The sequence below is a fragment of the Vidua chalybeata genome, chromosome 7, assembly GCF_026979565.1.
Source record: "Vidua chalybeata isolate OUT-0048 chromosome 7, bVidCha1 merged haplotype, whole genome shotgun sequence".
NCBI lineage: Eukaryota > Metazoa > Chordata > Aves > Passeriformes > Viduidae > Vidua > Vidua chalybeata.
This window is the reverse complement of record NC_071536.1, coordinates 19,938,435-20,053,948: the sequence shown is the minus strand read 5'-3', so window position 1 is coordinate 20,053,948 and position 115,514 is coordinate 19,938,435. Positions and strand designations below refer to the sequence as shown.

Sequence of the window (115,514 nt, the reverse complement as noted above, 5' to 3'; positions counted from 1 at the left end):
TTAAGTGACCATCATAAAATTTAAAAGTAAAAATACCTTCCTTTGTGTTCCAATCATCATTATTATGACACAAGTGTTGGAGAGAGTGAGGGAAAGAAGAGAAAATGGAAATCACTTCACTTTCCAAACTCACAGTTAATGAATTATAGCTAATAGTTAGTCATAGCTGGGCTCCGTGATCTTAAAGGTCTTTTCCACACTTAACAATTCTATGATTTTAAGGCATGTATTTATTTTAATCAGTATTATTGTAATTTGGGCCAAGGTTCGTTAAAACTTGTCTCTTGCCATTTGTCTGCATTTTGGTTTTGGATTATAATCTCTTGGGGTGGCACAGACTGACCAGAGAAACACTTCTGGAGGCACATGGGGGCTTTATTTGAATAGATTTCACTTGGTGAAATGGTGCTTTGAACAAGTATCCTGGGGGCCTCAGCTCTCCATGATCAAGGAATCTGGTGTGACTGAGGGTTATAACTGAGTTATAACAAGTTACTCAGGTATATGTGCAGTTACTATTACAGGAGGCAGAGTCTATCAAGCAGTGTGCCAGTCAGTGAAACACTTCTAAGGGCCATACAGGCAGGTCCCAGGGATAGTTAAGGAACACTGAAGAGCTGAGCCAGATCCTGCCTCCACTGAAAACACAAGAGATCAAGCTAGAAAAGGTGCCTGAATTCTGCACAGACCAAGAAGATTTGGATGCACAACAGATCCAAATTTCAGGATGAATTACCAAGAGTCCTAGTGGACTATAGGACTCTGCCAGTAATATCATACACCACCACACTACCTATTTAATGTGGAAATTACATTTTTTCCTGTTCTGCAGACTAAAATTATCCCTGTTTGACAGCTGGATAGGAAGCAGAACTACAGTGATATGAAGCAATTTGTCTAAGGCCATGTTGTGTTCCTTTCACAGACATAAAAACATGAATTTATATTCCTTGGCTCTCAAGCTAGTTCTGGTTCCCATTCTTATTCTTACATCTTAATCAAGTGATCATTTTAAAATGTTTTTTACAGATTTCTCCTCCTGACACAATGATAAATGCTTGTTAGCATTTAAGTAGCTTGCTAACCTTCTGATTTGAGACAGCAGTGGAATGTACTTGAAATAAAGGCCAGAATCAATTTTTGAAAGCTGAAATTAAGATATAGAAGGAGCTCACTCATCTGATAGAAGTACTTTTGTGGCCAGTTGTTAGGCAGCTCTGCTAAACTGGTTTCACAAAAGTATTTCATAGTGTACTCATGATGAGAAGTGCTGCTGAATGGTTCATTTTGTATAGAGCAAAGCATTTAATTCTCAGCTTCAAGGAAATCTTTGATCAGATTGTTCACACAAGTGTTATTGAAGGCTTGTCATGATATGGCCAGAAACTGTCAAACAAGGAGGGTAAGCACATATGCTCTGGTATCACTGAAGCTATCAGAATTTTCCCATTAACATACTAATAAAACATCATCATTATGTTTAATTTATGTAACTAATAAGAAGTTGTTTGCCATATTTTTTAAAAATATTTTTTTAAAAAAAGCACATTTCATTAATTGAATATACTTGACTTAGTGGGGTTCCTAAATAAATTTCTAAGTGAGGTTTTAAAACTCTTACAGCAAACAGGCTTGTTCCATAATTGCCAGTATTAGTATTAAAATAAAAAGACAGTATTAGTATTAAAATAGCTTTAAAAACCTACCCTACAATTCCCCCAAACTCATAATTTTCTTGCCCTTTTTTTTTTTAAAACATGTTTTCTTTTTATCATCCCAGTTTACTTCCACAACAAAAAAGAAGCTGAAATTATCTAGGAGGTTATAATCTAGGAAATTATCTAGGAGAAAACATACTTATGAAAAGAGAGTGGAATATTTTAAAATGGTCTCTTTGAAGTTTGTCAGATGAGACAGAATAGATTTTTCAGTGCTGAGATATGCAATCTACTGTAGATTGGAAGTGAAAAATTAAACTAATCATATGTCTCATAGGAGTCCAAACTAAATGAAGCATCATTGCAGGTTTCTCAATGGGCATTGTGGCCAAAAGAGCAAACAAGGGGAAGAAAATAATAGCAAGTACACTGTGATGGATAAAAATCTGTCATTGTTTGTGTTGACACTGCAGCATCAGGTGCATAGTGTTTGTAACTACATTTCGAAAAGGATATCACAAAGGTAGTTAGAGTGGTTTCAAAAATAGGTAAATCAAAAAAACATGGGAATGGAATCAAGGGAATGGAAAAAACTCTCACATGAAGACAAGTTAAAAATACAAGATATGTTTGCTTTAATGTGAAGATAAGAATATGGTAGATTAAAATAATATTATGAACTTGAAGCTTTCTGTCTGCAGTACTTTTACAGGAAAGAACAAGGCAGCATTCAATTACATTAAAGAACGGGCATACAAAAGTAATGTGGCTCTACAGTGGCAGCTAACATGATCTTTGTATTCCTCCAGTGTGAGGAAAATTATGAAGGCTGACAAGTGATAGTCAGAGTTTCTCTAAATAACAAATAGCCAGAGTTTTAACTATGGTCAAAGCTCTCTGAAAAGTATTTTTAGGTATTTAAAAAATCTCTATTAGATCAGGAAGAAATCTAAAGCATGAACAGGGTGAGAATAGAAGACACAATGTTTCCCTCATATGCTGGCTGCAGAGGTCTTATATATTCTTCTGAAACACCTTGTGCTGACTGCTGGCAGACAATGCCAATCTTGGTCTGATTCAGCTGTCAAGTTCTTCATTTGTTCTAGGATGTATCAAAATGTTAAGATTTTGACCTTACCTTTCAGAAATGTATTAATTGCTTTAACTGCACTGACAATCAATCATCATGATACAAAATCCTAAAGTAGCATGAGCCTGATGATGAATTTCAGACACTAATTTAGAAGGCTGGAATGCACCTTTAAGTCTGTTTGCAATGGCCTGCACTATGTGTTAGAAGAGGTGCAGAGCCTCCTCCCAGGCCACCTGCAAACTCTAAAGGCTGCAAAGGCTGTATCTGCCCTGAACCCTCTGGGCTGCATTCTCACCATGTGGCTCTCTCTGACACGATGTGTTTTTCTTCAGCCTCCTGCAGTCATCAGCTCCAGAGCCTCTGCTCTGTCCTCCTGCAGGCCTCATAGTGGAGCAGGCCGAAGGATTATGAGAGGTTCTCCCAGCAAAGCAGGATCTCTTGTGCAGTAGGTATATTAAAGCCTCAAACAGCAGAGGCCTCTGTAAAACTGTGCCAAAGGGAAGTGTCCTCTGGCTCTAGCTGCTTGAATTTTTGAGGTATCTTTGCTCTTTTTCCACAGGGATATTGCTTTGTATTTGGGACAAGGGCAGGGTGCTGGGATAGTCTTCCTTTAAGTGAGGAGCAGGCTAGGTGTGGGTAGAAGGAAGTAGTTTGAAACTATTTGTGTTTCAGAGGTCTCCAATTAAAACACATCAGAATACAAATTTCTCAGCTTGTATTAGTATTTCCAAACAAAGCAGTTATTGAAAAATGAATACACTTCAACCAGATATTATTATTCCTAACACAGCATTTAAATGGTGAGCAATCACCCAGTAACTGCTTTTGTTCTGGTACAATGACAGTCTGTGGTTAATATGCTGTTAGTTTTTCAAGCCAAACCGTGGACCTTATGCTAGGGTTAATTTTTACCAGCTCATGACTGCAAACTTCACAGCTTGGTTTGCACTAGGATTTGAAAAGGTGTTAATAAACAGTACATGTTAAACTGAAGCTTTCTCCAGCAGTGTCAGTAGGGTAAGCATAGCCACAGGGTACATAAGGATAACAGCTGCCAAAGGAACTGAAGGATTTTTCATGATGGGGTATCCCTTTCTCCCCATTCCCAGCCTGGCAAGATGAATATGATCTTGCTGCCAGCAAATGCCACTGCCCGAAACTCTTGCATGCCAGAAAGCTGACTATTTGCAACACTCAGTTTCCACACAGCATGTGCACAAGGAAGCCAGATTTCCAAACAGCAGAGTTTGCCTTACAGGTGAGGCTACATCACTCAGACTTCCAGGGAGTTACACAATATCCATACCAGCCTCCTACCTTCCTGCCAGAACATGGTCTCCAGACTCCCTAGGGTTGATGGCTTGGCTTTTTTTTTAATCGTGCCCTCAATTTTGCATAATGGTTTCCTGGACATTTAGCCCTTGGGTTAACTTTAATGTATGGGAGATGTTGCACATTCTTTGGTAAATTGTCTGCTATTGTGAAGTCAGGAGAAATGCCCCAGGAGAAGACTGTGTCTTTGCAATGTGAATGTGTGCAAAGCAATTGGAGTAAAATGACTTCTCCCCTGGGGAAATCTGTCACAGAAAGGAACTTCGATGTGTAATGACACCTACAAGGGTCCACCAAAGTGAATGACTGTGGGACAGTCCCACTGTGCCTTCCAGAGCCCTGGGCACGTGGGCAGCATGTGGGCTGCAGCTGTTGCTCATCCCTGTGGCATGTTTCCCTCCTGGCATGTTCACACAGGTGGCATTGCTGTGTGCAGTTTTCTTTGGAAGTGTGTGACTCTACTTGTTTATGTTTAATTAGTGTATTCCTCATTCATCAGCAGTTGCAAAAGGGAGTGGACCCCTGCACCTTGCCCTGCTGGCCCATTAGCACGGGAGGCAGGAAGGCAGCACCTGTGGGAGCCCAGGGTTAGGTGGGAGGACAGGGCAGCATAGGCTGTGCTGCACCAAAGCCAGGTGCTCCACCAAGGCCACCCCTGTGGTGGGGCACCAGGCACCCTTGTAGCAGCGACAGGTAGAAGTCAATCATTTCTGTCCCCCCCAGCTGCCTGATGAGCCACAGCCTGCTTCCCCCAGGTTATGGTATCAGAAGACAAAGAATTCAAAAGGTCCATTAAAAAGATTTTTCTTTGAGTAAATCCCAGCCTAGAAGCCTGAAGCATAATGAAGTGGCAAGTCAATTATTTTTCTTCCAACTGCTAATCTTCCTTAGCTTCTGGCTGTCTTTTTGCTGATTCTCACAAAGTCTGATTTGTAGGTGTTTTTTGCTGGAATTTGAAGTGATTTAAAATGAATGATTAAATGTAGCATGACTTTCAGAACTAAGTTATTAATATATTACTTATTTTCTAAGCAGTTAATACTTTTTAAGGACTCTTAAAATTTACTAGCACACTTCATATATTATAGTTTATGCAGAAATGCCAATTAACCCACACAATGTGCAGTCAAGATAGATGAGGATTAAGTCCCTACAGCCATTGTAATAGAAGAGATGCAATGACCTGAAAATTGTGTCCTTAGTTCCTTTGCCTGTAATTAATATAAATTCACCAGTGAAGTGCCTTTCCTCTTTTTATTAATCCCTTCTCTCCAGTCCTGGATCTCTGTTGCTTAAGCAGTTAGGATAGATGGCATATGTTTTCTTGATACTTCAGATCTGATTTCAGACTTGCAAGGGCTGTGCAGCCAGGCTTGATAAACTGGGGGCTTGGGAACAGGATGCAGCCATCCTGGATATGTGCAATACATTTCCAGTTATGCAGAAAATGCCAAGGCGTGTAACCAACCAGCTCTCCAACTCCTATTTCTTGTGCACTTTTTTTCTTTGCACATCTCTGAATATGCATTACTTTACTCAGTGTCAGCCCTTCCACTTTAAATTTTTTTTGTTGCTGTCTGCTAGCCCACAGGTAAAAGAATCAGTGCTGGACTATTGAGGATGTTCTTTTGGGCCTGGAGCAGAAGCTGAGAATGAAGGATTCATGACCTTGTGTGCAATCATAGAGGCATGTATCAGGATAGGATGACCAAAATATTTTAACAGGGAGCAGAAGCTAGCGCTTCCATGCTGCTCCCCTTGTTTCCAGAGGCACATGGTGAAAGTAAAATCCTACTGTTCTGACTCCAGCTGCTGTGGATTGCACACATTGTCACATATACTTTGTTTCTGGTTTGCATTTCAGAGCTACACAGCTGTCACTGGAACCCGGGAAATGTGTAGAGCTGTAGATGCATGTGGCTAGCTGACTAGGAGAGTATTTGAAACTGCTCAAATCCTGATGTGGCTATCAGCCACACAACTCAAGGATATCCAAAAAAAAAGGATAACTAACAGAGGCTCTGAGAAACCAGCTGTGGTGAATGCTGTGAGGTAATTCAGATTTCAGGTTGGCAAAGAAGTTCATTACAGTTTTCCTTGTCCCCTTGTGAAATAAGTTAAGATTTAGCCTCAAAAAAAAAAAAAGAAAAAAAGAAAAAAAAAAGAAATGCAGTTCTTTGTTTGTCCTTGAAGATAAAACATGCTGTATACTGTTTCTGCTATTTTACAAATGTAAAAATTAAGGTTAAGGGAGGTAGCAGGACTACACTGAGACAATAGAATTTCAGAAGTAATAGGATGCTTATGCTGCTTAGAATTGCAGGAAGACTAAGCTGTGTTTTGGTTTAGAAAGCTTGTTCCACCAGCTGAGTTATTTATAATATTATGCTCCCTTATGCACATCCTTATATATAGCTCATTTTTTTAAGAAGAAGGGGGTCTTAAAATTGATAAAATATTCCTTTAAGAAGCTCTGAAATCAAGGAGAACTAGAAGCCTACAGCAAAATGAAATTATGGAGAAGGCACGAGTCAATGTGCTGGGAAACAAGCCAAGAGTCATGGTGACAAAAGGATCTCTTAGTCACCATCTCACAATCCTATAGTAGGTCTATGGAAGGAAATACATCTAGTGACTTAATAGGCAAAATTGATAGGATTAGATCAGTGCTGAGAAGCAGCTGTAGAGTCATATGTATAAGATGGAATTACATTAAAAGTAGAAGGTCACAGGATTTAAGGATTTGTAATATTAACCTTAGAAAAATGGTGAACTCAGAAGTCAAAGCTGCTAGTTGGTCTTTGGCACAGTATCAGTTACTGCACCAGGGGAAGAATAGTGGCATTTAATTGGCAGAGCTATGTAGTTTGAGCCATGTACAGAGATGCATTTGTCCTGCTTGTAAAACCACCAAAGTATCTTCAAGTTATGCATACATTTTTAAGGCTAGCCTGGGAAGGCAAAGATTGTTAAGAATCTTTTCTTCAATATCCATCCTAATATGTGTCAACAGCAGCAGACAAGATGAGAAGAAACTTGCTATTAATTACTGAAAAATACCATGGTACTCATGGTCATTTCTGTAATGACAGTGGAACAGTCCACTGTTAACAAAAGGTAGATCTGCTTTCCTTTTACAGTACTTCTATACAGATAACACAGACATACTGTCAGCTGTCACACAATATTATGACATGGCTAGCCCAAAGAGGGGCACTCAGTATTTGCTCTACTAGCAAATCTCATTCATGGGTCATGCTTCCATAAGTATTTTTGTAGTGCTTTTAGCTACTAGATAGGGGAATAGCATGTGAAGCATCCCTTAAGGTAAGTGCTATGCTGTGGACAAGCCACTGATCTCTGCTCCTCCCAGGCAGACAGGAGCCGTACCACCCTTAAATAATTTATTGTCAGGTGCAGTTCCCTTCATGTCTTCTTCATCTGATCTTTGAGTCAATCTGAGTTACCATCAGAGCTCAGGCTTCTGCTTCTGCTGCTTCCTGCTCCTCTGAAGTCAGTGGCAACAAAATTCTGTTGCTGGGAGTGTTTCTCATGTACCTTTCAGTCACTCTTTTTCTCTGTTACCTCAGCTTTTTGCAGAATTAACAGCAAATGCTGAGGTAGACAAAGAATGAAAGATGAGGTTTTAAAAAACACAAATCCATTTATCTCCTTGGCAATATGCATTCCTTATGGCTGGCACCTTTTTCCATCCTAAAATTGAAAATCTGGTAATATTGTTTCACATCCAATCAGTATTAGAAGCATCCTTACTCGTATTTGCCTTGCAGACTTATGGGATGACAAAACATGCTGAGAATGTTTTGGTAAACATGACAACTATCTTCAATATTTCTGGGTGAGTGGTTTTAAAAGCATATTTTAGTACTCTCTTAATTTCTATTTAAAACAGCCTCTATACTCTTTGCTGGTTTCTTTTGGTTCCTAGGATAATCTAGTAATCAAATCAGCATGAAGTAAAACAGAAGATCATAATTCTGTGAGTGCACTAATAAACACAGTAAATGTCTCAAATAATACTGCAGTAAAAAGATACATATTTTCATGGCTTAAATTTACTGAACATTGTGTTTGAATAATAATTGAGTGGGAAAATGACCACATATACAGGAAAGGACAGAAGAGAGGCAGGCAAGTGAGAAAGAACAAATGGCTTAGAAGCTAGTAAAAAGTCTACAGAAAGAAAGCATTAAGAAATTGTTGATGCAGAAGTCAAGGAAATAAATAGCAATTACAGATTTAAATGCCTAATTAATGTTATCCTGTTACAAAAGAACACCTGCAAAGCACTGGCGGCTGGTTATTTTACAGTTACTGATTGGTGGAGTAAAAATAAAAGGAGAAAATTGTCACTGCAAAGTGTGGTTAAAAGGAGTTGACAAATTGACATTAACTCCTCCCTCACATGGTGACTATCCACACAGTTATTAGCTCAGCCCATCCTTGCAGATGCTTGTGCTTTGTTTAGTGCTCAGTGTTACGATCCCTTAATTCCCCCTCCGTTAGTTCTATATCATATAATAGGTTTCTGAACACATTCAACACAATAAACTAAATTTACCAAAGGAAAAGCAGGAAAGGTTTTCCTATTTTACTCTATTTCCTTTAATTTTAAAAGTCATTAAAACTTAAATATATAGATCCTAACAAAACACTTGTATTTATGAAGTCGGATTTTTCTACATCTTATAATATATTGTATAAATCTTACAATATGTGTGTTGAGGGTTTAATCCCAAAACTTTGTTTGGACCCTCTACTTTCAGACTGACTTATGGAATATTATTGTAGTGAAATAAAGCCATCAAACATGCTGTTATGGGAAATCCTGCATACATACTGGAACAAGCAGAGGATTATAGCAGTTGTATTGTGACTGTACCTGCTGACTGACTTCAAACAGGATGTAAACACTCATGTAGCAGGAAGGCACATCATATGACCCAAAATAACATGCCAGAGAGTTTTTATTTTGCTTTTCAGTGAAAACTCAAGGTAGAAACGACACAAGATTTTCATTAAAATGGTTGAACTGTGTCCATCCTGTCCCCATCATGCAATAGCCTGCCCTCCAAGATGTCCTCTAGAGGACTTGAAAAAAAGAACACAGCATTAGTGTGTCTTAAGGAAGTGGCATTTATTTAAATACAGGCAAATTGGGGGTGGTGGATTTTGGAATTCAGTGCAGCTCTGTGTGTCTGACTCTGCTTAACCACAGGTCATGTGAAGAGTTTTTGTGTTTGAAATTATATAGCTACAGGACACTGCCTGTCTTGGTCTATCGTTTCCTGGAAAAGTTTGCTATGGTGCAGGCACATCTTATTCCACAAGTGAGGCAGCAGCTCTGTTCCCCATTTGTAAGGGCCACAGCATATCACGAGCAGCACAAATTGAGCTCTGAAAAAGAAGACTGAAGAACCTGAACTGGTTGTGGCAAGACTGGAGAGCACTGACCTCATTGAAGACATGTGGCTTCAGCTGTAATAGTGTCAGAGTGTTTCTCTTCCCGAGGGCAGAACAAAAGTAAGTTGTACTTGGTGATCAAATCCACTGGAAGGTGCAACAGGATAAAGAAAGATAGAATTTACCTTATTTAAACTATGTCCCTGTAACTCCCTTGCCTACTCTCCCTGCCAACACTACAGCACCGAATCAGCTACATCGTCATCCTCTGCTGATATCCTAAGTGCACAGTTAGAAATGAGTGCATTGTGGTTTGCATTATTTCATTTGTTTCTGTGATGAGTTCTTATTTCTAGAAGCAGCATTTTCTTCCTGAGGTTTAATTACTTAGGGTTTTAGTAAATGAAAGTCTCTTTTATTGCTAAACAATAGCAAATAATGACAGTGATGAGAAGGCTAGTTAAAAGATTATGATTAAAATTAAATTATACCATTTTTTCCCTGCGGAATATCCTTTCCAAGAAAAAGTCATTGTATTGACTGAAACTCCGGGTAATTTTTTTTTTTTTTTTAAGGAAAGTCTGCCAATGTTAATTGATATTATTCAGCTACCTTCATTTTCTTGGTTCAGAGTACTCCTATTTAATTTAGCTGTCTTGATATGGACCTCATCCACCAGGGAAACTCCCGAACTTTTGCAGCTGTATTTATTCTGATCTTTTATGAAGTGGTTTAGCTAACAAAAAGTAGTTTTCAATGTACAGTTTATGTTTGCAAAGTACCCAAATTCCAGCCAGGCCCCCTTCATTGTGCAGAAGGAAAGGCTTCCTCAGCACTGCAAGAAAAGCCAAAGTGTAAGGAGGCCACATTAGCATGAGCAGTGTTTTGCAGCAGTGCTGATCAGCATGTAGTGTGATAGCTGAATTTGGTTAGTCTGGAATGAACACCACCCGCCTCAACCATATCTACCTTTAACTGGGAAATGAATGAAATAGTACAACTGTGCTGCATGTGGCAAAAGGGTGCCCTCCACCAAAATTCTACTTCCAGAAAGTTATTCATTAGTGTACCTTATTTCTTCAGGTCAGTTTTATAGAAATTCATTAGATGGTACATCTAATCAGGTAAAATAGCCTTTTCCTATTTTTTCGTTTCCAATTTGTACGAAGTTTAAACGTACACTAGTTAGAGCAAAATAACAACAACCTGATGACAGAGAGAAAATAATAAGCTCAGTCCCTGCCCTTTCTATGAGTTTGGTAATATTCCTTAGAAATCAGCGACAAAACTCCAACTGACTTCAGAAATGGATTGCAAAGCCTTTGGCAGCAATGTCAGAAGCCTTCAGCAAGGCTTTCAACACTGTGTCTCACAATATTCTCAAAGGCAAACTCAGGAAATGTAGACTGGATGAGTTGACAGTGAGATGGATGGAGAACTGACTGAATGGCACATCCCAAAGGATTATAATCAGTGGCATGGGGTCTAGTTGGAGGCTTCTCACTAGTGGTGGTCCCCAAAGGCTCAGTAGTGTTCAACTTATTTGTCAGTGATTTGGATGAAGGGGCAGATGCCTACTCAGCAAGTTCACTGATGACACAAAGCTGGGAGGAGCAGTTGATACCTCAGAGGGCTGCATAGCCCTTCAGGACCTTGATTGGTTGGAGAGATGGGCAGAAAAGAACTGAAATGCAAAAAAGGCAAATGCAGAATCTCTTAATCCTTCATCTGTGAGAGAATAATCCCATACACAGGTACCAACTGGGGACCTGGGGATTCTGGTGGACAACATGCTGACCATTAGCCAGCAGGATGTCCTTGTGGCCAAGAAGGCAAAGGTATCCTGGACTACATTGGGAAATACACAGAAACTGATGCACAGGAAGTTCCACCTGAATATAAGGAAGAACTTTTTACTGTGTGGGTAACCACACACTGGAACAGATTGCCAAGAAAGGTTGTGGAGTCTCCTTCACTGGAGATATTCAAGAAACCTCTGGATGCAATCTTGTGCTCTAGGATGAACCTGCTTGAGCAGGGAGGTTAGACCACATGACCTGCTGTGGTCCCTTCTAACTTGACCCATTCTGTGATTGTACACAAATTATATAAAACTACAAAACCACTAATACTTAGGGCTTTTTTTCTTAACACTACATGATTTTAAGAATGTAGTGTTAGAAAATTTAAGAATTTTCTGGCTTCTAGGTCAAAAGAGACAAAGACATTAGAGCTTTGGAATCTTTTCTAAAAAAAAAAACACCTCAACCCTACATACATATATTGTGCTAAAAGTAAGTTTCTAATAACCACTTTTAGGCCTGTTTGATAAAATATTGATATAGTTAAATATGCAGATTATAAACGTACAGCTGCATGTCTTTCCAAGTACTTCTTGTTGGGTTCACTAGGCTGAATGAGAAATTTTGCACCTTCCAAACCATTCCATGTGATGCAGTCACTTTAGAATCAGCCTCATTTTATAGAGCAGGAGGAGCCTTGATCACACCAGGATTTTCCCCTACACCTGGGAAAAGTAAGCAACTGAGTCCAAATTGTCAGCATCTCTTTCTTTCTCTTGGTTTAAAATGCAATGGGGAAAATCCCACCAAAAAAATCACCCAGCAATGAAGTCAATTCTACCTTTTCAAGAAGGTAATATTGAAGAAGTATTAGCTAAGAAAATATAGTTTTTCCTACAAATAAGAAAAGTTTCAGTAACAAGGATCCAGAGAAAATCATTCCTTTTTGTTGATCTTCTCTGGATCTTTTTTTATAAATTAATGTTCCAAGCATATAAAAAGCCAGCATTGCACATATGGTTTTGATAAATTTATTCTTAATGAAGTTGTCATAAAACAATCTTAGTGATTCCTTTGGATCCCTATGAAATGTAAAATCCTTGAAAAAACCTCTCCAGGTTTGTCTTGTCCTTCCAATAAATATCCCCCAAACATCATTATGGTGTTATTCTTGAGCCCTTGGAAACAGTACTGCTGAGATGTTGTGCAGCATCAGTAAGAGTATACCAGCTTATTTGCTGTGAATTTCTGTAGTCTAGTATCACACTGGCAATCCAAGACTTCTGGCAGTGAGGATCTTTTGTACTCATTTGGTTCCTCAGTATTCAGTTTATACATCAAACATTGAGGTCGTAGCAGCTGCATAGATTTTTTTAAACACATCCAACATTAATTATACTGATTGCATTAAATTCTGGACAAATTCTCTCCCTTACACCGAACAAAACAACAGTAAGGGCAGCTCTGATGCTCTGTATATCACATGTGTCATGGTCAGTCGGTACAGGGGGGATGGTTGAGGTTATTCCCTCTTTTACTAACGCATCTCAGGACAAATTCATTTGGATTCCTCTTGATCTTTACTTCCAGATGAGATGGTTAATGGGCTAATGCACAAAGCAATGTACTTAATTTTACTCATATTTATATTACATTATCTGTGCAGGCTTCCTATTTCTGTATGCAGCAAGACCATGGGAGGTTGAAAACCCCCCTCATCTTGTCTCCTGGATGCTGGAACTGACATTTATAAATCTTTACACTTTTTATCAAAAACACAGTTGCTAAACAGCTAAGCCACTATGTATCCCAAAAAAAGGCACTGTGGATGAGAATAAATTGAAGGAGAGATAAATCCCTGAACAGATTTTGTTTCTGTGTCCATGCTGCTGTTAGCCTGGGCTGACCAGCTGATTTGGAGGGTGGATGGCAGCTTTGGGTATCAAGAGGGAGACAAAGGCTCTGAAGAATACAAATGGGCTGCAGCCACTAATTGGAGGAGAGTTATCCATAAGAAGAGGTAAAATGATGACACTGGTGAAAGACTAAATACAACATTTCATTCAAGGTGTAAATATAATGTTTTGTGTAATAATATAGTACCTATACACATAGCCTGGCAAAGTTTATTGGTGCTTTTTGTTTTCATAGGAGGAATAAAAACAACCCCTTTTTCATAGCTGGGATGAAGGTACTCTAATTTTTCTGTTGATTAATTATTCCCCATAAACTTGTAAAAGAGAGAACACATGCTGGGAAAACTTGTTGTTCTCTGGTTTTGCCTCTTCACAAGTCCAGAGAAAACAGAAATAGAGTATTATATTTCCAACTCAGAAAAAGCTTAAAGCCATGCCTAACTAATCTACTGTGTCAGTGCCCATAATAGATGTGGTCTGTATCAGAAGGAGGAGATAAGATAGTTAGCTTCCATTTTTGGAGTCAGGCCTGTATTTACAGGACACAGTAAGTTGTCATGTTCACTACAGAGCATAAACAGTTACCCCAGCAGGGAGTGTGGCCCATCGAGTTATCACTTCAGCTTTCTGGCATCTTTTCCACTTAACTGATTTAAGTGCAATAATGTGTGACCTATAATCTTGAGAATTTTGACACAGTAAAGCTAAAGGAATCTTTAATTACTATCTAGAGCTTTAAAAATAAACTTGTATCAAACAATTATTGTGTGTCTGATTTTACACAGTCTTTTGATTTATATTTTACTTCCAAGTCACATGAAAAATGAAATAACCTTATTCTTGCAATGTCATTATGAAATAAAAAATGGATGCTTTGGTTTAAAAATGTCAGAATATATACATGATAATTTGTGGAAATTAAAATGTTAATTTAATAATTTCAGCATTAATTTAACAATATTTTTAGTCAACCCAAATGTATATTTTGGCTGAAAATAAAATTCTGTACAGCTGTGACAAAAGTATACTGAAATTCATAAGGAAGACATTTAAAACTGTGATAAGAAAATACAAATTTATTGCTAGCCTGTCCCCTGTTAACTGTCCCCTAGCTCCTAGGAAAATAGTAATTTACATCTAGATGGGGTCTTAAAACCAAATACTAAATAGCATTGTCTTCATTGAGATAAGAACACAAAGTATTACCAAGTAACTGCCAGATGACATTGTGACAGTAATGTTAAATGAGCTTTGAAGCAAAATCTGAGATGACCAGGTGAATGTTCTTCTGAGCAGAATGTAATTACCTTGGAAGCTGTCTGAAAATTACTAGAGAATAACAAAATTTAGTTCTGACACTAATTTCTGGAGTTTTTGGGATTGTGGTTTAACAAGACAGCAAATGACTCCCAGGCTGGCAGGACTGGAACACAGCTTGGAGCCACGAGATGGGAGGTACTGATCTCACAGAAGTTCACACTGACAATGAGAATTCCCTGTAAATGATATGACAGGTCAGCATTGTAGTAGCTGACTTTTTATGCTAGATTAGAGCTCTCATTGCATGGAGAGTCAGGTATTGTCTGTCCCCTCATAGCTGACACATAGCTGGCAGAGACTCCAGATCGCATGTTCATTGGCAAGTCGAGCACACCAGTGTGGTTGGTCAGAGCCCAGATTTCACTGAGCATTGGAGACAAGGCCTGGCTACTGAAAGTCTGCAGTCCTGCAGAGCGTGTGTGGATGCTGGGGAAACAAGATACATACAGTATACAAAGAAAATTGGTGTCATGCAGGTTTGCAAAGTCCCTTTACTAAGTAAATTCTAATGTGACTCTATAGCCCAAACCGTGCCACATGAATAAGCATGAAGCAGATGTTTCTGAAGGGCCAGTTGAAGTGTGACACAGTGTATCTAGTTTAAGATAAAACCGGCACTTTTTCCAGCTGCCTGTCTTTTCTCAGAGTTGTGCAAAACTCATTACAAGTTTTTTTTTTCATGATAATTTATTTAAAATTGGTATGGAAGACTCTGACTACTCTTACTGTAGTTTGAGTGGGCCTAGTTCAGTGCAGAATACATTCAGGTAGTTAAGCAACATTGCAATCAAGTGAACTATGATGGTATCATAATTAGGACATACATTTTCAAACACTTTCTTTAGAAATCTAGAGCAGGAAGCCAAATCAAAGTGAACAATGAAGACAAATGAAGCATGGAGACATACTGTATCAGGCAATCCCTGCTTCCTACTCTCCTTCTGAACGGTCCTCACAGGGCAGTTCTGCTTCAGCGCTTCACTTTAATTGGAGCCCAGCACAAAGCATAAACCATCCCAAGGCTTGTAAACCTTTCTTTCAGCTAGGGCTATTTGTCCACATATCTTTCCATGGCAGCCAAACTGCCAATTACCATGGCATGTCTTTCCAAGTGACAAAACTTGCTTGTCTGCCAAGACAAAACATTTAGAAGGCTGCAAAGTGATGTAACCTGGGGACACTTTTGTTTTGCTGTATCTTAAGTGCTATTACACAGAGCTCTGCTAGCGATTTGAATTCAGGGCATGTTGTGGTAATTTAGTGAAGCCAGACTGGTCTCTTCAGACTAATACAACCCCACACGGGAGTCAGGACTGATGTGACTGGCCCGGCATAGGTTTTGTAATGAAGACTGCTGCTCTGTTAGTGTGATTCTTAGGTGAAATTATTAAAAAAAAAAGCTGGCAAAACTAGTAGTACAAGAAACTAGAAGCTGCCAGGACCAGCAGGTAAAAGACATGTTAGAAGAATGGCAGCTCATTGCCATGACTTGCACTGCCATTTCCCCTGTGCCTATGGTCCTTCATCTTCCCCAGGAGGGCACAGAGCAGTCACACAACACCCAGGCAGTCCTTGGCCCTTCTGCTTGGCACATCATTAGCAGTCTAATGATATTGACCTATCCATTGGAAATGGGACTGGCACCAATGCTTTTATAAGTATGAACCATAGCCATCTCTCTTCTGCTTAGGAACAATGCAGTTCAGATTTGGATAACAAGAAGTCTCAGTGGATTGTGTTATTGGCACCTATACTACCCAGTTCATTAAAGGGACTGGTCCAGAGTCTTATCACAGTTGCCTATGTGCAAGCCTGATCCTACTCCAGAAATACAGTAGACTAAATGATATTTTTGAAAAAATTGGCTGATTGCTTTCAAATCTTCAGCAATCCTTTAAAATCAAGAGATTTTTCTGCAGCTTCTCCTCTTTTAGTGGACAAACTCCTCCAGGTGGCCTGCAATATGGCTCAAGGTCTTGAACTAGCAATGTATAGGCTGTCAGTTTTCCCTTTTCCTTTTTGGAACAGTAACATAAGTTCAGTAACTTTTGGGGAATCTGTGTATCTTTTTTTGCTTAGGTATTACTAACTCTTGTTTGTAATTACAGAGTGCCTAGGCTGGGCTTTTGAGGAACCACTCTTAGTTTCAGCCCTTTACCTTCTTTTAGGACAGCTAAGTCTTAGCACTATCTTGGAGTAAGTTCCTTCAAGATATGAGACCACAGTTTTTTAAGTTCTTCTGGGCTCCATTGTGTGGGGGGCAGGAAAGAAAAACACCATGGTAATATCTCCCTTCAAAGCACAATATTCAGGCATTCTTATTCCATAGTCATATCATGGCTACAGCCACAGTTTGAATTCAATTAAAAGCTTTTAATTGGTCATCCTTCCTAACATTTCCAAACTGTCATTCATTTTCAGATATGCCTAGAGATCTATTGTCCTAACATAATTTTAGTCTGACACAGATGTCAATTATACTAATTGTTCAGCAGGAATTAGCCTCTTATGCATCATCAGATTATTACTGTTGCTAGGTTCATTTTACAAAGATCTTTCCTTTATCTGTACATAAGCAAAGCTAAGCACCAGCACTTGTGAGTCTCAGTACTGACTGGGGAATAACTACTTTACTGGAATGAGAACAGACATATATATTGAATGTACTTCTAAACTGATTGGAATATTGAAATAGGCTGCAAAAAGATAGGTCCCCTTCAGCTATGGGATAATGACACCAATTTTCTGATTTTTCACTGATTAAAAATACTTTTGCCTTAATCAGAATTATTAATGAAGTAAATGTTTATCTGTGTGTCGACAGATATTAAAACAATATGTAAAGAACTTTTAATCAAAGTTGATGCTTCTGAGGTCGTTCTGAGAATGTGCCCTCATACCTCCATTTAAAACTCACTTATGCATGTCCATTCAGAAAATTGAGTGATCTGGACAATTTGAGAGGCGTATATGTATGTGCAGGAGCCAGCTCAGGTGTATGTGAGAATGTGCTGAAAGATAAGCTCCCAGGGGAAATTCTAGGGGAGTTCTAGGTCAGCTAGAAGAGAGGTGAAATTTGACTGTGAGAACAAGGCAGGGAAGTTGGAAGGAAGAAGGACAGGCAATTTTTTGGTACTGGATTAAAGGACTCTTGATGATTTGGGCAAATAAATGTTTTCTTATGCTCAGAAAAATCTTATTTTTATGTGAGGAAAACTTCATTGGGATGTGGAACTCATGGTATGCTTTCCCTCTGAACTGAAATTCCAGCAAAGCCCTGGATTTTGACAGGTCATGTCAGAGAAGAATCCTAAGACAAAGTGAAGGAAGAGCTGGGGCCAGGCAGATCTGGCAGCGGTGCTAGAACTCACACTTCTTTTCCAGACAATTTGAAGGAGAGACTGTACTCTGTCCCCCAGAAGCAGCCACAAGAACTGAATTGGAATAATAATACAGCCACTTAGGAAATTGTCTCATCAATAGAACAGAAACATTCACTGGCAGGTTTACCTGCGTGGCTTGTCAGCCATCCTACCAAAGCATTTCCTGAAACTTCCCTGAAATGTCCTAGATGGAAATTATCTCCATATACAGAAGTTGTTTGCTTCCTTTAAATTGATGTGCATTTTCCACAGCATTATGTTTGACTTATGATTTTATTCAGCACAGAAATGTCAGCACAGACACGAGGAGCTGTGCAATTAGTTTTTAAGGAAGGGCAAACAGAGCCAGTGGGGTAAAAAGAGCAAGTTAGCATAAAGCATAAAAGCAGGATGATAAAACTCTGGAGTGTGTACATAGGTCTGTGTCTCAGTATTCAATAGCCTGATGGAAAGTATGATGGTATAGTGAAGAAAACAGAAGGCATCTAAAATAAACTGAGGCAGGGCAGAAAAACAGTGATGTTACAGGAGCTACTATTTCAAGTAATTTTGTGTGTGCCAGGACCACGACACGTACAGTCCTGTGGCTATAACCCTAAAGCCTGCTGTAAAGTTTAGTCAAATCATTTAGTCAAATGTAGTTTTCCTCTTGCAGCATATCTCTAGCAAGACATGGCAATGAGATAAGGAATCAGAGGTAAAAATCTATGTAAAACGAAAAAGGTTTTTTTTTTAGCCAGGAATGCAAAGCCACAGTCCTAACCTCAATCTTGTTGCTGATGAGTCGTGTGCTTTTCCATGCCACATTTACACGTGTTTGCTGTACCCGCGCGCAGAGTAAGTCATTGAATGTTCAAGAGTCCTTCCACGCGGGACAGTCCCGTTCCCGGTAAAACACCTCAGCCGATAGGGCCGGGAGCAGCGCTCCGGGCAGGAATCACTCTCGGGGACCGGACTGCGGAAGCCGACCCCGGCCCACGTGGCTGTGCAGAATTCACAGAGGGCTCTTCACTGCTGCCACCTGCCTATTCCTACCGGGCCACAGCCTTTCCAGGCTCGCCGGGACGCCGGCTGGGCGGCGAAAGGGCGGGTGGGTGACACCCGCCCAGGGCGGCGTGCCCTGGGCCGGCGCTGAGGCGAAGGCTGCGCCCGCTGGGTACAGCGCTGCTGCCGGCAGCCTCGGCCGCGGTGAGTGCCCCTTGGACAGGGTCCTTCTTGTTCGGGCCGCGTCACTTCGGTTTCGGGCTTCAGTGCGGTCTTTCGCCAGGGGAAAGGGGCGGGCGAAGGTGGCTCCGGACCGCCCGGCGGGGCCCCGAGCAGCGGCGGGCGCAGGCGGGAGCCAATGGGTGCCGGCGCGGCCGTGTGACAGGCGGGGCGGTCGCTGCCCCCGCCGGGCGGGGAACCTGCACGGCGGCGCTTGGCAGCATCATCCGCGGCTGCGGGGCTGACACACGCCTCCATCCTCTCTCCCGGCAGCCGCTCACACGCGCCTCGCCGCGGGCGGAGCGGAGCGAGGGGCGCCGCGGCAGACAAAGCAAAGATGGCAGGGATCCTCGCCTGGTTCTGGAACGAGCGGTTCTGGCTGCCACACAACGTCACCTGGGCGGACCTGCAGAGCACGGAGGAAGCCGCCTTCCCGCAGGCGGAGGACCTCTACCTCGCCTTCCCCCTGGCCTTCTGCATCTTCATGATCCGGCTGCTCTTCGAAAGGTAACGCGGAGCCCCTCGCGCCGCCCCGGGTTTGGCTGGGCCGGCCCAAGGGCAGCCGAGGAGCTTTGTCAGCCCAGCGTCTTCCCTCGCCGCTGCTTCACTGCCGGCCTTACCGGGCCCCTGCGTTATCCCTGCCCCCTCGGTCGGTCACGTAGCGGGCCCGATGCAGGAAGGTGGAGGGGTTCGAGAGGCAGCCGGCGCGCTGTTCCCGCTGCCGGCAGCGCGGCCCGGCGCGGGCACTAGGAGGCGAGGTCTGCCCGGGAATGGGCGCAGCCCTCCCGCCACCTGCGCCGGCCGCGGCGGGCGGGGGAGAAGGGCCCTCCGCACCTCTGCCGGACTGGGGCGTCTGCCCGCGACCCACGGGCTGCGGCGGGGTCCTGTCCACCCTGCTCACGGAAGCTCCGCAAGAAGAGCGGTGGCGACTGGCCGCGGCGGGAAGTGGTCCCGGCAGGAGAGTTTGCCCGCGCCCCCGCCGCAGGGCCGCTCTCCACAGCGAAGCCCGCGCGGCGCAGCCGGGAGCGGCGGCGGGAGCTGGGAGCCGGCGGCTGGTCAGCTGCTCAGCGTGGGGCCTCAGGTGGGAAGGGGCAGCCCGGGGCAGCGGGGCTGAGCAGAGCTGTGCGTGGCCAGTGCAGATTATCGGTGAGCGGTCCGTGCCGAGTGTCGGAACACTCCTGTCAGAATGTGGAAGCTCAATGATGAAACGCGCCAGACGCTGTTCATCTCTGAACTAAACTCACCGTTCTTCGAGGCTGCTGAACACATAAACCACGTTTCACAAATACATGAATACGTATATATGTATACTTAAACATAAGGCGTCAGACTAGCGACCGGTCAGCAGGGACTGTGTTTTCTGTGAGTGTTCCGTGCGGGTGCTGAGCAGGGGCCGCCTGTCGCGGGGAGGCAGCTGAAGCCAAGTGGGTGCTCACTTGCGCACGCTGCTGCGCCGCCTGACAAAGGTGCTGCTCCCTCAACAGCAGAGAACAAAAGAACGATTCCTTATGCCAACACCTACGTGTTTTCAGTGTTGTTTTCTTAGGCATGCTATTAGGGTAGTCAAGGAAGATAAAGGAAGACTGGTAGTTACTACATGCCAGAGAAGGGCTGTAAAGATACTTTAAAAATGATAAAACAGCTTATCTGCCAGGTACCACTTCAAATTTCCTAAGCATTCCTTCTCCCTGGTTAGAACTTGCCTGTATTCCTAGCTTGGTTGAGAGGACCATATTTGTTTTGAAAAATAAGCTGTCACGGGCTGTTGTTATCTTCTGTGTTGCTTTACAGATTTAGTGAACAGCAAAAATTGTAATCTGCCTGAAAATCTGAGGTTGTGAAAAGTTAATTGAAGCAATTGAGTTAAATACTGCAATATAGTTAACAACTGGTAATGAGTACAATTACAAGTATTTAGATGATGTCATATAATTAATTTTTCTTTTTGCAATCTTTATGATGTGTACTTTTGAGTGTTGAAAATGGGTGCATGATATTGCATCTCTTGTCATCTGAACTGCAATAAGCATCACCGCAGGACTCTGTTTTGATGGAGGAACAGCTAGTCAGAGAGATAGTTTCAGCCTCAACTTTAACTCACATTTCTGCTAATCCTGATGTGGCTGTTGTTAGCATTGTAGAAGCTGCTCTGATTATGTAGTAGTTTGTATCCACTTACTCTTGGTAATTTTCTTCATTCATTTAAAGTAATGTTTAATTTTGCAATGCGTTATATTTTTAGATCTTAGTTATACATATAGATGATAATACCAGTATATTTAAAATTCTCTTGTATTCATTAGATGGATTTTGAAATTTATATTTAGAAATTTGTTCTGCTAACCTGATTGTAGGTGAGAGATCTCCAAGGATGTTTTGTTAACAATTACTTATGTATGTATTTTTTCCTTTTAAAATTAAAATAAATTTCAAAACTCCGCTGTGTGAGTAGGATTGGCTGTTTTGTGTGGGATTAATCCACATGGCATGGTACAACAGTGATTTTTCATGTAGAGCATTTTATTAAAGCAGGCTGAGCAAAAGCAACTGGACCTGTTTCCACTGATGGAAGTAGGGGGATTGTGTATGACTTTGAATGGGGGAATGATCAAGGTTAATTATTGCTTATTGTTAATTGTTTTTTTCAGATTTCTGTGTTTTGGTTGTTGGGAGCTACAGAAACACTTCATGCACATCATCAATTGAAGGTCTGCAATTATACATGATTTAGAAGGGGGAAGAAAGGAATATCTTTAAAACTGATTTTTTTTCTTTCTTCTCTGTATCAAAACATTTTTTTTAAACTCAAGTTGTGGATGACTGATGTATGTGCTGCATCCTGCAGCATGCTTTTACAGATGTTTAGCAGTTGCAATGGTAGCAGCTGAAGAAGAAATTAAATTTGATTCTGTAACACATTTTAAAAACTTGCAGATTTATTTTTTAGATCTGTGACTGTACTGTAGTATTTGTAACATCAGTGTAGTCTCTATTTTGTTTTGTAAGATACCTTAACTCTAATACAGGTGCTCTTGTAATTTTGTCTGGTAGGTAAGGAGACACAAGGTGTTAAGAATCTGATTATGTGTTTTATACCCATTATTTTCAGACTGCTTCACAGCAGCTGACTGATAGGCTGCTGTAGTAGTATGGTTTATTCCTCTGCTTCATAGGAAAGGTAACTAACTTCATGAATCCTCACAATAGTAAGAAATATGGTTTTGGGAGTTGAACTTTACATGTCTTTGCTTACAAAGTTCTTGACATGTTTGGGGGATGCAACTTGCAATGCTGAAAGTTGATATTATGTTTATATTCTATATACATATGTGTTTGTGTGTGCATATTTGCAGGTGGAATTGAAATGATAGAACTTGGAAATTTTGTTCTCTACATATACATGTATTATTTACAGAGTTAATCCTATGAGGATTGTTGTTTTTGTTGTTTGTTACTGGTTTGGTGAATCAGCTAACCATGCCAAGAAAATAATCTAGACACTTCTTAATTTTTTTTTCTTCTTTCAAATGGGTTGCTTTTTTATTGATTTCCTTGTCCTGCTATCCCTGACCAGCCCTCTTGAATGAAAGGAAAAAATAGATTAGAACATGAATGGTATGTTCAGTCACCTCAGCAAGTGGATCTGATGGTGATGAGTGCTCCTGAAATAAGCTTTGGTCTGAGGTACAACCTCATAGCCATGAGATTTAGTGGATGTATCTGCTGAGGTTATTATAGTTATGGTTGAGATGTTAAAATACTTTAACAGCCTTTTTCCCCTTCCTTCTCATTCATCTTTTTTTAATCACAAAGTACATTTTAGAAAATTGTAATAACTAAGCACAAAGATAGTGTTACCTAGTAATTTGGAAGATGGCAGAAGTTTAGCAATGCAGTGGATAATGTGGGAACGTATTTCCCCCTAATATGTATCCATTTTGTGTGTCTTTTTTAAAGGCATGTAACAATTAAGGATACCCCTGTACTATACAATGCCTTCAGATAATGTAAGTGCTCACTAGTAAGTCTCTGTCTCCCTGGATCCTTTCCAGTTCTAGTGTGGCAAAGACAGCTTAAAGCTGAATTGAAACTGGTCTTACTAATAGCAGGGTGTTGTAGTTTTGATTGGTCTAAAAAAGATAAATAAACACCTGTTGTTCTGGGTAAATACAATTTTTCTTCTTTTATTTATGGGACAACGTGGCTCTTCTCCCTCTGTGCTAGACCTCACTCCTCAGAAGCAGCATCCTTTCCTAAACTCCTAAGCATGTCCTCTGCAAGGAGTGTGTGCTTATACAAAAACTGAGTTCACTCAGCAATCAGCGTGCTTGCTGGACACAAAGCAAGAGAGTAACACTTCTGTTTTAGAGACTTCTCTCAAGGCAGAAATTGACTGAATCCTCCAAAGGATTCCTGACAAAACAGATTTCTGATGTGGTCTAGCAATCTTCCGAGTCACGTACTCTGATATTACTGCTTTCTTTACACTTGGCTCATCTATTGAAGTTACTAATACTTCATCTTTGCACTGTAGTTGCACTGTATTTTATTTCCCTCGTCTTGTAAGCAGCAGTTTGGGCTCAGATCTAATGAAATCACTCAATGAACCAGCAAACTGCTTACACTGTACTTGTAATCTGGCCTTGATGGGAAGCAGTTCTCAAAGGTGATGCTAATATTCTGCAGTTGATGGAATGGCTCATAAGGTCAGCTTGAATATATATAGCAGCAGCCCTCCAGCTGCACTGACTTGAAGCTGAACCAGCCACATCATTTACTATTACTCCCATCAAGATGCTGTCGACACTGAGCATATGGAAATTCATGGCTTTTATATGAAACTGCTTTTGTAATGATAATTCTATCTCAAAGGTAACCTCAGCTGATTTTCATTTAGCATGACACAGACACCTAGTGGATCTGGCTAACATGATACAATGTATGGTTATATATATATATATATTTGCTAATTATAAAAATTCATTCAGATGACAATACATACAGTCTTAGAAGTGTTTCTGGTGTGTAATGTATACATACAAATTTGATTTTTGTACTCCCTAGGACATCTAGTATCAGTGGTTTTTTACAATAAAAAAGAGGCTAGACAGGATACAAATTTTGGAAGCGAGTGTGCAAACTTCCTGTACTTCCAGCAGCCCAAAACCCCATCTGAAGCGGTTGGGTGGGCACTGATGGTTATTTCAGTCAAAACCTGTTTCTAGGCTGTAATATTTATAGATTTTTTGCTTACTTCCCTGTGCATTAGGCAAAATCTGATCATTCAGGTGTAATTCATTTGTATGTAAGTGGATGCATGTGTTCTGACAATAACTTTATCAATTCTTTCTTTACCTTTTCTTATAATTTATTTTTTTCATAAGCTGACATGTAGGGCTTTTTCTTTTTGCTTGATTGCTCTTTACTAAATGCTTAATTCTGTCAAAATTGAATAGGGTATTGAAATTGCTAACTTGTATGAAAAGATAGACCCTGGGAAAAAATAACTAAAAAACTCTTTATTTTCAACTTTAAATCAATTTCATTTTAATAAGTAACAATAGAGCCTTAGCAGTAAATAGCTTTAAAATGCATTTGTATCTTGTTGATTGTACTATTCATTTCTCTGTGTTTTTTTTAAGTTACTAATTTTCTGTCATTTATCTTTTTCTTTATATAACCAGTTTTTGTTTCCTAGGGTTGCAGGGTTGAGCTTCAGCCACTAACACTTGCAGGCTAATACTTCCCAACAAAATTATTGTTTTACCTGGAGAGCTGTTGTCTGTTTTGGCTGGTTTCTTACCAGCTCAGACAAGTGCAGTGTATTCTCACGCACGCTGGTCCTGCCAGTGCTGGCTGGTACACATCTCTGTTGTGTAATGTAGTTGTGTGCTCACACATAGGCTTAGAGTGTTCCTTTCAAAGAAGGTGCAGTGGATAAAATGCACACTATTTGAATGTCCTTCATATAGGGCCATTTACAGATGTGCATTATTGTCGGTCTTAAAATCAGGAGTTAAATGGGAAGTGGGTGCCGAGCTCCAGAAGTGAATGACATTAAAAGTCATTCCTAAAATATCCATGTGAGAGAAATGTGACAGCTAAACCACAGCTCTGCCAATGGAAAGGTTTCAGTGACAGGTCACTAGTGGGTGCTGGGAGCCTATTACTGAGGCAGAGTCACGGGTAGTGGGGTTTTGTCTGAGTGCAGGTTCCAGTTATTGGTAGCAAGTCCAATTTGGTTCCTGCCAGGATTCCTGCAACCACGCAATTGGATCCAAATTACCTGTGTCTCTTTCTGCTGTTCCTGCTTCTGCCTCTTTCACTGATTACAGGCATGTGCCAAGGATTTGTTTTTGGAAAAATAAGAGCTTCTAGTATGCTGCCCATTTCTATGCATCTGCAGACCAGTGTCTTAGTAGTTCATACAAAATATTTAGTAAATTAACATTTGGGACATTCTGTTCCCTTAAGTCTATCTCTGTTCCTGTCAACAGAGTTGATGCCCAAGCTGAACAGTATTTATTTGACTATATTTTGTGGGGGGGAGGTTTGTCCTTTTTTCTCAAGTTGTTATATATCCCATGCCTGCAGTAGATTGACAGTTTATTAGCATGTGGTGTTTCTGTGCCTGTCTTGAGATGATCTTGGAGTTTTGAGAAGAAAGTTAAAATTACAGCATAAAACTATATAGCTTTTTAAAATGATGTAACCTTATATAATGTCCAGTCATATGCTTAAGACTGTAGTTGATGCCTTATGGACAATCAGATGCATATGATATGTATCTACAGTTCCTTGGAGGTGTTGATCTAACACCTGGATTGCTTTGTGTCTCCCCCCAGAGTGACTTCCTTCACTCACTGGGCACATACAGATTTTGGGGGACAGCCAAGGGAAAGGGAGGGTCTCTGCTCATGACGTGTGTGGGTCTTTGATTATTTGGAATAGGAAGAATCACTAATGTCTTGTTTTAAGGTGTGCAAAATTTATGACAATCAGATGGGCTGAGAAATTCTGTCCTCTGGGAGGAAATGTTTTTAGCACATAGTCCTTACAGAAGATGAACTCTACACCGTATGGCATCCATCAGTTTCTGGCAATGCCTTTCTGGTTTTTCTGAAGTAGTCAAACTGCAGCCAGGGTGAGAGAACTGGAGTATTTAGCCCAGTCTTAGAGATGGTTTTCAGATGGACCTGTAACACAAAGTTGTGACTTCCGCATAAAAAAACAGAGAGTAAACTGTATTTTTTTCCCTATGTAGTTAATACCTCTCTTAATAGCAAATTCTGTTGTTGTTAAGTTTTATTATCTCTGAGGAATTGTAAATCCTCATGTAACTATTACTGATGTAGCACAATCAAATTTTAACTCTCAAGGTAATTGTACAATTACTAAGAAAATTTAAGAATTGTAGAGGAGTGTAACATCCAGTTAACCATGTCATGTATATTGCCTATTAATCCAAGTTATGTTTTGCACAGGGGGGAATGAAGTGCTAAGGGTCTCCAGACTACCTTGTATTAATGAAGTATCTTTCAGGTTCACTCACCTAAAACTCATTTTAATATTATAAATTATGCATGTTGAAGTTTGGTCTGAACTGTTGAAAAGCCTTCTTTGTGCTCACAGGTCACACTAGGATAGTTAAAGCAAAATACCTAAATCACTTGCATTTTTTCTCAATGCAAGTGCAGTAGAAGTTTCCTTTTGATAATATCTTCACTGTATTTGTTTCTCCTGTATGGATAAGGGCAATAGCCTATAGTACTACATTAAATAAATCTAACTGACATAGTGAACACTGGTGCACAAACAGAGGTTAGAGCTTGGAATGTGTTCAATGGCATTAAATCTTACGTTCTTGAGGCTATTTGAGTATTTGTGCTTGCAGTAGTGTTTATCATTTGCAAAAGCTAGTAGCTCTATTTTTATCACTAGTGAAATAACATAACATGTGGTATCATCAAATCTACTTGCTGCCCATTTGCCATCCTCTGGGATAAACTTAGTATTTTTTAGTTCTACAAGCAGAAAGAGAAAAAGGCTTAATAGAGATGATGCTGAAACCCTCACTTCAGCATTGGGATCTCTTCACTCCCTTTTCATCTCTGTTGCTGAGTGAATTCAGTTCTATATGACATTGAGAAAAGTTCAGATACCTGATTTTTCATTGGGCCTGCTGTTTACATGTCTGTGGGACTTCTATCTTTTCACTGGGAAGACAGTGGAAGCAAAGACTACTCTCAATTTATACTTTCCTATGGTGTTTGCAGAACTTTAAACTATGAGAACTGCTTTTGTACCAATACTGTCTACCTTGAAATGGTACAAACAAGCTAAACTGCCTAGACTAATGAGAGATGCTTTCCTGGAGTGGCAGGGAATTGCTTATTTGGATAAGACTGTGCTCTATAGCTCAAAGTAAAGAGCTTACTCAGAAGCAGTCCCTGATCACAGAAGTAATGTGAAAGGAAGATCAGAGTGGTGTGTTGTAATATCCCTTGTGCTTGCTCTTCCTCGTGTCTGTTGTGACTGTGTGATGTACGTATTGCTGAGACGCAGTTGCCTCCATAGTTAGAGAGATACTGCTTGGTGTGCTGTTTTTAAGGGGACTGCTCAAACAAGGTATGTTCCTTAAGGTGCACAGAAATTAGCCTTGATATGGCAACTGCTGAAACATTGTAAGTGGGCAGCATAAATGTGGAATGCTAGTCTAAACCAGAGGGCATTACAGTGTGACAAAGCAGACAAAATTAAATCTACATGAAATAAAAGTGAGCTCAGAAATTTTTGGGGTGGTGGGTGAACTCAGGTAGCACTTCTCAACCAGGAAGAGACCTGTGCAGCTGGGGAGCTGGAGGGTTCCAGTCTCTGATCAATTGCCTATCAGGGCTACAGCTCTTCTGAGCTCTGCTATAGTAGATGAGACCAGTGCTTTGTCAAGACCAGAATCCCCCTTACAACTGGTAAGACCAGTTGTTTCTGTTGAAAACAAACTTCTGGGAAATGAGTGGGTCATGAATATGTGCTCGTTGAGAAGCTTTTCTGCATTTGTCCATTAACTTTTCTCAAACCTCCTACTTCAATACTTGTGGTTGTCCAAAGCATACTGCTGATGAGATGATCAGGTCCAGTTAGGTATAATTAATTCCTCTTATAAGGTGTCACGTTGGAAAGAAACTGTTGAGAAAATGAAATGCAGGTGGTTAGACCACAAGCAGAAATGTGTTGTGTATATATTGATGCAATAATTGAGTGGTTGATTCTTATCTGTCAAGTTTTCCCACACAGGAGTATGAGAGGAGGGTGAGAACTGATATGATAAGAAGCCTGAAAATATGAACAGTTCCGGTGCCAAACATTTCCCAGTATTACAACACTTGTACTAAATTAGCAGTGATTGCATTGTTATGATGATGACAAATTGAACTGTAGATGGAGTCCTGGGAGTGCTGGTGGACACAGATTCTTCTTAGTGGTGTACAATGAAAGGACAAGAGGCAACAAGCAATTGATATGTAGGAAATTCTGTTTAAACAAACTTTTTCTTGGGATGGTGGTGAAACACTGTGACAGGTTACCCAGTGAGGCTGTGGAGTCTCCAGTTGTGGATGTACTTGGAAAACATGGGCATAGTCCTGTACTGATTGACCATCCAGCAAACTTGGTGATCTCCAGAGGTCTCTTCCAACCTTGGTGATTGTGTGAAATCATAAACCTCACGGAATGGCCTAAGTGCAGGCCTCCTGAGACCTATGTGTGGATGAAGTTTGCAAACTGTGTCGGAAAACTGAATAGGAGAGGATTAAGTTGAAGTTCACTGGAAGCCTATAGAAGAAAGTTAGGGCAGAGCATGTAACATTTGATTGAATGGACATCTGGATTTTCCATTTTCTGTAGGATTGATTTTATTATAGTCTGGTGTGTGAGCAGATGGGATGAGAAATAGATGTGAACCTCCGCTACCTAAGACAGGAATTACCTTATGGGTACCCAGAATGAAGTCTGAGTTGCTTTGAAATAAATACATTCTATTCTCTTCTAGGATCAATGCTTTGAGTCTCCTACAGCACAAAATTTGATTATAACAGGCCATTTTGAGGATAATTTTAGTTTTGTTCCACTTAAGTTGTTTCTTTTCAACACTGCAATATATTTAAGATAATTTTGGGTTTGAAAAGATTCATGTAAAGGAGTGCTTAGACAACAGAAAGCAGAAATCACATGCCTTACTGGAAAAGCTTTTATTCCCTTTGTGTTCAGGATAATAAGAGCAAATCAGACTTAGGGGAAAAAAGAGAGAAGCCAGTCTTTAGTCTCATGTTCATGAATTCTTTATATTGGTAATAAAATGCACAGTTGAAAATATATTTGTATATGTATGTGACAGAAAATAATTTATATACCATAGTGGCATCATATCACTCTGATGCAATGTGCTTTTTTCTATTTTGTTTTTAATATCATTACATCAAAATATAGTTGTAAGGCATGGATGTAAAATATTGACTGCTCTAGAAAATGAGATATTTTGAAATGTGACTTTTTGGGATGATAATTAAACAGTTTGATATTTGAAACAAGAAACATATATTTTCTCCTAATTAGAGATACTGTCGTGTGTGCTAATCTGGAATTGTTATTTTCTAGAGCATATACAGGAAACATGAAAAATACTTGATTTTCTTCCAGTTTGGAATGAAATGGAAAGCTAGAAATGTCAAAATTTCATCAGGAGCAGATGTCCTGACTTTCAGCCAGCACTGATAAATGGGTTTGGTTACAAGACAAGGATGTAGAGATAAAAATGAGATCTCTATAGCATTGCCAGCCTCCAGAATCACACATTCTTCATCAGAATTAACCAGTTTGTATAATGCAAGACACACAGAAAGTTTCATTGTGTTTTTCTGTTTGTTTGTTTTGTGTTTTATCGGAGGAAAAAATTACCCCTTAACAGGTAACCTGTAAAATTACCTCTTAAGAGGCTGATTTTTTTGAAAATAGGCTGATGGTTTGTTAGAGTCATGGCAAGAGTTTGAATCTCTAGCCTGACATTTACCCTCAGTTGTCAAGATGAAGACTGCTAGCAGAAATAGGACCCTACTTCTAAAGTATTTAGAGCTTTAAATACTAATAACAAAACTCTTAAATAAGTTGCCTCAAAGGAAAGAAAACTTCAAATTTACCTTGAAGGATCTGCTTTTACACTTAAAGGAGTTCTCAAGGGTTTCAAGCTGATCCTAATTTTATCAAGGATCTTTCTCAGTTTGGTGGAAAAACAATGTGTTGGTCATCCTCATCTCAAAACTCTTTATGTGCTTATTAGGAAGAAACCATAGCTTCTTTCACATTTTCTTTCTGTAAAGTCCTGCATCTATACCAGGAAATATTTTTTCAATGGTTTGAAAATAACCCAAATGCACTGACTAAGAAATGACATCTGCTAAATAATCTGCCATCCTCTTCCAGCTCTCAGACTAGAGCACAGCACATTGAGAAACTATATACAGAGACGAGGTATCTGTCAAAGCAAGGATGTTGCCAGCTATGTGGTCCATAAAGTGATTCTCTGATTTCAGTCCTCCATATCCAGTATTTTGTGTACAATATGCAAAGGACTTCTGCTTCCCTTGAATACCTCTGACTGACTTGAGACCTTGACCACAATAGGAAGGTGTTATTATGGATTTTGTTTGACTTTTTTGTTTATTTGTGGGGGTGGGTTTCTGTCTTGGGGAAAGCTTGTTGGAATGAAGAGCCAAGGCAGTAGTTTCCAGCATCTTACCTTCTTGTTCATGTGTAGAAATTTCAAATAAAAAGTGAGATTAGTTAATCTTCATATATAAAAAAAGTCCTTAGAATCCAGATATTACCACTTACATCTTGTCTTCTTTTTCAGGCTTGCATTAACTTTACCTGGGGCTCTTGTGAATCTCTTGCAAAGCTTTAGGCCTGCCTGGTGCACATGGACTGGTAAATCCTAAATCATACATTAAAAGATAAGGGTCAGGGGTTTTCATACTCCCATCTCAGTGACTTCATAGAGTTTGCTGTGAAGCATCCTGGATTCCATACATCAGGCTAGTTGTTGGTCTTCCAACATTAGCATTTGTTTTCCTAAGTGAATTTTAATGTAAAAAGAGTATTAATTTTGTGAAACTGTATTACATGCATAAAGAGTTTTGTCACACAGTCTCATCAGGTTATTTGCAGACAGTAAGGTCTGTGGGAGGTGTAAATTACATGGTCTTTGAGGGTAATTGAACTGATTTCAGGATCTCTATTGCACTTAAATATAATTTATTTACTCAAATGTCCTGAGTCTGATCTTTTGCCAATATAAATTAGAAATCAAGTTTTGCTGAGTTCTGGTGTTTTATCTGCATATAACTTTTGTGAAAGACCAGAAGTTTTATGACATTATGCATGGTCATGTGTATCCATGGAATTTTAGTAATATAGTAATCTAATCTAGCAATTATGTTGCTGTTTTAGTAATTGTGAAGCAGAAACAATTCTATCTCTGTACCTATATATACACGTATATATAAATATGAAATTTTTTTTTTTGCATTGCATTTTTCTTTCCTTGACTAAGTGCCACATTTTCCTCCCCCTTCCATTTTTTCAGGACTAGTAGTCTGTGTGCAGCCAAAAAGTATTAATTTTGTCTGAAAATCCTCACACATAGAAGGTTAGTTAACATTTCATGTCAACCAGAATGACTTGTTCTTTTTTCACAGAGGAGGCAGTGCTCCTGCATGCTGTAGGGTGATGGAACAGTGAAAGGGACCACGTGCTAGGCTTGCTACTCCTTCCTTCAGTCCCTTTAATAATAAGAACAGCTCTAATAGTGACTGAAGACTGAGCCTGCTGCTTGGTGACAGGCTGCTGGTACGCACCTTGTGGACAGCTTTTCTGTGTCCTGCCTCAGTTCTGCTCTTGCACCAAGCTGCTTTATGGTGGAGAAGAAGGTCTGATACATTTGTGCGGTGGTTGTAGCTCCTGTCTACATGTGTAGGGTGGCTGGAAGTAGTATTCAGGTGTTGCCCTAGCAGGCAGTGTGCTGCAGCTGCATTTCTGTCAGTCCATGTGACAGGTAGTTTAATGTGAACCCAGGCATTCTATGTACACTGTAGTCACTGCCAGAGTAACGATATAAGCAGCTATTAAGAGCTCTGAGTACAAACAAACAGAAAAATTGTCATCCTTATGATGATGAGGATGTTTGTTCCACATGTGATGATTTTGTGATTTAGAGAGTACGACGGGGTGTGTGTACATGTTGATATTAAAATAGGTTGTAATGATGACCTCCATGACTGTCTCAACAAGTCTGCCACTCTGCTTCACAACAAGGCTCTTTTTGCCTTGCATGGTAGTGCTGCAGGTATTTGTTTACACTGAATGACATAAAGAGGCCTCTGAATGAGTACACTTGCATAATAAACAGTGCATTCATTGGATCCACCCTGTACTTTCTTCCAGCTTCCATTCCCTGGGCTTTCTTCAACTGAAAGCTTGGCAAATGTTCCTCTCAGCTTTGCCTACAGAAGAATGGTTACCAACCAGAAAACTTAATCACAGGAGTGAGCCTTGCATCCTTCTGGCCCTCCACACTTCTGGCCTGTGGGAGAGTAATGGAAAATATTTTGGTCTGGTTTTGCTGTTGACTTTGAAAGAGTGAGGCTCCTGAGCTCAGGAGGTCTAAATTTGAATATTATAGTCAAGTAGAGGACTAAAACTTAGTGTGCTTGTGTTTTGTGCTGATTATTTTGAGTAATCTGTTATGGGGCCTGGGATCCTTTTTTATGGTATGAGCATAACTGCAGTAACTGCTTATTGCTTCCAAAAAAGTTTTTAGTGACAACTATCACAGATAGAAAGAAGTTTTTAGAACTGAATGCAGAGTGAGCCATGCTGCAGAACTCCTAAGCTCCCTTGGACAGTTTACACTAGTCTTACAGGTGCAGTTGCTTCTGTCCTAGAATAATTTCGGGATGTGTCTGGGGTATGTGAGGATAGAGCAGAAGCAAGAAGATGGAAAATTTCACCTTCACCCTGCAGTTTTATGGGATAATTTTCTGTTCCCCTCTTAAATAAGACTTACACTTATAAGGTCTCAGTGATTGGCAGTGGCCCTCAACTGTATGAAGCATCCACTTTTAAATGAGCACCATTAGTCAGTCCTATTCCTGGTTTGACAAGGGCAGATCTGATAGAAGATGCAATTAAGTACAAAACATGCAGGGCTTACCAGAAGTCTGTTTCGGAGAACTCAAATCTTGAAAAAAGGCACTTGCAGCTCTAAGATCTAACAGCCACTGAAGAGTTTTTTTTTGGTGGTTTTTTTTTTTTTTTTTTTTTTACTTCTTAACACCTTCTTGGATATTGTCTTGCCTGGAAATTTTCTAGGTTATTACTTAAAAGAAACAAAAGAAACTCTTCATGGTTGCAAAATGCAAGCTGTCAGGCTATCTTAATTTTAATGGTGTCACCTTGCTCGTTCATTTACAGTGTGCCCAGAAGAGTCATGCACATTTTCCTTTCTCATTTCTTACCTCAGAAATTGTATTGAAAGCATAGTAATAACAACAATAGTAATAGTAGAGTTGATTATTTGCCTGTTTTGAAGGAGTGTTTTCCCATGCAGGTCTATGAAGTTAACTTAATGCATATGAAGAGTTGAGAAAGGTCTGAACTATAATATGATGGCTGCATCACTGCCTGTGTCTAATAAGGCTGTGTAAAAGTGAAAAACCAGCAGAAGGAAATGCTGATGCTTTTCCACATTAAGCGTGGGATAATGCTTGGCATGAAGACCTGGGAGTGGGGGAGGGCTGCTGTGTGTTCCAGTGCTCTATACCAAAGGGATGTGTCCTCTTTATTTGGCTAGAAAGAAAAAAATTTGTAACTCACTAAAAATATGGATTTTCGTAGTGCTTTTGGACACCTGAATGTTATCTAGGACACAAAAGAAAAAGTACTTACAAAGTTATTCTCTTGTAATTGTTGTAATTTTAATGAAGGACTTTTTACTCTTAGGCTTTATTTATGACAATAGCACACTAGTGGAGTGTGCTCCAGCTCTGAGTTTGTAGTTCTACATTTAGATCTTTCTTCTGCAGCTGGATTATTTATGGTATAAACAAAATAATGATAAAATGTAAGTTCTTTTGGTCCTACTGCAGAACAAGCTGAGAATAAGAGGCTTTTGCATTCCAAAGTCTCTTAACAGCGTTAAAAGAATGAGTTATAAAAGCAGAAGTTGGAATACTTCTGTGCCATCAATAAATATTTGCATCTCAGATGACAGATCATGACAAGTCAACCCCCTCATGAGTGTGAGTAATGTAGATAATTTTTGTGGAGATGCAGTGCAGCAGCCACATGACTTGTGGTGTGACAATCTGCTGCTCTTCAATATCTTGACACTTCTGTTGCTTACTTGGAATTTAAAGTTTAGAGAACTAATTACTCACCAAACTCTTCCTGTACTTGCTAGGTAAAAATAGTTAATGGAGAGGTTGAGGACCAGAGGTAGGAATGGGGCAGAGAAGTAGAATTGGAAGGAGCACACAGGTGTCTTCTGGAGTGTGGGAGAGGGGAGTGGGACTAAAGATAGAGTTTGTGTGGGGAAAACATGACTGTGATGTAAGTCTGTGCACCTGGGTGGAATGTGGTGTAACCAGACATGCCCCTTTGTTTGTGTCACCAGAAACAATGTGTTTGCAACTATTCCCTTCAGATACACTTCTGAATTCCAAGGTATATGAGAACACTTATATCCTCGGCAAGGAAGAGGCTTGATGTATGTATGTCTTGTCTTCCTCAAGTTGTTAATGAAACGGACCTGAAAATTCTTCAGAAGAATTCAATTTTTTTTTCTTTTTTTTTTGGCAGTACGAAAGCCGTAGTGTTTGTATTGTTGCAGTCTGGTCCCACATGGAAAGGTGTAGCATGCCCAGGCACCACACCCACCTTCTTGCAAAATCATTGATGAAGACAGATGACAACTAAAGAGATGCCAGATGGGTCATGTGACCCAAAATGATTATGGACTGGTCTATATTAATCTCTTCTGATGAGATCTAGAAATCTGTTATTGGGACGGACAGCAGCCTTTCTTCTCTTTCCAAAATAAGTCAATTAATAACGTTCTGGAACATCTTAGTGATAGATTGGATCTTTGTCATTCACCAGAACTGTGGGTGGTCAGTGAGACCAGGAACTGGTCTGAAAGGTAACTGAAAGGAAATAAAGGAAATTTATGTTAAGTGTCATTGGGGAAAGTGATTCGCATCTGTAGAGGTTAAAAATAGTATTAGAATGAGACCATTTCTGACTGGTGAGCTGAGAGCTCCAAGAACAGAGGAGTTACAGTTGGTGACAAACCTTAGTATAGCCAAGAACAATGGCATACCTTGAGCATGGGGCAAGTAGGTGAAATTTGAATCTGGTGGGCCTTTTGCAAGAAAGAGAAATATTGTTATTATTAGTTGTCTAAAATGGACCTTTCTTTGCCCATTGCAACTGCCTGACAAATTCTACTGTTGGCAAACCAGGACTGATAAAAGGATTCTTGCTTTTAAGATAAAGAACATTTCCAATCAGCTAGACAAGGCATCCTTCATGTTCTTAAGCTATCACAGTACAAAAGTACTGCTTAAATCATCTGGGGAACCTAATAGTATGCTACTCTTGTGACTTGATTAGCATGCAAAGTTTCTTTTATGACATTAAGAATAATGACAAATAATTGTTCTTGTTTTATGGTGTGCTGTAAGGGGAGACATGTTCCTGTGTGTATGAGAAAAATGGTAATGTTCTCTAGTAACCCAGAACAGTTATGATTGCCTGGATCATCTAGAAGCACAAGATGTTTTCAGCAATTAATTTATAGACCAAGCAGATGTTCATTATGGCAAGAACCCAATAAAGGACAAGAGCTGTTCTCTGAAAGACTCACAGATATTTTCCCAATAACTGAGGCTTAGGGAAAAAATCTGCAAACTTTATTTCCTTACTGAGAAACACCTATTTCATAAAGGAGATCTTCTGTTAATTAACTTGTCATTAGACTATCAGTCATAAGCTGCATTAATGATCTAACACAAGGAATTTAAACAATGGAAAAAAATCACTTTCTTAAAACAGTTTGAATGTTCTTGAGAGCTGTTTTAAAATTGTATAAAACATTAGTTTGAGTAGCTTTTTTAATAAATGGAGAAAGTAATTTCCAGCTTATTTTTTGTAATTTCAGACAGTATTTTAGAAGTAAAAATAAACTTGGCATCATATAGGAAGCAAACCTAGCTGACAGTGTTGATCTGCTAGACATCATTAAAGAACAACACCAGTTTCTGATTGATTTGTGGAAAAAGAAACTATACTAATGCAAATGAAGTTTCACAAGTTATTGTGAAACAATTTATCAATTGAATAGAATAGTGAAAAGAACACCTTGTTGAATCTCAGTGTTCTCTTTGTGGGGCAGTATTTAAAATGAAAGACAAATGAAGGAAGTATCATTTAGGTAAATACAGACATACTATCTTACCAGTGTTGAAAGGATTAACACAAATGAGCTTTGCATTTTTCTAGAAGCAAAAGATCTGTTTTAGACCATCATGGATGAGCACAGCTCAAGGAGAAATGCTGAACATTAAAGTCCAGGCTTCAAAACTGAGTAAATATGCCAAATCTTGCTACCTGACAATGTAGTGGTTCCAGAATGTTTCTAGTTTGGCAATTCTCTTGCAAATGCTTGTTTTTTCTACCTTACTTTGTCAACTCCTCATATGTACCTCAAAAATTCCATCATTGCCATTCTTTTACTTACCTTCTGACCCAGTATACATTCAACAGAGGGTTCCAATTCCTAATGTCTTTCTGGGCTCAGGTCCAAGATGCTTCCCCCCTCTAAATATGTCACTGTCAAAAAACCTGATGAAACAAACATGAACCAGTCAGCTCAAAAGAGAGCCCAGATGTTTTCCTCAGAATTTCCATAGTTGTTTATCTAAGGTACTGAGGCAATAATTGTTTATGGCTTGCTGAGTTAAGGGTGAAAAATTATTCAAGACAATGAAAATTCAGCTGTAACTGCTATAGATAAGATACTACTCAGAAACAAAGGCTAAATGGGGCAGGTTTAGATGAGTTATGTGTAGCATAGCCTTAACTTCAAAGGAATTTGGCCCAAGGCAGGAACAGTAAAAGTAAAAAAAAAAATGTCAAAGACAAAGGCTCCCTGTGCACATTCTAGAATTTAGGATGCAGTCTGTGTAGTCTGCTACTTGGCTGTATACTGTGCTCCAAATGGCTTTTCTGGGGGGTCTGTGAAAGTCCTGGCTTTAGCAGCACAATAGAAACTCTGCACAGCACCTGTGTGGAAAGTGAAATTATGATGATTTCCACTGATTTGAACTAAAAGGGCTCGAGACTGGTTGTGAATTTTGCCAGCCAGATCTGCACGTGTCATATTCCACAATGGTCATTCTTTTCCACCAAAGCAAATGAACGAGGCACTCCTGCCTAACAGCAGCACCCTCCCCTCTGTCCCCAGCACTTGTTTTCCCACCGCTGGAGTCCCTTGGCTGCTGTCCCAGTCCTCCTCCCATGGAAGGCAACAACAGCAGCAGCACACAAGGCTGCAGTCACCACATGGTTAGAGGAGGTGCTTGCCGGTAAGAGCTGGGACTGGTCCACCCCAGCCTTCAACTGTCATTCAACAGTCCTGTAGCCCTGTGGCATTCAACCATATGGTTGTGGTATGTGGCTTACCAAACCAGTTAGGCTGGTCATCACTGCAGTGAGTCAGGAAGTTGATTTCTTCACCTTCTTGCACAAACTTGTCCAGTAGTATATTATATCTGGTGGAAATAGGGCTCAAGAGTGATTTGTTTTCATATTTGCCTGATACAAAATGGCAATTTTTTAAAATGATAACAAAATAGAGTCCCTTCTGGCTCTGCAACAGAAGGAGAGAAATGAGTAAAAATGAATAAGCTGCAATTGGACTGACTTAGTCCCTGCATTTTGTGAAGATTTAAAAACCCACTTAATGCCTTTGTGACAGTGAATATATGAATTCCAGTGCATGAGTCTTTTTTTCCAGACAAGAATTGTTTAAACATACAGAGGGTGATGAGTAAATATAAACCTACTATTATAGTTTCTCTTTGCAATCTAGTGTCAAAATGGAGATATTTATGTGATTTCTAAAACTGTTCACCAGGAAGCTGTACAAAATACACTAGCAAGATGTCATTAAAAGCAGCAGATGCTATTATGGTTTTGCTGCAAGCACAGCAAAAGTGAAAGCACAGCAATTCTTCTATTTTTGCCTCTTTCTAGCCTATATTTGTCTCTCTTGCCCCTTCTACATCTATTTTCTGATATGCATCATTTATTTGATTGCTAATGGATTCTAGTAGCATTGAGTGCTAGATGCACATTCATGTGCTCAAGGATTAAGGTTTGTGAATAGGAAATTAATGATTTAATTTTTCCCCCTTCCATCTGTAGTTGCACAGATGACCCCCCTGATATGTACCAGGCAGAAGCGATTTGAGACCTGCATGACAGGTCTGTTAATTGATTCCTTCAATAACTGCTGAAATCTAAAGGGGGCGGAGGGCTGGGGAAGAATGGCAGTGAGGTTGACTAGCAAAAGATTTGACCTAGTTCTTTCAATCTGCATGGCTGTGCAGACAGACTCAATTATAAATCTGCTGCTTTAGAAGAGCACTTTTTTTCCCCCCTATGTGAACAGCTGCATTGATTTTGAATTTTCAAATTTGGTGTGTTAAAACATAAAATTTTGTCGTCATTGTATATAGTGTCATGAAATATGCCTGTGTGGTGAGGAAGTAAGGGAAGTCACCTACTTCTGGTGGATTGCTGTGGGGTTTGCTGCTTTCTGCCCTGCTGCTCGATCTTCTGTGTGACATTCCATGCTTGGCTTTTTGTCCTGCCTGCAGTATAACTGTGTGTGTGAAATATGCTCACTCTTTACTTTGCAAAAGAGCTATGTGATTCTGCTTTGCACACAAAGCTAAAGGAGGCTGAAAGACTTTTGTTTTAAAAGTTTTGACAGCATCTCTAAACTAATAATTTGGCCTTCTTATATCTATTTATACCACTTGCCCTGGCCTTTGCTTGGTTTGCTTGTTTGTTTATTTTTCTTTCCTCATTTAGCAGTGAAGCACCAGGGATTAGTACTAAATTCTGCAGCAACATGGGGATTTATGACAGGCTTTGACCAGAGCTTTGATTCTCCAGATGCTCTGAATAAACATAACAGACATTTGAAGGGGGATATTCAGTTGCTGAATAGATTTATGGATCATGTTTTTCTTCCTTTTGATTACAGATTCCTTTTAGAGTGCTTGGTTAACTGTACGCATGGCTCTGGGGTTGGCCAGCCCAACAAGGGATTTTTTACCTGTTCGGCATTTCTTAATAACTGGTTTGGTTCTTGAGCTGCTTGCATCTGCTACAGGAAAACCATAACCAACTGAAAACCAGGACTTCTGTTCCTGAAGCTGCTGTGAGATACAGCTGAAACTGTATCAGGAGACTGCATAAACCCATCCTTGCTAGTTACAGCCTGACTTCTTAGCTCTGCCTGGAAGCTCTCTTTCATTGTGCTGTAGGCAATGGCCTTGGAATATGGCTTTATGCTGCTTTGCAGTTTCTCACTGTTTGCTTGTGATCTCTACTCTCTTATGGCACTGGCTGTGGCTCCAGTGTTGGTTTGTGCCAGCTGGAGAGGCTCTTGAAAGGGCAAGAGTTTGCAGCTCTCAGCTGGCAAGGATGGGACCACAGTGATGGGAAAAAAGCAAAGCAAAGGTGGTGCTTGGACCAGGGCAGGTTCTGTAGGCTTCATGGGAACTCCTCCCTTAGCCAGCCTGTATGTCAGTCAACAATATTGCCCTGCATTAGGCTTGGAACTGGGTACATGCTGCTCTGCCCTTGATGTAAGACCATTCATCAGCCCTCCTTCTTCCTCCCGCTTTGGTTTGCCAGTGCTTCTCTCTGAAGCTGGAAGGATATCCCTGTAGGTAGAAGCTGATCTTGCAATTTAATAATTTAATCACTCTTTCCTATTCTAAAGGAAGATTTGGAATTATGCCATAGTCCACGGTATTCTGATGACTTTTGCTTTTCTTTGTGTGCCTGGCTGTAGGTGGTAGAGTCAGCACTCATGCTTTTTGGGAACCAGGCTGTGTCAGTAATATTTCTCTAGGGGATCATGGGTAACATGCATGTCAAGAAAGTGACTGTCAGCCCCAGGAGCTGAAAGGAGGTGCCTGCTCACAGGAGCTGCTCTGAGTATCCTTCTTTGGCATCATATCTGCTGGCCTGACATTCCCAGTCCTGTTCTGAGCAATGGTCTTGGGCCGAGGTACTTGATCATGTATTTTGGTTATAGACATCATGTCTCATTTGTTCTCAAGGGAAGACAGAGTTTGATCTGTGATTCTCTGTAAAGTCACTAATTACCATGTCCTCAGTGCTTGCAAAGCCTTACTGCAGTTCAGGCACTGTGCAGATACTTAACTGATGTGCATGCTGAGTGTTTTGGAGTGTATGAACAGGGAAGTGTGAGGGGTTTGGCAGCACGCTGGCCAAGTGCATATGGTGGGCTATAACATCTGTGTTTGCCTGGGCAAATAGGCTGGTATGGGCAAGGCTTCAGAAGGAGTCCTGCAGTAACTCCTGCCTCAGTGTTTCTCCTGCCTATTCCATCTTCTCCTTTCTTTGTCCTCTTGCCAAGTGTACAGCACTTCACAGTTCAAGTGCAGCAATATTACACATGGCTAATCTCTAACCCAGCTGGGTGAGAGACTGGTTGTTGCTTCCATTTGAGTTGTCAGATGAACAAACTAGATAACATTCTGGATAGACTTTGTGCTTTTTTGGCTGAGTTGTCTCATAATTGTCCAGGTGCACCAGAATGCTCAGTTTGCTGCAGTGGGAGAGCAGTGGGAAGAGTTCTGAAGACCTGTGGAAGAGCTGATCCCCAACAAGGCAGTGTGTTTGTGTCTTATGTTCTGCTGGGAGGGTTTTGGTGCTTGGGTGAGCTTTGTCTGCACTTTCAGAAGCATGTACACACTGCTGCTTTGCTCAAACTGCACCCAGACATTACCCTCAGAGCTCTGAGAGTTGTAAGGGATTTTTTTTTCCTTTTTAGTTATACTCTTAAACAAGAATTATTCACTGACTAACCTTAGAAATTATGTTTCTTGCCATTAAAAAAATGTAACTGACAATCTACAATTGTGTAAAAATCTTCTATAATTATATAACTCGTATGGGTTCCCAGTTTTGGTTTGCATCCCAAGCAGCGTGCATTGTGGTGTGTTTGAAAACAAATAAGCAAGACAGTTCTAATGCTCCAAAGGGAATGAAAAGGGTTTTGGCACCCTAAACAGGAATACAAAGAGTAACAAATACTTACCACTTGAAGGTTTTGAGTAACTATTTATCTTACATGTAGTTTGTGACCAGACAGGGCAGATAGGTGCTCTGTCTAGTTTTCAGCATGATGCACCCTTCTCCTTTTTTTCAAATTATTAATAGTAAAAAGGCACCTTTTCTGTTACTGTCTTAGCATCACTTGTTGTTGATGTCGGCGAACGCAATGGGAAGAATGATGATGTCTAACTCCATTTCAGAAGGCTAAATGATTGCTTTATTATAATTATGTTATAACACATTAATATGCTATATAAAAGAGGATACTAAATACTACATGCTACTTTCTCTAACTATCATATCTAACTAACTCACAACTCGTGACCCTGTTCTCCAGAGCCCAGACACAGGTGGATCCGATTGGCTCTCAGGCCCAAACAATCCACCATGATCCAACTAAGAGCTCACTCTAGGTAAACAATTCTCTAAACACATTCCATAAGAGAAAAACATGGAGCAGAAATAGAAATTGTTTTCTCTTTCATTTCTCTCTGTGCACCTCAATAAAAAATCCTGAGAGAGAGAGAAATGTGCTTACCACAATCACTTATTTGTGGCACCAAATAAGAATTGCTGGGGAACAATGTTACAGTATCAGGTCAGGCTTCCTCAAGTACCCACCTGCCCATTGTTTTTTTTTTTTCCCTTTGGCTTCTGCTGGTAGAGGTGGGCATTTATATTGCAATACTATTAGGGAACCATGTTTTAGTCAGGTGTTCTGTAGTCAGGTGTTGTTTGAAATTGTAGTGTGCAAAGTTGCTGACAAAAATCTTGTAATGAGCTAAAAGAAAATACGATTGCAACAGTTTCTTGTGTGTTTTGATGTAGAAAATACACTTGCTTATGGATCTAAAGTGTAAATCATTCAGAAATACCCAAGATATGAGATTACTTCTTTTCTTTCATTTGACACATGCTGCTGCATGTACAAATGCTGTCAAAACCGGTGGGCCAGCATTGTTGCTGCATGGTGAGCTCCTCTAGATGGCTGGTAGCTGTGCATGCAGCTCACCAGCGCATCCTGTGGCATGGCTCCCTTCCCTGGCTGAGGTTTCTGGCTGCAGCAGCCCAGGGACTTGTTTCCAAAGTGGCATTTGGGTGATCCGCTAACAAATCCTATTATTTGTTAATAGGATTTGTTCTTGCACTGTTTGGTCCGATCACTAATTGTTTATCACGCATTAGGACTACAATGAGATGCCTGTCAGCTGTGTTTTGAGCTTTTTGTGTGCAAGACTCATTGTTTGCCTGTGATGGCAGGTTTTGCTTTAGGACAGCCTTAGTGTGGAAGGCAGAAAACATAAGGCTCTGCATTTTAAACATGGCAGTGTAGTATTTTCTGCGCTCTGGTGGGCACTAGTTTCCCCAGCTCCCCAGGATAGGGTCAGAGGGTCACTCATTTTGAGGGCTGGGTGTTTTGCACTTCTACATACAGAGCTGCAGCTGCTTTCCAGATTGCTTACCTGCCTTTCTGAAAGAGTGTCCTACTGAGCTGGCAATTAAACAAGAAAGCTTTAAGAATATTCAGTAATAGAATAGAAAGGTGAAAATCTATAGGAAGACTTGGAAGCTAGTGAGGCCTAGTTGCTTTTTATCTTTGTTGACTGTTTTGATCAGTCCATATGGTATTTAATGATCATACAATGCAGGTGGAAACTACTTCTTGAAAGGGCTCCATCTGAGCTGGTTTTTGAGATTTTAGGTGTGAGCACTTGTATAGGTATTTTAATAAATCTTTTGCTGAAGCACTTCTTTTGGAAAAAATACAATATTTTGAATTATAGGTATCTTAATGTGTTTTTTAAAATATTTTTTCTCAGAAGAGAATACATTGTAAGAAATACAAAAACAGATTTCCAAAGCAGAATGTGAATATGGTCCTTTGATAGCTTAAACTGAGCATTTAGGGAGTTCACCTTCAAGTTTGCCAGTGTCTCAGTTTAGTGATGCTGTGTTGATAGAGTGAGTCAGATCAGATCACTGATCCAGCTGAAAAGTCCATGCTCTTCTGGGGTGGTGTGCAATGATAGTCTTCAGTTTCTTTAAGCCCAAATCTGCTTCTTCTGTGGCTGCAGTAAAAGTGGCAGAAAGGGACAAATGAGGGAAAGGAAGCCCAAGCACTTGAGGTGGCTGCCCTTGCTTAGGGTGTGGTACTTGGGCAGGAATGGGTTGGACCAGCCTGCCCCATTCTGTCTGCGAATTTTGAAAGGTACTTATTTTCTTAAGTAATACCAATTTAAGGATAAAACAGGGAAAATAATTTATTGTGTTGTTTGGCTGTATGGTTCTTTAGGAATAGATTTCCTGAGTATCGACATGTATCTCTTATCTTTTTGTATTGGTAGCTAATTAGAAATAAACTGAGGAACTAGATTTTTGTACCAGATAGGAACTGGGTTTTGTTCTGAGTTTGTGTAAAGTGTCTGGAAAGAAATAAGGCTCTAATTCTTGTATTTTAGTAGCCAGACACTATGCTGAAGTTTGATTGTATATACACACATATATTAAATGTACACATACACAAATATAAAAAAAAATATGCTGTTACATATGTTTTATATATGTATGCTTGTTTCAGTGCACATTTGTGTTTGTGTTCATATACATACAGAAAATACAGTGAATGAATACTATTGTGGTCATTTTTTGTGGTTAATACCTGCCAGCCAGAATGAAGATTGGTTCCTCTTGAAGCTCCTGCAAAAGATTTGATGATTTTGTGACCTAGCTCTTGGAATCAAAGCTTAACCTCCAAGTTAAACCAACCATCCCAATTTCCAGTACTTACAGAAGTACAACCATCCTGCAGGGAGATGCCCATGACCTATTCTCTCTTCAAAGGGAACAGAATAAAGATTTAGTGTGAGCACTCTACTCAGAGCAGGAAAGTTCCTGAAACATGTCCTACCTCCTGAGGTTGAGAGAAATAGGATTTGCCCCAGAGGTAGTGGTTTGGCTATAAGATTGAGGTGCATACTGAAATTCTGTCTTATGACAGCCCACCAGAAGCTGAACTCACACAAGACAAAGAGAAAGCTTGAAAATATTTATATCCTTTGTTGTGTCTGCTTTTCTTAAGATTGTGCCACTCCCAGGTAGTGTAATGACAACGTTCAGGAGCAGAGCATGCCTTCAAGTCATGCAGGCAGGCTCCCCAGTGCATCCTGTGGCATGGCTCCCTTCCCTAGCTGAGGCTGGATCATTTGCTCAAACACAAATGCACACTTGGAGCAGAAAGACAGAGGTTTAGGCTTCACTTTTCTTGCAGCTCCTGCCCTTGCTCAGGGCCTGGTTGCATAATCCATGGAGCAGGGCAGGAGGTAGGATCCTTGTGCCTCTCAAGCCCTGAAATATTTTAGGGACTTATTTTTTTTTATGTTCCATTGAATATAAAGCATTATTTACCTTCTCTGCTTTCAAAAATGTTTTCTAACCTGATATAACTTAATAAGCTTCTGTTCTTGGTGAACAGTATAATTTCCCAACATTTCAGATACTTGTTAATATTTTCCAGGAAGTTGTTGCTGAACTCTTCAAGTTCTGTTCTGTGACTCGGTAAGGTCTTCAGTAATAATATCAGATAGACTGTTTGTTGTTAGTGATTGCTAGGGGTTTTTAACAACATCCTTCATTATTTGGCCTTCTGGTAGTAAATAGATCAGTAAACAGATCAGAAGGCAAATACATTAGAATTTAAGGGGGTATTGATGAGACAAGTTACCATGTGCTGGTCAGGCTGAGACCTGCCATGGGGGAACCTGGAGGAGTAGCGCTGACTTTCTAGTGGGTGGAGCTATGTTATTTATCAAAATGATTGCTGAGACTTTTGCTTTAAACAGTTGCTATAAGCCACGTAGCAACTTTCAACTTGCTCAAGTGGCAGTTGCAGTTTCTTTTGCACCTTGGAATCTGCCTTGGTAGGTGAAGGAGAACTGCAATACAAGAGCATGCACCCATCAAGAGGCCAGTGGATGGCATGCCTTGGCTGTTCCTTTACTGTAGACATGGGGATCAGTCACAATTAAAAATTTTTTTTTTGCTCACGTGTTAAAGATGTGACCAAAGTAAAAGATGAAGTAATGCTGCAGGGCCTGGAGGATTAGAACAGTGTCATTGTGTTAGGGTAACCTACTGCAATTTAAAAATTAATTTGTCAGTCTTTAATTTCTTTCTGTGCTGTCTTCCTGCCCTTTTCCCTGTCCAGCATCAATCCCATTTGGACCATGTGTCTTTTCATATATAGATGTTTTATGGTTGGTTCTTTGCTTTGGTTGTCCCACACTTGCTGTAATGAAGAGACTTACCAGCTCTGTATTTTAGAAGTGTCATGTGAGTTTGTGGGCAGTGTCAGGAGTGACAAAGGATGCTTTGTGATTGACTGTTCATTTTTACCCAGTGCAAGAAATAAAAAAGCAAAAACAAAACTGGCCAGCAATGAGTTCAAAATGAAGTGGGATAGTTATCCTCACAGAGTCTGAATTTACACTGGAGAGCTCTGCCACAGACTGTGGAAAGTTTTCACAGGCTCAATGAGCTACTAGTGCAGCTTGGGAAGGAAGGGTCAGCTCTTTGGGGACTGCTATGTGCAAAGATGCCTTTTTTGGTCTAAAAAGTCCCTAAGCCACAACTTTCTAGAAGTTGGGAGAATATTTTTGTCTTCACTGACCTTTAGAAGTGGGCTACGATTTTGGAGCCTGAATTTCACCATTGACCCTCACTTGTGTGTCCTGATTTTACTGCAAAAAGGGTGAGAGTGATACCTTCAAAATTGTGTTGTCCATGCCTTCTACAGCTTTAGTGATGCTGGTGGAGGGCAGCTGAGAGAAGGCACCATGTGTTAGAGATGGGGGGACTGGAGTCTATCACCCCTTCCGTTCCTTCTCCCTTTCCTTGATCTGTGCTTGGAAAGTTACAGAGTGACTAAACTTTATTTTTAGAGATTACAAAGAAAGAAAGCATTAGACAGCTGGCTGCAAAAATATTTATTTGTGACCTTTGTCTACATTTGTGCAGTGCTTGTTGCTATTCTGGAGCATGTTGTTTCCCCTTATTTCAGTCTTAAGTGTTTAAGGAGAAACTGAAATGTTTAAAACTTTATGCATATGTATATTTAAAAAAAATTGCTTCCATATTTGGAAAAAAGGACTACTTTTGTTTGTAAAGTGCTGGCCTTATTTGTTTCCCATTTTTTGTGGTAACATATGGACTGGAAAAGCAACTGGAGCGCTGCTGGTAGAGGCTGGGCTGGAATAGTCCCCCATATTGGTGGCAGAACACCTCCTGCATGAGTCAGTCCCATTATGAACTAATGTGGAGAAAGGATTAAATAGATTTTCCAACTCTGTTGGGCACAGAGGACTAGCAGTGTGTGTGAACCAGGGTCTGGAACTGGGTCAGTGATCAGTGGGGTCTGGCCTGCAGCTTGTGATGGGAGTTAGCAGGTATGCAAAGGTAGCTCAAGCCAAATGTTACTGGTCATGGTTTTTGTTACTGGATCAAAATCTTCAGAAAATGGGAGTATTTTTAACTTTGCACCATGAGGAAATATGTCTTTGAGATGTGTATTTTCAGTCAAAAAGGCAGGAAAATATAAATGTGAGAAATCCACTGCAAGGATGAAACAGTTTTACAGTGATTGAAAGAAAGGTATGGGTCAGTCATATCAGTTGTGTTTTTTAAGAGTAACTCTATTAGGACAAAGCATTTCCTAATAATGCTGTTGAGTGATAAGGATAAGTTTTTTTTTTTACTTAAAATTATGTGGTTTTGCTCTGTACTAACCAGTAAGTCTGAAAGCTGAAATACAGATACCAAATCTGTTTTTTTTACACAGCTACCTTTTCTCTTAGCTTTTGCTTTTTGGAAACGTGTGGATTGCACCATATAGTTTCTGTTTTATATAATTTATATGTAAGGTATGGGATAATGATGCTGATGTGGGAATAACAGCTAATGAGAGGAGAGGAGGGGAGGAAAAGCATTGAACATCTCAGATGGAAGGCAGGTGCATATGTGTGCTTTGCTGAAGTCCTTGCAGCAGGGTTTGGAATAGGTCCCCCAGGAAGGGTTGGCTCTGTGCTGTCCTTTACACTGAGATGCTGCTTGGGGTGCTCTGTGGGAGAAGGCTCTTGCTGACATACACAGTTGTGTGCTTGGCTTTTTGCTTGGGGAGACAGGTTCTTTCCTTTGAAAAGGTTTAATTGTGGGAATTCTGACCCATTTCTCAGCGCATCCAAAAAATTTCAGTGAAGTTAACTTTCCTGTGTACATACATTTTGGATGAGATTACCTTCATTAAGACCCCTGCCTGTGCTTTTCAGACATTGTATCTTACTGGATCTTCTGTAACATAAGTTGTGAAACATAAAGCCAAAACCGCTGCTGGGATAGGTATACTGAAGTGACAACCCTGTTTATCTACAGATTTTGTTCTAGGACTATTAAGATTTTTCTGGGTTTTGTGGAGGGGGTTGTTTGTTTTATTTTAGTTATTGCTAATACAAGTAACTTCTGAGTTTAGTAGGTCAGCTATAACAAAATAAGAAATTCAGTAATTGTTTTTGAGTGTTGTGGCAGTTAAATCAGTTGAGCATCTGCTCAGAAACAAGCCTCTTCTGCTTTTACTCATCCTTTGAGCAAATTTAGATTGCTTCTGTTTAAAACCAGCAAGCAATGTCCAACAAGTTAGACAATTGTAATCATAAATCCCTGGAATAATCTGTGTTTAGTGAGCATAAAGTAGATGAGCTGGGAAAATTTGCTCTGCATCACTCTTTCAAAAAAGGAGCCAGACTCCTCAAAACAGATCTGTGTACATCTTCAGCACAGAGAGGAATTTTTGCTGGTTTAACTGCCTTCCCTGATATTTTTAAATATACTGATAGGAAACTGAGATTTTATGGATGTATTTGATTGGCAAGGAATAGTTTGCTTGTTTGGTTTTTTGGGGTTTTTTGGAGCTCACAGCTGGCTGGTGTTAGCAACATGAGCAGCCTTTTATGCAATCATCATTTGAACTATGCCAGTGTCTGAGTTTTTACCTGTTTCACAGAGATACAGAATGTATGTAATCAGAGCCTACCACTTAACTAGAGTTTGGTACTGCAGAATGGTTGCGGTGGGAAGGGACCTCTGGAGATCCTCTAGTTGTACGTGGGATGACTCAGACATGTACTGCACACCTTAACATTCACCACCGATTTTTCCAATTACTGTGCATAGATGCATCCTCAGCACAGGACGAGGAGACTCAACTCTCATTGTGCATTGACAAGTAATTAACTCCGATGTTTTTTGGACATGAAAGGCTAAAAACCTCTGCATATTCTCAGGGTACCTGGAGACTTCATAGCTAAGGTCCTGCCTGTTTGCTTCATGATATTTTTTATCTGTTAGCAGAGGTCATGTAGGAGCGGTCTCCAGGGTGATTTTGTGCAGATCCTTTGTGCCATGCTGAGGTATCTTCTCAGAAAATAGATTAGTTAGGGGATGGATGGTATGTAATAACAGGCCATTAGTCATGTCTCTTGGTCCATAATGTGACCTACTTTTGATAAAAATGAATGACAAAAGTGACTGATTTAAGCTGTGATTAACCAAGATATTTTAGGAAAGTGTGAAATATGCACTGGCTTAGCTTTTCTCACTTGCACTAATGAAAATTTCTGAGTGGGCTTCTGTATTGAAGTTGGCCACAAAAGAAAGTTACTTAAATGAGGGAAGAAATTTTGTGTGCTTAAAATACTGCAAGAAAAAAAAAGGTTTACTAATGTCTGGGATGATGTGTACCTAAATGATAGTAATAATAATAAAAAATCTAAACTTACTTTGCCAGTTATTTATTGCTGGGTTTGAGACTTGGTAAGACTCTTGCAGATCCTTTCCACTGATGATGACTTATTTTAGACATGCCAGTTTTAAGTGCAGAAGTATAAAACACCCTTTTTCCTCTGTATCAACCACTCTTGTTTTGATATTGGTTCTGTTGAATGGGTAATCTTATCCTTTTGCAAAAATAATTGGTTAACGTGTATCACTTACCTAATATGTCAATTATTTTTAGACTAGTGTTTCTTAAATTGATGGTTTAGAAGAAGCCATTATTTTCTTTCCATACATTTAAAAGAGTGTGACTTACATGAATCTAATATTCATTAGCCCTGTTAGCTTAATATTTGTTTGTTTGGTTGGCTTTTCTGGGTTTTTTGGCCCTCTTTAGAAAGCCTTGTTAATTCTTGCAGACCTTTAAGGCTGTTTAAAAAGTCCCGAACCTGTAATCCCTGTTTACCTGCTGTGGGCTCTGTGGTGGTTTAAATATCTGCAGAGCTGCTGAGAAACTGTCAGACATGAATTTGCTAAAGGTCAGCTCGAAAATGGCAGATGACCTGCTGGTGTGAAAACACTGCATTCACATCCTATCAGAGGGCCCTACAGGCACATTCCCAGTGCCCCAGATGACTAAAGAGTTCTGTATCTGTGTCTGGCCAGATTCAGGGCAAAAATTACATGTTGCAAGTAGGGCTGTTTGATTTATTGTAAGAAAAATTTAAAAATAATTTTGCTTTTCTTCTCATCCTTCATGTGATACTTTAAAAATCTTATTTATTTAACACAGACTTTGCAATTGCAAATGCACATCATCCTCAAAGGATTCAAGGTGAAGATGGTGGGTTTTTTTTATACCCTGGACAAGGTGGGGGATCATTTTTCAAAGGGTTTTTGACCCCTTTCTAGAGAAACACTGATCTCTTAAGTTTGGGCTGGGCTGGGAGGCCTCGCTGTTGTAAAGAAGTGAATTGGGCAGGACAGGATGGGAGATGCTGGCCAGGCCCTGCCTGGGGGGTTCGGGCGCACACTGGGTGCGCTCTGGGTGGGCTGCAAAGGCTCAGGGCTCTCCTCACCGGGGCTCTGCAGGAACCCAGCTCCTCTGAGCTGCCTCACTGGGGGCTTCTTGCCTTGGCCTGGGTTGGTTTTTAAATGTGGCTTCTGTCTGTGAATGAGGAAGCTGCCTTTCAAAAGGTTATTTAATTCTGATTTTAATTCCCTTGTTTCTGTCTTAGTCTTTTCTTTCTACATCCAGAATAAATGGGGCTATATTCAGCAAAATGTGTTTGTCCTTTAATTTCTGTGTAATTGAATACCAGCTTTTAATTCAGCTGTACTGAAATACATTGAAAAAGAGATATTGGTGTGGTGGTTGTTCAGATTTCCATGTTTTAAAGAGAAAAGCTGGCAAAATACTCAATTCCATTCTCCTTACTCTTTCGCAATAGTTGCTCCCTCTTAATTGCAGTACCTTGTGCAATAAATAGTCCCATGGGTTTCACCAAGACTGTTTAGGGAATTGAATACCACAGTGTAAGCAGAAATGGAAAAAATGAACAATGCTTTTAAGAAGTGCAGCATTTGGCAAAACACTCATAGTTTGTACATGTATCAAACATTAATTCTGTTTTTTTTTACTTATTAATCAATTTAAATTATTATAGAATAGTATTATGTTAATGATGCTTTTTATGACACCTGTGAAATTTGGGACCCTATTAAATGAACTCTACTTTAAACTACTTTGAACTCTACTATTATAGCCCTGAAGAACAGTTTTTATACTCTAAAGTATATCTTTATTTGGTTAAGTTTTTCTGTGAAAAAAAAATCTCACATTTTACAAGTTCTACCAAAAGTAGTCACATGGACAAAGCTTGGCTCATGTATACTTGAATTAGTGGTCAAACCTGCTCAGTATTGCAGGTGTATAAAATGTTTCAGTTAAAACTGCTTTCTCTTGCATGTCCTAGTGGGACCTTCGTGGGTTTTTTGTAGCTTTCCCTGTCCCTTCATCACTGACATAGCTGGCCAAGATAATCCTGTGTCTTGCAGCTGTGTACTGTGGACAAGCTCTGCTTTAAGTCACGCGCCCATTCCTCCCATGTATGTGAAAAACATACGCAACAAAGGCAGAAAAGCTCATGTTTGTGTTTAGAAAATGTGTTTTGTTTTACGTAATGGGTATAACATCTATATTACAATTTTAAGGTAAAAAACAACCCCACTGGGTCTGTGCTTTGTCCTGGATTTACCTAGGCTATTCATTAGCATCACATGTAATTTTAAGAATGTAATTTAAGCAAACCCAGCTGGTTGGCTTAGATTTAAATGAAGATCAGCTCAGCATGAAACGTGTTGGAATTGCATATTTTTTAATTTTTTTCTAACTGGGACTTTTTATCTGCTTTTTTCCTTTTAAATTAGCACGTTCGGGGAACTGCCTTTCTATTGCAGTTATATCATGGCCATCACATTCCTTCACTCAGGAGAAGGAGAAAAGCAAAACAGAAGTTGCAAGATGTATTTTATTAAAAGAACAACAAACAAACAAAACAACAGCAAAAACACCAAGCAAACAAACAAAATCCCCCTCCCACCCAACCAAAGAAAAGCCCCCCCCATACCCTCCAAATAAACAAAAAACTCCCAAATCATGTCTTATTTCAGAGGAGACTGATTTACTAAGTGCACAGAAAATCCATCTGAATCAATTTTTATTTTGATTTTTGTGTTTATTTAATGACTATTTCTTGATCTTCTTGTTGATGGTGGAGGCTGAGCTTGGTTTCTTCTGTGAATGCATAAAGCTGCTGCAGTTGTCTTCTGCTTCTTTTATTTGTTTTTACTCTGCTGACAGCATTCCCCTGCCCCTCTAATTTTAAGTGTTTCCTTTTATGGCTTTGTAAAATTACCTTTAACACTGATTGACATTGCCTTTATCGTCTCTTTAAGGATTGACTCTTGTCTATGGCTTACTCTTCAGGAAATTGTTTTTATGGTCTTTAAATTGTCTGTAATAATGAAGACTTGAATTTCTGGCTGTCTTTCAGCTTTTTGATACAAAGACATAGATGCTAATATTCTGAGCCCTGTTGTTCTATAATGAAGTGTTTTAGAATTCCTTAGTAAAGTAAATTTCTGAATTCAGATTGCATTGGCTTCTTCAGCTATCTTTTTGTTTATCAGCAAGCAGAAATGACCAGCACTGCATGGTTTGGTTATGTCTGTATTGAACTTAAGAATACAATTCTCACTTTTGTCAGCTTTAACTAACGTACAAGTCTCCAATGTGGCTTGATTAAACTGTATTTACATTTAACATGTGCAGAGCTTACATGCTTCTCTTTCATGAGCAGAAGACTGGATTGTCTTCTTGAGCTTAGTAGTGAAACTGGATTCATCCAAGCTCTGAACTCTATAAAGCAGGGAATTGACACCTGATGCAACGCCTTTAATTTGGTTGATACTATAGAGATAACACAATGGCTGCAATCTGCAACCAATTTAGATTGCCACCAAAGTTTTACAGAGTATAAGGGTTTTTTTCTTCTGTAACGTGCTAGGAGCAAATAGTAAGATCACTGATACAGTGCATGTGTTTTTGAATATTTGTCTTCTCACTCTCAGTCAATCACTAACATTATTTCCGGCTATAGAATTGCCTTTCATATGGAATTGTGTCAATGTATCAAGATTTTTTCTCCAGGAAAACAGGGTGGTCTGGCATCACCCATTTTTGTTTGTCAAATACTATTCCTGTAACCACTATCACATTGATTAGGACATAATTCCCTTTAATCAGCAGTGCAGTCTTAAACCTGGCAGAAACAGCAGTTGTAGCTCATAACAGGGCTTAAAATGGGGCTGGTGTGTGGGTAAGAATTCCGGGATTTTTTATAGCTTGTGGTCATTCAGCTGGATAAATGTGGAACTACTTAAGTACCAAGTGTTGTTTTGGTCCTTGTCAGCAAATGAAGTTTTGGGAAACAGAAGCTGTTTAAGTGAAATCACGAGTTATATAGTTCAAAGATGGCAGAAGTTCATAGTCTTCAGATATGAATGTGATTCCTATACAGCATTTTTAGCTTTCATGGGAATTCCAGATTGAGACTCATAGTTAAAAATAATTTAATTTTTCATGAGTAGAGTGGTGGTCTTTGACTATCTGTAATGTAAACTATCCAATTCATCTCTAAAATGTCTCAGAGAACTTTCAGATTGGTGTGAGGATTTTGGACAGCCTCATACTTTAGCAGAAGAGCATTGTTTGTGTCTCTGTACTATGTAAATTTTATGCTCTTAGGAGATTGTATTGACTGGGCAGCTTAAGTGCTTACTGCCTTTCAGGATTCTGAAATTCTATTGTGCCAAAGGAGTCCTGAGGCAGTAGGTACTTTGGAAACGGATTTTTAAAAAGGCTGTGTTTGGAGGATAATATTATATGCTCCTCAAGTTGCCCTGCTCTTTTCTTTAGTTGGTGCTTCTCTAGGAGGCATTCCTCTCATGCTTTTGTTCTAATCTCTTTCTTCACAACATGAAAGAAAATCCTCTGTTTCATGTGTTCCGTGGAGTTCCTTTCATCCTTCAAAGTGATGTTCCTTACTTTGTGATGTAATTGCCTATATGAGCTTGCTTTTTGGCTGTAAAACTAAGTGTGGTTCTTGTTGGCAGGATTATAATGTTTGCCCATTTACCACATGCCATGATTGATAACAGTAATGAATAACTGAAGGATTTCACCTGTTTTCTTCTCTCATTTTTCTGTTTCTCACAGGTTCATTGCTAAACCATGTGCCTTAGGCCTTAAAGTCCAAGCCAATGGACCACAGAAAGCTCAACCTAATGCTATCTTGGAGAAGGTTTTCACAGCTATCACAAAGGTAGTGTGTCTGACTAAAATATTTACCTTGTGAAGTGAGATGTGGCACTGTAAACTATGTCTGAACAAAGCAAAACTAACATATAAATGCAAGTGCTGCATTTTTTTCACCTCAAACCAGAAATTCAAGTATTGGGGATGTCTTTAATATGCCAGCTTGAGGAGTTGTGTATCCCTTTGTGATGTCTCCTGTAAGTTTTCATTTAAAAAAAAATTGTCACAGAAACGCTTTGTAGATGCCATATGGCCACCTACTTTTTTTTGCTTCTTATCTGTTTTTGCTTCTTATCTATTTTGTATCAATTTTTGCAAAATTGTTGGGTTTTTAGAAAAAAAAGGGCTCATTGTAAGCCAGTAATATTGATACTGTGTTTTCCATGAAGCTACAAAACTACTGTTTCAAGGGAAAGGCCTGTCTTTCTGGTGTCCCAGCTAAAGGAGCACAACATAGAAAAATGGGAGAAACTGACTGAATAATGTTTTATTTACAGCTTGCATATCTTTCTTGTACAAGATTTCCCCCCCCAGCTTACATATCTGTCTCTACATCTCTCACCATATGATATCTCAACTTAATCTGTTTGTTGTTTTGTCCATGTTTTTCAAGCATCCCAAATTTTTCTGCAGGAGCTTTCATTCCCACCTTGGCTCCAGACTGCAGCTGGGCACCAGTGTAAACTTCATAGTGTATTAAAGTCATAAAGGGCAAAACTGGGTTCAGTGTCACTGGCAGTGAAATATGCTTTGGATCTGTCTTGCTTGTGTGTCCTACACTATCCAAAGAACACCATGGCACTTGCTGTGACTTTTGTCCCGTTTTCAGGGATGGAATTGCATGTGCTTTGTTTCTGAAAGCTGTAGGGTACACACTCACAGAGACCCAGCTGAAGGAAAAATGGTTAGGTTTTGTTTGTTGTGACGTTGTTTGGTTGTTTGGTTGTTTGGTTTTAATATTTCCTCATATTTCCTCATAAAATCTGGTAGTCTGACACAGGGCGTGAGATACCTGTGAGTATGAAGAGCTCCAAATGGAAGTATTTGCTTTCCTGCAAGAATCTGGTAGCTGCTCTCAGAGAAACTGTCCAGTTTAGCTACCTGCCTTTTTTGAATCCTATACAGTAATTCTGTGAATTCTGTGAATTCAGCAGTTCGCACTAGTCAAACTCCTAAGAGCTACATCAAACATTTCATTTTTCTAAGGTTACAGAAATTGCTTTTCTTAACCTTCCATTGAAAAACTAGTAGATATTTTGGTTGACTAAAAAACTTTATTGAGATAGATGCAAATACTTCAACCTTCTCTTGTCTCATCCTTTCATTTCCCTCTCTTTCCTGTGTTTTCTTGGAGGCTGATAGACAAAACTTCAGCCTAACAGAAATTTTGCTGGTTTCTGTCCTGCAACAATTAAAAATTTAAAGCTCTTTGTTGTAAGAGCTCTTGTACTTCATTCAATATATGTAACTGGTTTGCAGAAATAAAGCTAAAGTTCCAGAAAACAGATTGTCCATTTTTCTGTTTATTTAAAAAACTATGTGATCAGGAGAAATATACAAGTAGTACATATGCTTCACTGTACATGTAGAATTACTGTATGATTGGAGGTTCATCCTGTACTGCTCTTCAAATTAAGGACAGACTCATTTTCTTTTGCTTTATCTCTGCTCTGGTTTGCAGCCACATTAATGGCATGAGACTTCTACATTTTCTGCTTTGGAGAATATTTGTGTATATGTAGTTTTACAGAAAACAATTCTGTCTCCCTGTTGTCAAGGTGATCTTTCTTTTGACGGTGCCACTTTGTTTAACGACGTCGTTTTTTAACATTATTGTGCAGAAACATGGGATTTATCTTCTTTCTATGTCAGTCAATCGTCTTCCCTAGTGCAACAGTCAACAGGGCAAAGATCCTGATGTAGGAGAGTAGAACAGGTATTAGTGTGTGGCAGGCAGTGTTTGAAAGAGCCACTGCTCCAGAAATGCATGGCATTTTATGGCTGCTAAACTTCACTTCCAAGTTTCAGGCCAGTTTCAATCCCGTTGTCTCTTTAAAATTTTTTTATCAGTAATGGATCTGCATGTTATACTACAACATCTGTTCTAGATTAATAATTGTCATTGTAAATGTATTCTGATGGGAATCTGGTAGTAGAAATTTCTGTGAATGTATTTCTGTGTATCCATGTGTCTGACAATAGTCAATTACACTGGTTCTGAATTTAAAGTGTTAATGCAGTTGAGCTAGAAAATAATTTTTGTGCTTCTCTGTTTTGTAGCATCCAGATGAGAAGAGGCTGGAAGGCCTCTCCAAGCAGCTGGACTGGGATGTGCGCAGCATTCAACGTTGGTTTCGACAAAGACGCAACCAGGAAAAGCCCAGCACCCTTAGGAAGTTCTGTGAGAGCATGTAAGGATGCATGTTCTCTTCTTGAGTCTTGTTGAGCTTGTGTTCTCATCAGTTTTCCCCTTTGTTTTTCACAGGTACTTTTGCAGACAACTAGAAAATTATACACATTGGTAGAATATAACTAATGAGAAAAATAATCTTCATTCTCTTGAAGGAGTCAGATTGTACTTTTCGGGTATTTTCAGTGGTCCAAAGCTTTCAGAAGTCATGTTGCTGTGATTCTATGCTATCAGGGCACCAGCCTGATCCTTTAAGACAAGTCATCTGGTGGTAGGTGCTGTCCTTACAGCACTACCTTTAGCCGTACAACCTGATGGACATCTGAGATGGAGGAGTAAAGATGAAAGGCAGTTGGGTTGTTAAATAAAAAGAAGACAAAAAATAAATTGTCTAAAGATGATTGCCCTTTATTAAACAGAAGAACCTAAATGTCAGAATGCTTAAGTCCTTTCTTTGGTATTTACAGCTAAAATCCTCCTTCCTTAATGTTTAATAAATCAAGGCATGATGGGAGTATGCACAGACTTGGTCATTTGGTTGCCAGCAGCTGCTGGCCTTAGAGTTACTAATTTTTGAGATCAGTGAAGAACAAACTTTTTTTCTGCAAAGGTTGTAGTTGTTAACTTGTTGGCTGTGGAGTCTTGGGAAAAATTATTGCTTTATTAGTGTTAGAGGTAGCATATTTGGGTGGCATGGTTTGCATCCTCTGTAACTCAGCTCAAAGACCTCACTCTCTTGCACTGGTGCCAGGGCATTTGGGTGACCCTACAGGTAGAAAAATTTAAGCATACCATGAAATACTGGCATGGATAGGACAGTAATGGGTGCTGAATTTGCTCCTTTGTGACATACATGATCAAAATAGGATGCAAATGACAGCTATGAATGCAGACTGGAAGGTAAGGTCAAGCTGTAGTGACGTGCTGACAGAATATAGTGCCAGCTTTGTTTAGAGGGAACCACTGGCATTTCTCCAATATGTGTATTTAATAGTAATGATAGAACTTGCCTAAAAAGAAGTAAGATGGCATAAATAATAGGTCAATACTTGAGGTTCTATCTGTTCATGGTTTGTAAGAGGTGTAGTGGGAGCTGCCTCTCCATTTCTACGTAGTGCTGTGGGAATGTGGTGTTATCCAACCAATTGTGTGTGCCTTGCCCTGGGAGCATTTCCAGTGATGGACTGTGTGCCACCAGCTGACCTGACACATCTTGGGCAAAGTTGTTGGCATGTAATAAGGCTACCACTGGGAACCCAGGGTTACCCTTTTATCCCTTCAGTATGGGTTTTAAAGTGATGTTTAGTTAAATCTGTCCATCAGAGCACTAAGTGAGGTACTTCAGAAAGTTTTGACCAAAGAAATCCCTTGGTATGAGGTCCATAGCCTTTTCATAGCTATTGAGTTAATGGGGTGGCTTTTCAGATGTAGTGACTGTGTGTGACAGGTGCTTTGAAGCTCTGAGCTACCTCAAGTATGTGTTCCCACAACAGTCATGGGAAGGGGAGCACACAAGTCTTCAGTGATTCAGGTGCCAGTGGAGAGTTTCGACACAACAAAGTATGCCCTTATGTAATAAGCAAGAACAGAGCAAGGAAAATGACAGTGATCTCTGCCTACACCTTCATACTGCTGAGCTGCTGTTGTCCCTCCAGAGAAGACTTCAGTTTTGCTGGGAACAGCACTGACTATGGCTTGGGAAGAAAAGTGAAAGAACCCACACCAAATGTGGATCTGCTTGAAAAGAACTCCAATTCTTTTTACATGGTGATAATTCAATTTACTGCTAGACAAAGCGTTCCTTGGGCCCAGAGTGGCTTTTCCATGATGAAAGGGAAGAGGAGCTGTGCCAGAAGGGCTGTAGGCCATTTTTGACTGCTTTATCTTTCTTGCAAATGAATAGCGTGGGCACTAAGGTAGAGTAGCTTTAATGTGACAAAAGCTGAGAGTGAAATTTAATGATAAGCACACTTACCTGAGATGAATGATGCCAAAGATCCAGCCCCAAACACACTATGCCAGTAACTCATTACTAGGTTCTTATTGTCACAGATTTCTTACTTTCTCTAACCCTTCCCTTCTTTTCAATCAATTACAATTCTGGACATAAACAGAGTGCAGAGAAACCCTAAAACCTACACTGCTCACTGCTTCTTGAGGGGAGAGGGGATGTTAGGTGGTGTTTTTGTTTGTTTGTTTTTTGCGGGGTTTTTGTTGTTTTGTGGGTTTGTTTGGTTTTTTGTCTTGTTGTGTTTTGTGGTTTGTTTGTATGTTTGTTTGGGGGGGGTTGTTTGGTTTTTTTTTGTGTTTTTTGTTTGTGTGTTTGTTTGTTTGTTTTGTGGGGGGTATTTTTTGTTGATTTTGTTGTTTTTTTCCCAAGTGGAATAATTCCTTTGCTGCCAGTCTTTGTCAGATATTCAGGCTATGGGCAGATGATGGTTATATGTAGAAAAAGGCAGTAATAAAATCTCCTGTTTATAGACATTATTTTATATTAGTTTTATAGTAGTTTATAGTATCATTTTACTAGCAAGTCAGCCCTTGTATCCCAAGGATGTGGTGATTCTGGCATGAAACCTGGAGTTAAAGTCACAGTTTGTAGTCACTAGGAAAGGTATCCACCTAGTATAACTTCAGATTGCAAAGCTCAGGCACTTAGCTTACTGTCTTAGCTGCAGGGGTTAGTCTGTCCATAGCTTTTCTTTCTGTTTTGTGAACTTAGACCATTAGCACTCCTTTCTTCCACTTGGAAGATCCAAGATGCATAAAGGAGGAAAAAAGTGGTCAACTGAGTGTGCAAAATGGACTTTTCTATTTCCATGTGTTTCTGTTGGGTTTTTATTATTCTTTTCTCTCTGTCCCTATGGCACAGCCTAACATCAAAAATATTACTTTGCTTATTGCCACACAGAATGCAAGATCCAATAATACCTTTGTTAATGTTTGATGTGTCAGAAAGCCAATGCAGTAGTGATTCCCAAACCACTTCCAGTGACTTCCCAGTTTTAGTGTGTTGTTTCTGCTCATACTACCACTGTGTAGGCATGTCTGGTTTTCTCAAAGACTTGGTAGTATAAAAAGAGAGAGCATTCTGTCCTCTCCCCTTGTTGTCCGGTGCAAGGGGAGAGAACCTGTGATGCTGTAATTTACTAGCCTGGGATTTTGGAATGTCATCAATGTCAACCAGTGACTTGTCTGTCCTACAGCTATGTACATTTAAGCAAGCTGTTTATTAGAGACATTTATATCGTTTCTAAGGAGTGTCTGGAAGAAACATATGGCCAAGAGAGATGTTTTGAGTTTATGCAACATTCTGTGTGTGAAAACATGGAAATGTGCAGACTGAAGAGCCAAAGATCTATTTTTTCCCCCCTTTATTCTCTAGAAGAAGCTTGGATACAAAATTGTCTGTAAGTAGGGTGTCTTTTAGTTTTGATGTAGGGGAGAGAAGAGCCTCTGTCTCGTATCCTAGCTAGACATTCTTTTTCCTAAGGAATTTAAATTTTCTTTATGCATGTTGCTTTGGAGGAAGATTTTGTCTATCTATGACTGTATATGTATGTGTGTGTGCACATGTATGTGTATAGATATAGAGAAATACCGATTGGAGTTTTTTTTGCTTGTTACACACATTTATGTGAAAATTCTGTGGGTGGTTTGCAACTTTTTGGGCCTACTCCTTTTCTCAACTAGCAGAGTAATTCCCTCCTACAAAGCTGTACTGGAAAAATAACAGTGCAAGGGAAAGAAATTAAGACAGCTGTGTGGTTGTTGAAATTCTGAACTGTGCTGATACACATGATAACAAAATTTGTGAAAGAATTCATCAGTCTGTGCTTTGTGTTGAGCAGTAAAGCATTAAAAAATAAATAGGCTTTTAGCTCTTGAGTGTTTAATAGCATCAGGCTCTCCTAAGCCAGCTTCTAACACACTTCTGATCTGAGCAAAAATTTGTAGTAGATAGTACTTTGCATCCATTTAATTCTGATTTGTCAACTGCTCCAGTGCTACATGGAATGAAGGACTAACCAGTGTTTCATGACCAGAAAAGTGAAGGGGGATGGGTCTGTGAAGACACACAACATGCTCTGCAGCAAGTGTGGTAGTTACTCTTCAATGGCCACAGAGCTGCACTATCTCCCTTGTTTTCCTTTGCTGTTTTCCATGGAACGAGAATTGCTGTTACTTGGGCAATCAGATATTTGGTATTGTGTTGATAAGTGGATTGTGACATGAAGGGCAAGTAGGCTCAGGTGCTGGCAGTCAGATTTGTGAGGCAGCTTGTGGATGAAGGACATGGGTGTTCAATGAAATGTGAAGGTAGTTGGAGTCTGTGAAATTGTTCCAGAACAGGGAAGATGTGACTTTGCTGAGTGCAAGAGGTGTTTATTATGGCTTCAGGTGGTAGAGGAGTTGAGAAAGGAGAATTTTAATTGCCAGCAAGTGGTAACTGAAGTGCAGAGCAGCAAAGATCATCTGACAATTGTTATCTATACTAAGCATGTAAAATACTGCAGTTTTATGATAGTACTGTAAGAGTTGCATTTGGACTCTGGAGTTGATACATTCAAGGACCTGTTACTCTCTTAAAAGAATTATGTCTAGTAATATTTTGAATGAAGAGAGATGTGCGTGAATGCAAAGCCTCTTTAGAAAGCAAAAGTGAACGAGGCATTTATACTGAGACTCATGTCAGGGAAACTAGAGCTGTGCAAGAAGGCCTGGAGTCATGTTTGACTATGTAAGAACCAAGAAAGAAATCCTGATCTGTTTTACATCAGGGTGAAATGTTACTCTACAACAGTAGCACTCAATAGCTCTGCATGTTACTGATTCATTTGTCTGCTACTCTCTAAGCCATATATGAAGTCAGTGTGGAAGAGTATCGATGGAGCCTTTTATTTTGTGTAAATGTATGTTTTTGTATGATGTCGTTCAGCACGGGGTCACTGATGGCCTCCCTGCTCCAAGAGAAGGAGAGTAAGACAGTACTGGTTGCCTTGAGTTACATAATACATTGTAATTTGTAGCTTGAGTCCCTGGACACACAAATAAGTCAATGGCTAGCAAGTTGTCCTAATTTTAAAGTTGTGAGAACACAGTGCAGCCATGTCAGCAATTTTAATTATTCTCTAACACATGTTCTCTGATAAATCTATATTAAACATCTTCCATGTACCTCCTCTCCATCACACAGCTTGCCCAGCACTCACACTTCCAAAGGCAGACTCTGGGCAATCAAGCCCAGCTGCTACAGCGTGGTTTGCTGTGGATTTATACATTCAGCTTTGCCTCTTGGAACATCTGTATTAGGCATACTTGCAGAGGCTGGCTCAAGCTGTAGTTCAGCAGCACAGGCTACCATTGTAGGTCCAATAAGCAGTAAAGGCCTCCTCCCTAAGCTGTGCATCCTTGCCCTCTGATTTGCCCTGCCAGACAGCTGGCTGTACTGCTGTTTTGTAGGGTGAGCCACCATTCTCTCTGGGATTAAAGGTTACCCTGCATGCAAACACAGAGTCCACATCACTCAGATTTTCCTCTTGAGGGTAATGAGCTTGCTGGAGTTCTGTTTCTTGTGGTTGTGGAGAGTGTGTGTGCAGTCAAGTAACAGAAGGTAAACCAGGGAAGCATGGGCAGTACTTGTGTCCATGGTGAAAGCTCAGGTTTTGATGTGATGGAGGAGAGAAGCAGGGGAAGCAGCTTCAGCCACCTGGCCCCTCCTGATGTGAGAGGGTGGGAGGACAAAGTGTGGTGGAGCAGGGCATGTTGTGCCATGTGGACCTCTGAGTGGATCTCTTCCTTCTGCCAGCTCTAATACAAGGGCTTAGAGTAACACAGGCTGAGTGAATGAATACTTTTCTACTAAGAGCTGCACCTGTGGCTCTGTTTATACCCTTTATCTCATTCTTCCTATCATTTTTTAATTTGGAATAGTAAAATACTGGATCTGGGTCTGCTCTTGTTGCCCTCCTATCCTGCTACATTAAAGAGCTGAATCATCTGGAGAAGAGCAAGATGGAAGTAGACTTCTTGCAACTCCATAGTATGCTGCTCAAAAGGCTCCAGTTAGCTCAGGGCTCATATGGAACAGACCCCAGCATTGGGCAAGGTTGGCAGTTTCCCTCATGATTCCTCTCCTAACTGTGTCTGCCGTACCCACAGATGAATCTCGTCTGTGATCACCATTCTGTCTTTTTAAGCTGGGCCTCAGGACTTCTCACTGCCTGAACATGGTATTAGGCGGAAATTACAACACTGTTTAAATGTCAGAAGTTGCCAGCTCTCTTTCCCTGCTATTCTGTTGGAGCAGACAGGCAAAGATGTCCATGCCATGTCCTCATAATATGCTCACTGTGTTTTAAGACTTTAGTGCTTTAAGCACTTATTATTTTGCATCTTACGAAATTCCCTCTTCCCTCAAATTGAATTACTTAAAACTCTGAATTCCCTGCCCTTACTGCCTTCTGTGACATAGTTTTTAACACAATTAATAAATTTAAATTAACTCTTGTGCTCATCCTGCAAAGACACCATCACTTAACATTATCATTGTACATTAAGCAAGGTTATAATTAACTAGGTTTCCATTCTCTTGGGGGTTGTATGGGCTCACCATTATCTTATATTATGGAAATTAAATAATTCCTCCCTAAGTTCCAGTTAATGTTAACACAAATCCAAAATTACAGTCACAATATAACAACTGAAGATAACTAAAGGAAAACTGAAAAGACTGCAGTAGCTACTGCTTTCTTGTGTTCTATGCACCTTCAACTGTCTAGTTCTTCATTGTGGCAGAGACAAGCTGCCACCTTCAGTCAGCCTCAGCTTTAAATGAATCTGGCAAACACTGGAGACACTTGAGCCACTGGAGTGGCTTGAAACACTGAAGAGTTAAGTGGCAGTAAGATGTTATTTTATACACAGCAGTTAATTAATTTTATTTTATACACTGCAAATCCTTACTTCTCTCTTCTCACTTGTATTTATGTTGTTACACAGTTTTGTTTCATATCTGATTGCCTTTCTTTTTGTAGATACATGGACTACGCCTCTTCACAGAGGCACAGAGTTTAGAGCAAAATTAGCTTTCGCATTGTTTACCAATTTTCACTTATGTTAGTTAGGCATATAACTACACTGTTTTCTATGTTAGTAAGTTGCCTGCCAATGGAAGAGGCTTGCAGTGGCCTGTAGCTGAATTTATGTAGTGGTAGGTGGTCTCTGTGAGAACATGTACGTGATGCTGATGGAGATGAGAAACTTGCTAGTTCATCTAATGCTTTTTGGGATAATGATGTGGTAGGTAATGTAGCTACAGGCATATGGTAACCTTGTGTTTGATACAGTTTCTGTCTGCTTCTTTGGTGTCTCAGCATAGACCTGCTGTGACAGCACACAGAGCCCAGGCTGCAGTGGGGACCTTTCTGATAACTTCATCACTGTGCTCCTGTTTTGCATTATATGTAAATCCATGAACTCATTACATTTTACTGGTACTATCAGTGTGGCAGGCTCTTCTGCTTGTATTGACTGGTGACCAGGATTTTCTCATACAGGCATGTTTATTTTTCACTTCCCTGAAGTTCAATAAACTAGCAGATTTAAAAAAGGATATGTGAGATTTAAATGCTTCACTAATTTTTTTTTCAGAGGATTCAAGTAGTGCATCAGCTCATGTAGTCCCTGTTACTGGCAGGGTAAATCTTCTAAGATCAGGCCCTGAAACAGCCTGAAGTTGTGACTATCAGACAGGAAATATTCAGTATAAGGTGCTGCAGAAAGTGTGCTTTGAAATTCTTAATGCTATCCCTTATGGTTAGTTATTTAAATACTTTAAGACTAATGAATATAGTTTAGTTAGCTGGTGCTTCCTGGTAAATTTGGGTTTCTGTCTTCTTTAGTTTCTTTGCTGCTGCTCTGATAAAAGCACTTTTGCAAGAAAAAATAATACAAAAATTTCCTGTCCCTGTTTCTTTGTACAGTACTTGGAATACTGAGGGAAAATAAAAATGAAAAATGGACCAAAAAAAGGCTTCACTGTAATGAGCAACTTGTAGAGGTTTTTCTGGAGTTTTCAGTGATCCAACAAGCAATGAATGGGAGACACAGAAAGGGAAGGAACATCAATGACAAAGTAAATATACTTCTTCAGATATAAAAGGGAAAACAAAATTGACAAGATGAGGTTTGAATATGCTGCTAAAAGCATTGCTTATCCTCCAATCTTAGCTATGATAGCCCTGCAACTCTCACTTGGAAGTTGGGGAGGATTATCTTCTGAAATGGAAGTACAGAATGTGAAGACAAAGCAGGCCCTCCCCGGCAGACTGATCTCTACCTGTGTGATCAGAGGCTGTGTGGTTGCTGTGCACAACCTTGGCATGTGCTGCATGGATCAAAGCACAGCCGGCAGCTTCCTCGGGGAAATGGGGAAAGAGCACTGACACCTAGCCTGCCTCCACAAAGATCATACTCCTAAGGGTTCAGCATCTGCTTTAGCAGGCTAAAAACCACTCTGGGGCACACTTAATGCTATAGGAAAGTAACATTCACCATGGCAACAAAAGAAAACAGATAATGCATGTTGGTCTAAGAAGGTGGTTACCTGACACAAAGGTGTATCAGTTGCATAATCATTGAACAGAAACTATGTAACCTAGAATGAGTTACCAAAACACCTTTTGTATTATACATATTTTCTGGCCTAATTATATAAACACACTTTATTATTTATAAACCAGCATCACTTCAAAATTTAGTACTGTATTTCCTTTCCTCTTTTCTGCACTACTAAATTTTGCTCTTAAGACTTTCAGAGCTGCATTTGAGCATACAGATTTAGGACAGGACTGGTCTCAACTGGCACTGTAATACTAAATATTAAATAACTGATTCAAACTGCAACCAAGAGGAAAATCAGATGACAGTCAAGTCTTAATCCAGAAGATTGAAGAGGAGAGCAATACAGTGTTCTCAATTTATCATACCTGCTATTTTGCACATTTTAGTGAGTTGTGCATAGATGCCTTCTTCCTCATATAACATCTATATAACATATAACCACAGTGTGGGAATTATTTACCATTTGCATGGTCCAGACTGACTCAACAGCAATACCATGCCAAGAAGATTTTATTCATTCATTTATTTACCTATTATTTTTAATTAACATTTTGTATATCTGCTTGCATCTGTCAAGCTTTGTGGAAATGCAGCAAATTATCATTACAGAAATCTGGGGAGGCAGGAAATTGGAACAGTGGAGCTACTTCTATCAACCATACATTCATACTTGCAGCTTTGTATGAAACTAGGTATTTATATATATATTGAAGATATATACCTAAGATATTTTTATATATATTGAAGATAAGTAAAGATTTTGTGGAGTCTACTGTTTGACCTCCTATTTATTGGATGGATTAAGCATTATTTTTCAGTGCTCTGTCTTGTATTTTTGCATTATTTGTTGCCTTAAAAATAGTATCTTAAGGGAAATTTTTTGTTGGTTTAGGGGAGAAGGATTACTGTTTGTTGTGTTTAGTTTTGGTTTTAACTTAAAGTTAATATATAATAGGTATAATAGGAGTATAATAGGTAGGTAGACAAGGTCACAAATATTAAGAAGTTGATCCAAAAGTTCAGAGTCCATTATTTTTTCAGGATCATCCTCTAAATATTTGTCTTTTGAGGTAATCATCTAGAAGGAATGTATACCTCTGGCTATGTCAGAAGCAACATTAATTGGATTAAAGCTTCTTGAGTGAATCAGAAAGTTGAAGGCTGTCATACTGTAGTTGGGGGAGCAGAAAAATGCAATTTGAGGATAAAACAGACTGCTTTGAGTCACAGTGAGCATGTGTAGAACTTAGTGATGCTTCCCATTTAAAAGAAATAAACATTGAATTTTTAGCATATGAACTGTTTAAACTCAGCCTCAGAAGTGCTCCTTTGAGCACTCTCACAGTGAATATATATTTCCTTTCACAGCCACAGAAAACCATTGCAGCAAAAAGTAGTTTTCTGTCCCAACTAATGATTCTGTAGCCCAGCTACATGTTTGTGCAGTCCATTCAGATTGTGGGGATTAAAATGGAGAACAAGCTATGTAATGGTACTTCAAGCCTTCTCATCTCCAGAACCAAGACCTGCAACTGTGAAGTTTGCATGAAGCTCAGTTTGACTTTCAGTCGAAAGCCTGAGCTCAGAGGTCTGTCAGCCACTGCCAGAGGGTGAGCAGTGGATGATGGAGAACAGCAAATCTTATATTTTACTGGAATCTTACATTTACACATGGAAGTGTATTTCCATGGAAAAACTTCAGGCATCTGCAGTTTCTCTGAAAATAGTTTTCCGAGCCAGAGAGCCAGTTTCTTCAACTGCAGGCAATATGGTGAGTCTATGACTAGTTGTTAAATAACGATGAGGTTTTTTTTAATGTTAACTGTTTTGAATTGTGGCATTCTTAAATTGCTGTTTATGACCCTGTCTGTAGCAAATCAATGGCAAAGGCATCTCTGTAAATAACAGCTACAATTCTGCAAGCATAATGGCTTTTATGTTTTTAGCATTCTGCATTTACTATGTTTGATGTTTTGTTGTCAGCAGTTGGATAGCTTTGGATCTTTGCACACCTGAGCAGTAGACAGTAGTTTGGCATCAGAGCCATAAGCACTGTGCACTGCGAGGTATGTGCTGCAAAGTTCTGCAGGAGTGCCAGTGTTCACAGCCTGGCCACTCAGTCTTCCTGCAAAAGAAGTGGAAAAAAGGGGAAAAACTGCAGGAGCAGAGAGGCCTTGTGCCTCTCCACCTTTGCCTTGTCCATTTTCCATAGGGAGGCACCCATACTGAGCTCACTCAGCTGGACAGCAGGTCCGTGGGGAAGATGTCAGATATTCCTGACAGGGCATGAACCCCATGTGGTGAGCTCTGCAAAAAGTATGGAGAATGGGGGTGCTTTGCTTGACCACTGCTTGATCTTTTTTTTTTTTTTTTTTTGTTAGCCGAAATTTAATTTCATATTTTAGTGCAAAAATTCAGAGGAAAATTTGAAGGACAAAATTTCATCGATGTGATGAAGGGAACCTGACAAGACATATGCATGAAACCAGTGAAGTGCTTGCTCAAGTGGACACTTTAAATATATTTTGCTGAATTGAGCATACCATGGGGTATATCAAATTAGTTAGTGGAGGCTCTCCAACTTTTCCATCTTCTTAAATGATGTTCTGTGTCATGCTGAAGCATCTTTAAGATTTCATTAGCAGCTCAAAGTTAAAGGGGTTGAAACTGTGCTGTGGACTGAGAATACATTCAAATGTAGAACAAGAGCAGTCAGATCTGCTGCTGCACCTTTGAGGGACTCTACAGCATTCTTTTTAAGACTACATTAGAAAAGAATTTATTTTTCTGTTATGGCAGAGTCACTTTTTAGCTTGACTTTTTTGCTGCAGTGTGTCACATTCATGTTTGAAGCACTGGCCTGGTAAGCAAAAGCACAACCTGAAGAATTTGCTAGAAGGTCCATAAGTCCATTTGATCTCCCTTACTCAGAGTTTGAGCAGACCAGACGCAAGCCTGGTTCAGTTTGGAAGTCTTTTAGTAGAGGACTAAAGTGAACCTCATAAACCTTATTGTGAGCAGACAGATCAGGTCTTTCAGAGCTCTTGTGCCTTGAGTGCTTTCATCTAGGTTTGCTGGATTTAAGCTAACCTCAGTCTATAAAGCAGCACACTTTGTTTGTATATGGGAAATTCAAATTTTGTCTCTATACAACTGACCAAAGGAATGTTTGAAATCTGGGAGACAGAGTAAATTCTCACAAAACAGAGAAGCTTCAGTTGTTTTCATCTTTCAGGTAAGCGTGAATTGATGTGGCAATTGCCCACGATGGAGTGCTTCACCTTGTGGCCTCCTTTGTATGTCTTTAATAGGGCAGAGATTATTGCTGGGGGAAAAGGGGAACAAGAGATATTTTAGTATACATCTTGCCTTGCTTTCCCTAGTCTCTTGGGCTCTGCTACTGGCGCTTTAGAAGAAGTTGCTTTCCCTGTTGAAGGCAACCAAACAACAACAGTATCCAGTGACATGCAGACACTCAGCATGAGCTGCCGATGCTTAAGGAGGACCTTAAGCAGGATATTAGAAAGGGTACTAGGAGGTTTTATGCCACTGGCTAAGTATCTTCCCTTTCCTGGGTTCTGTAACTATTCAGACTGTGCTTAGGCTAGGGGCACTTTCCAGCGTTAGATTTGGGACTGTTACCTAGGTCAAATTCAAGACAGCACTTCATCAGCTACCACTTTGTGAATTCAGTTGGAATAAAACTCAATAACCTCACACTTAAGAAAGGTGTCCTTCTCTTTTATGATGTCCTGTGCAGACAGAAAGAACATTTTGCCCAAGTTCCCAAAATGCGAAGACGTTTTGGACACTGGGCTATACTGTGGATAGGTGTGATTACTGCTCATAACTTTTTCCCTTTATTTGCATTTCCTCATCAGTGGGCTTCAGTGAGATCCAAATAGAGGCATACAGAAGTATGTACTGTAGATTGAAATCCATCATTCATATTAGAGTACTTGTTACAAGGAATTGATTTGAGAGTTCACCTTTGGAGGAATCTTGCTTGGAGATATCTGCACTGTATGAAAGGTATTTCTCACATACATTCTGTCCTTGTCTATATGATTTTGAGTAAATAATGCAGCTTCATAACCTAGTTCCTGTACCTTTTCTCCCTGTCTTTAATCCCAAATTACTGAGTATGCATTCATCTATTTTACCTTGGTTTATGGATGTTTTACTGTTAAGTGCAGCAATAAACCATCTACAGGTACTGGTAAAACAATGTGGGAAGCTCCTCGGACTTTCTTGTATGGGATTGAGATACCATCTGGAGTATTGAGCTGGGAGAATTGCCCTTTAAAGTCTGCAGAAAAAGCAGCTAGCTGCCAGCTACACAGCAATGAAAGTCCTTTGTTGATCTGCTACCACCAGAGTTAGCTGGTTAATGGTGATAATAAACATGCCAGGGGCCAATTCCAACTTTGCTTTGTTTCAAATTTTTGTTTATTGGAATTTGACCAAGCCCAAAGTTTGTAGAACAGCTTTTGTGTTTGTTGTTCAGCAGGAATGAGCTTTTTTTTTCTATCAATATTTTTATTTTCTTTAAGAAGTTAGTACTTTGACCAACTTGGTCTATCATTCAATTCTTAGTCTTGTTTCATCTTCTGGTGCTAAATCCAAGTCCACTTGTTTGGCACATTTGGGAAGAAGAACATATCATATCCTGGTGTGCATCTATCACCTTTGTAGCAGCTGAACAGTCTAAGCAAGTTGACTGTTTTCAGCAGGCCCAAATAATACCCAGTGGCTCTTGGCTCTGAGGGTTTTCTGGAGCTCCAGAAGCTCTCCTCCAGAGCAATCCATGGCTTTAGCACAAATTTATAGCAGTGTCAATGCTTTGGGAGGTGGGTGGAGAGTTAGATGGGGATATCAGTGTTTCTTAATTTGCCTGATTTGGGAGAGGGTCTTTTTATTTTTTGAGGGGTGGTAGCTGCAGGACATTCTACAATCAGAGTTTTCCAAATGTCCATGCAGACTGGAAAATCCCTGATACCCGCCAGATAAAACTCAGCTATTAATGTATTTCAGATACATCCAACTGCCTTTGAACTCCTCTGTGGAATATTGCATCTCCCAACAGCAAGCTAGAAAAGCCCTTAAGCATGTTATGAATTTTGCTTGGAGAAATGTGAAAGGTGATAAAACTCTTTGCAAGGAATTGATCATAGCAGCTCACACTTAGGAGTGAAAGAAGGGCATGGAAAGTGCTCATCAGTGAATTGGTTAGACAGGGTTTTCCTCCTAATATTTTCAGTGACAGCCTTAAAACTTTCACTAGATGATATATGTAACCATGAAATTGAATGGCAAGTTTACTGGCTGTAGGACTGGCCTAACGAGAAACTTTCCACCCAAATAAATCCTTCCTTCATAATACTATCCTTGCTATTTCTTTCATGTGCATAATCTGAAGGTTTCTGCCAGCACAACTAACATTTTGCCTCCAAGTACTCTATTTTCACATTATCTTGAAAATGCCAGCATGAAAACAGTGTGCCATGTTACTACAGTGATCAAACGCTTGAAGGGTTTGCTATTTCTCTCATATCAGTTTAATAAATTAATTTCTTCCATGCTATGGAGACTACAGTGTAAAACAGAGTTTCTGTTCAACTGAAGTATCACACTTGAAATCTCATTGATGTTCTTACACTCTCCTCAAATTGTCAGAGGGTTATATATGTATGACACAACTGTCTTTCTAAATACTTGTAAAAGTAGCTTTAAAGAGAAAGGTTTGGATTAACCTTTAACATCGGAACATTTTCAGTTTTGTAACCATTCCAGTCATGTTTGAAAGCACTCCAGTGCCAATTAACTGGAAGCTAATAGTTTTGCCAGTGGAGAGAAAGTTGTAAGTGCTGTAAAATATGTCATTGAAGATGATTCACATTGCAGCATTGCTTCACACTAAGGCAGCTAAATCTCATCCTGCTATAAACATTATGATTATTACTTCTCTGGTGTTTACCTTAAGCATGTGTGTGTAGTCAGTCCAACCCTGGGGAAAAATAAAAAGCCCCAAGGAATGCCTCTAAGAATTTATACTGCACAAGGTTATGGTTTTATTTCCTTAGACCTCCAGTAGCTCTTTCATAAGTGAATAATGGGTCCAAAAGATAGGAAGTTACTGTGTCTGTCTTCTTTTCTTGAAGACTGGAGAAAGACAGAGGAGAGGATGATTTTGTATTAAATCTCCTGGTAGTTTTTCTTACTTTCCATGGCATCCTGTTCTTAACTTCTAGTTTGCCTCTATCTGAAAAGAAAAACTAGAAGCTCAGCAATTATTCTGAGTGCATTTGGGAAAACGTAGATCATTTTTATCAAGGGATGCATGGGAAGTGGATGTAAATTATGGATATATATCTGTATCTGCATATCTATCTGACTCAGATGCACTGCCTAAAACCAAATGTGAAGTGCTGGAATCTGCCAAGTGAATTTCCAGCTCATTGTGAATGACACTTTTCATTACTAAAGAGTCTGTTTGACATGCAGTACTCCCAAGTCACCTGTTGAAGTCTTAATAAAATTTCTTATTATCTTTTTCCTGGTGTCTAATAAGAGATGAACTTTCCTGCAACAGATGGGTAAATTGTCCTCTCTCCTCCAATGTCCTGCTTGTTTTTATTAAACTTTTAAAAACTTAATATCCTTGAAGATGTGTGAGGATTTTTTCCCCCTGTTTAGATAAAATTAGCAAGTATTTTCAGAGAGCTAATGAGAGGCCAGGAAAAGCAGGCAAATGAGCACAATGCTTGATAACAAAAGTTGTAGAAAATCAGACCATATTTTTGCTTCAACTTCTGTCAGTGTAACCAGGGTGTGGTGGTTTGGTGGTGAAATAAGAAATCATGTGTTGAACTGTAAAATATGTAAACCTGGTATCCTGGAGTTAATCTCTTGTACCTTTTGCAGGTGGAGATTTACATTTTACCTTTATATATTTACCTATGGAGTACGGTTCCTGAAAAAGGTAGGCACTTATATTATTATGCTTCCATAACATTTCACAGACTTGAAGTCTTGTGCAGGTATAATGTAAAGCACAGGCATAAAGTCTATGTTCATGAGGAGTGAAAATGAAAATTTCATTTACATTCATAAAATGCTTTGCTACTAGCATTGGTAAGGAATAGAAGTTCTTATCAATATTTAATGGGGTTTTAAAAGAAAAATGGTGTAGCAACATGCCTAGTTCACTTGATTACTTTTCATTATAGGTATTAAACTAGCAGTAAGGCTTACCAAAGTATTAATCTCAATTTCACCATTGTCCTTGCTTAAATGCCTCTGACAGTGGTTACTTTTTACTAGCAAACAAAATGCATTGGTGTTTTAGAAAAGAATACCTTTTTTGCCTATTCTTTGTCTAATGTACTGTGGAAGGAGGTTTCTGTGGAGTTTCCCATCAGTGCTGTGTTTCACCTGATTTAAAAAGAGAAGGGTATTGAAAGCTTCTAAGCACTCTGACGTAGGTCTGTTAACCCTGCAATAGAGAGTAATACGGATTTGTGGTGCAAAGTGTTTTTACAGTGTGACTAGTTCTCAGAGCTTCTGTGCAAGTTGGGCCATATTTCTGTAATTCTAGGAGGTGAAATTAGGGGAATGGTGCACTCAGTGTGTTCACATAATCTTTGTTTTGGTCAAAAATTTGACACAAGAAAATGTATCCTGAATGTCTCTGGTGCTTTGTAAGTAAGAGGTTTACTAATCTTTTTTGTGTCTGTAGTTCTTGAGGCTGTCTCAGGTGCAAGGCAACTTGGTGTGAGCAGGAATGGTGGTGTGCCTGTGCAGGGAGGGCACATCAGAGCTGTTCTCAGCTATTTAGCAGCAGTCAGCCCCAGGGGAAGCATGGGCCAGAGTAGCATGCAGTTCCATTCTCCCTCTGTCTCCTTGAACACTTACATTTTATGTGTACTTCATCCATTAACATGCTGTATGGTCGCCTGATCCCATAGCACTGTGTGTTTCAGAACACGCCCTGCAGTGTGATGGCTAATGCGCTGAGGGGATGAAATAGATCATCATAATCAGGATTCAAACTCACCTGTGTCATTTCTGATACTTTATAAGAAGAAGGAATCAGTCTAATTGTAGGTTAAGAGTTCAAGTTGTCCACCCTCTACCTCAAATACTGTTTTCAAGAGCAGGTCTGGTAATGAGTGTTCTGTGTGAGGAAATGGACCAAGGTACCAATTTTGAAAGAGAAAATTAAGCTTTCTTTGTTGCTAGCTGCCAGCTCCAGTCTTCACTGTTTTCTAGATCAGGTTTAAATTATTAGTGACTGCAGAGTGGGTGGGTGGCCCACAAAATCATTTACTGTGAAGCATTCACCTTTCCATCTAATCCTTATTACCCCAGTCTTGGTAAAATGGCAAATGCTAGATGTGACCATCGCCGTCTTAGTTTTCAGACTTCTGAATGAGATGTTTTAGCACTGAAAGACTGAAGCCAGCATTCACTACAGCATTCTTTGTGTCATTATAAATCACTAATATTTGAAGCATAAAAGGTAAGTAACCAATTATATTTCCACTTTGATCATGTGTATGCAAATTCTTTCTTTCTGAATGAAACCGAGATTTTTCAGCTCTATCATTTGTTTCATTTGCACGTCTGCTTCTTTGCAGAATACCACACCAGTAGTGATGTCAACAAGACCTTAAGTTCCAGTGGCATTAAACTGACTGCTTTGCTTATCATTAACATAGGAATGAGATAATGTTTTTGTTTTCCTCAGTAATATTTGTAGTTAAATAAATGGTGCCTTTGCTCATTAAGAGTTAATGGTCTGACTGTGCTTCGATTAAATGGAAAAAATATCATTATCTTTGGTGATAAAGAAACAGAGCAAAGAGTTCAGGATTGGCTTGTTTCTTGCTTGCTCATCCTTGGTGCTAAGCAGTGCCTGTATAATGCTGTAAAATGAAAAATATTTACAAGCATATGGAAGCAAAGCTTCCAGGTGACATATATAGACTTTTCACATTTAATTTCCTTCCTTTACTTGCCCATGAGAATTACAATCTCACAGAAGAGGATGAATTTTCTGCAAGTCTTCTGAAGTCTATACTGAGACTTGTAAACCTGAACTTGCATGTAGGTATTGTACTGGGAAAAGAATCATCTGCCTGGATAAACAAATCTTGCGTTTTTTCAAACTTAATGTTGAAGTAAGGCAGATGATACGAGCATGCTGTGGCTATATTTAAAAGTACTGGGTGCAACAAGCTTCTAGATGTATGCAGCTGATTGAGTGTCCTTCCTAATGAGTCATCCCCTATGGAAGAACTGAGAACTGTCTCCTGAGAACTGTCTGGTGGGTAGTTAAAATTTCTAGTGGTACATCTAGCTTGCAAAAGAACAGAAAAGGCCATGTTGAAGTGTAAATTTGACTCCAAAAGCTTACTCAAGGGACATAAATGTATGGAAGGCAAATAGAAAATAGCAGGGTAGTATGAAGGAAAAAAACCCAACAGGTAGAGCTCCAGTTCTTCTGTTAGGAAAGTTCCTCTTTCTTGAAACTATAGGATGTTTCAAATGACGAAATTGAAGTGCTTATTATCCTCATATGTGCCCTAACCACTGAGCTAGCAAGCTTCTGTGTGACAGCAGGAGATGTTCTGTTAGTGGCCCACAGTTTCTGTGTGCACACTGAGAGAAACTGGCTTCATGCTTTTTCGTGAGAGAGAATGTTGCATTCTGTTGCTCAGCTGAGTTGGCTTATTCTTTCCCTCTTTTTGGAATAAAATAGCAGCAGTGATACATGCACATGTTGCAGCCCAGAGAGAGTGGTGTAGAATTTGTAAATGCCATTTCAGATTGCTTATACTCCAGAATTTTAGAGCCTAAAGTCAGACCACCTTCATTTGAAATACAAAAAAAGAACTTATCAATAAAGTGGTGGTTGGTTATTGACATTGTTTCTGTATTACAGCTTATCTACTATTGAGATTGTTAACCTTAGATGAAAAAATAATGATTGTTATGCACAGCCACTTCATAAAATTAAATTGCTATATTCAAAATGTCCAGTTCTCTAGACAGTTTTCAGTCTTTGTAGCAGTAGGACAGACTTGATTTTGTGATAAAAGTTCCTCAGCTGTTGGAAAGCTATTTGCAGAACACATTACATGTTACATCATTTGGAGCAGAAATGCAGCATCTTGGAAGAATTCATACCATTGTTTGGATTATGTCTGATCATCTGATTCATAGAATAAGACTCCTTAAAGCAGGCTGATATTTTTTTTTCTGGTTTTAGCACTGCGATACCAAAGCATGAGTTTGGAAAATATCTACCACCTTGGTTTAAATCAGAACTGACTCTAGAAAACAACACTGGCAAAAGCTGGGACGCAGGGGGTTTACCTCCAGAGGCCTTGGTGTTTCTTTCATTCTTGAATCAATAGAAGCAGGCATTCTGCTGGGCACTTTTTCTGCTCTAGTCTGCATCTGTTGTGATGTTTCCTTCCCACATTCTTCCTGAAAGGTTGTTATATTATCTGTTACTGAAGTCTTGTAATTCCTTTTGTCCAGTGAGCTTATTTGTCCAATGCTGGATAAATATTCTTATTTAAATGAAGAATGCCAGAGGCCACTGTGGAGCCCTTTTAACACAATGCTGATATTTGATATTTTATTGTGCTATTAGCAGAGGGATAATGTGATACATAGGCCACTAAGGGAGGAAATGAAGCCCACATTTGGCAGATTGTGCTTGTTTTAAAATGGATTTGGATTCTCTGGAGAATTTTATTACCTTTTTTATTTTTTACTTGTAAAACCAATTGTTCAGTTTCTGTAAGTGATGAAAATTCTTAAGCTAAAATAATTTTGAATGTTAAAATTGAATTATAATCTTTTTCCTTTCAATGAAAGCAGGGCTAAACATAAGGTGATAAATAAAACAATTTCTAATTCACTGAGTGAGCAAGAAAGAATACCCATGCTCTAGAGTCTTTTGAAGAATGCTATTGTGAGAAAGGGGAAAAGCCATATTACATTCTTAAATAAGCATCACGAGTGGAAAAGGTTTCCAGGAAGACCATAGTTTGATGCCATCTCATGGAAAAGCAATTTGTTTCAGATATATCTTCAAAAGGGCATAAAAATTGTTGAGGGCATTTAGGAGAGATTAATAGTGTTTTGGATGCTTGAGATACAAATCATGAGCCACGCTGATACAAATCATGAGCCATGAGAAAGATCAAAGCTACTGGAGAAACTCAGTTTTAAATGACTGCAGCACCTCGGTGTACATCAACAAGGAGAATGAATGCATTTTGGACAATGAGGCTTTGTAAGAGAAGGGGAGTCAGCACAGGAAGTAATTCACTGCATGAGCTGTTGGAAGTTAAGATAATAACTCGATCCGGCAAAAGAGGACAAAGCTAAGCAAATTGGCAGAATTTATTTGTGGCTGAAAGGAAACTGAAGGTTTTTGAAAGAAAAAGCAAAAGGAGAATATCAATGGTATCCTGATTCAGTAATAGGATGGCAACAGGACTTTCAAATGTATACAACAGGGACAAATTTTACATAATCATGGGAAGGAAAAGCAACACACTAATTCAAAAAATGCATCTAGAATTGAATTTCACTTTATCTGTTTTGAATCCAGCTGGGGGTATTTAATAGCATCAGAGTAGTAAGTAAATGCTATGTAATCATCAAATTGGCAAGTTAAGCTGGTAGTGAGCCATATACAGCATCTCTGCTGCTTGTGCATTACGCTGTTCTTTGGGTGAGTGAAGGAGGGGCTGCCACACCTCATATCCCCCTGTGGACTGGTTGCTAATTTTGCCTTCAGCACAGTATTCATTTTCTTGGCAGCCCAGGGTTCTGAAAGACTGAAACTTTTTCAGGGTCGTATCATAAAAATGGCAGATGTAGAAGAAATATTTCACAAAGTGTTATATTTGGACAATTTTATGATAAAAGTAGTTTAAATTCATCTATAAACTAAGGTGGTTCATTCATACCTGTAGCAAAGTATTAGCTCAGCACTCTATTGCTATGAGCTTTTCATGTTTTTCTATTCAAATTAATGAAGCAGTCCTGTTTTTCACAGCTAATTAAACCTGAGCCAAGAGTACATGTTTGGATATAAGAACAGGTTATTACTAATGTAACTGGTGTTTTGCATTTCCATTGTTCAGTTGAACTCACTACTGAGGGAATGACTTGGAGGAAGATAGCTGTATTCTCAATTAAATTAGTAAAACCTGTAGAACAAAATGTGTTTTTATACCATAAGTGCTTCAAGTTATTAAGCTGCTTCATTTTATTTTTCAGTAGAAGAGGAAAAAATCTTGGCAATAAATAAATACATCATCGATGATATTTTGGGTTTTTTCCTAGTATATTCCCTTCCAATGTTAACCCGTCACACGTCTCAGAGCTTTATAATTTCTTCTGCCTACTGATGCTCTTGGCTACTGGCTATTCAACAGTGCCAGGTTAGCATGGGGAAGTACTGCTGTAAATTTGAAACTAATCCAGAGTTTTGCTTCTATTTTTAACTGCTGTTACCTTACAGGTAACTTAAGGAGTTTCAACAGGGATTTTTTTCCTGTCTGCAGGAATTGTAGGCTCAAGTAGATGAGAAAGAAAAAATTCTTTCCTCTTGCCCAGTTACTTTAGGTTTTTTGCTGTGGCACAAATTTACTATTTATGGTTTTATACTAAAACTTAATTTTACAATTTATTAAACAAAATCGTATGCAATTTATGACAGTTCCCCTCTCCTCATCCCTACCAGCCAGTCTTATTGTTAGTTGTTTTAATAGATTGGTTGCAGAAAACTGCAAGTTATGTCAGAATAGATCCACCAGCAGATGACAAATGGAAACATCAGGACACTTCTGTCTTTGCACTTCCTCGGCAGGGGGGGAAGGTGAAAAACAGGGAAAATGAATATAACATTTTATGTAAGTTTAGACATTTTGGGAAATTATTTCAGCTGTCTTCATTTACTTTAGAGAAGGAAATGTTATTATGGTCACTGACTCAGAACTGAGCAGGAAAAATTCCTTGCAAACTGTGTTTTTATATTTAAATTAATTAACATTTCCCCCTTCTGTCTTTCTGTTAGAGGAAAATACAATATGACAGAGATTCTCTCACTGGGATTTTTTCATATAGTACTTAGTACTTGTAACATTATTACATACACCAAGAAATGTGATTCTTGGGGTGTTCTCTGCAGTGCCAGAAGTTGGACTTGATGATCCTGATGGGTTCCTTCCAACTCAGCATATTCTGTGATTCTAAGTATTTCAGTTGTAGTGACACCTGCTGCCCCACGGGTGAATTGCCCTGATACAGTATATTTGCACCTCAAAAAAGTGCAGTGGTTGCAGGAGTGGAAGAAGCTACTTCAGTCTGTCGTTACTCACTGTTGCTTAGGGTTATGCCTCGTTTTAGCTGTGCTTAGTGACCAAAGTGCTTAGAGATGGGTTCCTGTCTAGTGACCACACACTGGGGTGGCTTTTGGCCTGCCTGTTCCAGCAACCTGTCTGATGGAATTCTGCTCCCTCAGTCATCACAGGTGGGACTCGGTGGTGTCTGTGTTGAGAAGCAGTCAGCTCCTTCTGCCAGGGTTTTAGTGGCAGTAATTGAGAGTGGGGAGTTCACTAATGAAAGGTCTTCTTCACCACCTGCCCATAATGGCACTATGTTAGCCAAATACATTCTTGCCTCTCCAAGGCCCTGTGAACTAGAGAATATTGGCCCTGTGAACTAGAGAAAACCTGTATTTCCTATTAAAAATTCTGCAGTTGCAGTAACTTCCTAATTTTCAGACTGTCAGGGATGATCCTGAGACCTTGCTACAATATGCCTATATGAAAGTACAGCAAAACACATCAGTTGGGGCTTTTGTTTGGCTTTTGTCTATACAGTGTTTTTCCAGTCGGCAGTGTACGTTCATAAATACCACAATCTTAAACATCTGGGTTTAGGCATGAAATTTTATTTTATGTTTACCTTGGTATGGAGTTGTTCTTACTATTAAAATTCAACTCTGTCTCCCTTCATGGACTGCATGCAGTGCTGGAACATGTTACATGTCAGTGAAGCAAGCCACAGTGAATCCTGCAAAGGAAAGCAGCTGCCTGAGGATTTCCAAAACTCAGCATCAGGAGTACAATGAGTCTGGTAAACACTTGCCATCAACACATGGTATAGGAAGGCAGTGGCTGGCAGAATCAGACACATGCACTCTTCTGGCAGAGCAGCCACAAATAGGAACATAATTACAGGAAGTAGATATGTAATGATGAGTTTAATTATTAACCACTTTCCTGTATGCCTTTGAGTAACCATAGTATCAGAGCACTGGAAACCCTGGAGCTTTGTTGAAGCTGCATGCTATAGGAAAATTAGGAGTAGTCTGAAATCATGCTACTCTGCAATGATCAATAAGGGTTGAAGTGCCCTATTTAATTTTTTAATGATTTGCTCTTGGGATTTTTCCTGTTATCTTAAAGGTTTAATTTTATGCAGGTCTCCCTCCCACCAAGGTAAGGTTTCTAAGTGTAAACTTCAGTACTCTCTCTTAAAAAACTAATTGCAGGCATGCAGTTATGTGTTGTCTTTTTAAATAAAGTAAATCCATAAAGGCTAATTGATGTGATCTGGCATTGTGATCAAAAATAGAAGGCAGCTGTAAAGCTAATGTACAGCTGCTTTGCTTCATCCAAGGGTTTTCAGGCATCTGGAATGCTTGGGTGAGTGTGTCCACTACTTTCTATGCACAGTTCTTACAATGTAGATTGAGGAGCTACAAAATACATTGAATAGTGTTTCTGGGAACTTTAGCGTAGCTCCTGGAATATTTATGTAGACATCCAGCTGCTCTAAAGTGTAATAGCACCACTGGCCACTCAGCTTGCTCATGACCAAACAGTCCTTGAAAATGTTGCCATTGCACATGAAGGCAAAAGTTTTTAGAAGTTTTGTTTACTACAAAGCAACCAGCAGAGCAAGTGTCAGAAGAAGAAGGTACACAAAAGAGCAAATATTTTGATGGCTGTGCTTGGTAAGGGGGCTGGTGGCTGTCTGGGAGAGGAGGAGGAGGAGATGCTACAGTCACCAATTTCTCTATCTGGAGTGTTCTTCAATTCTGTTCAGCACATTACCTTAATATTAGGACCCTTCCAGATTCTAATTATCAATTCCTTTTGCCAGCTTCATTTTCCTCATAAGCTGTAAGTTGAAAGTAAACTTTTATCAACAAAAGACATAAGCTCCAGATCTCTGTACATAATATTTTTAAGGAGAAAAGTGGATGTGTGTGTGGAGCTTACTCTGCCTTTCCAAATTAATATTTGAATTAATATTTTTAAAACCTTTTTTTGAACACACATATATTTGCATTTGAATGTCAAGTGCATCTTCCAGTGATTGTTATTAATCTTGGCCTTTATAAGTTCTTCCATATTTTACAGTTTCCCATTAGTAGAAATATAATTTTTAATTATGCTTGGAAGTCAACAGTGCAGATTGCTGAAAGGAAGCACTGAGCACTCTTCATTGCAGAAGCATTTTTTCCCCTAAAACCTTTTTTCTACAGACACAAAGCACTAAACTCTAGAGGAAAAGAAGCCCCTGATCTGCAGAAACTTAAAACAGCTTGCTTAGTCACAATATATGAAAAAAACCCCTCAGGAGGTTCATTGACAATGTGTCATATTGTCTTCACTTCTGTAGTTAGCTATGCCAAGAAATACCAACAACTGCTTGGATCTGTGAAGGCTTTCTGAAAATTCTGTTCCTGGTGTGAGAAGCAACTGCATCCTAAACCAAATTAAAAGTCACTGGAAGGAAGAACCTGCACAAATTGATGCCAAATAGTAGCCATGGATTTTGTTGTTTTGCTAAGTTCTCTTTGTTCCCAGCATGGTGTTTTGTCAGAAGTCGTGATTCTGTGGATAGAGGGAAGCATACATAATTTTGATGTGTAGGTGGCTTGCAGTGGTGCTTGCAGGGTGTCAGTTTATTGCACAGTTCAGCCTGCGCTCTTGGTGTTGTTGGCTGATAAGGTGGTGCCCTCAGAGCCTGTTGTTCATGGCCAGTAGAGACTGGAAACTGTCTGATGTGTGTTTTAAATCAGTGAAACTGACCTGGAGATTTTCACTTCTTAGGGCTTTCTGAAAGCTGGGGGCCAATTAGATGCTTTCTCTAGAGATAAGCGAGTGAGGCAATGCATACAAAACAACCCAGGGCTTCTGGCTCAGCATGCAAACATCTGAGATAATTTTGGAAGGGTTTTGTGTTGGGGAACATGAAATAGGAAAGCCCTATGCAGGGCCCTTCACCCCTTATAATAAACCACATGTTCTAAAGACCTGACTTCAGAGATCCTTCATCACCACCCATCCAAACCGTCCTGGAGCCCAGCAGTCCCCGCAGTTTTGTTTGTTTGTTTGTTTGTTTGTTTCCCAAAGCCTCAGTCATTCCCTTATCTCAAGAAAAGTTTTATTTCTCAAAGAATTCTTTAAAATTACTCTATTTAATCACAGAGTTGGAGAGAGATTTGATGGCGTTTTTACCAGATATTCCTGTAATGGAATTATGGTGATGTGTTCCTTAATACTGTAAATCTCAACAGATTGAATAGCTGTTTACATCCTCTGTCACTGATATTGCATTCATTTGGCACTGCACGTAAGTGTGGTAAAATTGTAAGGCAGGGTGTCAGTATTGTAGGGCTGGTGCTAGTGTAATTGGTATTGAAGTTTTTGGTATTCTGTTTCTAGCTTAAGCGGGGGGGGCGCTTTTTGTTATCAGGATCTTTGCATTTCATCTCTTCTCCAGTCCCCTCATGTCCCTCCCTTCCTCAGACATTATATACCAAGAATAGGAAGTAAAATGAAAATTGGGTATTCAGCAGGCAGCAAAAACAAAAGCATGCTTTTATGTTAATCAAAAAAGGATCAGTTGTGGAGCCAAGTCATTGACCTTCTCATCCAAAATGGGACTTTCAGGCAGAGCTGTGCTCTGCTTCACAGTGAACTTGCCTGTTATGAGGAAGTTTGCAGATATGTCCTATGGGCACACACAGGACTCACTTGAGCGCTGGAGTGTCGGTCCTAGGTCCTTTATGATTAATCCACCTTTCACTAATGGCTCTAGGTCTCATACTGCAGACTGTGTGAGCTTTTTTTAGATTGATGCTTCCTACTGAAGCCTCTACACAGTATTCCACAGTTGTGAGGTTCACAGAGGAGTAAATAACATGCTTCTTGGTCCAACTGTAACTGTGGTTTACGTGTAGAATGTTGAGTGCAGTCTAGGGCTGTGCTCATTGTGTAGGTCAGAGAGGAAGGTTGTGCTTAAACCAAGCTCTTTTACTTCTTCTCTAAAATCCTCCAGGACAAGCATAACCAAAATGCCCTGCTGCTAAAGCTATTAAGACCAACTCAGAGATGCCAAGGCAAATCAAGGGGAAGGGAGGCTGGGGAGGCAAGAAGGGTAAGAAGGTGCTGCAGGAGCCCTGCTATTTTAAATGCTCTTGCCCACAAAGCATCCATTAGGTTTCCAAACAGCTCCTCAGGAGCATTTTGTCTGAGATGGCAGCATGGCTTTCTGAGCCTTATGTGGCTCAGAAGGGGCATATATTCTGCTGTATTGGTCTTTGAGGCTTAATGCATACATTACATTATTTGTCAGTTGTGATAGGCTGTAGGCCTTTGTGGTTATAGTTTCATCAAGAAAGGCCTATTTTATTTAGCAATCAGCATTTTAATTGCTCATAAACCTCTGTATCTGTAGCTCCTGCAGCAAGCATCTCTATGAAGAAGACTTAAGATGTCAAAATATTTGAAAGAGAAAAATATGGGGTTTTTTTTACTAGGACCTGTAATTTAGGCAGCAAAATAATTGGGTAGGAAGCATCTCATATCTTTTGCTGAATATGATATGAAAGACAGTTACAGCATTTCAAACCTGGCTAAAACTATGAATTATGCTTGAATATTTGTGTGGATCTAATTCAGGCAACTGTCAGACAGAAATATGCTAGATTCTTTATATTGCCTTGCAGGGGTGCTGTGGCTGTTTCCAAAGACTTTTTTTGCTTGCATGAAATGAGGGGGATTTGTATAGCACAGTAAATACTGTGGAGACATTAGAACCAATTAATTGGTTCCATGAAGAAGCTATTTCTAATGGAGGGAAGGGTAAGTTTGGATGGACTTTAAGCATTCTTACAGCATCCTTGAGAGAGGAAATCAGAAACTCTATGAGGTCTGTTACTTCAAATGTTGGTATACTTTTCAGTCTACTGCAAGAACTATTCTTTTTCATTTCAGGAGCACTGGGGGTATTGGTGTGAAAATGTTATTTTATCTTCTTTTTCATTAAAGGGCATATTAAAAAATCCTTCCGACCTAGCCTAATTCTCAGCCTGGGGCTTTAACATTCTGCTTAGTGTCCGTTTTGTTGCTTTGACGCTCACCCATTGTATTTTGGATGAGTTTGATATTAATGGTTTGCCTGAGATGAGCTACTCCCCCTGATGGTGAAAGCAAGAACATGCCTTTTCTCAGGCAGTGAGGATTTATTTGAAAAACTGTGATCTAGGGGAAGCATTTAATGCTGTAAGTGTATGCTGTGTGCTGCCTTAATCCAGGAGACTGACTAATGATGTTCTGTCCCCTTTATACTCGAATGTAGAATAGATAAGGCTATGTAAAGATGAAGGATGGATCCTATATGGAGGAATGCCTATATATAATGGCACATGCAAGGAATCTTCTTCGAAATATTTAGGTTGGCTGAGGTAAAAATTTCCTGTTCTATTGAAAATTTAGTGTGAGATCTGACCATCCAAGCATGAGCTGGTTACTTTCAGTCTGCACTCTTGCAAAAGTGAGGTCATGGGGTACCAACAAAAACAGGAAAGTTGCTCTAATTCATGCTGTGAAATTCAGAGAAGTCTCCTTGTTCTTTGGTTTTCATAGGCTCTATCAAAAAAATGCAAATTCTAAGCAGTTATTATCTTTTTTGTCCTTTGTTAATATTAAATATGTGCACTTAACATTGCACAAAGTGGTTTATAGTGACCTTTGGTTTGCTTTTTCTTTCTTTCAGACACCCTGGCTCTGGAATACCAGGCAGTGCTGGAGCGGGTATCCATATCAGGTAAAAGTTACAGTGCTGTCTAAAAACAAGCATGACACTTCTGCAGAGCTCTGTTTTTGTTATGGTGGAGCTTTGTGCCAGTATGTTTGTGTGAATGGGCTACTCAGCATTTCAGAACATTGCTAGATTCTTCCCATCTTGCTTGAGTTCAAGATCGGAAAGATGAACATAGCTGTCACTCCTGAATTCCATACATTAAATTCCAAAAGCTCCAGAGAAGAGTTTGCAGTTGAAAGAATTTAACCTATCTATATATATATAGATATACATATATACCCTATATGTCATGGGTGCATATATATTTTTTTTTTTTTCTTCCCTAAGAGCAGGGAAGGGGGAAAAAAAGCAATTGCCTGACTGGAAAGTGTGAATAAGAGGATTGGCTCTCTTAGGCTGAGGGTCAAAGTGTTTATGTGTGCCACCAGTTACCTTCTTTGAAGTTACCCCAGGTTGGTTTTGGTTGTGGATTTTTAAAATTTCTTTTACTTTGAAACAACTCTGTAACCATGTTGTATATCAGACAAGACACTTGGATAAATGTATTTTATTTTGTTCTTTCCCAATGTTAATATGTCCCCAGAAGATGGTTAAATTCTTCAAAAGTAGGCATTTCTATTATAAAGAGCCCTGCTCAAAGCCCACGTTTTCATTATGAGTAAATGAGATTATATACTAGCATTACTTTTTTTCTAGTCTACTCTAGCATTGTTTTTTTGCTATGTTTTGAACCCACATTACTGATATACAGCAAGATGTTTCAAGTAAACTTTCAAAGCAGACTTAGGAATACCCAGAATTTAGTTTGTTCTGGGTTCCAAATGGACAACATCATAATTTTTGGTATTACAGTATTGTCAGGACTAAATCATTAGAAGAGAGTGTGTTGGGAAGCTTTATTTTTCCAGAGCCATCAGAGTTTGAAAGAGGCAACTATCATCATTTTTTCACATAGAATGCTTATGTATAATTCAATAATCCCCTAGGATTAAACATGTCTCCTATAGACCTCAGCTGCCTGTAATGTCACTTAGACTCTATTAACCTTTCCTCATCTCTCTCTTTCAGCCTCTGATGCCCGACCTTCATTACTACTACATAGTTGAATTGTCATTCTACTGGTCCTTAATGTTTTCTCAATTCATTGACGTCAAAAGAAAGGTAAGAACAATGAGACTAAAAACACTGAAAGCTTTAAGCTTTAACATATCATTCTTTACTTGAGGAATAGCTGTATTACATGTGCAGTGAACTGGAAATACAGTTCTTTCTAGTGTTCAACTCCTGCAGATATTCATGACTGAGAAACTGTGATTGTCTTACTCTGTTCATTGTTGCTATAATGTGAGGTTGTTGATGCACATGAAAAGAAGAGCCTGTAGAAAATATTGAAGGGCAAATAGCAGAAGCCAAAAGAACCTTCTGCTTTCATGCAGTGACTTGAATGGAATTGGACAGGTAATATCTGGTAGATGTACTGTTTCTCCTAAGAGTTAAACAATGAAATACCAAGAAAAGGGCAAGACTGCCTCTTAAATCTCTCCTCTCACTTTGTGAGATAAGATCTATGAGGGCTTTCAGATTTTTCAACAAAAGGACGACAAAAAACATTTAATATTAAAAAGGATGTTATATTTAATTTTTACCCTTCCAGTCATGTAGCTGAGCATTGCTGTTAGAGAGTTGTTAATGAAAAAAAACAAGACTGTCCAAATGGAAATATTTTTTCCAGAATTAATTGCAGTCTGTTCCATATGCCAAGTTCTCTCCTCCAAGGAGACTCCTAGTCCACAGCAGAACAAGCAGCACAACAGTTACTCTGTAATAACAGTCTGTTGAGCTATTCTTGCAGGGGCTTTACTGTTTCAAATTTTTTTTTTTTGCAGCATTTGAAAGGATTTTATAATATCTTTATGTGCTGCCTTCAGCTGTCATTTAAATCAATGATTGTAGGCTATGCTAATGGAAAAGTTCCAGTTTATTAGAATTTTAGCAGGAGCATAACTCTGAAAAGAGTAAATGAAGGATGCATTATGATCTGAATAAACTTATTTGTCATTTAGAACCACAGTGTATTATTGGGAGTCCTATGCCAGAGCTACCTATGTAGAAACACACTTCTCTGTTTGGATTTCCAGGTTATTCCAGAAGTAGAAATCTCAAGAAAGCATCCACAAAATTTTAATCCATATTGGAGTATAAATTAAAAGTAAAGCAACCAGTTTGTGATAAATACATATAAATTCCTTGCTTGCATTGTCTGTAGATGCTAAACATTCTGTTAATCATGTGCTTGAAATGAGTATAACTTCCTGTTTCACAAACTGGGATAGAGAGAAACAATGCTTAAGGGAGCTGTATGATAGTGGAGATGAATTTAAATCAAGAGTAATATTGACTAATATGTTACACTGCAGGGGCCAAGTCTGTTTCTTAGTTACATATAAATGACTTGCACTTGTTATCAGAAAAACCCTAGGGCAGCGTGCTGTGGAAATAGGATGGGACATAGAGGTGGAGAAGAGAATTGCTAACAGCCTATTGACACCCCAGCCACAGCTCTTGAACCCAGAGCACCAGATCCAAGTAGCGTCCCAAGCACCTGCCGTGTCTGAGAATGTGCAGTGTCCAGCAGAGAGCAGGAGCACAACATCTGCAGTGCAATAATAGCAAGTCAAAAGCCTTTCATTATCAGCACCCAGTAGGGAGCAGTGGAGATGCCATCTTTATTAATGACCTGTTAATTCACTCACCAGTTTGGATTGTGGAGACAGCTCTTTGTGTAGTGTAAGCAAAATTGATAATGAGGAAGATCAGATTGGAGAAATGCAGCTGTGCCCTGGTGTCACACAGTAAAACTGTTTGGAGTGCAAGCTGCCAAGGAAACCCACAGAGCTGAAAAAGCTAGTACTAAAGACTTACAATAATTGGCAAAAATGAGTGCAAGCTTGACACTTGACAGAGACACCAATTCTTGCAACATCATAGTAGTTCTCTTTTAAAAGAAGGCTCAGTTTAAAAAAATGTGGAAGCCTTGTAATGCACTCCACATGCAATATGTGGAATGGTGCCCATATGAAATAGGGATCTGTTTAACAGGAAGCAGGAAATTTGCCAGCTAATATTGGATGCTATTGTAATATTTCACAGTTGGCTTGTATGGAGCAGATTAACAGTTCTCAACCTGAGTAAGCTGTTGATCTTTTCATGTTACAGGTAGAGGAATGTTTTTATCTAAATCTTGGTTATCATTTTAGATACTTTAAATTCAGCAGCAGTGGCTGTGTTTTATTCTGGGTTGATCAGAAGTGCCCTGGCAGTCTTGTGCACTGCAAGAATTCAGCCAAGTGTTCTTTTTCATGTAGCTGGGTTTGTCTGAAGGAGAGGTGCAATGTGTCCTTGCTGGAAGCAGCAGCCCTCAGCACTGGCCTAACTCCAGAACTGGTATTTTATTTACTGTAGATCAAGAGAAATGGACTTACTCCATCTCCATTTAGTCTTCTCTGATAGCAAACTGATGACTTCAAAAATTACTTCCAGGGTTTTTTGGGTTTTTTTGGTTTTTTTTTTTTGTGTGTGTGTGTGTTTGGTTTTTTTGGGTTTTTTGGGGTTTTTTTGGTTTTTTTTTTTTTTTTTTTTTTTTTTTTTTTTACTTTTTTTGACTTTCAAATACTTGTTTATCTTTATTTAGGTGTTACAAATTCCATCAGATTGTCTTTGCCTGACTGGAGGTGTGAGCAAACTAAGCTGTTGCACAAACCTACTATTGGCATTAAGTCAGTGAACTATGTGTATCAACTTCTGCAGATTTATAATGGCATGCTTTTAGCTTCATAAATATCCACTGTGTTGCTGTTATGATATTCTCCCTTAAGGGTGTTCATTTTCAAAGACTGAAACCTAGTGTGAATTGGTGTTTTATCATCTTTTCCCAGCTTCCTGTTTTGTAAAACACTGAAAAAAAAATTATGGAAGTTTGTTAGTTTCAAAAGCACCTGATGACGCTTAAAAGCAGTGAGGCTTATTTACAAGCTTTCTGGATACCTGATGTATTGTTTAATGGAAAAATATTTGACAGGTACATTTAAAGAAATGTATAAAATTTCTACTCAGAGTTTTAACAGGTTTGTAGAAGGTCTAGAAGACCTTTCTGTGTATTCACACCTTTTATTTCCAAGCATTTGGCAATTCCTAGAGCTTCTGTGTTATACTTTTTTTTTTTAATGACAGTTCAGTCATTCCAAGAAAAAAATGATCTGTAGCCGCTAATGTTCTTGAATACTGAATTTTAATTCTAGAAAATTTACATTAGATTTTGCTAAATTTGGATACTAGATTTCTTTCTTCAAAGAGACTCTTCTTGGTAAAGAAAGACGCACAGAATTGATATCTTTTGTTTCAGTGGAAGCAGTTTAGATTGCATATGTTTTGCAGGCCTTTCCATTTCCTTGTTGATCTGTAATATAAGCCATGAAGATGATATTTTGCCCTTCAGTGGCAGTAATGCTCCATGGCCACTTGGCAGTTCAGTCAATGACTGTGACATGTTAAACAAATGTGGGTGGCAGAAGCCTTAATTCCAGAGGGCTTGTCTACAAGTTGAGACCCATGGGGTTTCTCTGCTGTCTGCCCTGTGTTCTTCCCACTGATGGTGTCTAGAATAGGTTCTTTCTCCTATTCTTAGCCACAGATTTTCTTAACGTAGGCACATGTCATCTTCCAGCAGTTACAACTGGAGGCTATGAATCTTCTGTAAATAAAAACATCTTTCACAAACATATATATGATTTGAAATGCATTAACTAAAAAAAAAACCCCAAAATTAAGAAGCCCATTCCTGTACAGCTGCTCTTCCACTGTATATGAGTGAAAGTGCTGGAGTAACCTGGGAACACAGGTACGACTTGGTATCTGTGTGTTCAATATCCTTGTGTATAACTAAAATCTAATTCTTCAGAGCATAGCGTTAATTAATGACTTTAAAAATGTCACAAAGAGGAAACAATCCCAAAAACAAAGCAGTCTTATTTATATAATTGCTACTTTTTTCACCACAGTTTTCCATGGGTCAGTCCAGCACTTCTGTTTCAGAGGTGGCAGAGTCAAGTAACTGTCTTTTTTAAGAAACATTATTACAGAAGGAGTTCCCCAGACAGCATTTCTTTAAGAAGACTCATGCAAAAATGCAGAAGACTGCTGCCCAAGAACATTAGGATTTCTTAGGAATAATCCATATTGTCAGGAGTGCCTTAAAGAATACCCAAGAGGGACTAGAAATCTAGTATTTGTAGAACATGAATGTGTCAGCTGTGAAAATAGAGGAGATCTTCTACTTGACTTTTTGCCCATTAGGACTGCCTATGTGCTAACATAATTGCATTTGGAAGGAAAATTAAGAACAGCGCCATTGTACCTGCAGGCGAAGGAGGTAAAGAGCTAGGCTGCAGTATGGCCATAGGGCAATAATGGTAGCTTACTTCTAATCCCATGGAATAAGGTAGGTGCTTTGCTGGTTTTATTATTGTGAAGTGGTGAAATGGTCTTCATGTGTGTGTTTGTAGTTCCTGAAATGACTGAGATGCCATGCCCGTGTTTTCTGTTATGACACTCAGAAAGGGAAACAGCCTTTAATTGTCTCTTTCTTCTGTCTTCTTGAAGAAAATGGATTTAAAGCAATGGCTTAATATGACTGCTGAATGAATTTTATTGTGTTCCATGCTTCTGGGGGCCAGATAACTTGGCTGAGAAATGTTTGGTATATACTAAACTGGCATATGAGTCTCTGCTTTTAGTCTTTTTATCTTTTCTCCCCTTCCCTGCCCTCCTCCCCTTCCTCAGTTTTGTGTTGGAGGTACTGGCAGTGCCTACTGAGGAGTAGGAAATAGGATCTTGTAGCACCTGATAGCATTAAACATGAGTGATAGGCTGGAAGCAGGTCCTGTCCCTCTTCAGTTAGTGAGACTGCTCAAGTTGCAGGTTTTCCATGGACTGCAGGTGTACATTGCAGGGAAGGCACGTGCTGGTACTGAGAGGCAGTGGCACTGCACGTCCTTAAAACCAGTGGTGCCTGCTATATTCCCAAAGAGAGCTGGGAACACTGCAGGTTTGCTTCTCAGTACTGAAGAGACAGTGCAGTCAGGGGCCGCAGCTGCTGCTTTTCCAGAGCTGCCCCTGTGTTAACTGGAGCTCATGGCACTTTCCATAGGGCCCTCCTGCCCGACACAGGTACCTTCAGTTCCTTTGCAACCAGGTGCTGCCCCTCTGAAGGCACAGTTTTGGTTTTCTCTGTTGTGGGCCACTTAGCTGGAGACTACCACAGCTCAGCAGGACTGGCCCACAAAAGCTATTAGAAAGCCAAATTCCACCTCCCAATACACTTGGTGAGCAGGCTTGCTGAAGGAACTGCTCCTTTTGTCTGCCTGGGTCTCTCTCCTTTCTGTCAGCTCTGCATGAGAGCCACTCTGAGAGATGTCTGCATGAGATCTGCTGAGAGCTGTGCTACAGGTTTTACATCTGGCGCATAGAGAAACTTCCCAGTTAAATGTTGCCTGTGATCTTTTCTTAAGGGTTTTAATATCACTTTCTCAAAGCTGTGCAGGTAGTTCGGCAAATGCCAACAAGACTTATTTTTTACTGACTCGGTGCCTTCCTGAGAAGAGTCTCCTCTCTGCACGTCCTGTTCTCTCATTAATCAGTCTGGGAGCCTAGGTCAGGCAGGCAGGTTGTTCCCTCTGCTTTATCTGCCCCTGTCTGGAATGTGGTGTTACTTCTGGGAGCACCTCCACTCCCAGATTTTTCAATTGTAACAGTTACTTTATGGCCAAATAACTGAGAGTTACTGGTGTGGAGACCAACTAGCCTGCATCATTTGAGAAGCAGTAGATTAGAACCAATTAAGAGGAGATGCTCCAGCTCATTTGAAGACTTTTCTAACCCTGTTACAGTGTGAAGACAAAGCACTTTGATTAAAAAAAAAAATAAAAGCCTGGATCTGGGATTCTCCCAGTTGTTCTTTGCAGGTGCCTGCTGTCGTAGTGCACAAGTGCCCTCCTTTGTAGCTATTTTCTTTCTTCTGAATGGTGCATTATTTGGCACTTCGTTATGCATATTGTTATAATCATATGTTACTTGTTGCATAAAAAGTACAGTGGAATTTGATTTGCATGTACATATGCGTTTTCAAAGTAACTTCAACTGCAAATGTTCACTTTATTAGGTTAAATTACTATGAACTGAGAAGTGTGGTCATTGCCTAGCTTTCAATAATGTTTTTGCATTTGGTTAACATACAATGATTATTTTATTCAGTCGAAATGAAATATAGAGCAGGATGTATAATACACTTATATAATATATCTATTTATAACTTAAATATAATGCTAGATTTAAGGAACAACCATCCATTTTTGTATATGAGTACAGAATATCAGTGTTTGCTTCATTGGATTTTTGGTTTTTTGTGTCTTTTCTTTGCATCTGCTTCTCTAGGACTTTGGAATCATGTTTACACATCATATTGTAACAGTCACCCTGATTACCTTCTCATATGTAACCAATTTGACACGAGTGGGAACCTTGATCTTATGTCTCCATGATGCGGCTGATATTGTCCTAGAGGTGAGATCATTTGTACGTCATCCTGTCAGTAGGTAGAATCTTTTTGCTATTCAGAACAAGTGGTTCCTAAGCCTGTTCAAGATGGTAATGGTGGTTAATATAGTGTATTTCCTTGCTTAAATATCTTGCACTTGTAGCAGCGCATATTTCTGATTTCAGACTGGTTTTTATCCTTTGATATGTTGCTTGTACAGAGCAGAGACTGGTAATGCATTGCATGCCAGGGAGGGTTACATGCAAATTCTAAATACAGCATGGGAAAATCAAAAGCTAAAGTTGCAAAATCTGGAAAGTGGTGAAAGTGGGTCACCTGGTTCTTAACCCCAGTGACATGGTGTGTGGAGCAATGACCCTGTCTCTGAAAGAATCAAGGTGTCACGGTGTGTTTCTGCTCTGCTTTGCTGGGCAGAGGGTGTTGGACAATTTAGTGGCTTATTTGGGCATGGCCAGTGAGCTGACCTCTGACTTTCCAGGTTCCCATGCATCTGGATCCCAGTACCAGCAGCTGTATTTGGAGAAGAAGGGATGATTGAAATTCTTGAAGTCAAGAGGGTCTGTAACTTCCATAGTGGCAGCTTAGAGATGTTGTCATCCTTTATCTGAATCAGTTACTAGACAGCTCTGGGTCATGCTGGAATTTGGCTGTCTCTGAACTCCAAAGTTAATAACTATTTTGTCTGAAATTAATTTTTATTCAAGTACCTACAAGGATACCTGTTATGCAAGAATATATACTTACTGTGTGAATCATCTATTGGAAAATCAAAATCCTGCCATTCTGATTCAGTAGTGCTGTAAATATGTTTTTATTTTTTAATCTTTTTTGATCTAGAAGGCACATGACTGCCTGAGATAGAAAGCAAAAGAGAATGTGGATTTTTCGAGATAAAAATAATCACATCTTTGCAAGTTTATTTTTCTGTTTTAGCAATATGTATAGCTAGCTGTGACTTCACCTAAACTTTCTTCATTCCTCTTTTCTCACCACCAGAAAGAAGTACTTAAAGATGTTTATTCTAGATCAGACCAGTGTCTGTGGAACTATAAAAACACTAGAGAGCAGCTGTACTAGGCTAGCTAAAACTTGACTCTCTGTTCATTCACTAAGACAAAGAGGAATTACTGGTATTCTCAGTGGAGTTGCAAACATTGATCAGATGTGCTTCCTCATGAAGCACATACTTAAGTGGTCTTTCTAGTCAGTTCTTTCAGTCCAGTTTGACTGGAAATTCTGCTAGGGCAGTGGGTCACAACACTGCTGCCATATGAGAGGAGACGGACTCTTGCATGCTGCTGACGTTACTGAGGGGAAAGTCAGTGCAGAGGAAAAACCTATCAAACTGCAAAAGAAGTTGGTTAAATATCTTGCCGTGATGGGTCAGTTGTGCACCTGACCTGTGTTACCTAGTACATATTTGTAAAAATGAAAAGCTATTTCTAGAGGCCACTAGACTCTTTCCATCTACCATTTCATAGTGAAACACATTCACTGGAAAGCTGGAAAGCACCACTTTTTTGTTATTCTCATTGCAAAATGCATTGGTGGGAATACTGGAGGTGATATTTTTTCCACGGGTCTTAATGTATCTGGAATTATGGAAGAACCATAGTAGGATTTTCAAGAAATTGTAAAGCTGTATTCCTCAGTTGTAGTCCTGGTTTTTAAACTCAGAAAATTGTGTTCTATTGTCTTAGGTAGCCAGATTCCATCCTACAACAACATATTCATTCCCTTTTTTTGTAGTCTTTCTTTATCACTATAGTTTGTAGAATTACTGTAATTTGTTATTTGAGAACCAATGTCCCAATAGCTGTACTGTTTTTGAGAAATGGCATGATACTACTACAAGTTGCTATAGTCGTATCAGCCTCATGCACTATGAAACCATTTTTTTACACTGCCACCATGGAAATACATCCAAAATTCCTGGACTGAATTTTCCATCATCTGAAAAGCAAGGAAGTTATGCTTCTGCTTTGTATGTTGGCACCAAAGTGTTCTCTTTTCCTTTAAGCTGGGCTGTGAATACGAACTGCTAGGAAATTTGTGTGTGTTCTCTAGAAAATAGGGCTGATTCAGAAAGGTTATGTTTTCTTCACAGCAGTGGTGCCTTTCCTCATGTTTTGGGAGCTTCCTAACTTGGTTTATTTAGTGAGAAATAATCTTCATGGTCAGGTTTTTAGTGGGAACATTGCAGAAATTGGGTAACAACCAATAGTACAGGTTTGGTTTTGGCATCCAGATTATCTGTTTCTCTGGTTTGAATTCTGCATTCAGAATTGTATTCTGTAGGCATAGTTGTAGTAATTTTGCTCCCTCTTAATACTCTGGAAGGCCTGCACAAGTATATTCTGGGATCCTGGGAGCTGGATGCAGGTCCCCTCAGAAAGGAGTTTTGAAAGGGTTCCCAGTGGCTTAAGTGGACTTTCTGGATACATTTGACAGAAAACATGAAGAAAGACTGTCCCTATCTCAAAGCAGATGTTATTTTAAAATAATTAACTGCTTGCACACATTAACACTGTGGAAGCAGCACAGACATCTTAAAACAAGCTTCCTTCCCTATATACCATTTTCTTCAGGGAGAAAAGGGTAAAGAAACTTCTGGGAAGATCAGTGTTTTAATGAGCAGTTTCAGAGAAGAGTAATGAATTTGTGAGTCCTTCACTGGGAAAGAGTCAGAAGATTGCATGAAGACAAGTGAGAAAAGCATGTAAATAAAAGCATAAGGCAACAAGTTAGAAAGCAGAAGCTGAAAAGAGAGCCTTGGAAAAAATACTTGAAGGGGAGGGGTATAATCTTTGAGGTGGAAACTATTCTGTATAGGCAGAAAAAGAAGAGATGCTTCAGAAAAAATGCAGTATATGGGGTGTACTAGAGGAACTGAGACAAAATTTATATATAGCAGCTACTAGAAGGTCAGAGAGCATGGGGTACGTGGAAGGTAGATGGATGCTGAAAATGCCAGTGGAGCATACTGAAAGGGTTAGAGATAAGTAGGTAAAGAGGCTGGGGACAAAGACACCATAAACATACTGGGGTTCAATAAAAGGTTTAGAAGAGTTTTACAGATCTGAAATTGTAGAATCTCAAAAATGAAATTGAGTGGGAAATAAAGAAATTAAATACATACTCTAGTTTTATGTAGTCTGGTTTGGGTTTTTTTTCCAAAGAAGATACTTTCCAGCTGCTTGGTGGAGAGGAGTTCCAAGACCACTATGAGGTGGCCCAGTGAAAATGCTAGCAATTTCATAAAAATTTTATTTCTTCTTTTTCTTACAGCTTCTACACTGTACAAGAGAATTCAGTTGTCCTCATGAAAATAAAAAGACATCTTTTTCTTTTGCAGGCTGCCAAAATGGCAAACTATTGCAAGTGTCAAAAACTGAGTGACCTTCTGTTCCTTACATTTGCTGTTGTCTTCATTGTCAGTAGGCTTGGCATATATCCCTTATGGTGAGTAAGGACATTGTTTTCCTCAAGCTCTAGGTACCAAACAAGCTTGGAAATAACTATGTTATAATTGGACACCATTCATTGCTGTTACTCTGTTTCCCAAAGCACCAGGGAGAGTTTCAGACATAACCAGGTGCTGAAATAGCCTATTTGCTAGAGTACCATTGTGTTTATGTGTGCTAGATGAGAAACATCTGGGTCTTCTGCTGGTTTTAAGCTAGAAGTGGGTTGGAGACAGCATAGCTTCAGACTAGCAGGTGGCTGGCTGTGTTGGCAAGAAAGGAGAGGAAAATGAAAATAATTAGTCACCAAAAAAACCAACCAGCAGCTAAGCTTGAAGCTAGAATATTCTCAATAGCTCTCAGTTCATGCTTCATGAACACTTTGAGCTTAAAGAAAAACACAGTGGAATAAGTAGTCTGACCTGCTATGTTATTGCCATGCAGATTGCAATACTGCAGGCTACTCCTTTTCCACCTCTCCTTTGAATTGGGGTTCCTGGGGCAGCTGTGTAACACTTATGTCTAGAAGGTAATTTCACAGTTCTTACTGTAATCTCACATCTTCCCAGTCAGCTGCTTGCATGTGCTCACACTCTTGTAGGTACACAGACATGCATACACACAGACTGAGCATAGATGTTTGGTTCTTTAGCTGGGATCTTTTGCATCCGGGGGGGCAGATGGCTAATTAGGAAACACTTGGATGTACTTCACTGTAAAAATGCATTAAAGTTTTTCTGCAACCTGTGCACTATATATGGAGGAGGACTGAGAGAAGGTGTTGGCCTTGGCTCTTTACTATTCTCAATCTTTTCTTTCTTATAAACAGAACTAGCACAGATATCTGTATTTCTAGGAAAGTAAGAGAGGTCTTTCATTGCATCAGAAGACAACAATGACAGTTTTGTTTCTGGGAAGCAGCAAGAATGACAGAAATTATACCCATTGTAGAGTTTATTTAGATTGCCACTGAGCTCCTTATTCAGATATGCAGAGGATTTACAGATGCCAATGTCAACCTCCCTGCTACAGTTTTCTTTCCAAACCTCACTAATGACATCTCTTTGAGGTGTTGTTAATGCAAACAGGGTAAGACCAAGATGCCCTTAGGGAGCTGTGTCATCAGCTCTGCTTAACCCTACAACATAGAAGTCTCATTTAGCATTTGATATTGTCATAATGCCTGGTCCCTACTGTGTTGTGAGTTGGTGAACAAACATGACAAAACATGGAAATGGATAGACACACAAACTGCATGTTTAAAAACACTTTTTATTTTTTCAAGGGGCACTTTTTTCTTTCTTAAACAGTTTTGCTTCCCTTCCTCAGTCCTTCCTTGAAGCCAGCTGGGCCATTCACTGAATTTCTGTAAATGAAATAAGTTGGTTTTTCTACTTCCATGATCTCAGATAGGAAACATGGTGGCATTCCTGCTCATAGGATTTCACCTGACCCTTGCTTTCTGTTTTATATTGGGAAATGGAGAGAAGACCCAATTTCACCACTGCATCTCTGCCCCTGGAGACTGCAGTATATGACTGGCTTAAGGGAAGGCTCAGTCAGATGAGGACTGGATGGGTTTGCAAAGGGGAAATCATACTTGGCCAACCTGATAACCTTCTGTGATGAAATTACTGACTTGTAATTACATAATTACTGGATTACTGGTCAGAGCACACCCTCAGCAAGTTTGCTCATGTTCCCACCTGTGAGGAATGGCTGTTACACCACAGGGTTGTGCTGCCATCCAAAGGGAAGGAACCTCAACAGGCTGGAGATAACAGCAAACAAGAGACTCAGAAGTTCAGCAAAAGCAGTGCAGGGCCCTGAACCAGGGTTTCTGGGGGCTGACCACCAGGAAAGCAGCCCTGCACCAGAGGAACTGGGGCTTCCAGTGGACACCAGGGTGAACATGAGCTGGCTCTGTGCCCTTGTGGTAACAAAGGCTGGTGGAACCCTGGGCTGCCTTAGGAGGGGTGTGGGCAGTGGGCTGAGACAGGTGACCCTTCCTTTCTACCAGCCCTGCTGAGGCCACATGTAGAGCACTCTGTCCAGTTCAGGCCTCCCCAGTATCAGAGAGGCACAAAGCTACTGCAGATAGTCCAGCAAGTAGTCATTGAGATTGATTAGGGGACTGGAGCACCTCTCACATGAGGAAAGGTTGGGACAGGCAGGATGGTTTAGCACAGAAAAAAAAAAGCTCAAAATGGGTATTAGCAATGTGGAAATACATGAAGGGAGAGTGTACAGAAGACTGAGCCAGGGATTGTCCATCGACAGGAATGCAGCAGCTAACAGTGTGCTGTGTACTCCCTGTCACAACCAGAGTGGTTACCCTGGTGATCCCTCTGCCTTGTCATGGTTTAACCCCAGCTGCCAACAAAGCCCCAAGAAGCTGCTCTCTCACTTCTCACAAGTGAGATGGGGGACAGAATCAGGCGGGTAGAAGAGAGAGAACTCATGAGCTGAGATATAAACAGGTCAATAGGTTAAGGCAAGAGCTGTGCACACAAGCAAAGCCAAACAATGCTTTCATCCACCACTTCCTGTGGGCTGGCAGGTGTTCAGCCATCTCCTGGACAGCAGGGCTCTGTGTGTAATGGTGACCTGGGAAATACAAACACCGACACTCTAAACATGATCCCCTTCCTCCTTCTTCCCCAGGTTTGTATGCTGAGCATGACACCATATGGTGTGGAGTATTCCTTGGCAGCTGTCCCAGAAGTGTCCCCTTCTAACTCCTTGTGCACCTCCATTCTCCTCACTGAGGGCTGTGTAAGGAGCAGAAAATGCTTTTGCTTTGTGTGAGCACTGCTCAGCAATAACAGAAACATCCTGGAATTACCAACACTCTTCCCAGCACAAATCCCTATACTATATAATAGATACTAGATACTATATAGAATATAGCCCTATACTATCTACCATGAAGAAAACTAAGTCTATGCAAGCCCAAACCAGTGTATCCCTTAATCAATGAAAAATGCATTTCTTTATTTGAATATGCAAATAGTTTAGTGTGGTATATATGATCTTTTGATTTTTTTAAGACCTTTTTATTTCCAACCTTGATGTATGTCAGTCCCTGTATGGGCCATTTACTTAAGAGTTGGACTGGATGATCCTTGTGGGTCCCTTCCAACTAAGAATACTCTGTGCATCTATTCCTAATGGCTACCCTTAGATAAAGCCAGGGGCAGTTTCTTTGTTCTCAGCTGTGCTGTAGGCAATGCACGTGGGAGTCAGAGTTAGCAGGGATGAACTCATGGCATACATGAGCTTGTGTCTCCCAAATCCTTCTCCTCTATGAAACAGCAATTCTAAATCTTCAGCTCTATTAGTTTGCATGTCAGCAAAGATGACTCACTGGAGTGGCAGCAGGCCAGGAAGAATAGTTTTGCTCTCCTTTGCTGAAAATTCAAAATAGCAAAATTTAGTGCCTGATTAATATTACATAAATGTGCAAATTCTTCTAGCATAAAGGCTGAGAGGTATAAAATCAATGTGCATGTAATGTAAAAGCAAGGCTGTAATTTATAAGAAAACTTCCCCTACGCAGGAAGGTGAATACTCGAGACAGGCTTGCAGAGACGTCACTTCCGAAGCACTGGTGTGCTGTTTTGCTGCCCCTTTGCACAAGTGCCATTTAATTGTGCATAAAGGTGCTAATAAAGAATTCAGAATGTATCAAATGCTGTTGTTTGAAGGGTGTTTAACAGCAGGGCTAAGACAAAAGAAACTGGCAATTAGGTATATATTTAGGAGTCTTTCTGCAGGCATCTGGAGTTCATTTCAGCAATAATTCAAAAACCCCAGGATACTTTTCTGCCTCCTGCTGCTAAGTGAATGTAGGAGTAAAGCTGCTATTTTCACTGACAAGACATTTTGCTTGTGAAATTCTCCCACTTGCATATAATCACTGTTCTAGCAAATTACAACATAGAACACAACTCTCCATGAGTCAGGGGGAACATGATGCCTTCTCAGGTGATACAGGATTGTAGGGAGAATGAAAGCAATCTCAACCAAAAATTAATATAAATTATACAAGCCCTTGGCTAGTCTAATCAGGCTGGGTAAAGCAGTGACTTCAAGCTCAGGGAAGCTGGGTTTATATTTATTTACCAGGTTAAGGCACCAAGCCAGTTAAATTCACTCTCTTTCAAATTGCTCTAACTAGTTACTAGCATGCAGTTTTCTGGATTTTTTCACTTCTTTTGATTACTTTTATAATGAGTTATATTGTCTGGGAGGTAAAAACCTGTGTTTCAGGGAAGTGTTGCTGACAAGTTGCTGTCAAAAGGCAAGCAAGCAGCCTTGGCACTCATGTGACCTGTGAGGAGGTCTCATCATGCACGTATTATATACATGCACTGTGAAATGTAATATAGTGCCTTAACAGTGGAGATTTAAGTGAAAGCCTGACTGAAGCAGATTATAAAGAGCAGAGGTCATGTTCTGCACATGCTGTTGCACAAGTTCTCATCTAGGCAAATTTGGTATAATCCAGGTAGTCCGTATTATGCCCTTCTGTTCTTGATCTCTTCATACACTGTCAGTGTCCAGAGTATTGTATCACATTAAAAGCTGTGAAGGTGGACAGTCAACTACTTTGATTAGTTGGTAAAGTCTTGTTTCATGCCAGTAGCTACATCTTAGCTGGATCTTCTGTTTGTGAGTCTGGAAATATTCTGGGGAAAAAATGGAAAAAAATAATTCTCACTGTTAAAATTCGAAGCTGTTTCATGTGTATGTCTCCTCATCAACTGCAGTGTGTGGCTTCTAAATGAGATTTTGGTGCCAGTGTATCTTATATAAGAATGGGTCAGCCAATCCTCAGAAGAATAACTTTGTTCCTTGCTATTCTTTCATTTTTAAAGCTTGTTCATGACCGTACACACAGTCTGGCTCATGGCTGATATCTAATTGCCTGTACGTGGCAATGAGTATCTGCATGAACCAGACAAGCCTGGTGTGATTCTTCATGAGTTACAATTAACTTTTGTTCACCGTGGTGAGCTGTAATGAACCCTAGTTACTTATTACCAGACCTGCAGTCATCTCTGCATGACTGGCAGAATAGCTCCTATTGAGTTCCACCATTGGCTGAACACTAGTGTGGGGCATAGCCCTGTCCTTAATGCACATGCTGTGTTTCCCAGTTGTGATACAGTAATGCCAGTTTGAACTGTTCTCTTTAATTTATCCTGGCATCAGCTTCTGTCTGAGCAAATAGGGCAGTGCAGAACCCCTATAAGAAGCAGCTGCTAGAAAGATTTGCTGACCCTCTCTTTTTCCTCATTTTGTTCTTTAGCTGATTGGCTGGGTTTGTACAGCTCCTAACGAGCAGTGAAGTTGAATTGTTGTCTTTCATGCTGGTTTTCTCCTGACTGGCCCTTGGAGTACCTGTGTTGTGTGGGAAGACAGCACATGGATCCCAGCAGAGTCACTCTGCTTTACTCCTCTGAACATATTGGTAAAACAGAAAGCTCCAACCTAACATTAAAAGCACCCTACAGTACCAAAGCAATACATAAGCAGAGGTTAAAGCAAGAGTCCTGGTCAGGTACTTCACACAGTGAGAATTCAGGTAGCTAGATGAATCCTAGCTGCCCGGACCTTGTCTGCACTCTGAATGAACACAATTGTTTTGAAATGGTTTTAGTTACTCTTGTTGGATTGTAAACCTTTCTAGCCTAGCTAGGATAATAAAATAACTTTGTTAAGATGATCTCTTCTGAACACTGTCTCAAGCTCATTTTGCTCAGAATATTGTCTAAACCAGAGCACAATCATAATCACATGTTGCTTGTGGGTAGCAAATACTGAATAAATAAATTTTGATTTTGGTACTTTATTCCTGATGCTGTTCATACTGTTATTGAGTGGATGCTGTAGAACTAGCAAAAATTATCTGATGTGCTTACATTTCAGTATGTTTGTAGTTTCAGCAGGCAACTTACAATCAATCAGTTTATCAAGAGCATTTAATAACAAGGTTTTGGCAAATATCAATAGTATATTCAAAGAACTCATAGACTTCAATTTATGGATAAAAAAAGGTTTAATTAACTAAGTCTCTATAAATTTACTCACAACTCTTGTCTTAGCTCTTCAGCAAAGCTTATATAGTGTTGTCATTCCATCTGCTTCTGACAGAACATTATCGGATATTATCCTTTCTAATGCCTAGTTACGTTATTTCCTCAAATTTTTTACTGCATTTGTGAACTCGGGCCTCTTGAGTTTTACAAGAAGCAAGGATGAAATCTTTGGAGTACCAGGTTGATACTGATCCAGCTATTTACAGAGAAGCTATAAGAAATGGAAAGGTTAGAGGTGTCATTCACAATTATGGGCTTGCAATGTAAATAACAAAAAGTGGCATTTGCTCAGTGTTGCCGTTTTTAAAATTTTCATGTGATCACAGCAGGAAGAAATTATATGAAAAAAGACTTCATCAGACTTCCAAAGCCATTCTTATCCTCATTTTTAGTTTCTGTAGATTGTACTCTGTGGCTGTAATAATGCTTTCTGTTGTCAAGGATAGCCCATTCAGTCAATGTTCTTACTTCTTCTTTTATTAAGAAAAATAAAACCTGTCTAAAACCTGTGCTCCAATTGGAAACAGGACAGATACTTGTGCAGTGGCACTTCTCTTGCTCAGAATTATTCTGACAAGCATAAATGTGTCAGGGCAAGGGAAGCAGCATGGTTGTTTTTCTTGTGGCCAGACATCTTAGCCACTTTTAAATCAGCTCAGGTAGGTAGTTTGAACTTGTGCAAACATTCTGCCTCTTCTCAGCCCCTTTTCTCTTAGAGATATCTTTAGCACCAGGGTTTGCTGTTACTGCACATATTTCGTGGTGCTACACAGTCAATACAAAAGCAGAACAATGCTACTGCAAGCTTCTGACATATGTGGGATGTAAAAACCAAAGCTCTGCAAAAGCAGGAGAGTAAGTTAACTTACCAGCTTGAAATAATAAATGACTTTTAAACACCCTGATCAACAGCCATGATGGAGCTGGCATCTCATATGTGTTGAGCTAGGAGGAGGTCATTATGGCTGAGCACCCTGGGAGAAACCCAGCCCCCATGTAAATGAGCACATTCTATAGCTTTCATCGGGTTGCACAATGGCAGAGTTTGACCCATAGTATCTCTGAAAGTATAACTCGTAAGAAAATTTAGGGATGATTTCACAGGCATTGATGTTGCATATAGTTAAGCACAACTGCACTTATTTTTAGTTAACAGAAAGAGGCAGGAGGATGGCTTTTTTATACTCTGATACTCTGTTTTGCAAAGATTGGAAATTATATAGTTTACAAAAAATGCTTTTCCTCTTTGGAGAATAACATCCACTCCAGGAAAATGGATCTTGATATGTGTTCTCTGTTGCTCATATAAAAATTTTATATGTGCCTGAAGATTTTCAGATTTGGAAATGTCATTCTTAGCATAACATAGTTCTACAGTACCTGTGAGTTATTATCATGGGCCTTTACACAAGCATTTTGCCATAACACACTACTGATACATCTTGCTGAGTATGTAATTACATTCTGCTAGGAATCTTGAGTTCTCTTCATATCCTGATGTCTATGAAGGACTCTTCTGAAGTTTGAGTTTGGATTGTGAAAGTACCTATGACCTTGTATCTTTGTTTTTTCTATCCACAAGAGTGTAAATGCTACTATTCATACCAGTGGCTGCAAAATCAGCTAGTGGGCAGTAACTGCTTTTGGTACTTTATTCCTGATAAGATGAGAAGGAATTGAGTGAAAAGCACAGCTGAAATTAGGACGGTGAGAGCTTGATCAGGTCTCTTCTACAGTACATCAAACATTAATAATTTCCTGCCTGCTCCATCATTTTAGTTAAGTAATTGGAAATCCTATTGATCTGCACACAGGACTTAAAATAAAACAGTCTCAGTGTTTTACAGGCTGTAATTTCTTCAAAGACATATTGTTCCTGATTAGTATTAGGACAGGAGCCACCCATCTCCACAGCAGCTGAGCATGTATTAGTGCCATGTCAGGAAATCCTCTATGCGGGGCTGCTGTGGGTGAGCAGAATGTCACGTAGTGGTGACCTCACTGATAAAATTGAAGTATGTGGATTTAATGTTGCTCTGAATACTGACTCAATAGTTTATATTCTTTCTGTTGCTGCATTTTGCAGAGATCTTTCATCAGCTCTCTAAAAGAAGGAAGGTAATGAGCATCACCAACCAAACGATCTGATGAATCAGTCTGAGATGCTGTTGAAAGATCTCTCTCTCTCTCCCCCTGTCCTTCTTTCCCTGCTTCATTGCTTCTGTGTGGGTGACTGGTTTATCTGACTCTTCTCTGTTCACAGTAGGTCTCTGCTACTTCTCTTGTATTTGCCATGCACTGATACTCTGGAGGGCTGAAAATGTAAGAGACAGCGGATCTGAGAAGGGAAACAAGCTTGTTCTCCTCCCACTTAGCAAGAACCGAGAAGCAGAACAGTGATATAGACACAGCAGCTGGCCAAGCTGAAACTCAGATGAAAAACTTGGCAGTATAGCCCTTTATGTACTGGATTTGCTATAATTGAATATTTAGCTGCACTGCGGCTTGAGGACTCCAGTACATGGAGTGCTATAAACCAAAGTTTCCTCAATTGATGTGTACGATTTCCTCAATTTTGTGTATGATTCCATACACTTCTCAGGTAAAAAGCTGTTTAACTCATTTGAAGTTTCATGCAGAAACATCTGTGTGTAAGGTCTGTAGTCTAGCACTGTCATTAAAAGTAACTAGGACAGCTGGGATATGAAGTCCTATTTGATTTCAATCATAGTCTAAATCCTAGAGATGAATCTTGACTGCTGATGAAAGGTATCTGATTTACCATCCTGTGGCTGATCAACATGTACACGTACATGTACTCCCACACTTCCCTGCTCTTCATTTGTCTGTGAATCTCAGTGACATTTTTTTCTATTTATCAGTTTATGGCATCTGTTAAGGAAGTAGTCCACAGTGTTTTATAAACAATCTAATAATTCTCACAGCATCTTTATGTGGCCAACAAGGTGTGCCAATGCTTTGTGTCCATCTTTAACAAAAAATAAACTGTGTAAAGAAATTTGAAAATTTCTTAGATCACGTAAGTTAATATAACGGCTAAATCCACAATTTAGAACTCCTGACTCTTTATTCTTTGGCCATAGTCACTTTTTACCACATATAATGAAGAATAAACTACTGTATTTTGGGGGCAGATTGTAAGTAAGTGCAATTGTTAGGTTTTTAAAGGAAAAATTACAGAAAGGGCAGCAACTTTGAAGCGTTGCTGGTAGGAGTACTGTTGAGTTACTTGCACTAAATGGGGTAATTAATGTAACTACATAATTACAAAAATGTAATTACGTATTTTCTTGGTAATGTATGCAGTATTGAAAGGTGTCCTGGTACAGGTGTTATGGTGTAATATAGAATACTGCTGTCCAATATACACATAATGGGGATAAAGACATGTATTTTGAATTATTTAGACAAACTGGTATCGTATTGTGCTGTCCTTGGTCATATCTGAGACTTCCATGTGTTGTGCTGTGTTAACAAAGTGACTTTAATAAGCATATTGCAGCAGAATACATTGGTCACTGGGCAGTGCTGCAGAAGGGAACTTGCAGTAGCACTAATTTCAGCTGCACAGTTTCTGCTCCTACTAGATGTGATAATAGTGCCCATCATCCTGCTATGCATCATTCTGCAGAGTTTATAACTAATTTCTTGCTTGTCTGGAAGAATACCTACTCCTTCCACATGATCCTCCTTTTCACCTCTTCATTTCTCTCAGGATCCTTTCAGAAGCAAACACAGCACATTTTTGTCACTTCTCAGACAATATAGATAAGGATTTTACTCTTCCACCCATTCCTCTTTCTTTATCTCCCTTCATCTCCAGGTTTTTCTTTCATCCTTGGTGCAAGACAAGGGATCAACTTGCCAAGAATTAGTAGCTGATACCCAAGAGCCTGGATTTGGTCCCACTAGTTTGTGGGAGGGGAGTGTAATGTTAATGAGTCAGTGTGGATCTGTTACCTCTAGTGTCCCAAGTACTGCTTCACTGTCTAGGTAAAGAGCTAGAGACTAGAGGAAAAACCTGTGTTACTGTTGAAGTGTTGCAGGTGATTGTTTAGTAGTTGTTGAAAATGTGTTCATTTTATTCTGAGTGTTTACTTAGAGTGGTAGTACAGTAAGTTCAGGATTATCTCTCCCAGTGGCTCAGATATTGTGGCAGCATTCCTGAAAAAATACCACAGATTTCTGTAAGAGTAGATTGGATCTTAAGTGGTGAATTTATTTTTATTTGCTTTCATCAGCGATACTGTTTAATTCAAGATACTAAACTGAGTGCTTCACACAGCCAGGTGCACATTCACCCTCCTTGGGATGCATTTAAGGAGGGAAGAATACCTTCCATGAAATTGTTCTGTTCTCCAGCTATCAATATCTTCCAGGGGCTCAGAAAACAAACAGTCCAGAAATTATTTTCAAAATCAGAAGCTAACATTTAGTTTCAAATGGCAAAAGTCTGAGAAATGCTGATAAAAGTTTTCAGAAAGGTAGAGCACTTGCAGCTTAAAATAATTTTCCCCTGTGAGATCAAGTCCAGCTGCTTCAAGTCAGATACCCAAGAATCAAACTTTCCACCATTCATGATGAAAAGCTGGGATTTAATCACTGGAGAGCTTTGAAAAGTCCCAGCAAGTGTGTTTACAGATTTAAGTGCTTTTCTGAGTATTTGAATCTAAGATTTTTTTGCATATACATCTTATAGGCACTTTCTCCTCCATGTAATCTATTTTTGTGCTGCTATTTCCAGTCCCTATTATTTGTGTAGTTGATTAAAATGCTTCCATTGAATACTTGAAGCAGTGAAATTGATGGAAAGTGGTCTAACCTGTCTTCCCTTCTTCCTCAGTCTCTACAAATAGAATTTCTCTGTATATTCTGAGTCATAATCTTATGAATTTTTCCCCATTTCAGACTTTTAATATGAAATAATATATTACTTTGAGAGTTTACTTGCTTAAATCAATTTTTGCTGTAGTTTTCTGTATTTTTCACTCAGCTTCTGCCCTGTAGGTGCTTAGACATAGCCTTAGCTCCACGTAAACACCTAGCCTGCACATCAGATCACTGAACCCTCTAAGTATTGCTGGGCAATTAATGAGATCCTTTTTGCAGCTTTAATGGAGAATTTCAGTCCTGTCCTTAGTTTGCCAGACATAACAGATTAGAAAGAAGTCTGCTTTTTCATTAAGGCTTATTTCCCTATCTAATACACAATATATGAGTCATTTACACATGTGACTGTTTTTGGTACCAAAAGCACTCTTTTTGGCCTTGCTTTCTTCCTGACTTCTGCAAGAGTGGATTAACTCATCTCTAATGCTGCTTTTTTTACCTGACTTCTGTGGAAGTCCCCAGAGATTAATTTGGTCCAGTTAATAAAATATAAACAGAAACCCACAGATGCTTCATTTACAATTCTGTGGCATTTAAAGTTTTAGACATAGAGACAGTTGAGTGTAAACAATGGTAACTTTATATACAGGAGTTGTTGATTTCAAATTTGAATTTGATATAATGGGTAGGACTGCAGTAAGCACTGGTGAAGTTGAACAGTGCTGACTCCACCTCTGTTTTGATATGATGAGAGTGTGCCCTTGAACTGTAAAGTGGGGTGTTACTGTGACAAATACAGCTACCACTGGCAGAACAAATTGCACAAAGCTGAGACTGAAGAGTTCTACCTGACAGAAGCATTAATATGATGGGGTTTTCCAAACTAGAAAGCATTTTCTGGTGTTCACACCATAAACAGAAGACAGTGTACAAACACAGCTGTATAGGAAGGTTAAAACATTCAACTTCTGTAAGAAGGCAGAAATAAAAAGGCAGAAATACTATGAAATACCCCTACAGTATTAAGTCCAGTGTATCAGAAATGACTGGTTGATTTTTGATCAATGGTGTTACACACATTGGGTGTGTATCATTACCACTAAATGTTGGATTCCGGATTTGTTGTCTGTACATACTTCATACTAGTATTACTTGAACTGGATTTATGTTGCTGGAAAGGGCTGTGGCAGATGTGGTTGTTTATTAAAAAGCTGAGACCAATGTGCATAAGTTCTCCGCTGAGCTCTGCGCTGCTCTGGGGCCCGTTGGAGTCCCAGTGCCATCGCCTTCCCGGGACGCGGCTGGTGCCCCGAGCCTGCCGTGCTGGCCGGGCTAAACGCGCCATCTACTGACTAGCGGGGATGGTTTATTTAAAACAAGGAGAAAAGAACAGAAAACAGGTGGAGTTTTTAACGAAATTCTGCATCAGTAGGGAAAGTGGATGAAGTTTGACAAATCCTTATATAGCCTTATTTTTCTCCCCCTAATTAACAGCCATTCCTTGACTTTTTTTTTTTTTTCTAATGCCATTGTTTCTATTGTCTGTTCTCCACTCTGCTCCCAGGCTGTTTGCTAAGACAGATTGAAATCACCTGCTGAGGCAGAGGATTTGAGCAGAAAGTTAGTGCTGTAGTCACAAAGCTTCAGAATTCATTGCGACATCAGTTTACTGCCTGCATCTGAAATGCTGATTCTCAAAAATTTGTTTCAAATGTGTAGAACTGCCTGAATTTCTTAGAGTCATAGAATGATTTGGATTGCAAGGGATCTTTAAATATCATTTAGCCCAAGCCCCCTGAAATGAGCAGGGATGTCTTCATCTAGATCAGATTGCTTAGAGCCCTGTCCAGCCTGACCTTGAATGTTTGCAGGGATGAGGAGTCTACAACCTCTCTGAGCAATCTGTTCTAGTGTTTTACCACTCTCATTGTAAAACTTCTCTTCTTTAGATCTGGACTCAATCTACCCTCTTTTAGCTTAAAACCATTAGCCATTATTGTATCTCAACAGGCCCTACTATAAAGCTTGTCCCCATGTTTTTATAAGCCCCCTTAAAGTACTAAAAGGCTGCAATAAAGTCTCCCTTCCCTCACTGTCCCATTGTTCACCTGTCCTGGATGTAACTGCCTAAGCCTCACTCTTGGTTGTACATAAGTGGTATGCAAATCAGATTTAGTGCAAAACAGTGGCTAATATGGGGGCCAGTAATTTTTGTTATGAATCAGGGAAGGAGTTATTTCAGTCAACAAACACCTGCTAGCTGTATAGATGGAGAGAAGAAATGCACAATGAGGACCTTTGTTTTCTGTATGCAAAGTTTATAAATCAAGTTGAATATCAAAAGCAACATTTTGATGTTTCTCTCTGGAGACACCTGTGTGATTCAGTCCACGTCACTCTTACTTTGAAAACCAACTGTCCATGTGGATCCCATCTAATGAAATATTTGTCATTTTGATTTAAAAATAACTTCTTTGAGATTGTTGGCTTAAGGAAAGTGTTATTCTTTTTCTGTCCCCTTTTTTCTAGGATATTAAATACAACGTTGTTTGAACTGTATGAAGCTCTGGGCAATTTTCCTGCCTTGTGGGTCTTCAATGTGCTGCTTATTGTTCTTCAAATTCTGCACTGTTTTTGGTCTTACCTAATCATAAAGGCAGCCTACAAAGCTATTTCAAAGGGCAAGGTAAGACAACACAGGGTAAGACATCTGTTTAATGATTTTAAGTTTTCCATTAATAACAGAGGTCACTTTTTGTTTGGGTTTGTTTTTTTTTTCTAATCCATAACATGCTACTGAAGACACATCTTATTTTAGATAAACTCTTCTTTCCTTTCCTGGAAACTTCTTCCCACTACTAATGATTGTCAGATAAGTTAATAATACTCTGTCTAGTGATTGTCTTTATATGTGCTTCTGCACTACTTCTTTACAATGTGGTACACTGAACAAAACTACATTAGGAAAATTAGGTTAAAGAAACCCAACAAGTAAACTGCTTTCTTGGGGCTGCCAGTTCTGTTTTTCTTCTGTATAGTAGCTGTTAACAAAATGTTCATTTCACAGCTGGAAGTGATAGCAATAATAATACAAAATTAAATTCTGCTGTGTTTGCTAGTGGCAAAGTTACAGATCACAGCCTCTTCTGGGTGTGTGTATTAATGAGGTATTGCAAAGAGCTATGCATTTTCTTTCTTTCTGTGTATTTTCTTTCTCTTTGTTTGGGCTAGAATATAGTGTCTTGCTGCCAGTGGTACATTTGACAGGAAGATGTCACTCCCAGAAATACCAGCCCCAATACACTTGCTGTGCAGATGGTGGAGCTAATCCTTACAGATCACGTAAAGTCAGGACACTTTACCCTTAAAGAGCAGAGCACATTGATGTGACTGACCCCAAAGTGAATGGGATTGTTCTCCAGAAAATTGTTATATATGAATATACTGGAGAGCTCAGCCATGCACTGGCAGAGCCCAGAATCTGCCACTCCATCTGTGAAAGACAGTGCATTCATGAGCTGTATTTTGCCTGGAAGCCATGCTTTAGTCTCCTCTGCTTTTAGCAATTACTAGCCTCAGCTGTCCTGACTGAATTATACCAGTAACTTCAAAGACTGCTTCCTGCTCTCTCTTACTTTGCTTGTTTATCCTTTCCTTTGTGCTGTGCTGGAAGGCTGGGAAGTGGAACCCCTTGCACGTAAGTTTCTTTAATTTACTATGCAAAAGATTTATTCTGACAACACTGGTGTTTGTGGTTTGGGTTGGTATGGTTCTTTTAATTTGTAGTTTCTGCTTGGTATTTATCCATTGTTTGTATATATATATATAAGTAAAGACTATCTTGAAAGGCCATTTTTTACTTCTTGGCTATGCATCACCTAAAACCATTCAAACCCACTTCTATCTGTAGTATCTGGGTACTATTATGCTTCACCTTTTTTACACAGAGATGGATGGATGGATGGATGGATGGATGGATGGATGGATGGATGGATGGATGGATGGATGAATGGATGGATGTGTATATACACATACTTATCTATCTATCTATCTATCTCTATATATTTGTATATATTTCAGCAGGATAAGCATCTGCTCTGTCAGCATTCAGGACACACACTTGAGACTGTCAATCCTTCACCTTGTAGTTCTAACAATTGCACAGGAGAAAATTGAGATTGTACAGAGTTCAAGCAGAGTTAGATGCTTGCAGTAACACAGTGACCAGGTTAGAGATGGATATCTATAACATGTATACAGAGGATTCATTTTCCTTCAGATCTTAACTTTCTTGCTTGCAATGCCATTCTTTCTATTTTTGCAATAAAAATAAGAACTGTTTTCACAACACATTACAGATATCTTGCAGGTAAGTACTAAGTACTGCAAGATATGTTGCATTCATATCAGGTTAAGTGCAAAGACCCTGCTTCATTGCTGCATTTTAAAAACAAAAGGAGCAGATCCCATGTTTAGCAGAACTGGCTACATCATAGAATCTTATTTTGATTTTTGGCTTTGGGGCAGGACCCTAGCAGAAAAATTGGCAGTGAATCTATTAAGAGAATTTAAAGTGATGCAGAATTGTTCAGTCATCTGGGCTGCCATCACATAGATCACAGGTGCTCAGAACTCTGTGCTGAGACCATTCTCTTCTGTTTGATAATGGTATAATTATATATACCAGCTGCAATATAAAAGTTCCTTTATATGAAAGACATTGAAGTAACTGTTAATTGAAGCTCTGTGAAGTATGGAACCAAATTTCTGACCTCAGATGAAGTCCAGTTTCACAGGTGTTAGAATTGTGGGCTTGCTAGACATTGGCATTAAAAACTTTACTTACTGGGAGCTGTATGGGAACTGTTTTCTTTTTTCACTAGTTCCAAGCAGAATAGTGTCACTTAGGTACTGTGATACTGCAAGAGCAACACTGGCAGCTCCAAAGGCAAATGGCTCTTTCTGAGATAAGAGTGGAATTGTCATGAAGATTTTCCAGAGAAGAGGAGGATTATTGTAAGCAAAAAATTACACACAGTGGCCCTGTTCTTTGAGTGTTTTTAGTTCTTTGGGAAAAAGAAGAGTGAGTTTTGCCCCCTTTTATGTCCATTTGCTTTAGTAAAGTCAGCTGTAATTGCCTGATTGTGGCAACCAGCAGATCAATTGTGGATCGATTGTGAAGAAATTGGGATGCTCAGCTATATGAAAGGGAGTAGAAGCAGGCATGAAAATGGCATCCTTAGAGCTGCATGCAGGTTAAACTTCAGACCTTTTTCTGTTGATGCTAGTTTTTTATACTGCATCTGGTGGACTCTTGCTAGTTTTGGAGATTTTCAAGATTTTTCAAAGTCAGCTGAAAATTAGCAGGAAATCCCTAGCAACTAAGGTCCACCTGTTTCTGAAACACCTTTCCAGTGACACAATGGGACACACAGTTGAACGGTGTTTCCTATGTTAGGGACTGAACTGGACTATGTCCACATTTTGCAAGTGCCGTTCTCACCACTTGTCTGAAGTCAGAGACTGGAGTTACCTGGCATGGTGAATTTTATTTCAAGCAGTACTTGTGTCTCCTCCTGCAAGCACACAACACTGTTCCCTGGAGCCATGTGGTCTCCAGTGAGTTGGGAAGTAAGGGGCAGGAAGCCAGGTTGAACATTTTGTGTTACCAGGTCAAAGAGCAGCACTCCAAATGAAGGACAGGAAATAAAGTTGTAGTTAGTAGGAGGGCAGAGGGACTGAGCCTAGGTTGAATTTGGGAGCTTGGATTGTTGTTTACTTCAGTCTGTGCAAAACTCTTTGCCTTGAGCACTTGGCCATATTACCTTCAGTGCACCAATGCTGAGTTCTCACCCTGCCTTTGCACATGGCATATGTATGTGCAGACATCTGTGTTTGAAGTGAGTGCAGGCAGGCAAAGGCAGAGAAGTGTGCCAGAGCTGAAATTGCCTTCAAAACTCAAATTGAAAAAATGTGTGAATTCTCTGATTCTCTTGAACCAAAAAGCTGAGTTGTTTCCTTACAGTCACCTACTGCCTACTTGTTTTCCACATTCTACAGGTAGCAAAGGATGCCCGAAGTGACGTTGAGTCAAGCTCAGATGAGGAAGAAACAGTACCTCGCTCAAAGGCCCCACACAGCACTGTCGCTACGAATGGGACCAGTGGTGCCAATGGGACAAACGGGTATCTTACTGGTGCCACTTCCTCAGAGGAGCATTAATCCTTCAGTTCAATCATGAGACATGAACAGAATGAACTGTTTGCTACTGGAAGTAAATTATAAGTTGTGAATGCAGTTTATTCATGTATTTCAGCATCAGAAAAAATTAGGAGTATCAAAGCATTCTGATAGCGCACTGCCATATTTCCTGTTTGTGAATGAAGACAGCACACCTTTCTGTATACGTAGGCATGCTGTATGTGTATGTAACTGACACAATGGGAGCAGTATTTTCACTTGTACTGTCTGAAATATTATTTATTTTTTATTCTTTTGGGAACTTCTGGACAAAAGGGAATATCCATTCTCAAAATTTGTGTCTTGGATTCTCGGTAATGGGGAGAGCATCATGCTCGGATCTCTTCTGTCCATTCCTGTTGGTTTTGCTGAATCTGCTATAAGTAATAGTTGCTTGATTTGTTACTTACAGTAAGATAGAACATAGCTTTATAGATTTTAGACCTGCTTCAGATATTTTTGCTATCTTTGTCTTTTAGAGTACTGGTTTTGAAATTGCCTATCAAATCACAGTTACTGTTCTTCCAACAGTTTGGGGGAAAAATGTGGTAATTGCAGGATATTATTTTAGCGTAATTTAAAATTCAATTTGGTGGTTAATTGCATTAGAAGTAGACTTGATTTGTTGTGCAAATACCCAAAAGCATTGTTGTCAGCACTTAGGATAAATTCATTATTACCTTTTTTTTGGCCTTTCAACTTTTGACCTTTACGGATTTTAGCTTTTTGCAGAGATTCCATGTAAAAAGGTGTTTCTTCAAATGCACCATTATGAATCCAAACTTATCTCCTGAAATTGTTCTTGCACATTCACCTGATTGAGAGCAGGGGTGTAATGGAAAAAACAGCAGATGAAAAGTTCATTTCTTCCTCAGACTCAGCTCAGTCTAGGCATTGTTCTCAAAATTATTGCCACTTCCTTGGCAGGGTAAAGAAAGAGAAGGCAGAATGTCATACATTACTAAAATTCGTTTATTTTCTGTGTGTGAGAACTTGAGCAAAATTCACTTAGCATAATTCCTTTGAATGCTCAGCAGTGTTTCATCACCTCTACAAATAAAATTAGGGAGTGTCTGTAAAATAATTTTGCGTTCCTTTTTCATCCAAGATTTACAAATAGTGTCCCAAAGAAGACATAATAACACCCTAAGTAAACATCTTTTTAAACATTATATACATACTTCTTCCAGTCTCTAGATCAAAGTTTGATGTAGGATGCTAAGGATCATACAGCTCTTGCTGGACACTCTTCTGTGATTTGTGACAGCAGTGCCAAAAGTAGGCAGGGTTCTTGGGTAACAAACTCTATGCAACCGACTGTTCAACAGTATTGTGTGTGCACACAAAACCAATGTGCTTATAGACCAAAGACTTACATACTCACTCACTCACTCACTCACTCACTCACTCACTCACTCACTCACACACACACATATATATAAAAGTTTAAAAAATAAAGGAAGGAAAAAAAACAGGGAAAAAAATCTCAAGCATGTCTTCTATATACAAAGGGATTGGAGTGCTGTGTTCAGCTGGAAACCTGAGCCATGAGGTCATTTCTGATTCCTTCCACCTATGCAAATAGTAAATATAGATGGTTTCTGATGCCATAAAACATGTTTAAAGACTCTATTTTATATAGACTTCATTGAAGAAAGTTGTGTTGTCACTTCTTTCTTTCGAAAACTGAGATTTGTCCTATTCTACTGGTCACTCTTGAAAACTTCTAAAACTTTTATTATCCATAGAAACTCCTGTGTGTTAGGAAAAAGGAGGTGTGCTAAAACCAAGGTTGGAATGGCATGAATGGAAATAGTACTTCAACTTAGTAAAGAATAAAGGTAAGAAAACTCAGAAATTGTAAATCACAAAAGATCTGTCAGTTCTGCTATCCATAGAGCATCTTTTGAAAAAGCCAGATAACCTTGTAATCCAGCAGCTGCATAGCTTATATGTCCATGAGTATATCTGAGGGAGCAAGGGAGACATACTTAAATCTCCTTCTCCCCAGAAAGTTTCTCTGCCTCTGATTTTTTTTTCATCTGTCTCCTATGCATTTGATTTCATAGTTTTCTGCAGGGCAGGTTATATGTGTGAAAATATGTTGATTGCAATAGAAAGTATCCTATCCATGGTGTTTGCAGCTGTGTAGTAATTACTGTAAAGATGATGCCAAGATTTTAAAATAAAACCATCCTGGGATCAATTAAATTAAGATTATAATTTGTGAAATCTGACCTGCTACAATGGAAACTGAGAATATCAGTTTAAACACACCTCTTTCATAGTGTTGATTACTACCTGCATTGAACCATTTCCTTTCTGCAAAGATGGATACAAAAATGGCATTCTGGCAAAATACTTTGTCTTACATGAGAACAGAATGTTGCTCTGAACTGTCAACATGCACAACATAGACCACATGCTGCAATGTTGGTGATACCAGGGCATAGAGCAGTCCCCAAAACAATCCCGGTGCCAGGGGCCTTTAGTCCCTGTTGGTCCTCTTCAGCAATGCTCTGTAATGTTCAAATGTTCATTCAGCTGTAGAGTCAAGGCTACAACCCTTGAGATGATTTACCATCACTAGATATGCTGTTAGGGTATCATAGAATCATAGAATGTTAGGGCGTTGAGGGGACCTTGAAGATCATCTAGTCCCAACCTCCCTGCCATGAGCAGGGACACTTCACACTACACCAGGTTGCTCAAGACCTTATAAAACCTGGCC

General features: G+C 39.5%; 1 protein-coding gene across 1 annotated transcript; it reads left to right on the top strand.

Annotated features, from left to right (window-relative positions):
- Window positions 1-19,345: 19,345 nt before the first annotated feature.
- CERS6 (ceramide synthase 6) lies at window positions 19,346-115,203 on the top strand. The gene is made up of 10 exons (XM_053948072.1): window positions 19,346-19,638; window positions 54,224-54,329; window positions 56,603-56,733; window positions 72,282-72,339; window positions 84,465-84,515; window positions 85,581-85,673; window positions 92,001-92,129; window positions 95,480-95,586; window positions 109,073-109,229; window positions 112,604-115,203. Exons 1-10 carry the CDS (start codon window positions 19,469-19,471, stop codon window positions 112,763-112,765), a joined length of 1,164 nt encoding a protein of 387 aa, XP_053804047.1. The 5' UTR covers window positions 19,346-19,468; the 3' UTR covers window positions 112,766-115,203.
- The last annotated feature ends 311 nt before the right edge of the window (window positions 115,204-115,514 follow it).

What these genes read in the sequence shown, in the direction of transcription:
- CERS6 (XM_053948072.1), top strand. Translation starts at nt 19,469, where the DNA reads ATGGCAGGGATCCTCGCCTGGTTCTGGAACGAGCGGTTCTGGCTGCCA. An exon ending in GAGTACGGTTCCTGAAAAAG is followed by an intron (nt 72,340 to 84,464) that starts GTAGGCACTTAT and finishes TCTTTCTTTCAG; the next exon opens with ACACCCTGGCTCTGGAATAC. An exon ending in CTTGGCATATATCCCTTATG is followed by an intron (nt 95,587 to 109,072) that starts GTGAGTAAGGAC and finishes CCTTTTTTCTAG; the next exon opens with GATATTAAATACAACGTTGT.